Source organism: Scyliorhinus canicula, chromosome 12 (genome assembly GCF_902713615.1).
Source record: "Scyliorhinus canicula chromosome 12, sScyCan1.1, whole genome shotgun sequence".
NCBI classification, from domain to species: domain Eukaryota; kingdom Metazoa; phylum Chordata; class Chondrichthyes; order Carcharhiniformes; family Scyliorhinidae; genus Scyliorhinus; species Scyliorhinus canicula.
In genome coordinates this window covers 33687540-33831718 of record NC_052157.1, presented here as the reverse complement: position 1 = coordinate 33831718, position 144179 = coordinate 33687540, and the positions used below count along the sequence as shown (strand labels likewise).

Genomic DNA, 144179 nt, shown 5'->3' with positions numbered 1-144179 from the left:
CAACCCGCTAAACTCTGTTCTTCATTCTGCAAGTTTTAGGCAATCATTTGATTGTTTCTATACATTGCAAAGATGGACGGGATAATAAATAGGAACACAGATCCCGCATGAGAGGTTATGTCCAACCAGGGGGAAGGGTTGAGTGCAGTTCCACAGGGATCACTTCATCGATCTGTTATCCTAACCTCCCCCATTGACCATCAAATAAAACCAAACAGAGGCTTTTCAAATTCTGAGAGAAAGAGAACAATACAGACGAGAATGCAGCAGATCATTTGCAGATAGATTGAGATTGCATGTGGATTGGACAGACAAATAAAAAATGAATTTAGTAAACTACTGCACGTTATAGACCATGCAATGAACTGAACTGATTTGGCAGGCGGAGACTTAGACAGGAGTCTGGAGTAATAGTAGATTCATGACTTAAAATATTTCAAAAATGTGGCGTTGCAAACAGAAGGCTGTGATGAATAATAAGCACAGTACAAATTCTAGAAGTGCTAAGCCCCAATACTAATCAGACGGTATGTGGGAGTACAAGTCAACTTGGAAAAAACAATCGACAAATTCCTGGACAGTACTTAGAGGAGCCTAGAAGACTGATCAAGTGAAAAGAGTAGGGTATATGAAAAAGGATTAGGGAGGTTCCTTCTATACCGTTTTCTTAGAGGATGGGAGGGGCGAAACTTCAAGGTACACAAGATATTAAATGTATTGGCCAGAGAAACTCAGAACTTTACTTCAAATGAAGCAGGAAGGTAGGCCCAGAGGACATAAACTTACATTGTAAATTTAAAACAATTTATAAAATTACTTATTAAGTGTAATAAATGTTTGGAGTCAAGTAAGTAAATTTGCCATAGTCCCAGATGACTATAGGCTGCTTTCTCCTTTGAGGTGGAGATGCCGGCGTTGGACTTGGGTGAGCACAGTAAGAAGTCTTACAACACCAGGTTAAAGTCCGACAGGTTTGTTTCAAAAACTAGCTTTCGGAGCACTGCTCCTTCCTCAGGTGACTGAAGAATACCTCTTCATTCACCTGAGAAAGGAGCAGTGCTCTGAAAGCTAGTGTTTGAAACAAACCTGTTGGACTTTACATAGAACAGTACAGCACAGAACAGGCCCTTCGGCCCTCAATGTTGTGCCGAGCCATGATCACCCTACTCAAACCCACGTATCCACCCTATACCCGTAACCCAACAACCTCCCCCTTAACCCTACTTTTATTAGGACACTACGGGCAATTTAGCATGGCCAATCCACCTAACCTGCACATCTTTGGACTGTGGGAGGAAACCGGAGCACCCGGAGGAAACCCACGCACACAGGGGGAGGACGTGCAGACTCCACACAGACAGTGACCCAGCCGGGAATCGAACCTGGGACCCTGGAGCTGTGAAGCATTTATGCTAACCACCATGCTACCCTGCTGCCCCAACACTTTAACCTGGTGTTGTAAGACTTCTTACTGTACTCCTTTGAGGGGGAGAGCTGACTGGTGGCGATTTAACCTGCGGATCACCACACTTCAGGCGAGGGGCAAGGTTGTGAAAGCGGGCCTTCGTGAATAACCTCAGCCGGTGCATGAATTGACCCCGGGCTGTTGGCCTCGCTCTGCATCACAAACTAGCTGTCCAGCCAACTGAGCCAAGCCGTCCCCTGTGGTAGTCACCACTGATGTATATATTGTATATAGAGGATGTTGTTATAGGTGCTTTACAGTAAGGCCCTGTATTACAGGTACAGGGGTAGATCCCTGCCTGCTGGCTCCGCACAGTAGGCGGAGTATAAATATGTGTGCTCCCCGTACAGCAGCCATTTCGTCAGCTGCTGTAGGAGGCCACACATTTAAGTGTAATGAAACCTCAATTACATCCTACTCTCGTCTTTGCGTAATTGATAGTGCATCAGTTGATTCCACAGAGTTTTCAGAGATGGACTTCCGCATCAAGCCGGATCGCTTGCAGCTGCGTCCTCAAGCAGACAATGCCAAAAAGGACTTTGAACATTGGCTAGCCTGTTTCGAAGTGTACATCGGGTCTGCACCAGACACAGTTCCAGAAGCACAGAAGCTCCAGATCCTTTACACACGGCTGAGTGCCAACGTCTTTCCACTCGTCCAGGACGCGCCAACCTACGCAGAGGCCATGGCGCTACTGAAGGGAAACTACGCTCAGCGGACTAACAAAATCTACGCCAGACACCTCCTCTCCACGTGGCGCCAGCTTCCCGGTGAGTCAGTGGAAGATTTCTGGCGCACCCTTCTCGCCCCAGTTAGAGACTGTGACTGTGAGGCCATTTCAGCCACGGAACACTCGGATTTGCTGATGAGAGACGCATTTGTTACAGGCATAGGGTCTGACTACATCCGCCAGTGCCTCCCAGAAGGGGCCACGCTCGACCTCGAGGTGACCAGAAAGCTAGCACTCTCACTTACGGTCACATCACGCAACATTCAGGCCTATGCCCCCGACCGTGCGGCCAACCCCTCCTGTGCATTGTGGACTCCGCAGACGACCACCCCATCGTGGACCCCATCGCCGTTAGCCAGCCATACGCCTGTGCCGCGCGGCAGCCAAACAATCCCGGGAGCCCCAAATGCTACTTCTGTGGGCAGTCAAAACACCCCCTCTGCAAGACCTGTGGCAAGAAGGGACAGTTTGCTGCAGTGTGCCAGGCCTGCTCAATCACCGCTATTGTCCCGGCACCCCCCACGTGCGGCCAGTGGGCGCCGCCATCTTCCCCTCCTCGGATCACGTGTGGTAAATGGGCGCCGCCATCTTCCCCTCCTTGGACCACGTGCGGCCAGTGGAAGCCGCCATCTTGCTCTACTCGCAACACGTGTGGCCCGTGGACGCCGCCATCTTGTTCCTCCCAAGACCAATGGGCGCCGCCATCTTGCCTTCCTCACGACACGTGCGGCTCGTGGGTGCTGCCATCTTACCTGACTCGGGACCCATGCCCATCGGGCACCTCATCAGGCCGCTCATCACCGGCAACCACCGACGACCACCCGCGTCTCGCCTCGATCACGATTGACCAGTCTGGACCACACAACCTCGCGACTGCTTCAACTAAAGTAAACGTCAACGGAATGAGGTCTCCTGCCTGCTGGACTCCGGGAGCACTGAAAGCTTCATTCACCCCAATCCGGTAAGGCGCTCCTCCCTCGCGGTATGCTCTGCCAATCAGAGAATCTCCGTGGCCTCCGGATCCCACTCCGTGGCGATCCGGGGATACTGCATCGCCACTCTCACTGACCAGGGCGTGGAGTTCAGTGGCTTCAGCCTCTACGTCCTCCCCAACCTCTGCGCTGCCTTGCTACTTGGCATGGACTTCCAGTGCAACCTCCAGAGCCTAACCCTGAAATTTGGCAGGCCCCTACCACCCCTTACTGTGTGCGGCCTCACGACCCTCAAGGTCGACCCATCTTCCCTTTTTGCAAACCTAACCCCGGATTGCAAACCCGTTGCCATCAGGAGCAGACAGTACAGCACCCAGGATAGGACCTTCATCAGATCTGATTTCCAGCGGCTGCTGTGGGAAGGTATAATCGAAGCCAGCAACAGCCCCTGGACAGTCCAAGTGGTAGGAGACAAAACAGACCATCAATCGGTACACGCAGCTCGATGCGTACCCCCTCCCACGCATATCTGATATGGTCAATCAGATTGCACAATACCGGGTCTTCTCGACAGTGGACCTGAAATCTGCCTACCACCAGCTCCCCATCCGTAAGGCGGACCACCCATACACTTCGTTCGAAGCAAACGGCCGCCTTTACCACTTTCTTAGGGTCCCCTTCGGCATCACCATCGGGGTCTCGGTCTTCCAACGGGAGATGGACCAAATGGTTGACTGGTACAGACTGCGGGCCACTTTCTGCGACAATGTCACCATCTGTGGCCACGATCAGCAGGACCATGACGTCAACCATGCCAAATTTCTTCACACTGCCACTCTCCTCAACCGCACGTATAACAAGGAGAAGTGCATGTTCAGCACGAACCACTTAGCCATCCTCGGCTATGTGGTCCAGAACGGAGTTCTCGGGCCCGACCCCGATCGCATGCGCCCCTTCATGGAACTCCCCCTCCCCCATTGCCCCAAGGCCCTCAAACGGTGCCTGGGATTCTTTTCGTTTTACGCCCAGTGGGTCCCAAACTATGTGGACAAGGCCCGCCCACTCATTCAATCCGCCATTTTCCCACTGATGGCCAAGGCTCACCAGGCCTTCAACCGTATCAAGGCAGATATTGCCAAGGCCGCGATGCACGCGGTCGACGAGACGTTACCATTCCAAGTGAAGAGCGATGCATCAGACGTCACTTTGGCCACCACCCTCAACCAGGCAGGCAGGCCCATGGCATTCTTTTCCCGCACCCTCCATGCCTCCGAAGTTTAGCACTCCTCCGTCGCAAAGGAGGCCCAAGCCATCGTTGAAGCTGTGCGGCATTGGAGGCATTACCTGGCCGGCAGGAGATTCACTCTCCTCACTGACACAGCGGGGCAAGATCAAAAATGATAAAATCTTGAGGTGGAGGCTCGAACTCTCCACCTACAACTACGAGATTTTGTATTACCCCGGTAAGCTCAACAAGCCCCCCCCATGCCCTATCCCGAGGTACGTGTGCCAGCGCACAAGTAAACCGACTCCACACCCTGCATGACAACCTCTGTCACCCAGGAGTCACCCGTTTTTTCCATTTCATCAAGGCCTGCAACCTGCTCTACTCCATCGAGGAAGTCAGGGATATCACCAGAGACTGCCAGGTCTGCGCGGAGTGTAAACCGCACTTCTACCAGCCAGACCGTGCGCGCCTGGTGAAGGCCTCCCGCCCCTTTGAACGCCTCAGTGTGGACTTCAAAGGGCCCCTCCCCTCCACCGACCACAACATGTACTTTCTCAGTGTGGTCGATGAATATTCCCGATTCCCCTGTGCGTCCCATGCCCCGACATGACGTCTGCCACCATCATCAAAGCCCTCAACACCATCATCGCTCTGTTCAGTTTCCCCCCCCTCATTCATGAGTGATGAGCTGCACCAGTACCTGCTCAACAGGGGCATTGCCTGAAGCAGGACGACCAGCTACAATCCCCGGGGCAATGGGCAGGTGGAGCGGGAGAATGGGATGGTCTGGAAGGCCGTCCAGCTGGCCCTACGGTCCAGAAATCTCCCAGCCTCCCGCTGGCAGGAGGTCCTCCCCGACGCCCTTCACTCTATTCAGTCGCTCCTGTGCACTGCGACTAATGAAACCCCCCATGAACGTCCCTTGCCTTCCCCAGGAAGTCCATCTCCGGGGCATCGCTCCCAACGTGGCTGGCAGCTCCAGGACCCATTCTCCTCCGTAGACAACTTAGACTCCACAAGGCGGACCCATTGGTTGAGAGCATACAGCTACTTCACGCCAAACCGCAGTACACTTACGTAGCGTACCCCGACGGCCGCCAAGACACAATCTCCCTCAGGGACCTGGCACCAGCTGGTTCGCCACATCCCCGCCCCCCAACCCGGTGCCACCCTCCCTTCCCCCGGCACACGCCACCGCAGCCCACGGTCCAGGACACTCTGCCCTCCCTTGCCCACACCCGGGGATGAAGAGGATTTCGACACGCACCCGAAGTCTCCGAAGACCAAGCCTCCGCTGGAGTCGCCACCAGCACTATGGCGCTCTCTATGACAGATTATGGCACCGGACCGTCTGAATTTATACTTTAATCTGTACTTTTAAAACACAATTTCCTGTATATAGTTCTCCACCACCCCCACCGGACTCATTTTTAACAGGGGGTAAATATGGTAGTCATCATTGATCTATATATCATATATAGAGGATGTTGTTACTGGTGCTTTACCGTAAGGCCCCTGTACTACAGGTACGGGGGTAGATCCCTGCCTGCTGGCTCCGCCCAGTAGGCGGGGTATAAATATGTGTGCTCCCCGTACAGCAGCCATTTTGTCAGCTGCTGCAGGAGGCCACACATCTCAGTGTAATAAAGCCTCAATTACATCCTACTCTCGTCTTTGCGTAATTGATAGAGCATCATCACCCATAAAGAAGTTGTCTTGCATTGTCCAAGCATGTTTGGAGTAATGTCAGGTAAAAGCATTAGGATGTTCAAAATACCACTGGGTAAAATAATGGGAGGGTTTCAGGTCATGGTAGGAAGAGTTTCAATGGACTTGCATGGGCTTTTCTAACTATCCCCCGCCCCCCAACCCTTTGGACTCTAAGGGGCAATTTATCATGGCTAGTCCACATAACCTGCACATCTTTGGACTGTGGGAGGAAACCAGAGCACCCGGCAGAAATCCATGCATACACGGGGAGAACATGCAAACTCCACACGGGTAGTCACCCAAGGCCAGAATCGAATGTGGATCACTGGCACTGTGAGGCAACAGTGCTACCCGCCAAGTCATCCTTTGCAGAAAATACACGAGTTTGAAGCACAAAGTAGAATTGATCTACCCCCATACCTGTAGTACAGGGGCCTTACCATAAAGCACCTATAACAACATCCTCTATATACAATATATACATCAGTGGTGACTACCACATTCACCCCTTGTTAAAAATGAATCCGGTGGGGGGGGTGGTGAACTATATACAAGAACTTCAAATAAGGAAACAGATAACAGGAAGTCAGCATTTTGAAGTATATTATGTTAAATTGTTTCCATGACCAGTGAATAACGTTGATTGAGACATGGCTTAGGCTATTTACATGACACTGCCGGTAGATCTTCATTAACATGTAGTCAATATTCTACTGACAGTCTAGAAATCTCTGAATTCAGTTATTCTCCATGATTGTCACATTGGTGCAAAGTATTGCATGGATGCTGATGATCAGGCACTTAATCTTTGCCTAGCTCCTAAGCATCTATTAGTGCCATGGCAATTTATAATTTAATTGGTATTTAGGATAAGACACTCGTATCTAGACTATTTAAAGTTCATCTCACCCAGTCTAGTCCCACAGCACATTCATTTAGAAATTTGGTAAGACAGCTTTTATTTTAAGGGAAGTTTTTGTACAAAATAAATAGCCACACAAAGTCAAAGTCCGTCAAATTTTCCATCCCGCCCACGACAATTCCCAAGGCGGATAATCCCAGCCATAGAATTATTTTGTTGCAACTGTCTTATTTTTGGGATTTCTCAACATAGACTTTTTAATTTTGGATTTTCTAATTGACATCATTTGGACACCAGAGTAACCCTGACCCACCACTGGCATTAAAATGCTGGTCAGAAATTCCAACCAAACAACTCCTAGGGACTTTCAGTATTTTCTTTGTTACAGAGGCAGGCCAATGGAGATTATTCTGGGAAGTTAAATTATGAGGGAAAACTTAAGGGATCGGACTTTGATTCTTTCGAAGGTAAGCACATGGTGCGATGTCAACAATCAAACGTTGCTTTTAAGACGTATGCTAAATGAGAAAATTTAGCAGTTAATTGCAAAATCCCAAAGTCTTGACATCCTGTAAACAGTCACTTCAGAGAGATTTTCCATTGTTTTTTTGTTCAACACTTGAAGTGCTCTAGGACTTTTGTTTTTAACGTCTCATTGTCAACAATTTTTAACTCTGTTGGCTGGATTGCTGGTTTGCAATACAGGGCGAGGCCAGCAGCGCGGGTTCAATTCCCGTGCCGGCTGAGGTTATTCATGAAGGCCCCACCTTCTCAACCTTGCCCCTCGCCTGAGGTGTGGTGATCCTCAGGTTAAATCACTGTCATGATATGCAGACGCACACATAATGATATACAGGCAGGCACACACAAGCAGCTGATGGACACAGAGAACAGGGCATGACCAATAAGCAGGCAGGACACTCAGGGGTGGGATCTGACTACAAAAGACACGAGGCACTCACACTCCGCCTCTTTCCACTGATGAACATCTAGAGAGTCAGTCAAGGGTGTTGTTACAATCTCATACCTCCACCACGTGGCTAAGAGCTAGTCTGGTTCAGTCAGACAGAGTAACCACACTTAAGTTAGCAGAGAGTCAAACTCACAGAGAACTGTGCTAACTGTGCTATTAGTTCAATAAACCTGATTGAACTAACTTCAAGGTCTGGAGTATCTTTCGGATCTCAGCTGCATCCAGTTGCAGCCAGTGTTATACCAGTGTACCTAACACGACAATCACCACCAGTCAGCTCACCCCCTCAAAATGGAAAGCAACCCAAGGTCATCTGGGACTGTGGCGACTTTATTAAAATAGTCCAGCAGGAAGGGTTATAATTCGCCTGCGATGTGTCTTAGAACTGTTTTTCCAGCATTAAAGCATGATCTAAATGCAAGTCATTTTTATACTCAAGAAAAATGGAAGAAATCATGTTTTTACAAGTACTGACATATTAATTTAAATGCAAAATTATACTGAATTGAACAAATCACACAAGAAAGTCTTTTCAGAAATAATACCTTTATTTGAAACCGTTTCACTTAAACCAACAAAGCTTTTATAAATAAATAAGAGGAAATGTTGTTTTATTTTTGGCATTAAAATTATATAGCTGTTGTAATCATGTTTAGATCCCACACAAATCTCATGCAAAAGTTAACTGTTACTCTCTGGAGACTAGCTGCAAAAACAAATCATCACCTGCAGTTATTAAATGGTTACATGCACATTTTAGGCTCGATGTTGCAGTTTAAATGAGTGCAATTTCTATGTGAAAGCCATTTTATTATTCTTTATATAAATATTGTAACAAAGTTTCGCTTAAACAGTCAATCCATTCAAAAATAACTGTACTTCCAAGATATTAACATTTTATACGCCAAAGTTGAGCTTTAATACAAATTCCTGATTATAATCCCAAAGTTTCAATATAGCTTTAAAGTACTTATAAAAACAACGGGTGCAATTCTCCTGATTTGATTCCAAGTGATGCCGCCAGCAGTAAAACCAAAGTGTTTCTAACTGTTGCTGGCAGCGTTGCCGAGTTGGGATTCAATGACACTCTTTTTTAGTAAGAAGTCTTACAACACCAGGTTAAAATCCAACAGGTTTGTTTCAAACACTAGCTTTCGGAGCACTGCTCCTTCCTCAGGTGAAGGAGCAATGCTCCGAGAGCTAGTGTTTGAAACAAACCTGTTGGACTTTAACCTGGTGTTGTAAGACTTCTTACTGTGCTCACCCCAGTCCAACGCCGGCATCTCCACATCATGGATACCATCGACACTCTTTTTTTAGAGCGGTGGGTTTTGTGCTGGCCTTGAGAGTGTCGGGGCCTAAACTCGTTGGCAGATCCCGTTCCTCAAAGATCGGGGCGCAGCACTCAGACAGAGAATATGCTCTTTCTAGGAAGCACATCAGAACAAAGATTTGTTTTTAAAAAATTGTGGTTAAAAGAACATCTGTTCATAGAGGAAGAACTTCAGAGTTAATGGACAGTGAAGATCCATTAAAAACAAACAATGCTAAGCCTTCCTTTGGAATAGCCTAGACTTGTCAATCAAGAGGCTTGTGAAAGGTAATGGACTGTGAAATTGAATGTAAACACAGCTTTTAGACTTCTCAGCAAGCCCAGAGGCTAGAAAAATGTAATGGGGTGTGAAATTGTCAGTGTCAAAATCACTTCAAAGGTTTCCAGCACATCAAAAGGAATATGTTTACCATCATCTGACAAATCATTGAATTTGACGTGCCGGGAGAGACATCAAAAGGTTCCACCACAGAAGGAAGACTTTAACTTGACATGCTGAAAGACAGTTTAAAGATTTTCAAAGCAACAGAGGGAAGATCTGCCACATGACCCGCATCCTGGGAAAGACCCTCAACCTGAGCTCCTCTAGCCTGAGCACCACCCCCTTCTGAGGGACCCCCCTTGACATAAGTGGAGAGAGGGTACTCACCCCCCGTTCCCCCTCCCCTCGGAGTCCATGGTGCTGGGTCCCTGTTGGTCAGGACTGCACTAATTCACGCCAGCGGGACTCTTAGCTGGGGGGGGGGGGGGGGGGGGGGGATCCCTGGAGGCCATTGAATCAGGCTTCCTGCCGACAATTACAGTCAAATAAATGTAAACTAGGAGTTAGCATGTTTCCGTCTGCTCGGGGCAGGAACCTGATCATTGCCAGCGGGAATCTAATCAGGGCTGGCGGAGCGGGCCAAGTGACTTGCAACGGGTCTGACACCCATTTTGGCCCTCACGCCCAATTTAATGGCCCATCGTGATTCTACCTGGGGCTAGTGGCCCTGGAAAATCACCCCCAGTATCTCTCAGTATTATTTACCCAGTCACCAAAGGTTAGGGCTAACACTGTGAGATCACTGGTCCTTCTAATCAGAGCAATTTAAAAAGTGATCAGATGATCTCTCATCCATTCATTCAATTACTTGCTGAAAATCTATCGTCATCAGTTCTGATCACTGATAACTAGCAAAGGCAGGTGTCGGGTTTGAGAGGATCTTAGGGCAGAAACCAGAAGAAGTCCACAGAAGCTGAAATTGGGAGGTGGGATTCTCCGTCTGTGTTCGCCCGGTGACCGGAGAATCCCGCCCGAGGTCAATGGAGTTCTCCATTGTCCGCGTCTTGCCCGTAGCGTTCGTGCAGCGGGCGGGGTGGACGAATCCAGCCCGAAATGTCAGGATCTGGATGCGGAACAGCAAACATTTACTGCATTTAGTGCTAGAATTGGTACAGGATTAAAGGAGGCCAGGAATATTACATGGGCGGGATTCTGCATTCCGCCAACCCCCTTTCCCGGTGCAGCGCACCCCCGCCGGCAGCAGGATCTTCCGTTCCGGCAGCCGGCCAATGGGGTTTCCCATTGTGGCCATCGCGCACCGTCAGGAAACGCGCAGTTGTGGGTGTGCTGCCGGCTAAGCGGAGGATCCGCTAACAGAGAATTGGGCATCATTCAGAGGAAGCTGGTAATAAATGAAAATGGGTTTATTTTAATCTTTACAAAGTTCTGCTCAAGGCAGCTTATCGCTCCAGTAAAGTCCTTGCTGGAAGACCTAACCACCTCAGGCCCTGCTTTGGGCCGGCTTTTAGATTTGTTCCTAATGAGCCCCAGGCAGATGGCCACTGCCCCCTATCTGGGAAGCATGTATTCCACAAATCCCACGGAAGATCAATGATGGTTTCCACATGGTCCTGGTGGGGGCTATAACAATTTCCTTTCTGCAACCCAAGAGGAAGACATTTTTATAAATTCCGATTTGTTCCCTTCCTTGGTGATGTTATTCTATTTTATTGGATCACTTTTTAATAAGTACTTTCTCTTGCGCTTATATGTTCTTTCCATTGGTATTTTCCATTTCTCCTGAATTGTTCCTTTTCTATCTTTTTTACAATATTATTTTTTTTAAAAATTGGAACCGACCCTTTTTGTTTGTGTCCCATTTTATTTTGTTCCATCGTCAGCTTTTTATCTATGCTGTCTGATGTAGGTCATGTTCTTGGCTTGCTTTACTGGAAGCAGCTGGAGAAAAGGTTCAGCAAGACTTGGCAGGAAAATAGCCAGACACGGCCAGGATGATGATCGCACAAAGAGGGGAGGCACAAGGAAGAGTCCACTTGAGAGATTTTCTACTTATTGTACAGGGGTGTTTAAGACCTCTTAAAGGCTGTGGCACAGAGGAAATTCAGCGACGGAGAATCCCACCCTCCAATTTCAGCTTCTGTGGCCTCCTTCTGGTTTCTGCCCTTATATGAAAATGTTTCTCATGTAAGTCCTGACTGGGTCATGTATGAGAAAGTTTAGAGGTTACTCCCTAACAGGACAGTGCGTGTACCTACACCTCAAAGATTGCAATGGGTCAAGAAGACAACTCACCACCATCTTCTGAAGGGCAACTAGGGATGGGCAATAAATGCTGGCCTAACAAGCGACGCCCACATCCCGTAAATGAATTTTTAAAACCCACTACAGGACTAAAGGAAATTCTAATCATTGAAATATTTAACATTGTTAAAAAGATTAATGCGGGGCGGCACGGTAGCACAGTGGTTAGCACTGCTGCCTCACAGCGTTGAAGACTCAGGTTGAATCCCGGGCCTGGCTCACTGTCTGTGTGGAGTTTGCACATTCTCCCCGTTTCTGCATGGTTATCACCCCCACGACTCAAAGACGTGCAGGGTTGGTGGATTGAGCACGCTTATTGCCCCTTAACTGGAAGGAAAGAATTTTTGAAAAATAAGACGAAGATAAAAGGATTAATGCATATCATTAACATGTATTATAAAAATATATCGTATTTATGAAACAATTAAACTAAACCATAGATCCACAGAAGGAAGAAAAAGCAAGAGAGAAAATTAAAACAGAAATAGAAGTACATGTGAAAATACAGTATTATTGCTTCTGATGGTGTAGCTTAGAATAAAAAGCCAAACAACCAATTTCATCATCTTTCAAGTGAGTCAAAATGGCAGCTTGGAATGGGATTACAGTTATTGTACTGCTTGAAGGAAGCAAATTATCTGTGGAGCAACCATCTGACCTACGACAGACTACTATCTTACTGGCTTGCAGAATTGCTACCTATCTTCAAATTGTAATACAACAATATTAAATTGATGCACACTGGCCATTTAAACCAGCAAGAAATAACAGCATATTAGAGATGACAATATATTGCACTGGAGTGGTACAATGTGTGGATTGTACCTGCATCTTCCCAAGTGGTATATTACGTGGAATAGGTAAGCAGAAAGCAATAAACAAACAACCTTTTAGCAAGGTTACTTTTAATCTAAGTGATGGTGGTGGACTGCTTTTGTGCACCGTAAAAGAGAAATTCGATGGGTTAACATAAATTAACTAGTTAGAATGGCACCCACCTGAAATGCTAACTCATGTGTGCTTTCGACAGATGAGTGACCTTGCTGTTTCCAGCATTTCCTGTTTCAGATTTTTAACACCTCCAATCTTGCTTTGCACTATTAGCTTGCGTCTTCAACAGCAGTTTGTAAAAATATTTAAAAGCATTTTAAAAGGGATTACAGTATGAAAGAAAATTGAGCTTCATATCTAGACAGAACATGTTATCTCGCAAATTAATGTCCAACTAAAATCATATTTGCACTCCAACATTCTGTCTTCAAACTCGAGGAAAGAACCAGAAAGCTGAAATCACTTGGGGGGGGGGGGGGAGGGGGGAATTTCAGCTGATCACATCCCACAATTCAGAGAATCATAGAATCCTTACAGAGTAGGAGGAGGCTATTCAGCCCATTGAGTTTGCACTGACCCTCCAAAAGAGTACCTTACCGAGTCCACCCCGCCTTATCCTCGTAACCTAATCTGCACATCCCATGACACTAAGAGGTAATTTAGCATGACCAATCCACCTACCCTGAACATCTTTGGAGTGTGGAAGGAAACTGGATCACACAGAAGAAACCCACGCAGAAACGGGGAGAACGTGCATGCTCCACACAGTCACCCAAGACCGCAATTGAACCCAGGTTCCTGGCGCTGTGAGACAGCAGTGCTAACCACTGTGCCCCCATGCCGTCCATTGTTGCAATTGTTGCAATATATTTCGCTTTTATAATTCCTGCATACCCTTCACCCAAAATCAGTTTAGTGAGTGAGTGCATTGATTTGCTAACCAGTAGCTGGTAAGGGTAATGCAACAAAAGCGATTGATTTTCTCAGAAAGAATTGAGCAATTGTAAGTTTTGGCCATTCCCAATTCGGTTCCCTTTTGAAACCTCAGTGGAAATTCAGAAAAATGCAAAATGCCTTTGTGCTGCTGCTTTTAAAATCTAGGTGAGGACTATTGGCAAGGTCCAGATAGGCTTCAAAATAACCTTAAATTGTAGCCTGCTTGATACAACATTGGAGAGCAAGTTTTAAAATTCCGCAGCTGTGTTTGTTGTAGCTCAGTGTCCATAAATCAAGCAGAATGAGTGAGGCCTTTAAAAATGTCAAGAATTATACTTATTCCTACTAGATAATGAAAGAGCTACATAGATGGAAAAATCCACAGGATTTGTAGTAATTCACAAGCAGCAAATTAGGTGGAAAGAACCATACCGGGTTGATGAATGCTATAGTGAGTAAAGGTATTATTGTTGGTATGTTTCTGGTTATGTGCTGTGCAAGAAAAAGACATATGAAAGTAGTTACTGTAATCATGAAAAGGAGGGTTTAGATCCTACTCAACTGTTGCTTTTATTGGATTGTAGCCCATTTTACCACTGCCAAAATGTGCACTGTTGCCAGTAAAGTAACAGGAATAAGAACACGATTGGAAGATTTTTGAAAAAAATGCCAAGTAACTGATCTGTTTCACATGCTGCAAAAAGGGCCCTTTCTCAAGATTTTACTGTGACAATTTTCAATGGAAATACTTATATTCTTAGATCCTACTCGGAAGAGAATACTGCGATTGTGAGGCGTCAAGAATTTAAATCTCACTGCTGCACCACAGAATGAACACAGGACTGTTTCTTATTATTATGCCAACAACAGGGTGACGCATGTTGTGTTATGTAATTTGGAATAACACAAGCTGCCACTTGATGCAGTTTTGAGTAAAAGATGCTACAGACTTGGAAGTGAGTTCAATGTATTTTATTGAACTATTAGCACAGTTCTCAATGAGTTCGACTCTCTGCTAATCTAAATGTAGTAACTCAGTCTAACTGAACCAGCCTTGCTCTAAGCCACGTGCTGGGGTGTGATGCTGAGGATAGACCCTGTCTCACTCTGTAGATGTTGGTCTGTGGAAAGAGGCAGGGTGTGAGTGCCTCATCCCTTTTATAGTGGGGTACCACCCCTGAATGTCCTGACTGCTCATTGGTCGTGTCCTACTCTATGTGTTCATTAGCTGCATGTTTGCATATCATGACATCTCCCTTTTTAAAAAATGTTTTGGTGGTGTATGTGAATGTATTTACATGTGAATGAGTCTGTCTAACATGACTGACAGAGAACAACAGAACAGAGAAAACAAAACAAACGAAAGGGAAAATGCTGGAAAATCTCAGCAACTCTGGCAGCATCTGTAGGGAGAGAAAAGAGCTAACGTTTCGAGTCCGATGACTCTTTGTCAAACAAAACAAACGTTCACAAGTCCAGTCTCTGAGGCTTGCATCTGATCCTGGTCGGCCGCCGGAGAGGTGGTGGAGGGGACGACGGGGCCTTGACAGGCGGGATGGAAGCCTGACTGGTGGCCTCGTGGTGTGAGGTATCAGGAGGTGGCAATTCAACATATGGAAATGGAGGAGAAAGTGGTTGCAGGCAGGCAACTTTGCGCAGTGCCCGTCGATTTCTTCGCACGATGGAGCCATCAGCCATACGTACAACATAAGAGCAGGGCACGGCCTGTCGAACAACGACAGCCGGGACAGACCACCCACCATCCGGTATTCTGCTCCTGACAGAGTCTGCCGGGGATCGCATGGCCAGATCAGTGGCATCGGCATCATAGCCCTGCTTTTGACGTTCTCTGAGCTGCTGTATCTTCTGCAGCACCGTGAGGTGATCCAGGTCACGCAGGTGTATGGCTGGGAGCATCGTCCGCAGGTCCCTGTTCATCAGGAGTTGAGCCGGCGACATGCCAGTGGACAATGGTGTCGCCCTGTACGCGAGCAGTGCAAGGTGTATGTTGGAAGCAGAGTCCATGGCCTTGCAGATGAGTTGTTTCACAATGTGCACCCCTTTCTCGACTTTTCCATTGGACTGCAGATAGTGCGGACTGGAGCTGACATGCTGGAAATTGTATGACCTGGCAAACGTGGACCATTCTCGACTGGCCATTGTCACTCATGACAGTGATTGGGATGCCATGCCTTGAGAACATCTCCTTCCAGGCTTTGATGACGGTCGAGAGGTGCGGTCCGTGAGCTTCAGCATCTCAGGGTAATTCGAGAAATAGTCGATGATCCATACATAGTCACGACTATTCGCATGAAAGAGATCGATGCCAACCTTGGACCACGAAGAGGTCACTATGTCATGCTGTTGAAGCGTCTCCTTCCTCTGTGCTGGCTGGAACCGCTGACAGGTAGCACAGTTCAGGACCATGTTCGTGATGTCCTGCCTGATGCCGGGCCAGTAGACAGATTGCTGTGCTCTGCGTCTGCACTTCTCGACACCCAGGTGTCCCTCATGAATCTGGCGCAGCACCAAGCTCTGGAGACTGAGCAGAATGACAATCCTGTCCAGCTTGAGGAGGATACCATTAATCACTGTCAGGTCGTCCTTCACATTGTAAAATTGTGGGCACTGCCCTTTCTGCCAGCCATTGGTGAGGTTGTGCAGGATGTCTTTGGCTGTCTCATCACGGATGAGAACTACCTTCTCATCTGTCGCTGGGAGAGTGCTGGCACACAGTTGCACCTGCGATTCGATGTGCTGGATGATGTCCAGCGACTCACTGGCGAGGTGACGGAGTGGGACAATGCATCAATGATGATGAGCTCCTTGCCAGGTGTGTACACCAAGTTGAAGTCAAACCTCCTAAGTTTAAGCAGGATTCTCTGCAACCGAGGCGTCATATCGTTCAGGTCCTTGTGGATGATGTGGACCAGAGGCCTATGATCCGTCTCAATAGTGAATGCTGGCAGGCCGTAGACATAATCATGAAATTTGAGGATGCCGGTGAGAAGACCCAAGCACTCCTTCTCAATCTAAGCATATCTGGTTTCAGTGGGCATCATCGCCCTTGATGCGTAGGCTACTGGTGCCCAGGATGATGTGACATCTCGTTGAAGCAACACCGCACCGATGCCATCCTGACTCGAATCTGGGGATATCTTTGTCTCCCAGTCCGGGTCGAAGAATGCCAGGACTGGTGCAGTGGTGAGCTTGGCTTTCAGCTCCAGCCACTCTACCTTGTGTGCCGCCTTCCACTCAAAGGCAGTTGACTTTTTCACCAGGTTGTGTAGGGCCGTGGTGTGTGTGGCCATGTTTGGAATGAACTTGCCCAGAAAATTGACCATACCCAAGAAGCGCAGCACCACCCTTTTGTCCTCAGGGACCTTCATCGCCTCGATAGCCTTGATTTTGTCTGTGTCCGGGCGCACACCATGCTGTGAGATCTGGTCACCTAGGAACTTGAGCGTTGATGTGGCAAAACAACATTTGGACCTGTTTAACTTTAGGCCGTTGGCATGTACACGGTGGAATACCTTCTGGAAACGGGACACATGTTCTTCAGGGTCGTGGACCATATGATGATGTCGTCCACGTACACACAAACCCCTTCTATTCCCTCCATCATCTGCTCCTTGATGCGATGGAATATCTCCGATGCCAAGATGATGCCAAATGGCATGGGATTGTAGCAGTATCTACCAAAAGGCGCGTTGAAGGTTCTGCTGGACTCTTCCAGCTGGATTTGCCAAAATCCCTGTGATGCATCCAATTTGTTGAAGAAGCGCGCGTGTGCCATCTCACTCGTGAGTTCCTCCCGGTTCGGGATGGGGTGGTGCTCCCGCATGATATTCTTATTGAGATCCTTGGGATCAATGCAGATGCGCAGGTCCCCTGAAGGCTTCTTTACGCACACCATCAAGCTGACCCAGTCAGTCGGTTCAGTGACCTTGTATATGATGCCTTTTTGCTGCAGATCCTTGAGCCGTGCCTTCAGGCGCTCTCTCAGTGGAGCAGGGACACGTCGTGGTGCGTGGACCACTGGCTTGGCATCAGGTCTTGTAGCAGAATCTTGTATCGATACGGCAGCGTGCCCATCCTGTTGAACACATCTGAATACTGGGCGAGGATGTCGTCGATGCCAGCCTGAAGATCCACATGGGAGGGTGTCGTGGTGTAAACCCTTTGAATGAGGTTCAGCTGCTTGCAGGCGTGCGCACCTAGTAGGGATGCCCTGTCCTGCTTAACAATTTCAAAGCGTAACCATGCTTGTGTGTGTCTGTTGGATATGTGCAGATGGCAGGATCCCAGTGGCGTGATGGCATTCCTGTTGAAATCCAGGAGCTTGCAGGCAGCTGGAAGGACCGTGGGGGGCTTCTTAATGCATCTGAAGTCTGCCTGTGAGAGGAGGTTGGGAGATGGACCTGTGTCCAGCTTGAACTGGATGGGGCAATGGTTGACCTTCACTGCTCGCCATTCGTCCTCGGAATCTACAGCTAGGATGGATTGGACTTGTGATGTCTCTGGTGTGGCATATTCACACGTTGTAATAATGCCCACACGGTAGGCGTTGTCCTGGCTTTCATCATCTGGATCCGTTGCACTGCCGGGATCAGAATCCTGTAGGCATTGTTGCACACTCCGGATGCGCCGTTGTCGGAATTGGCAGTGCGGTTCTCAGACGTCTACACCTGCACAGTGCGGGTTTCGGCCGCTTCGCTATTTCGTTCGCATTGCACATGTGTCGGGCCCTGGGAAGAGCGCGCGAAATGGCTGCTTTCGTCAATGTTGAGATGTTGCAGTGTTGAAATGTGACTGGCAGGGTCATATGCTTGATCTTCAGCAACTGCTCTTTCAGAGGATCAGAGTGAACTCCAAAAACGATTTGGTTTCTGATTATGGAGTCAGTGATATCACCGAAGTCGCAGGATTGCACTAGCAGTCTAAGGTTAGTTATATATGAGTTGAAGGATTCGTCTTTACCTTGCAATCGCTGCTCGAATATGTAGCTCGAAGATTTCATTGGTGTCCACCTCACAGTGGCTGTCAAACTTGTCCAGGATGGTCTGAAACTTTGTCTTGTCCTGGTCTTCGGCAAACTGAAAGAAGTTGAATATTTCCAAGACGTGATCACCCACTGTGGTGAGGAGAAGAGCTATCTTCCGTGAATCAGACGCACCATTGAGGTCTGTTGCTTTGACGTAAAGCTGAAATTTCTGCTTAAATGTCCACCAGTTGTCACTGAGATTGCCGGAGGTCCTGAGCTGGTGTGGAGCCTGAATCTTTTCCATTGTGCTGGTATACATTCGGTGGTCGTCACGGATCTTGCTGAGTTGAAGTAACTAGATTGAACATACTCTTGGTATCATGTTGTGTTATGTACTTTGGAATAACACAAGCTGCCACTTGATGCAGTTTTGAGTAAAAGATGCTACAGATTTGGAAGTGAGTTCAATGTGTTTTATTGAACTATTAGCATAGTTCTCAATGAGTTTGACTCTCTCCTAATCTAAATGTAGTAACTCAGCCTAACTGAACCAGCCTTGCTCTCAGCCACGTGCTGGGGTGTGATGCTGAGGATACACCCTGTCTCACTCTGTAGATGTTGGTCTGTGGAAAGAGGCGGGGTGTGAGTGCCTCATCCCTTTTATAGTGAGATACCACCCCTGAGTGTCCTGACTGCCCATTGGTCGCGTCCTATTCTATGTGTTTATTAGCTGCATGTTTGCATATCATGACAACGCAGAAATTGATGGTTGTTCTTCTTGATCAGTAAAAGGAATGGGTTAAGTTCCCGAGAAGAAGAGGAAAAAAATGTTCCATGGCTAAACAAGGAGGTCAAGAGGGACATAAAGGCAAAAACTAGGCCATACCATATTGCAAAAGCTAGTGGTAAACTGGAGGATTGGGAGAACTTTAGGGGTCAGCAAAAAATGACTAAAAATAGAATCCAAAAAGCTTAGATGAACTACGAAAGGAAACCAGCAGAAAACATAAATATATCATAGCAAAAGTAAATGCTGGTGATGTAATAATGGGGAACATAGAGCTGGCAGAGGCACTGAACTAATATTTTGTCTCTGTCTTCACGGTAGAGGATAATAAAAATTCTCCAACAGCAGCTGTTAATGCGGAGGAGGTTGGTGCAATAACAATCACTAGGGAGGATATATTGAATAAACTAATGGGACTAAAGGCAGATAAGTCTCCAGGACCTGATGGCCTGCACCCTAGCGTATTAAAGGAAGTGGCAGCAAGGATAGTGAATGCATTGGTTTATAATATTTCAAAATTCTCTGGATTCTGGAATGGTCCCGGTGGATTGGAAACTCGCTAATGTAACTCCTCTATTCAAAAAGGGGAAGAGGCAAAAGTAGGAAACTACAGATAAGTTAGCTTGACGTCTGTGGTGGGGAAGTTGCTAGAATCAATCATGAAGGAGGAGATGACTGAACATTTATGACAAAGCTCAATCCATCATTCTCAGCATGGTTTTATGAAGGGTAAGTCATGCTTGACAAACTTGCTTGAGTTCATTGAGGACGTAACAAGCAAGGTGGACAATGGGGAACCTGTGGATGTAGTATATCTAGAAGGTGTTTGACAAGGTGTCAGCATAAAAGATTGAGCCAAAAGATGAGATCACAGGGGGTTGGAGGTAGAATACTGGATTGGATTGAGGATTGGCTGACTGACAGAAAGCAGAGGGTTGGGTTAAATGGGTCCTTCTCTGGCTGGAGAACTGTAACTAGTGGAGTGCCGCAGGGGTCAGTCCTCGGACCTCAACTGTTTACAATCTATATAAAGTATCTGCAAGTAGGAACTGAGCACAATACAGCAACATCTGCGGATCATACTAAAATAGGTGGAAAAGCAGGCAGTGAAGAGGAGATACAGATTTTACAGATGGATATAGATAGACTAGTAGAATGGGCCAAAATTTGGCAGATGGAGTTTAATGTGGATAAGTGTGAGGTTATCCATTTTGGCTGAAACAATAATCAGGCAAATTCTTATCTAAATGGACGGCAAATTCAAAATGCTTCTGGGCAGAGGGATCTGGGTGTCTTTGTTCATGATGTGGAGATGCCGGCGTTGGACTGGGGTGAGCACAGTAAGAAGTCTTACAACACCAGGTTAAAGTCCAACATGTTTGTTTCAAACACTAGCTTTCGGAGCACTACTCATTCAGTGCTCCGAAAGCTCGTGTTTGAAACAATCATGTTGGACTTTAACCTGGTGTTGTAAGACTTCTTTGTTCATGAATCGCAGAAAGTCTGCATGCAGGTTAAAAATGTAATAAGAAATGCAAATGAAATGTTAGCGTTTATTGCAAAAGAACTGGAGTATAAAATTAGAGAAGTTTTGTTGCAATTGTATAGAGTGTTGGTGAGACGACATCTGATATATTGTGTCCAGTTTTGGTCTCCTTATTTGAGAAAGGATATGATGGCATTGGAAGCAGTTCAGAGGAGGTTCACCAGATTGATTCCACGGATGAAGGGGTTGATGTATGATTTAACAGTTCAGGCTTATACTCGCTGGAGTTCAGAAGGATGAAAGGGGATCTAATCGAGGTATGAAATGAAAATCGCCATTGTCACAAGTAGGCTTCAAATGAAGTTACTGTGAAAAGCCCCCAGTCGCCACATTCCGGCGCCTGTTCAGGGAGGCTGTTACGGGAATTGAACCATGCTGCTGGCCTGCCTTGGTCTGCTTTAAAAGCCAGCGATTTAGACCTGTGTTAAACCAGCCCCTATGTAAAGTATTAAAAGGGATTGATAAAGTAAATGTCGCCCAAATGTTCCCCCTTGTGGGGCAATCTAGAACAAGAGGTCACAGATATAGGTTAAGAGGCGGTAGATTTATAACTGAAACCTTTCTCGCAAAGGGTGGTGAATTTGTGGAACTCACTGCCCCACAGTGTGGTGGAGTCTGAATCATTAAATGGTTTCAAGAGGGAGATAGATGTATTTATGATGAAAAGCGGGTTAAAGGTGTTATGGACCAGGGTTTAGAGAACCCCAAAGTGTCTCATGGAGTTCACCTGACCCACAACTTTTAATAGATTGTGGTATGGGGAGCACAAGGCAAACTCTACAGGTAGTACAGCGGAAATTTAATTTTTTTTAACAGCAAAATAATGTTCATTCCATGAACTCAAGTTAACCTTTTTAAAACATACAGCAAACATCTTAGCAATCATCAATCATCAATTCAGATACAACTCCCAAAGAATACAACACTAAGTAATCCTTAATGACTTCCCAAACAACATCCAGAAGACAAAAGACAAAAGAAACCATTGAACAACAACAACTTATTGATCATTACATAACATGTATCTGAGTTCACTGAAACTTCGCACCTTGTAAAGGTTCTTGATAGTATGCATTAGGCCTCCATTATCTCTGTGGTTTTCTATTTTTTAATGCTAAGTCCAGTGTTCAGGCGGGAAGAGACCTTTTGGATGGAATCCTCTAATCCTTCTTGAATATGGAAATGGCGTCTATGAGTAGATAACGGGGAGCCAATAGATGTGGTATATCTGGATTTCCAGAAAGCCTTTGACAAGGTGCCACACAAAAGGTTGCTGCATGAAATAAAGGCGCATGACATTAAGGGTAAAGTAGTAGCATGGATAGAGGATTGGTTAATTAATAGAAAGCAAAGAGTGGGGATTAATGGGTGTTTCTCTGGTTGGCAATCAGTAGCTAGTAGTGTCCCTCAGGGATCCGTGTTGGGCCCACAATTGTTCACAATTTACATAGATGATTTGGAGTTGGGGACCAAGGGCAAGATGAGTGGTAAAGCGAAAAGTGCAGAGGATACTGGAAGTCTGCAGAGGGATTTGGATAGGTTAAGTGAATGGGCTAGGGTCTGGCAGATGGAATACAATGTTGACAAATGTGAGGTTATCCATTTTGGTAGGAATAACAGCAAACAGGATTATTATTTAAATGATAAAATATTAAAGCATGCTGCTGTGCAGAGAGACCTGGGTGTGCTCGTGCATGAGTCACAGAAAGTTGGTTTACAGGTGCAACAGGTGATTAAGAAGGCGAATGGAATTTTGTCCTTCATTGCTAGAGGGATGGAATTTAAGACTAGGGAGGTTATGCTGCAATTGTATAAGGTGTTAGTGAGGCCACATCTGGAGAATTGTGTTCAGTTTTGGTCTCCTTACTTGAGAAAGGACATATTGGCACTGGAGAGTGTGCAGAGGAGATTCACTAGGTTAATCCCAGAGCTGAAGGGGTTGGATTACGAGGAGAGGTTGAGTAGACTGCGACTGTACTCATTGGAATTTAGAAGGATGAGGGGGGATCATTTAGAAACATCTAAAATTATGAAGGGGATAGATAGGATAGATGCGGGCAGGTTGTTTCCACTGGCGGGTGAAAGCAGAACTAGGGGGCATAGCCTCAAAATAAGGGGAAGTAGATTTAGGACTGAGTTTAGGAGGAACTTCTTCACCCAAAGGGTTGTGAATCTATGGAATTCCTTGCCCAGTGAAGCAGTTGATTCTCCTTCATTAAATGTTTTTAAGGTAAAGATAGATAGTTTTTTGAAGAATAAAGGGATTAAGGGTTATGGTGTTCGGGCCGGAAAGTGGAGCTGAGTCCACAAAAGATCAGCCATGATCTCATTGAATGGAGGAGCAGGCTTGAGGGGCCCGATAGCCTAGTCCTGCTCCTAGTTCTTATGTTCTTATGATGTTAACATCCCTGATAGCCAGTTGGTGAAAAAAGATTCCAAGGCCAGTCTTTACTTGAGATACATTTATTCATAGAGTGAATCATTACAGGTATATTCTCCTGCCTCCACTCAACTCTCATGTCAGTAAGTGTCTCCACATGTTCTCAAGTAACCATCCAATCAATACCCTCCACCTGTTTGTATTTAACTTCAATTGATATAATTAACATGTGGCCTTCTGGTCCCAACTGTCACTGGAGAAATGGACCAGTAAGGTTACAGATATTTCCCATAACATTTACAGTTGTGTGGCACCCTGTGAAATAGACTTCATCTCAGAGGAACATATGAATTAGGGGCAGAAGTAGGCAATTCAGCCCTTCGAACCTGCTCTGCTATTCAATCAAATCATGGCTGATCTCTTCCTGGTCTTAATGCCAACCTAACCCTATCTGTTTCCCATATCCCTTTGTCATGTGAAAGTACCCTTGAGAAATGGGTGTTTGGGAAATGTACCTTTACGAAATGGGTGTTTATCAGTGATGTCAGAGTGTGGGCGGAGCTGGGCTGTCTGTAAGCTTTTTACTTTCGTTTTAGGCTGTTTGCTGCAGGGGGTGTTTTAGTTTTGTTTTCAGTGTTGGAGCTGAAGCCAGACAAAGCAGCTGTACTGTTGTTCTCTCTGGTGAATTCAGAATTATAAATGTTCTCAGTAGTGAATTTAAACCTGATGTGCTTCGGTTAAAAGGTGTTTATTTTGTCTTCTGGATGTTGTTTGGGAGTTTATTAAGGATTACTTAGTGTTGTATTCTTTGGGGGTTGTATTTGAATTAATGGTTGCTAAGATGTTCACTGTATGTTTTAAAATGGTTAACTTGAGTTCATAGAATAAACATTGTTTTGCTTTAAAAAATACTTTTCGATTTCTGCTGTAGAGTGGGCCGTGTGCTCCCCATACTACAATCTATTAAAAGTTGTGGGTCAGGTGAACTCCATGATACACTTTGGGGTTCTCTAAACCCTGGCCCATAACAATGGAGCTGATATTCCTCGTGAGGAAGACAGAGTTTGAAACACTTTGTGACTCATTGTGATCACTAAAATCTGAGTGGGCTGCTGAGCCAATTCATGAGATGTCAGTCTTATCTGTTATTTAATATTCAATATATGGTGTATATTCAACTACAATTTGCCTGTTAAGTCATGCATAACTCAACTTAATATGAAGGTTGGAGTACAACATCAGTAGTGTTTGCTTTGTTGACTCTTGTATAGTAAAACATATTTTGTTACAAACTGTGCAATCTTGTGTCTTTGTTATTTTAGCAAATAACTAGGATTTCAAATTTTGTCTTTTTTTTCAAAAATGTTCTCTGCCAAGATGGTGACAAAACTGGGAGCTTTTTTGCAGTATTTTGAATCCATAGTGTGCTGCGACTTGCTGATGTTGAGGCTATCAAGATTAATTTAACGACTTCCGGTTGCGGCTATGACCAGCTAAGTCGCACGTTTGGCTGCTCCTGTTAGGAAGGTGTTTTCGGGCCGATTGGAGGGCCCCTAACGGCGCTGGAACGGCAATTCCCGGTGGGGGAAGGTTCCCAGAGGAGAACCCCGTCAAATTTATGGTCGTCACCCGAAGTGGGGCAGGAAAAAAAGCGGCAGCAGCTCCCCGAAAAAAGCGGGGGAAGAAATCCAAAATGGCGGCCGGCGGCGCACCCGAGGACTGGAGGACATGGGCGGCGGAGCAGCAGGCCGCTCTCCTGCGCTTCTTCACGGAGCTGAAAGTGGAGCTGCTGGAGTCGATGAACGCGACGACCACCAGGCTGATGGGGGCACAGGCGACCCAAGAGGCGTCAATTCGGGAGCTGCAGCAGGAGATGAGTGTGAGGGAGGAGGAGGCCACGGTCCTCGTGGGAAAGGTGGAGGTGCACGAGGCACTCCACCTGAGATGGTAAAACCGATTGGAGGAGATGGATACCCGCATGAGGCGGAAAAACCTGAGGATCCTGGGCCTGGCAGAAGGGCTGGAGGGGTCGGACCTCCAGGGGTATGTGGCAGATATGCTGGACTCACTGATGGGGGCAGGGGCCGTCCCTTCGCCCCTGGAATTGGAGGAGGCCTACAGAGTAATGGCCAGGAAGCCAAGAGCAAACGAACCCCCGAGGGCGGTGCTGGTTCGGTTCCAGCGATTCAGTGACCGGGAGAGGGTGCTGAGGTGGGCCAAGAGAGAGAGGAGCAGCAAATGGGAGAACTCGACGGTGAGGATCTTTCAGGACTGGAGTGCGGAGGTGGCAAAGCGGCGGGCCCGGTTCAACCGGACGAAGGCGGTGCTGCATGCCAAGAGAATTAGATTCGGGATGCTGCAGCCAGCGCGCTTGTGGGTGACCTACAAGGACCAGCACCACTATTTCGAGTCCCCGGAGGAGGCGTGGGCCTTTGTCCAGGAAGAAAAGCTGGACTCGAACTAGAACCAGGGGATACTTGGCGGTCGTTGCCGCTCTGGTACTTTAAGCTGGACACGTGGCTTTCTGTTGGTTGGATTTTCACTTGGCCGTATTTTTGGACCCTTTTTGTTCTCTATACCAGTTTTTTCTCTCTTTTTCCTGTTATTTATAATGTTATGGTGGGAGGGCGGGGTGGGGGGGGAGTGCCGGGGGTATGTGTTTCTTGTGGGGTTTTTGGTTGTTTTGTATTTATCGGTGGGAGATCGGGGACGGGGGTGGAACTGAAAATGGAGGGGGGGGGGAGGGGCAGGGCGAAAGCGCGGGCTTTCCTCTGGTTTCCCGCGCACGGGGCAGAGGAGGGAGGGGGGTGGGAGTAAGGGGCGAGGTCAGCAATGGCTCCCTTTCCCGCGCTGGAGCGGGGTCAAGGAGGGGTGGTAAGGAGGGGGACGTCCCCCCATGCCGGGAGGAGCCGGAGTGTGGCAGGGGCAGCCGGGTCAGCGTAAACCAGCTGACTCACGGAAGTACTATGGAGGGTGCGTCGCGGCTAGGAAGGGTCCTAGCCTGGGGGGGGAGGGGGGTGGGGGGGGAGGGGGAGGGGGGAAGGGGGGGGGCCACCGGGTTGCTGCTGAAAAGGCCAGGGAGGAGAAGTTGAGGACTGGAGGGGTGGGGGGGGGGGGGGGGGGCGCCATCGCCATGGGGAGCGGGTCAGAAAGGGAGGGCTGACCCGGGGCGAGCAGGGGACAGGATATGGCTAGTCGGCGGGGGAAAGGGGCGGGCTGCCCTTCGACCCGGCTGATCACTTGGAATGTGAGGGGGCTGAATGGGCCGGTCAAGAGAACGAGAGTAATCTCACATTTGAAGGGGCTGAATGCGGATGTAGCAATGCTACAAGAGACCCATTTGAAGGTGGCGGACCAGGTCCGCCTGAGAAGGGGGTGGGTGGGACAAGTGTTCCACTCAGGACTGGACGTAAAGAACCGAGGGGTGGCGATCCTGGTAGGGAAGAGGGTGTCGTTTGTGGCGGCGGAGGTGGTGGCGGATAAAGAGGGTAGATATGTCATGGTGAAGGGTAGGCTGCAGGGGGAGAAAGTGGTGATGGTTAACGTGTATGCCCCGAACTGGGACGACGCTGGCTTCATGAGGCGCCTACTGAGCCTCATTCCGGACCTGGAGGCAGGGGGCCTGATCATGGGGGGGGACTTCAACACAGTGCTGGACCCCGTGTTGGACAGATCGAGTTCAAGGACGAGTAGGAGGCCGGCAGCGGCAGAAGTGTTAAAGGGGTTTATGGAGCAGATGGGAGGGGTGGACCCCTGGAGGTTTGGGAGGCCGAGGGCGAGGGAGTATTCCTTTTTCTCCCATGTCCACAGAGTCTATTCTAGAATTGACCTTTTTGTATTAAGCAGGGGACTGATCCCGAAAGTACGGGAAGTGGAGTACTCGGCCATAGCGGTCTCAGACCACGCGCCACACTGGGTAGATTTGGAAATGGGAGAGGTGCGAGACCAGCGTCCGCTGTGGGGTCTGGATGTGGGGTTGCTGGCGGATGAGGAGGTGTATAAGAGGGTCCGGAAGAGCATTGAGAGATATCTGGACATTAATGACACGGGGGAGGTGCAGGTGGGGATGGTATGGGAGGCCCTGAAGGCGGTGATCCGGGGGGAGCTGATCTCCATACGGGCACATAGGGAAAGGAGGGAGAGACAGGAGAGGGAGAGGCTGGTGGGGGAACTTCTGGACGTGGATAGGAAATATGCGGAGGCACCAGAGGAGGGGCTGCTGGGGGAACGGCGCAGTTTGCAGGCTAAGTTTGACCTGTTGACCACCAGAAAGGCGGAGACACAGTGGAGTAGGGCGCAGGGCGCGATTTATGAGTATGGGGAGAAGGCGAGTAGGATGCTGGCGCATCAGCTCCGCAAGCGGGATGTGGCTAGAGAAATTGGGGGAGTGAGGGAGAGGGGTGGGAACATAGTGCAGAAGGGGCCAGAAGTAAATGGGGTTTTCAGAGACTTCTATAAGGAGCTATATCGGTCAGAGCCGCCGACGAGGGGAGGGGGGATGGAGGGCTTCTTGAACAAACTGAGGTTCCCCAAGGTCCAAGAGGAGCTGGTAGAGGGGCTGGGGGCGCAGATAGGGTTAGAGGAGCTAGTCAAGGGGATTGGGCATATGCAGTCGGGGAAGGCGCCGGGGCCAGACGGGTTCCCGGTGGAATTTTACAAAAAATATGCGGATCTGGTGGGCCCTGTGCTGGTGCGAGCCTTCAACGAGGCATGGGAGGGGGGGGCTCTGCCCCCAACAATGTCGCAGGCACTGATCTCTCTGATCTTGAAGCGGGACAAGGACCCCGTGCAGTGTGGGTCATATAGGCCTATCTCGCTCCTGAATGTGGACGCCAAGCTGCTGGCAAAGATCCTGGCTACCAGGATAGAGGATTGTGTGCCAGGGGTGATACACGAGGACCAGACGGGTTTTGTGAAAGGGCGGCAGCTTAATACTAACGTGCGGAGACTGCTAAACGTCATCATGATGCCGGCAGTGGAGGGGGAGGCGGAGATAGTGGTGGCATTGGACGCGGAGAAAGCATTTGATAGGGTGGAGTGGAAGTACCTGTGGGAGACGCTGGAACGGTTTGGATTTGGGGAGGGATTTATTAAATGGGTGAAGCTGCTCTATTCGGCCCCGACGGCAAGTGTAGTGACGAATGGTAGGAGATCGGAGTATTTTGGGCTCCACCGGGGGACCAGACAGGGGTGCCCCTTGTCCCCCCTGCTCTTCGCACTGGCAATTGAACCGTTGGCGATGGCACTGAGGGGCTCAGGGGGGTGGAGAGGGCTGACAAGGGGCGGGGAGGAGCACCGGGTATCGCTATACGCGGACGACCTGCTGCTATACGTGGCAGACCCAGAAGGGGGAATGCCGGAGGTGATGGAACTGCTAGCAGAATTCGGGGCCTTTTCGGGGTACAAGCTAAACTTGGGTAAGAGTGAGGTATTTGTGATACACCCAGGGGACCAGGAAGAGGGAATCGGGAGACTCCCGTTGAAGAGAGCAGGAAAGAGTTTTAGATATTTAGGGGTGCAGGTGGCAAGGAACTGGGGGACTCTCCACAAGTTGAACTTCTCTAGGCTAGTGGAACAGATGGAGGAGGAATTTAAAAGGTGGGACATGGTGCCGCTGTCGCTGGCGGGCAGAGTGCAGTCCGTTAAAATGACGGTCCTCCCAAGGTTTTTGTTTTTATTTCAGTGCTTGCCCATCTTCCTCCCTAGGGCCTTCTTCAAAAAGGTGACGAGCAGCATCATGAGCTACGTGTGGGCGCATGGCACCCCAAGGGTGAGGAGGGTCTTCTTGGAGCGGAGTAGGGAGAGTGGAGGGCTGGCATTACCCAACCTTTCGGGGTATTACTGGGCGGCTAATGTGTCGATGGTGCGCAAGTGGATGATGGAAGGGGAGGGGGCAGCTTGGAAACGAATGGAGAGGGCGTCCTGTGGCAACATAAGCCTGGGGGCCCTAGTAACGGCGCCATGGCCGCTCCCTCCCACGAGGTACACCACGAGCCCGGTGGTGGCGGCCACCCTCAAGATCTGGGGGCAGTGGAGGCGACACGGGGGGAAGTGGGAGGTCTGATGGAGGCACCGTTAAGAGGGAACCATAGATTCATCCCGGGGAACATGGACGGGGGATTTCAGAGCTGGCACAGGGTGGGCATCAGGCAGCTGAAGGATCTGTTTGTAGATGGGAGGTTTGCGAGCCTGAGAGAGCTGGAGGAGAAATTCGGGCTCCCCCTGGGAAACGTGTTTCGACATTTGCAGGTGAAAGCATTTGCTAGCCGCCAGGTGGAAGGGTTCCCCTTGCTCCCCAGCAGGGGGGCGAGCGATAGGGTGCTCTCGGGGGTCTGGGTCGGAGGGGGGAGGATATCGGACATATACAAAGTAATGCAGGAGGCTGAGGAGGCATCAGTAGAGGAGCTGAAAGCCAAGTGGGAGGGGGAGCTGGGAGAGCAGATAGAGGATGGGACATGGGCTGATGCCCTGGAGAGGGTTAATTCTTCCTCCTCGTGTGCGAGGCTTAGCCTCATTCAATTTAAGGTGCTACATAGAGCCCATATGACGGGGACAAGGATGAGTCGGTTCTTTGGGGGTGAGGACAGATGTGTCAGGTGTTCGGGAAGTCCAGCGAACCATGTCCATATGTTTTGGGCATGTCCGGCACTGGAGGAGTTCTGGAAGGGGGTGGCAAGGACGGTGTCTCGGGTGGTGGGATCCAGGGTCAAACCAGGATGGGGACTAGCGATCTTTGGGGTTGGGGTGGAGCCGGGGGTACAGGAGGCGAGAGAGGCCGGAATACTGGCCTTTGCGTCCCTAGTTGCGCGAAGAAGGATACTGATACAGTGGAAGGACGCGAGGCCTCCAAGCGTGGAAACTTGGATTAATGACATGGCAAGCTTTATCCAGTTGGAAAGGGTCAAATTCGCCCTGAGAGGGTCGGTACAAGGGTTCTTCAGGCGGTGGCAGCCTTTCCTCGACTTTTTGGCTCAAAGATAGGGTGCAGAGGTCGCAGCAGCAGCAACCCGGGGGAGGGGGGGAGGGGGGGAGGGGGAGGGGGGAGGGAGGGGGAGGGGGGTGGAGGGGGGAGGGGGAGGGGGAGGGGGAGGGGGGGAGGGAGGGGGAGGGGGGGAGGGGGGAGGGGGGAGGGGGAGGGGGGGAGGGGGAGGAGGGGGGAGGGGGAGGGGGGGAGGGGGAGGAGGGGGGAGGGGGAGGGGAGGAGGGGGAGAGGGGGGGGGAGGGGGGAGGGGGAGGGGGGGGAGGGGGAGAGGGGGGGAGGGGGAGGGGGGGAGGGGGAGAGGGGGGGGAGGGGGAGGGGGGGAGAGGGGGGGAGGGGGAGGGGGAGGGGGAGGGGGGGGTGGCAACAACGGGTGTGGTGGGTTAGTTAAGGTTGTAATGCGGACAAATTTGTTCGCAGTTCATGTTTGATGTTAATTGTTGCTTTGTTTGTTTTTTTGGGGGGGGGAGGGACAGCGCGCGCGGGGGGTCGGACGGGGGGGGATATCTGCTAAGAGGGAATATTGTGTAATAGTCTATGGTTAGGGGGGGTAAATATTTCATGTAAAAAATCTCTTCAATAAAAATTATTAAAAAAAAAAGATTAATTTAACTACTTTTATTGAAAAGCAGGATGGCTTTGTCAGTTGCTATGACTTTCCTGGAGAGGGAAGATTTATCCCTGAGTGATTTGCAACAATTAACAAAAGTTAGGTTAATAACATGAGCAGAAAGGTTGAAATTGGAGTTAAAAGCTGGGGGATAAAAAAGCAGACATAATTGAGGTAGTAGCATAACTGGAAGAAGAAAAGCCTGACCCAGGTAGAGTGCAACTTTGAGTTGGCTAGGATTCAGTTGGAGATGAAGCAGCTTCAAATAAAGAAAAAGAAACAAAGCAGCTGGAGGTAGAGATAGAGTAAAGCAAAAACTTGAACTCAAAAAATAATATTAAAAACTTGAACTTCAAAAGAGAAAGAATATGAAATGCAAAGGTTTGAACTTGAACTCCAGAGAGACAGGTTAGCAAGGGAGGCAGAGATAAGGAAAGAGAATTTCAAAAAGAGAAATAAATCAAGATAGTATGAACTGGCGAAAGAAAATCTTGAGTTATGGGGTGAAAGAGCGTTAATAGTTCAGATGTGGAGTCGAGTTCCCTTCCGAGCTTTGGAAATTATCAAATTATCTTCACCGAGTGTCTAAGTGCACTGAGGACGGAATTGAGAGATATTTTGTCGATTGAAAAGATGGCTAAAAAGCTAAGGTGGTCAAAGGACCCATGAGCTCTTATTTTGCAGAGGACTTTACTGAGGAAAGCAATGGATGTGTAATTTAGTCCTTGAAAAAACAATCCACAAATTATGAGACGGTTGGAACTGTGGTGCTCAATATGTACGAGCTTGTCCTCGACACATAACAATTAAGATCTCACACTTTGAATAAAAGGCAGAATCAAATATTTGTATAATTTACATAGAGAAAGAAACGCTGTTCGACAAGCGGCTGTGATTAATGAAATGAAAAAAGACTTTTGAGGGCGTGAGAGGGGCAACAATAACAGAAGGATTTCAAAACCACATTTCAACAGCAATCAGGTCACACCTGGAAGAGTTCTAAAATTTCTAAAAGAAGGGACGTGCCATTTTTAATTAATTCAAAGGATGTCGGCATCGCTGGCTGGGCCAGAACTTATTGCACATCCCCGAGTGCATTTAAGATTCAACCACATTGCTGTGGATCTGGAGTCACATGTCGTTCAGGCCAGGTGAGGACAACAGATTTCCCTCCCTAAAGTAAACCAGCTGGGTTTTTATGACGATTGACAATGGTTTCATGGTTATCATTAGGCTTTTAATTCCAGATTTTTATTGAATTCAAATTTTCGCATCTGTCATGATGAGATACGAACTCTGGTCCCCAGAGCATTATTACCCTGGGTCTCTGGATTACCAGTCCAGGGACAATACCATTACGCCACACCTCCCCATTTCTGGTAAATGGCTTTGATATATCATTTGAGCAGCCACGGGCTGTAGATTTCTATTTGTAATCCCAAAGGGCAAAGGCAGAAGCTGTCCTGGTCAAAGAAAATGATATAGAGGATTAAGGTGAGGTAAAGAAACCAGTATGGTTTCATTGTTGTAAGACGGGCATGTATAATCAAATGGTTGGAAGCTGAAAATCAAATCAATGACAGTAATAGAGATGCCTAAGGAACATTTAGAAAAGGTTACACCACCCCGACCTGGACCGGTCGTGCTCCAGAACAGGCAGGGTCCTGGCAATGGCAAGAGAACTGAGAGGGTTCATGGAACAAATGGGGGGGGGGGGGGGGGGGGGGGGGTAGACCCCTGGAGAATCAGCCGGCTGACGGGGAAGGAGTTCTCGTTCTATTCACATGTTCTCAAGGTTTATTCTCGTATTGACTTCTTTATTATGATTAGGGACTTTTTGGAGGGGGTGAGGGATACTGAATACTCGGCGATCACTATTTCGGACCGTGCTCCACATTGGGTCGACCTGCTGGTCGGCAAAGAAAGTTATCAGCGCCCACAATGGAGGTTAGAGGTGGGATTGGTGGCAGGTAAGAGGGTGTGTGAGAGAATGGGGAAATGCATGCAGGACTACCTGCAGGTCAACGATACAGGGGAAGTCTCAGCAGCGGTGCTCTGGGAGGTGCTGAAGGCGGTGGTGAGAGGGGAACTGATCTCAATCCGAGCCCATAGGGACAGAACGGATAGGGCAGAGATGGACAGACTGGTGCAGGTGATGACACGGACGGATAGGGAATATGCGGACTCCCCGAGGGCAGAGCTACTTAGGGAACGATGGAGACTGCAGGCGGAGCTGGGAGCGCTATCCACAGGGAGGGCAGTAGAGCAACCCAGAAAGGCCAGGGGAGCGGTGTAGGAGTATGGGGAGAAAACCAGCAGAATGTTTGCGCAGCAATTTAGGAAGAGGGAGGCGGCCAGGGAGATAGGGACGGTAGTGGACGGGGCAGGGAACCGGGTGGGAGACCCGGCAGGATTGAACAAGGTATTCAGGGACTTTTACAGTAAGCTGTATACCTTGGAACCCCCCCACGGGGCCGGAGGGGATGAGGCACTTCTTAGATGGGCTGACCTTCCCAAAAGTGGGCAGGGGGATGGTAGAGGGGCTGGGGGCCCCGATTAGAGCTGAAGTAATGGGGGGCCTGAAGGCCATGCAGTTGGGTAAAACTACGGGGCCGGACGGGTATCCAGTGGAGTTCTACAAAACGTTCTCGGGTATACTGGGGCCGGTGCTGGTTAGGGTGTTTGACGAGGCGAGGGACAATGGGGTGTTACCCCCGACGATGTCGCAAGCCACCATCTCACTGATATTAAAACGGGATAAGGATCCGGAGGTCTGTGGGTCCTATAGGCCAATCTCCCTGATTAATGTAGACGCTAAACTGCTGGCCAAGATCCTGGCACCCAGAATCGAAGACTGCATACCGGACGTGATTGTGGAGGACCAAACGGGGTTTGTTAAGGGCAGGCAGCTATTAGCCAATCTTAGAAGGCTACTCAATGTGATTATGATGCCCCCGGAGGGCAGAGAGGTGGAGATAGTGGTGGCAATGGATGCCGAAAAGGCTTTTGACCGGGTGGAGTGGGACTATTTATGGGAGGTGCTGGGACGGTTTGGAGAGGGCTTTGTGGACTGGGTTAAACTGCTATATCAGGCCCCGGAGGCTAGGGTAAGGACGAACAGGACGACATCTGAGCATTTTAGACTACACCGCGGGACAAGACAGGGATGCCCCCTCTCTCCTCTGCTGTTTGCGTTGGCCATAGAACCGCTGGCAATTGCTCTGAGAGTGGCAAGGGGATGGAAAGGAATGGTCAGGGGGGATAGAACACAAGGTCACGCTCTATGCGGACGACCTGCTTTTGTATGTGTCAGATCCAGTGGCAGGGATGGACGGGATTATGGAAATCCTAGGGGAGTTTGGCCGGTTTTCAGGCTACAAGTTGAACATGGCAAAAAGCGAGATGTTTGTGATGCAGGCGAGGGGTCAGGAGAATAGGCTGAGGGAGCTACCGTTTAGGCTGGTTGGGGAAAGTTTTAGGTATCTAGGGATACAAGTGACGCGTGGCTGGGGCAAGATGCATAGGTTGAACTTGTCTAGGCTGGTGGAGCAAATGAGGAGCGAGTTTCCGAGGTGGGATGCACTCCCGCTGTCACTAGCGGGGAGAGTGCAGACAGTGAAGATGATGATCCTCCCGAGATTCCTGTTTATTTTTCAGTGTCTCCCTAATTTCATTCCGCGGTCCTTCTTTAAAAGAATCAATAAAATCATCCTGGGATTTGTTTGGGCGGGGAAGTCCCCGCGGGTAAAGAGGGGGATGCTGGAAAGGAACCGTAGTGAGGGGGCTGGCGGTGCCGAACCGCAGCAACTACTACTGGGTGGCTAACATAGCCATGATAAGGAAATGGATGGTGGGTACGGGGTCGGTTTGGGAGCGGGTGGAGGCTGCTTCATGCAGGAGCACCAGCTTGGTAGCCCTGGTCATGGCTCCCCTGCCGTTCCCGCCGGCCAGGTACTCCACCAGCCCTGTAGTGGTGGCAGCTTTGCGGATTTGGGGCCAATGGAGGAAGCATGCGGGAGAAGTGGGAGCGTCGGTCTGGTCCCCAATATGTGACAACCACCGATTTGTCCCGGGGAAGGTGGATGGCGAGTTTTGAGCTTGGCAGAGGGCAGGGGTGGGAAGGATGGGCGACTTGTTCCTGGAAGGGTGCTTCACGAACACGAGGGCGCTGGAGGAGAAGTTCGGGCTGGCGAGGAGGAATGATTTTGGTACTTGCAGGTGCAGGATTTCGTACGTAGACAGGTCCCGTCCTTTCCACGCCTTCCACCAAGGGGGGTCCAGGACAGGGTAATTTCCAGGGGTGAGGTAGGAGAGGGGAGAGTCTCAGATATTTATAAGGAGCTTATGGGAGCGGAGGACACAGGGACCGAGGAACTGAAACTTAAGTGGGAGGAGGAGCTTGGTGGGGAGTTGGAGGGAGGGATATGGGCAGACGCTCCGAGGAGGGTAAATGGAACCGCAACATGTGCCAGGCTCGGTCTGATTCAGTTCAAGGTGGTACACCGGGCCCACATGACGGTGGCCCAGATGAGCAAATTCTTTGGGCTGGAGGACAAGTGTGCTAGATGTGGGGGAGGACCAGCGAACCATGTCCACATGTTCTGGGCGTGTCCAAAACTCAGGGGATACTGGCAGGGATTTGCGGACGTCATATCCCGGCTACTGAAAACAAGCGTGGCGATGAGTCCAGAGGTGGCGATTTTTGGGGTGTCGGAAGACCCGGGAGTACAGGAGGGGATAGAGGCCGACGTTGTGGCCTTTGCTTCCCTGATAGCCCGGCGACGAATACTGTTGGCCTGGAGGGACTCGAAGCCCCCAAAGACCGAAGTATGGCTGGCGGACATGGCAAGCTTTCTCGGCTTGGAAAAAATCAAGATCACCTTACGAGGATCACTATCGGGGTTCGCCCGGAGGTGGCATCCATTCATCGACTTCTTCACGGGGGACTAATAGTCAGCGGGGGGGGGGGGGGGGGGGGGGGGGGGGCCTCAATAAAATTGTCTGTTAAAAAAAAGAAACGGTTACACCAATACAAAATTGGGTGATAAAACAGTCGCAACAATACAATTGCAAAATGTTCCCTCAGAATTTGCTGGAGTGGTGGATGTGGCTCAGGCTAGAAAGGGGAATCTTCCCAAGGTACCGATGAAGTGAATCAGGTTACTGGAGGTTACAGAGGTTTTGACTCGAAGGGAGAAGTATTCCCTCAACGGTCCAACAAAACAAGTAAACAAATTAATATTTTGAAAGATACAGGGGCAGGTCAGTCACTGATGGCGGCTGTTGATACAATTTGTCTTCCAAAGTGTTTGATGAAATAAAAATCATTAATGGGGCATTCATGGAATTTATAATCGAGTTCCCTTGTTTAATGTTAATTGATGAAGTGGCTCAGCAAATGATTGTTACTGTGGAGGAATTATTCCCAGTTTACCTCGCCAGGAAAATCAGAATCTTAATTTCTTTTTTTGCAATATCATTTTCATATACTGGGAAACAAGCTTGCGGCAATACGTGGTCTAATTGAATTGGAGGCAAATGGACTGCAAAGTTAAAAATCATTAAAGAGGGTGTGGAGGCAAGTCTTTGATATGGTGATGAAGCCAGGAGAGCTTGAATTGAAATTTAAAGTTGGCTGTTGTATTTTGAAGGGAACATATATGATTGGCAGATTATAAATACATGAGGCAAAATAGTTTTAATTTACTTTTAAAATATATTAGCCATAAAGTAAACAAAAAGTTGAGCAATTCTGGAAATACGAACTTCAAAAGGATTGTAGAAAATAATTGTGTAATTTCAAAGGGGAAAACAGCTTTAAGGAAACATTGCAGACTGTGTTGGTGAGATCTTGAACAAGACAGAGTCTGGATAAAGCCAAACTTGTAACACCAGTTTGCTGTCACTCTCAGAGAAGACTGTAGAGCAGCAGGGCGTTGTGTGGTAATGTTACTGGAATTTTATAGTCTATATGGACTGCTGACATCAAACAGGGGATTTGCTTGGAGTTTATTTAAACCAAAATATTTTAAGAAATGTTTGAAAAGTTAACTGTGGAAAAGTGTTCTGGGGCGGGATTCTCCGATCCCCCGCCGGGTGGGAGAATCACCGGGGGTTGGCGTGAATCCTGATCCCGCCAGCTGCCGAATTCTCCGGCGGGATTTGACGGGGGCGGGAATCGCGCCGCGCCGGTTGGCGGCCACTGACAGCACCCCCCCCTCCCGGCGATTCTCCAGCCCGCGATGTGCGGAAGTCCCGCCCGTTCTATGCCGGTCCCGCCAGCGTAAATTGGAGTTGGCCCCTTATTGGCGGAACCTGGCGGCACAGGCGGGCTCCGGACTTCTTGGGGGGGGGGTTGCGGGGGGATCTGCCCCGAGAGGTGCCCCCACGGTGGCCTGGCCCGCGGTCAGGGCCCACCGATCCGCAGGTAGGCCTGTGCGTGGGGGCACTCTATTCTTATGTGCCAGCCGTGTATACCTCCGCAATGGCCGGTGCGAAGGTGAACCCCCCTGCGCATGTGCGGGGATGACGTCAGTAGACGCTGATGCTCCCGCACATGGGCAGACCCGCGCCGGCTGGCGGAGTCCCTTTGGCCCCGGCTGGCATGGCGCCAAAGGCTTTCCACGTCGGCCGGTGGGATGCCAACTACTCCGGGGCAGGCCTAGCCCCTGAAGCTGCGGAGGATTCCGCACCTTTGCAGCGGCCCGACGCCGGAGTGTTTCCCGCACCTCCATTGCGTCGTTTCTGCCCGCCCCGCCAATTCCCGGAGAATCCCGCCCCTTGTGTTTTAAGTGTAATATTTGTTTTCTTTATATTAATATAAAATCATCACAATTGGTTTGAGAATTACTTACCTTGACTTCAGAAAAAAATCCTCATAATACACAAATTGAAAAATTGTTTTGACAGCTGATTCAAGTTTCCCTTTGGGTTTGGGCCGTGTTACAGAGTGTCATTTTGAGTACAGAGTGTTCTTTTAAACCTTTCTCCAATATGATTGTTTTACTGGGGTCTGTTGAGGGTTCTACGCATGTGAGAGCTTTGTGTGGGCTTTTTCAGTCTGTAAGAGGTGAACTGTAAACAAGACCTGTTTTACTCAAGCTTCTGCTTTCATAGTTATTATTAAACAGCATTGCTACTTATATTACGAAGTTCCTTCTTTTGAACAACGCCTTTGACTACCTTCTTTGTGGTCTCAAGTTACCACAGGCGACCTGGCACTTGCCATGCACCATGCCATAACAACCAATTGATGGGGTCGATTTTGTACAAGGCATCTGGTGTTGATCAAAACTACTAAATGATAACATCCGTTCTCTAGCCAAGAGCGGCGCAAACCACTCCAGCGTCGGGCCGACCGGAAGTTGCGGAATCCTCCGCACTTCCAGGGGCTAGGCCGGCGCCGGAGGTGTTGGCGCCGCGCCAACATTCGGCGAAGGGCTGGCGCAAGTTGGCGCATGCACAGAACCGTCGGCGTGGTTTCCGCGCATTCACAGATTGGCCGGTGTGTTCCAGCAATGCGCAGGAGGGTTCTTCTCTGCGCCGGCCATGGCAGAGCCCTACAGAAGCTGGCACCGAAGGAAAGAATGCCCCCATGGCACAGGCCTGCCCGCAGATCGGTGGGCCCGGCCACCCTGGCCCTCCCCTCCCTCAGGGCCGGATCATCCTGCGCCCCCGAGGACTCACCTAACTGGCCTACAAGCCAGGTCCCGCCATGTGGGACCATATCCATTTCACGCCGGCGGGACTGGCTAGGAAACGACGGCCGCTCGTCCCATCGGGGCCCGGAGAATTGCCGGGGTAGCCGCTGCCGATGGCCCCTGACCGACGCAGCGTAAACCCCGCCCACGCACAAAAACCGGCGCCGGAGAATAGAGCAGCCGGCGCCGCTCCCAGGGATTCTCTGACCCGGCGGGGAGGTGGAGAATCCCACCCATTATCTATATCTAGCCTGTTTTTTCTGTCAATACCTTGAAGACTTCTAACAGATCAGCCCTTAACCTTCTAAATTCTAGAGAAACCAGGCCTAATTTGTACAATCTCTCCTCATAACTTAACCCCTGAGGTTCAGGATCATTCTTGTAACCTACGTTGTACTCAAAATATCCTTCCTAAGCTCTGGTGCTCAGATCTGCTCAGAGTACGTTGTACTGAAAATATCCTTCCTAAGCTCTGGTGCTCAGAGTACTCCAAGTGGGGTCCAATCAGGATTTTCTAAAGCTGCAGCATAACATCTGCATCCTTATACTCAGTCCTCTGGATATAAATGCCAGCATTCCATTGGCTTTCTTGATTACTTTCTGCACTTATTCATGGCAGTTTAAACATCTATGCATCTTAACACCCAGGTCTCTTGAATATATATATATATATATATATATATATATATATATTTTAAATCTTTATTATTGTCACAAGTAGGCTTACATTAACACTGCAATGAAGTTACTGTGAAAATCCCCTAGTGCCTGTTCAGGTACACAAAGGGAGAATTCAGAATGTCTAATTTACCTGACAGCACATCTTTTGGGACTTATGGGAGGAAATCGGAGCACCCGGAGGAAACCCACAGACACGGGGAGAACATGCAGACTCCGCACAGGCAGTGAACCAAGCTTGGAATCGAACCTGGGACTTGTGCTGTGAAGCAACAGTGCTAGCCACTGTGCCACACGTGGTAGATTTTGTGCAAGGCAATGATTTTAGCTTCATGCCATCTGGAAAGCATCCTGCTATGCCCTTCTTTGGTCCAAAATGGGTAACCTCTCACTTGCTTACATTGCAATCCATCGGCCAGTTTTTCCCATTTGCCCAGTCTATCAATATCTCTTTGTAATTTAATGCTGCCATTTACACTATCTACAATACCACCAACTTTGTGTCATCGGCAAATTTCGATATAGATGAATATATATTCAATTTATTAATGAATAATGTGAACAATTGAGGCCCTAACACAAATCTCTGTGGGACACCACTAGTCACATCCTGCCAATTTGAGTACCTGCCCATTATCCCTTCTTTCTGTCACCTGCCATGCATCCAATTTCCCAGCCATGTCAGTAATGTGCCCCCAATTCCATGGGCTTCCAACTTGTTGGACAGTCTCTTATGTGGGACTTTATCAAATGCCTTCTGGAAGTCCATATAAACAACACCCATAGAAATTCCCCTTGGTCACCTCGTCAAAAAATTCAATGAAGTTTGTCAGATATGACCTACTTGCCATGAATCCATGCAGGCTCTCCCTGATTAACTGAAAATTTTCAAGGTATTCAGTTACTCTATTCTTGATTATATACTCCAATGGATGCTTCCCCTTCATTATGTGGGGTTTTGAGGATAGGATGGAGGTGTGGGCTTAAGTAGGGTGCTCTTTCCAAGGGCCGGTGCAGACAAAATGGGCCAAATGGCCTCCTTCTGCACTGTAAATTCTGTGATCTCCTATTTAAACTTGTGCCTGCAACTCATTTAATGTATTCTTTGAACTCAGTGGATATGTGTATACAACTCTTATGAGGGCCCCACACTCTAACCTGCCCCTCAGTGCTGATGGTTTATTCACCCGCTTGTTATTTCGCTCTTCTGGTTTAATGAAATTAAATGAAAATGAAAATCGCTTATTGTCACAAGTAAGCTTCAAATGAAGTTACTGTGAAAAGTCCCTCGTTGCCACATTCCGGCGCCTGTTCGGGGAGGCTGATACGGGAAAGGAACCGTGCTGCTGGCCTACCTGGGTCTGCTTTCAAAGCCAGCGATTTAGCCCTGTGCTAAACAGCCCCTGATGAATATTCTTCTTAATAGTTTTGTCTTTACCTGCCGTACCTGAAGTAGGTTTCCTGACTGTTTCTTTACTCTGTCCCGTGACTTGTTTTGAAACTGTATCAACTTTGCCCATGGTTAACCATGAAAAGATTATGGGGAGGAAAAAAGCAATACAATTGCAGACGCTCTTTCCAGAATTTAAAGAAAGGGTAGAAGAGGAAAAAGCAGGCTCTGTGTTATGACAGTTCTGTGATGTTTAAGTTCTGCTAATCCTACTTGTTATTCCTACTTGCTTTTGCTTTGGTGAAGATGTTAGAATATTGTAAATATACGTGTAATTGTGACATTTGAAAATATTACCTTGTGCAGTCTGCAATGAAGCTAATTGCAAAAATGTTGATAAGAACATGTTGTTTCAAAGCTATTGTAAAGAAATCGTCATGAGAGTAAAGCTTTATTTTTCAAAGGGAAAAGAGGGAGGGGTAAGTGTGAGGTATTCTATATTTTAAAATTTAATTTGTGTTTCTTTGAAGCAGACAACACAGAAACTGAACTGGAAATGAAACTGAAAGGGATGCAGAGAAGGTAAACCTAGAAATGAAACTGAACCTGGTTTGAGAGATATAAAAGGGCACAGATCAGTCACTATCAAGGACAAGAGCAGCAGATACCTGGGAACCCCACCACTTGGAGGTTCCCCTCAAGTCACTCACCAGCCTGACTTGGAAATATATCACTGTTCCTTCGCTGTTGCTTTTGGGCAAAATCCTGGAAATCCCTCTGTAACAGCTCAGTGGATGTACCTATACCTCAACGACTGCAGCAGTTCAAGAAGGCAATTCACCACCACATTCTGAAGGGCAACTAGGGATGGGTAATAAATGCTGGCCTAACCAGCGACGCCCACATCCTGTAAATGAATTTTTAAAAAGTCCAAGCAGCCATAGCAGCTGCTGAGTCCACTGCTGCAGCACGAGCAAGCTGAAGAAGAATCTGGATCCGGAAACTGAGATAACTTCGGCAGGTAACTATCCAAACCAAACTGAGCAGGTCCTTACCCACGTAACTTAGGTTGGTTGCACACTGCTGTTGGTTGGGGATTACACTAATTCTTTGAAGAAAATGCCTTAGAAGCTAGACAGAGTTTGAAGGGCTTTGTGACTGCTAAGTCAATTTGCAAGATCTATTTTAGTTGTATCTGCCATTTAATTTGGAATTTATAGTTATATTCGGCCACAATTTTCCTGTTGATTCAAGTCCAATTAATGTTAAATCTGGATGTTGAAGTGGAGGATAGATCGTATGTATAGCTCTGTTTTGTTGACTCTTATATAGTAATATTCCTTTGTTATAAACCGTGGAATGGCATGGTTTTATTCTTTTAACACATGGCTGGATTTTGTATTTTGTCTACTTTATCATAGAATTTAGTGCAGGAGGCCATTCGGCCTGTCGAGTCTGCACCGGCTCTTGGAAAGAGCACCCTACTTAAGCCCATGCCTCCACTCTAACCCAGTAACCCCACCTAACCTTTTTGGACACTAAAGGTAATTTATCATGGCCAATCACCTAACCGGGACATCTTTGGACTATGGGAGGAAACTGAAGCACCCGGAGAAAACCCATGCAGACACGGGGAGAACGTGCAGACTCCGCACAGACAATTACCTAAGTCAGGAATTGAACCTGGGACCCTGGCGTTGTGAAGCAACTGTGCTAACCACTGTGCTACTGTGCACAAGTTGCTGGTCTCTACTGAGATCATAACAGTGGTAAACCTCAGGATGCTGATAAGGGGGAACTTAGCAATTGTAATGATGTAGACACGATGGGCCAAGTGGTCTCAATATTTTATGATTCTAATGCTATTGAATGTCCAGGTGAGGTAGTTAAAGCGTCTCTGGAGATGGTCATTGCCTGGCACTTAACTCTTCAACCGTAGCAGCATAACTAGCAATGATGGCTGATTTTCTCTATTATAGAGTCGAATTCTGGATTAAATCAATTTACTTTTCCCATACTTGGCAATAATAGTCGATATCAGTGTTTCTCAAACTGGGTTCCACAGAACCATAAGCCAGGCAGAGATATAAAATTTTAAAAATACTATGAAGCTGCTTGTCAAATCAGAGGCTGTCTTCTCCAAAATCCAGGCTCTGAATGGACGAGTTGGAAACAGCACGAAACTCAAATTTCCAAGTCAGTGCAAGTGCGGACAGCAGAGTGATGGGGAGAGAGAGTAATTTAGCGGGAGGGTAAGCGAGCCTCGGAACGGGGGAATGCCGGCCTCAAAGTGAATGTGAGAGGGTCTTGGAGAGGGAATGATAAGGCGAGTGCGCCTCAGAGTGGGAGTGTGGGTAAGGGGAAAATGGGGCAAGGGTTGGGATACAGGGAAAATGGGGAATCACCAGCATGTGGGAGAAAGGCTGAAGGTTGGTCTGTGCGTGTGTGCGCATGATAAAGAGGTGAGTGAGTGCATCTGTGTGAGTGAGTGAGTGGGAAAGAAGGGCGAGAGAATGTGTGTATCCAATATTATAATCCAGCAACACTGCCCACTAAACAATGGAAGCAAAGGAGCAGCCTTACTCCTCCCATTAAAAATGACAAAAAGGTAAGACCTAAATACTTCCTGTAATAGAACTTTATAATTATAGTAAATGTACACATATAAGAAATAGATAAGACTTCTATAAAAGTAGGTTTTTGTAGGTTTGTAGCTATTGCAAAAAACAATATTTCTTCGTGGTTTAGCTCTTCCACCACAATAAGAATGTTTCTCAGGGGTTCCACCAGTACACTTGGGGGTCAAAAGGGTTCCAGGGCTGGAAAAGTTTGGAAAACTTGGTCTATATGACTTTGTAATGCACCATGATTTGTAACACACCATGTACTACATTCAACCACAAAGCCACTGGAGAAGGAAAACTCGATTTACACACCATAGCAATCTCTGTTCCAAATGATCTTTTAATATGCAAGCAGTAAGTCCCACGTGAACACATTACTGCATACATAACATTCTTTCAAACTAGAAACTGCAAGTGCAAACAGCAATGTTCAAACAAAAAACTTCACTTCATGCATAACATTTTCCATGACTTAGTTGAAACTTGTGACAGAAACAAGATAAACCATACATCCTTTTGGGATTGGTTACTTAATCAGCATTATCGAATAGCCTTAAAAAAAAACAGCCCTCCAAATTACATATCTGAGCATGAATTGTGAAATTGTTACCATACAACCTGCGTGTAACCAATTGGTAATAAACCCAATTATGAAACAAATGATTAATGCTCAGGTTTGACAAAAAGAAAACTACAAGTAAGAACACAAATGTGACTTAAGCGCTGCAATTAACCAGCTCATATAAAGCTGGCTTTGACGATCAAGCAGTTATGCCGAAATGAGCGTCTGTTTATTTATCAGTTTGCAGCTTTCCTGCTCGAGCTTACAGTTTACATCATCTTGCAGGTAATCGACATCTAAAGTGCAACCGTTTGACATTCCAAACCGACAGTTTTCCTCATTAGAAATTAACAATTCCCCACAGGTGTGTGAATCATAATAGTTTTCAGTACGAGGCAAAAAGGATCATAGCTTGGACAAAGTTTCTCTGGCAGCTCATTGTAATCTTGCAACTCGAAGGCCTTGCTGAATATTGTGATGGAATGAGAGTCAATCACTGGAACCTCCTTATAGAACCTTGCGGTTTCAACTGAGCCTTCCCACCTTTCCATCTATCCTCCAAATTCAGACAGCAGTTCATTCCTCGTTACAAGGTGTGTCAGCTGAGCAAGTCAAAGACTTGTAGACACTTGGTGGAGCAACAGTACGCCACAAAACACATTTTTGTCCTCCTATAAAAACAGATAAAGCAGAATCTTAACATTCATCAGAAATATTTTCATGGATGAAATATGGTTCAATTGTATTTAACAACTATGGCTTGTATCTGTGTCTATTTGTTTCGATTTCAAAATTACTCTGTGGTACAATTTCATGATCCTGCTGGGAAATTGGATTCACTGAATATTGCCATTTTATGTTCTAGCACATACAAGTCATCCACCTCAAGTTTTACTTTCCTGGTTTCAGTTCAAAGATATCTGGAGAACCTCATTCAAAAATAATGAACGCAGGTTTATACTTTTCGGCAATGAACTATAAACGGAGGTGGCAGGGTGGGGGAGGAATCGTGAGTGATAAGACACTTATCAAATAGATGTACTCCATATATAAATGTAAGTTATTTCTGTTCTTTAATTGGTTATGGTATTTGATGTTTTATGAGAATGGCAGCACACATTTGGGCATATCCAGGGTAAACCAAATGCAAATGACTGTTCTTTTTTACTGTACACATTTAAAAAAGCCAGATAAAAAAACACCAAGAAGGACAAGAAAGGAAGCATTTGTCTACCAAATATCTTCAATTCCAATTGCCATTTTCTCCGTGAAACCTGAGGGGCAGACTTCAAAGACTTGCACTTAGAGAGCAAATTTTCACATATCTCAAACATCCTAAAGCACTTTGCAAAGAATGAATCACTTATAAAGTGGAATGACTTGTTTCATGGGAAAATACAGTTAATTTGCCACTGAATGAATGGACAGTTCATCTGACAATGTTGTTTGAGAGGATGAATATTGATTGAAACATCAGGAGTGCCTGTTTTTCAAATTGAGCCACATGATCCTGAACTGTCCACCTGAGTCGCAGGGATAGACTGACAGATAGGATCTTCATTTAACTACTAAATATCACCTATGACAATGCAGTGCTCCCTTAACACTAATGGAATGCCAGCGCAGACTGCTTGGCAAGTCTTGAAGTGAGGGTTGAACCTGAAGCAAGAACATTACCAGTTAAGACTGCTTAGTTTATACAGCCACACAGACCAGAATCTACCCATTCAAAAGAATTTTGGAAAAATAGAGAGCATCGATTCCTCAAGGTTTTCTTTGTTGTGCACAGTCTGTTTACTTCAATGCACGGTAACTTTAAAAATTTTGTTTGCATTGCCATGTGCATGCAGTATCTGAAAAGGCAACTTACTATGAGCAGCCTTACAGCTCAGAAGGAACACTGATGACGAAACCTTCAAAACATCACTGGGCGGGATTTGCTGGTCCCGACCGAGGTCATTGGACCTTTTAATGGTCCATTAAATTGTCCGTCCCGCCCGTGACACTTCCCGAGGCGGGCGGGATTGGAAAATTAATCCCACCTTAAATTTCGTGCAATCAAATTTTCATAACAAAGAGAACCTGAATTATCTTCACGAGAACTTCAGAAGCATGCTTCAGGTCTCATCAAATATTACATCGCTACTATAATTAATTCAAAATTATTGAATTTCTAAACAGCAAACGCAAAAGTGTAAAATTTCATTAAAATAACATCCCTGCAGTTTATGGGAAAATTGTTTTGCTTTTGGCTCAGAAGCATATCATCATTTGATGTAATCTAATAAACTAATTAAATTTTTTTTTAAAGTATTGTGCTTCCCTTTTAGTTGTTAATGATTTTCCCTTCAGTGAAAATCTCAATGGAAACTCAAAACACAAGATCAATCTCTTTATAATTACCCATTATATAAGGCAGCCATTGGGGTCTCTGTCAAAGGAAAACACTTAGGATAGACAATGGTAAACATTGGCTGGCTGCAGTGATGACAATGTCCCAGAGGGTAGAATAGTAACTCGCACAGATTCCTAGGTAATGAGTTTGGGGACAGGGGATCCAGACCTACAGGAGAACATAACATTGTAAATGTTTTTGTAATAATCATCTTATTTAATGCAGCTTAATCTTTATAAAGGTACATCATACAGATACAGACATTACAGTTTGCGTCCAAAGCGGTTTCTGAACTTGTGTATAAATCATTACAGCTGCAGTAGATAGAAAAGGATGACTTCAATCATAGTAAATATTATCTAACAATGTTATTATGCCATTGTTACTGGAGGTAAAGATGAATGGGGAATAACAGCAGACATTTGAAAACGAAAATGAAAATCGCTTATTGTCACGAGTAGGCTTCAATGAAGTTACTGTGAAAAGCCCCTAGTCGCCACATTCCGGCGCCTGTCCGGGGAGGCTGGTACGGGAATCGAACCGTGCTGCTGGCCTGCTTGGTCTGCTTTAAAAGCCAGCGATTTAGCTGAGTGAGCTAAACCAGCCCCTTTGAGCTAAACCAACCCCATTTTGTGCTCATACCACAACCAATCTTTGGTTCACAGGACAGGCTACTTCTTTTTTTAAAAAATTTAGAGTACCCAATTATTTTTTTCCAATTAAGGGCAATTTAGCGTGGCCAATCCACCTACCCTGCACATCTTTGGGTTGTGGGGGCGAAACCCACATAGACACGGGGAGAATGTGCAAACTCCTCACAGACAGTGACCCAGAGCCAGGATGGAACCTGGGACCTCAGCCCCGTGAGGCAGCAGTGCTAACCAACTGCGTCACTGTATCTGCCGAACTGATGCTAAGGCTTATCTAAAAGTAGGGGAGGGTGGTTATTTCTCTTCGTTCCTCCAATTTTATCCCCCCAATATGTGGTGAAGCATGGAACATTTGTTCCGAGTCTACTCCTGGTACACTGTGTGGAGAGCTGTATCCTTACATTGAATTACACTGTAGCTTCATGCCAGAACCTGTATAAATCTGTAGAAAATAGTAGTTACATTACACCCTTGCATGCAGTGGATGTAGAGGCACTGGGGAAGATGCAGATACCAGGAATGCATTGATTTGCATTTTAGAAGGGTTGACAGGTTGGGCCTCCTCTCTTGAGAAGAGACTTGAGCATTGACTGAATAGGAGCCTTTAAAATTAAGATTTTGATAGAGTGAACAGAGGGGCAATATTTCCTATTGTGGGGAAGAACATAGGTAGAGACCATTGATACAAGATAGTCACCAAGAAATTCAGTCGTGAATTCAGGAGAAACTTCCTCACCCAAAAATTGGAAAGAATCTCAAACCCATTACCACAGGGAGTGGTAGAAGTGAATAGAATAGATGCATTTAAGGTGAAACTAGACAAGCATGTTCGGGAGAAAGGAATCATAGAGCCACTACAGTGCAGAAGGAAGCCCATGGAGTCTGAACCAATCCTCCGAAAGAGCACACCACCATGACCCACTCACCTGCCCTATCCCTGCAACCTCACCGATCCTGCAAATCTTTAGACACCAAGGGACAAGTTTGCATACCAATCCATCTAACCTGCACATCATTGGACTGTGAGGGGAAACTGGAGCACCCAGAGGAACACACGCAGACATGGAGAGAATGTACAAACTCCGCAGTCGCCCAATAGATGATTACAATGGTAGACTTAAATGAGAAATGATGAAAGGAGGCTTGAGTGGAACATAAATACCAGCGTGGACCAGTTAGGTTGAATGACCCGTTTCTGTGCCCTATATCCAATGTAAATATTCCTAAACAAATTAAAAAACACTGCATTCCACTAACAGAATTGGACACATAATAATAGTCAATTAGTCAAACTGAAAATGCACTAGATTACTTTCAGGTTCACTTGTTAGCCTTTCAAAGACAAACCATGCATCTCCCAAGGCTCTGCACATAGATTAGAAGTGCATAAATAACATGGGCCTCAGCCACGACAGACTAAATAACTAAACTTGTGCTGGTATAATATTGTACATAAAATGTTCTTGCAGTTTTCAAGATCAATCTGGCACTCACACAGACTTTGCAAACAAATATATTCAGATCAGAAACAGAAAAAAACGATACAAAGCAAACAAGAACTAAATTGTGCTCGAATAATTAGAAATATGCTTTAAAATGAGCATAATCTACCTGGCAAATCTGTCAAGTTTCAAATGTTACATATTTTCTCATGTATATTTCTGCCTTAAAAGCATAAAGCAACAAAAGCATTCATTTCTCAGACACAGAAAAGATCTGCACAAACACAAAACATCAAAAGCACATCTGCAAGCTTTTATCTGGCCTTCTGACTAAACCAAACTTCTAATCTCCAATTTAAATGTCAATTAACCTTTTAATTAATTCACTCAACAATTGCTTATCAGTCTTTGCTGTCATAAAAGGATGCAGCAGCTGAATAATAGTTTTTTAATATGATTTAGTAATCTTGTAGGTGCAAAAAGGGCATCATCTGAGTTACCACAAGTAATCCCATGGAAGGTTCAAAGTGTGAAAAATTATGAGTCTGCAGTTGCTTATCCGCCACATTTTAGACATAATGCACCATAAGTTATGTCTATTAACTCCAAATATGCCCAAAGCCTCTTCTACATGACTGGCAAATATGCAAATTTGCTCAATCTGATTCAAATGCATTAATTGTAACTTGTCAAATTTCTAATGACATAGCAATTCAACAAACCAGTCAAATTGCTTAAAACACTTCTTCATAATTGTCAGCCACCATAACCCTCCCACTTCAGACTTTCAAGTAGGATACAAAATACAAATGTCACTGTTAAATGTAAAAGGTCAGGTTGCCTGCAATTCCTAAGAAAACACCAATATAATTTGCAGAAACCATTTATCTCAGTGCCTCTCGGGATACTGCTCCCAAATTGTTTTCCAATTTTTTCGTGGCAATGACCATGCACCCCTGTTTCCACACTAACAGCTCGACATTAGGGCAGCACGGTAGCATGGTGGTTAGCATAAATGCTTCACAGCTCCAGGGTCCCAGGTTCGGTTCCCGGCTGGGTCACTAGCTGTGCTGAGTTTTCAAGTTCTCCCCATGTCTGCGTGGGTTTCCTACGGGTGCTCCGGTTTCCTCCCACAGTCCAAAGATGTGAAAGTTAGGTGGATTGGCCATGCTAAATTGCCCGTAGTGTCCTAAAAAAAAAGTAAGGTTAAGGGGTGGGGGGTTGTTGGGTTACGGGTATAGGGTGGATACGTAGGTTTGAGTAGGTGATCATGGCTCGGCACAACATCGAGGGCTGAAGGGCCTGTTCTGTGCTGTACTGTTCTATGTTCTATCTGACTTACTATGAGCATGGCTATGGAAGATGTGCTAATTGCATAAGTATGAAACTGGAGACATAAAATCAAGTAATGTAGCTGTTTGAAATTTATTTGGTTTATTTATCATTCAGCACTGCTGGTACCTTTTTAACAAATGCAAAATTAAAAAAATAATAATTTTATGGGATGTGGTTGTCACTGGCTAAACCAGCATTTATTGCCCATGAGAAAGTGGTGGTGCCTTCTTGAACTGCTGCAAACTGTGGTGTAGGCACATCCACAGTGCTTTCAGAACATAGAACATACAGTGCAGAAGGCGGCCATTCGGCCCATCGATTCTGCACCAACCCACTTAAGACCTCACTTCCACCCTATCCCCATAACCCCTCCTAACCTTTTTGGACACCCAAGGGCAATTTATCATGGCCAATCCATGATAACCTGCACGTCTTTGGACTGTGGGAGGAAACCGGAGCACCCGGAGGAAACCCACTCAGACAAGGGTGAACGTGCAAACTCCGCACAATGACCCAGCAGGGAATCGAACCTGGGACCCTGGCGCTGTGCTGCCCAAGGAGAGTTCCAGGATTTTGACCCAATGGACAGTGAAGGAATTTCCAAATCAGGATGGAACTTCCAGGTGCTGGCTAGTCCAGTTCAGTTCCTGGTCAATGGTAACAGGATATTGAAAGTGGGGGATTCATTAACGGTAATGTCATTGATTGTCATGGGTCAATGGTTAAGGTTCTATCTTTCATACAATTTACAGTGCAGAAGGAGGCCATTCAGCCCATCGAGTCTGCACCGGCTCTTGGAAAGAGCACCCTACCCAAGCCCACACCTCCATCCTATCCCCATAACCCAGTAACCCCACCCAACACTAAGGGCAATTTTGGACACTATGGGCAATTTAGCCAATCCACCTAACTTTCACATCTTTGGACTGTGGGAGGAAACCGGAGCACCCGGAGGAAACCCACGCAGACATGGGGAGAACTTGAAAACTCCGCACAGCTAGTGACCCAGCGGGGAATCGAACCTGGGACCCTCGCGCTGTAAGGCAATTGTGCTAACCGCTGTGCTACCGTGCTGCCCATCTTGTCAGAGATGGTCACTGCCTGGCACTTGTGTGGCATGAATGTTACTTGCCACTGGTCATCCCAAACCTGGAAGTTGTCCAGGTCTTGCCTTTGGGCATGATATGCTTCAGTATCTGCGGAGTCACGGATAGTGTTGAACATTGTGTAATCAGAGAACATCGCCACTTCTGACCTTATGATTCATAGAATTTACAGTGCAGAAGGAGGCCATTCGGCCCATCAAGTCTGCACCGGCTCTTGTAAAGAGCACCATACCCCAAGGTCAACACCTCCACCCTGTCCCCATAACCCAGTAACCCCACCCAACACTAAGGGCAATATTGGACACTAAGGGCAATTTATCATGGCTAATCCACCTAACCTGCACATCTTTGGACTGTGCGAGGAAACCGGAGCACCCAGAGGAAACCCACGCTCACACGGGGAGAACGTGCAGACTCCGCACAGAAAGTGACCCAAGCCAGAATCGAACCTGGGATCCTGGAGCTGTAAAGCAATTGTGCTATCCACAATGCTACCGTGCTGCCCACAATGATGGAAGGAAGGTTGTTGATGAAGCAGCTGAAGATGATTGGGCCTAGGACTCTACCCTGAGGAACTCCTGCAGGAATCTGTAAAAGCTTGTATTTATATAGTGCTTTTAATGGGGTTGGTTTAGCTCACCAGGCTAAATCGCTGGTTTGATGGGTGGTTTGTGGCTATGGCTACCACTATGGCTATAGTGGTTTAATGGGGCTGGTTTAGCTCACCAGGCTAAATCGCTGGCTTTTAAAGCAGACCAAGCAGGCCAGCAGCACGGTTCGATTCCCGTACCAGCCTCCCCGGACAGGCGCCGGAATGTGGCGACTAGGGGCTTTTCACAGTAACTTCATTGAAGCCTACTCGTGACAATAAGCGATTTTCATAATGTAATAAAATATCCCAAGATTCTTCATAAGAGCTTTAAAGCCAAATCTGACATTGAGCCACACAAGGAGTCTTTGGGTTAGGTGATCAAAACCTTGGTCAAAGAGGTAGCTTTTAAGGAACACCCTAAAGGTGGCAAGAGAGCTATGTAGAGATGGAGAGGTTTATGGGGGGAATTCCAGAACAGAGGGCCATGACAACTAAAGACTGTGGTACATAGGAGCAGGAGTAGGTTGTTTGACTCCTGAACCTGACCATTCAATATTATGACTGATCTGGTTGCAGATTTGACTCCACTTTTCTGTCCGCCCACCCCCCCATGACCTCTGCTACAGAAATGCAGCACATCACTGAAGTACAATATTTTTGCATTCTTAGCCCTCGGGTTTCACTGCTGATCTGTATGCTTAGCGAAGTGTAATGCACTGTACATGGGGAATGTGTCAATTGTCAGTGACTTAAATGCATCCTCTGCATTGCATTTTAAAAATGGAAGAAATGCAGATAACAAACAAAATGCTCTTTTAAAATCAGTGGGTTGCTTTTATCACCATTAATTGTGCACATAGACAGTGATGTTGTTGGGAATATTCAGTAGTCATCCCCAGTTCCCAACTAGCATGCAAAGGCATTGAAACGTTCCCTATCTTTATTGCACTGATGAAGGCATTTTAATATGAGAAGCTATAAAACCAACCTTGCAATTTCTTTCAAACATGACTCTGTACGCAGCAATAAAAAGAATACTAGTCATGCTTGCCTTTCTTAGATGTGTGGTAGAAATTGTAGATAGTCCTCATAATAATTTCTTGAAGTGGTGGGACTGTGTCATTTTCCGTTCCTATCGTCTGGATTTCCTCTGATACAGTAATGGTTAGCTGCCTATTGGTGAATGAAAGCTTCATTTCTTCACTTTGCACTGAGGAACCACAACTTTGGTTAAACAGGGAAGAAAAACATACATCCAAAAGTCACTGCAATGCGAGAATCACCATTGTATTTGACACTGCAGCAACCTTTGTTCAAACCAAAAGTTCTGCTTCTGTTTTAAGTGTTACAATTTTAGTAGCATTTTATATAGATTCAAGAAGCAATTAGATATAGCACTTAGGGTGAAGGGGGTCAAAGGATATTGCGGGGGGGGGGGGAGGCAGGATCAAGCTATTGTGTTGGATGATCATCCACGATCAAAATTAATGGCAGCGGAACAGGCTCGAAGGACTGAATGGCCTCATCCTTCTCTATTTAAATGTTTCCCGACATCTGCGTATTCTTATTGGCAATGTTGAGCTTGACATTAGACTGATTCCTTCTCAACGCTGATGATGATACTCTTTAATTCTGCAACAAACCTCTTAATCTTTTAGGAGAGAAAAGCATAACAAATATGGATATAATTGTTTGATTTCAATATAGGCATATTGAAATAAATAAAGTAGGCTGGATTTAGATTTCAGCAACAAATGAAGGGTGCTAGTTTTCATTATACTTAACCACTGAATTTTTGTTATTTTACAATGCAACTGGCTGTAAAATGCAATACTGAAACAGTCCAGCACCCTCTACAGGGGATCTGGAACTTGCATGAACTGAGCAACTAGACATCTCCTTATCCAATCAGATTAAAGAATAATTAATGAGGTCTGACGCAGAATGTGTCAGAATATTTCATTCAATGTTAAATCAGGTAGGGAAAGGGAAATAAAAAAGGAAAGGAAAAATGGGATAAAGAGGGCAATAAAGTTTGAAGATGCTTCTTTCGAAATCTGAAAGAATGACCTCCATGCTTATTTAATTTTGGGTGTTGGAGAGGTTATTTGCCAGTAACTAAGACTTAGCGTGCTTTATGTTTACTTACACTGGAATGGACAAAATCTAACATTTTCTGGTGCTTTCTGGCGTAAGGACAGATAACAGTGGGTGGTGGAAAATGGTTGTTTTTCAGACTGGAGCATGGTATCATACAATCCCAACAGTGCAGAAGGAGGCCATTCGGCCATCGAGTCTGCACCGATATGCTGAAAGAACACCCTACCTAGGCCCAAGCCCCCACCATATCACGTCACCCCACCTAACCTTTTGGATACTAAGGTGCAATTTGGCATGGTCAATCCACCTAATCCACACATATTTAGACTGTGGGAGGAAGCTAGAGCACCCAGAGGATGCCCATGCAGACACTGGGAGAATGTGCAAACGCCACATGGTCACCCAAGGCTGGAAGTGAACCCAGGTTCCTGGTGCTGTGAGGCAGCAGTGCTAACTACTGTGTCACTCAGGTAGGCAACAATGTCCTCAAGAGTCAGCGCTTGGACCACTGCGTTTATATATAAAACTGACATGGGTATTTGAATACAAAGTTAAATTTCAAAATTTTGCAATGATTCCAAACTTGGAGGTGTGGCTGGCAATGAGGGTGATACCAAATTGACTGCAATAGGTTTTAGACAGGCTAGCAGATTGGGTAGCCATCGCAGATGGAATGTAATACAGACAAATGTACGCTGATGCACTTTGGCAGAAGGAAGGAGAGGGACAATAATATAGTGCAATTCTGAGTGTAGAGGTTGAGAGGGGCCATGGGAGGGGTAGAGGGGGTCATGTGCATAGATCTTTGAAGGTGGACAGAGAAGGACAATGAGCAAGCAATTAGCAAAGAACTTGAAATTTTCAGTATGATAGAGGTACTGAGTACAAAAGCAGAGGGGCTCCGGAGAGTCTGTTTCAAGTTTTGGTTAGTTTACAAGACGGCACTACATCCATTTCTGGCCACCACACATAAGAATGAGAGGGTCCTTGAGGAAATTTACTAGAATGGTTCCAGGGATGAGAGACTTTATTTACAAGGTTAGGTTAGAGAAGTTGAGGTTGTTCCCCTTGGAGCAGAGGAGATTATGGGGAGATTTGATAAAGGTCCAAGATTATGACAAGGTGCAGACAGGGTGGACAAAAAACAACTGTTTCCCATTAGGGGATGGTATCAGGACTAGAGGTCACAGGTACAAGAGTTTGGGCAAGAGATACAGGAGGGATGTGAGGAAGATTTTTTCTTACTCAGCGAGTGATAATGACTTGGAACTCGTATGAGGATTTTGGAAATGGAAATAATCAATGATTTCACAAGGAAACTGAATAGGTGAAAACAAACTTGCAAGGCTACTGGAATAGAGTGGGGAATGGAACTGTTTGATCTCTTTACAGAGACGTGATGGACTCAATGGACCAAATAGGGGTGACAGTGGCAATGGTAACGTCACTGAGCTACCAATCCAGAGGCCCAAGCTAATGTTCTGGGACAGGGGTTCAAATCCCACCACGGCAACTGGTGGAATTTAAATTTAATTAAATCTGCAATAGCAAAGCTAGTCTCTGTAATGGTAACTGCCATGAAACTCCTGCCGATTTCCCGAAAACAAAACACATCTCGGTCGCTACATGGTCTGTCCGACATGTGACTCCAGATACATAGTGTGTATCTTAACTGTCCTCTGAAATGGTGTAGCAAGCAATTCAGTTCAAGGGCAATTAAGGGTGGGCAACAAATTCTGACCGTGCCAATGATGCCCACATCCCATGTAAGAATTTAAAAAGTTCGCCTAAAATGAATCTATATGGTTCTCCATGAGTTACAGCTAGCAGCAACGTATACCAATTTCACACCATTCGATTCATTTCAATGGAGAATGTCTTGGCACAATTCAATTTTTGCAGAGCTGCTGGTAGGACAGGGATTTCAGACTGCGACTTCCTAATTTTCACAGTTAACTGCATACGCACTTTTGATCAACATTGCTATCCAATTTGTACTTCAATAAGGATGAGCACCATTAGCTTTACTGTTATTTTTACAGCAAAATTTGGGCCAGCATAAAAAAATTACATTACTTTGTGCCAACGCTGGTTCTAAAGCCCAGTAATGTGAAAACTCACTGATGGCAGATTAATACATTAATTCACCACTTAATAATCTGATTCATAAAGCCATTGAAAAATTCATGGAAGGCTCAAAAAATCACCCATGCTATGAAAACAATAATGCAATAAACTTTTGTTGCATTATGAATTATCATTTGAAATTAATGATCACATACTACTCACGTGCCCTTTCACCTCAATATAAAAGTCAGATAATTAACTCATTAGAGAAAAAACATTTGAGGGTATATTTCAATAATTAGTGCCCTGAGATTTCATCCAATGCATGGATCTCAGTGGAGATGACATCCATGACAACAATTCCTTGTTTTGTTTTACATGCACTGCACTTCTCAGGCTTTAGATCTTATACCGACAAAATTATACAGCGTATTTTTACACGTCTTCAGATAGATTGGAGAGGTTGGGACTGTTCCTCTTTAAAAGAGGAGATTTCATAGAAATGTTCAAAATCATGAGGGAGCTGGAAAGAGTAGTTAGGGAAACTGTTTACGTTCATGTAAGGATCAAGAACGAGAGGGCACAGATTTAAAACGATTTGCAAAAGAAGCAAATGTGATGTGAGAAAAAAACCTTTTCACACAAGTGGTTCAGGTCCGGAATGCACTGCCTGGAAATGTGGTGCAGGTAGGCTCAATCGAGACATTCAAGAGGGCATTGTATGTTTACTTGAACAGAAACAATGTACGGACAAAACAGCAGGGAAATGGCACTAAGTCTGGTGCTCGTTGGAGAGCCAGTGCAGACATGACAGGTCAAATGGTCTCCACCTGCACCGTAACAGTTCTGTGATTTTATGAAGAAACTGTCTTTATTTACGTGCAGCTTTCCTGCAGGTCATCTTGAATTCAATTCAGATCATTCTTTGGGCAAAAATTAAAGCACATGAAACGGAGAAGTCACGATCCAGCAACTGCCAAAGTCAAAGATGTCCTTGACCATGCTTGTCCTCCACAGGCAACAACCCCCAATATCTCCGCAGAACCACAAAAAGAAAGCAAGGTAGTAATTAAATCTCTGCCGCTGGATGGCTTATGTCCAGTTTATATCTTTTTGCTTTTACTGTTTTTAGGATTTTATCAGAACCCTTTGGCCAAATTGAGCCTTATAATTCTCTATTGGGAAAAAAAACAGGTAATTAACAGAAGTGACAATCCCAAGCCTTGGGCTACACGTGTTCAAGCTCCCATGCCATAATTTATGACCTCATCTAAATCGCGTGTCTACATTACTATATTGCAACTCCCTCAATACCTATCCATTACCCCATGAACATCTGTACTCCTGCACATTGTTTCTATTAAAGTGATCATCTAACGGCCCTTTGAATGCCTCGATTGAATCTGCCTCCACCACACGCCAGGCTGTGCATTCCAGACCTGAACTACTTGCGTGAAAAAGCTTATTCTCACATCACATTTGCTTATTTTGTAAATCACTAACTCTGTGCCTCTCGTTCTTGATCCTTATACAAACGGTCACTTAGTGGTATCACTGATTAGTAACTGATGACTAATATATTAAAATACCAAACTGTTCTTACCCACTGTGACCAATAACTTTGTTGTACAGGAAAGATGGTAATCCATACAGCTCAAGGTTGTTATCTACATATACATACTGCAGTTCTGGATATCGCCCTAGGTCTTAAAAAAAAGATACCCATTAGAGAAATTTACTTATAAATTAATGAAGAACCACATTGATGTAGGCTTTGACAAGTTAAAAATTACAGTTCCATTTTAACCAGAACCATTCCGGTAATTGTGAACTAAATCTTTTTTTAGAAATCTTGCTCGAAAACTGCTGAATGAATCTTCCATTTTGATTTAATTGCTGGCAAAATGGTTAAATTTTTTCTTCTGCAGACCAAAAGGTAAATTCTTCATCTTTAAGTGCTGGTTTTTATACTTGAGCATCCTCTGTTGCTCAATTTATTTTAATCAAATATGGGCGCGATCCAACAGCCACGCTGCGCCTGAAAAGCAGTGTGGCCGATAAAAGCCAAGAGACCCCGCTCTTGGGATCTACCAGCTCGCAAGGCGTCGCGAGATCCAACAGGATCTCACGAGATGTTGCGATGCAAAAAATGTGACGCGATTCATTTTGAAAGGTCGAATTTGAATGCTGAATACAGGGTTAAAGGCAGGATTCTTGGAAGTGTGGAGGAACAGAGGGATCTTGGGGTCCATGTACATAGATCCCTCAAAGTTGCCACCCAGGTTGATAGGGCTGTTAAGAAGGCGTATGGTGTGTTGGCTTTCATTAACAGGGGGGATTGAGTTTAAGAGCCGCGAGGTTTTGCTGCAGCTTTATAAAACTCTAGTTAGACCACATTTGGAATACTGTGTCCAGTTCTGGTTGCCTCATTTTAGGAAGGATGTGGATGCTTTGGAGAGGTTACAGATATTTACCAGGATGCTGCCTGGACTGGAGGGCATATCTCATGAAGAAAAGTTGAGGGAGCTAGGGCTTTTCTCACTGCAGCGAAGAAGGCAGAGAGGTGACTTGATAGAGGTGTACAAGGTGATGAGAGGCATGGATAGAGTGGATACCCAGAGACTTTTCCCCAGGGTGGAAATGGCTGCCATGAGGGGCATAATTTGAAGGTGATTGGAGGAAGGTATAGGGGAGATGTCAGAGGTAGGTTCTTTACACAGAGAGTGATAGCTGTGTGTAATGCACTACCACCAGAGGTGGTGGAGTCAGAGTCATTAGGGACATTTAAGCGACTCTTAGACAGGCACATGGACAGCAGTAAATTGAAGGGGTGTAGGTTAGGTTGATCTTAGATTAGGATAAATAGTCGGCACAACATCGTGGGCTGAAGGGCCTGTACTGTGCTGTTCTATGTTCTAATGCAAATCCCACGCATTATGGGCGGGATCACTTTTTGGCAAATCTGTATATACGAGCGAAACAGCCAGTCTCACTCTAATGCATAGTTTCCCCGAGGCACCTGGGGCTTTGGGATTCATCGCCTTCTCCTCCGAAACCCCAGGCGAGCGCTGTTCAGCAGTGGTCCCCACAAACGGGGACCAGGCGGAACGGCACACATGAGGGTCTCCCAAGGAATTGGAGGCCCCAGCTGCATGTCCTTTAGGCAGGGTGGTGCCCTGGCATTGCTGGTGCCAACCTGGCAACCCAGCACTGCCAAGGTGGCACTGCTAGCTGGCAGGGCACTGCCAAGCTGGCAGTTTTTGCGCATGCACGACTGGACTGGGGTTGCCCTGTGTTGGGGGGGGGGGGCATGGGACAATCCCATAGTGCACTCGGGCTGGGGGCTGTGTCGGGAATTGCTTCTGGGGCCTCGGAGACCGGGACACACTCGCTACACTGGGGAGTTCCAGGGAGCGGAGCTCCCTATTGTACATAATGGGACTCTTTGCGGCCTTGGGTTCCCCACTGAGGCTTCATGTACAATGCGAGTTGCTGCGAGCGCCGGGAAACTTGCAGCTAAACACGCTAGCTATAGGACTTTGTTCCCATTTAGTTGAATCGAGCCCATTGACTTCATCAAATGACAGCGAAAGAAAATGAGGTGCAAGAATCAACAAAGAACTTTTGAAACTTGTCATTGTGGACACCTGGCAGTAACACGATTCTAGAGGGCACTGAATTTAATTCAAAACTCATGACACAGTTCAAAGTTAGTACAGATGGCCCAGTAATGATAAATTATGAGATAATAGAATGTGACTGTTGACTCTCTGAATGATAAATCAATGTTAATTTTGTGGAAGATGATCAGAGCGTTTAAAAAAAAGCTGTTTAAATAAGACCTGTTCTGAGTTTGGCCAACTGGTAGTGTTGATAATGTTTGATTCCACAATTACCCCTGCATTGCTCTCACAGAGTGAGAACAAAAGATTGGAGGCGTTTTCTCACCTTCTGGTGAGAACTTGGTGTCCAGTTCAGCTTGTCGGATTTGGGAGATGTGTATCCAGAACTTCAATTTCGAGCTGCCCGATCACAGGAGGGACAGAAATGTGTCGTTTATAAGATAACAGCTGCCATTTCCAGGAGCTAGCGGTTTAGCGCTGACATGTGTTATATAGTAAATTGATAGCATCCATGTTTTTCCAAGTACGGACCAGTGCAAGGACAAAACTTAGCAAAGCTGTATTCTCAAGATCCTGAAGAAGGTACAATTTAAGGAAAAGCTGCTGGTAAACTGTTGAAAGATATAGTTGTTCCATGAAACAAAGTTACAGAAACAGGACTTGGAACAGTAGAAGTGTCATTCTGCTGTCAGTACTTCAAGATCAAATACACTTGAACAAATGTTTTCAAAGTGTATCAATCTAGTGCGAATTTGTAAGATAATTCCTCCACATCAGATTACTCCGTTCAGAACAATTTAAACATAAAGTATTTGATCAGAATCACAGGGGTCATGAACAAATACATTAAAACGGGATCATTTATCATTTGAATCTTAATATGTCCAGCTTAATCTGGGTTCCCCTGAATTTATTCTAGAAGGACCTGCTTCAATTTGTTCGTCTGGACTTTGCAATCTCTATCATGGTAATGGCCTTTCAACTATTATATATTTTAGAAACACTTTAGTAGATCTAAGAATCACAAGTCATCGTTAATTGGGAAGGCAATTCTTCGGTTAAATACATGTATGAAGCTTGTCGATTAAGCATGTAAAATTTGGGAAGACTGGAAAAACACTTGGCCAAACTACTTACTACCACCAATGCTGGGTTTTCAAGATGACGTTGATTTATTTCCAGTTCATTGACATCATTTCCATATTAGGATTGAAAAATATTGGTCAGAGCCTTAGCTATCTCTTCTCTGACTTCCTTCAACAATCTGCAATGTATACCATAAGGGGCCAGTAACTGGCCTATCTTGTGTTCTACAATATATTTACTAGAAATTATTTTTCTGCTCTTATTCCACAATTATTTCTCCGTTAGTAGTCATCATTCTTGTTTCCATCTATTGGGCATGTTTTCATGCCCCACAACTAGATTTTACTCCTTCACAAAGCAGTTGTGCCATTACTTTTCTTTCAAGTTAAAATACGTCAAGAAAAATCCTTACTTTTCCCTTTTACTTAACTTGTCATTTTCACATCCTCTTGTCACCCTACCAATCTCTGATTAACTTTCTCACTGTACTTCGATAACTTTTATGACTTAGAGTATTGTTAATCCTAGTTTTAGCATGTATCTATTAGATTTGTTAACTTTCAGTCATGGCACTTAATTCTTTGGTACCTTCTTCATCTTACTATATCAAACTGTGCCCCATCCAGAATACAATTACTTTTCCTACTCTAATCCACCATTGTTTTGCTTCTGAATTGCCCAGTTAATTTAGGTCACATCTTTTCCAACCTCCATACACTTTGCCTTTTACCCTTTCACCACTTCCATAAATGCTCTTTATCCTTTTCGGCTTTCACACTAAATGTAACAATGTTGTGGCTGCTAGTTCTCAACTACTGTACCAATCACTCATTCTCCACTTGGTTTTGTGCATGTTAAAGAGCAGAGACACACACTTGAAATTTACAATTCAGCCCTGCGTTAACTTTTAAACATTATACACTTCTGTGAGTGTTGTTAATACTGGAGCCCTTATGTCAGACCCAAAAAAATTTGGCATCGACTGGCTGACTGGGAATATTCAGGTGGAGGGGGTAAACAGAATATTCTGAAGCTCAGGGGGCATCATGCTGTTTGTGAAAAAGGGAGTAGAACAGAGACGAGAAAGGAGATGTTCCAGAGCCAAGTTTAGGCAAGTCTATCATTTATGATTGTGAATTCTTATTTTTGGTTGTACCTTGAAGGTTGGATGAAGAATTACCATGGTTATTGTATCTCTTTTCTTTTTCTAGTTTGTGATTGGAAAATAAGGGCCGGGATTCTCCCTTCTGGGGACTAAGTCCCCACGCCGACAGGAGAACTGGCGCCAACCACTCCAGCGTCAACAGGCCCCGAAAGTGCGGAATTCTCTGCACGTTCGGGGGCTAGGTGGACGCCGGAAGGGTTGGCGCCAGTCCAGCCGACGCCGAGAGGACAGCGCGAGTTTGCGCATGCGCCAAAGGGCCGGCCTGATCTCACACATGCGCGGAACCGCAGACCAGTTCTCTGCGCTGGCCATGGCGGTGCCATACAGGGACCAGCACGGAAGAAAGGAGTGCGCCCACGGAACAAGCCCACCTGCAGATCGGTGAATCCTGATCGTGGGCCAGGCCACCGTATGCCCCCCCCCCCCCCCCCCCCCCCCGCGGGGTCAGACCCCCTCCAGGCCTCCCGACTTACCTGCCAGGTCCCACCGGTACGTGATTCACACCGGCGGTAGTGATTCACACTGGCGGGACTGGCTGGGCAAAAACGGACAGCCGCTCGGACCATCGTGGCCCGGAGAATTACTATGGGGGGGAGGGGGGGCTGCCAACGGCACCCGAGTGGCGTGCCGTGAATCCCGCCCCCTCCCGAACAATGGCGGCGAAGAATACGGCAGCCGGCGTCGGAGCAGGATTCGCGCCGCTCCCGGGAATCTCCGGCCAGGCCGGGGGTCGGAGAATCCCGTCCAAGGTTTCTCACACATACCTGGGAAAAATTCTAAGTCGGGAATATATTATAAGCATAAAACAGGCATGAACATTCAACAAAATCTAGTTACAGCAATCACTGATTTCAAACATCAATATTCAGAAACTTGTTGCTCACAGTTTCTAGCAAATATGTTATGGAGATATAAAAATAATAAAATACACACCCTTCCAATGCAGCAAGTAAATTGAATATAGTTTAATATCCAATGACTAAACTCTGATGGATTGTTCTGAATGAAGATCTACATACATTTTGGGCTTCAGTTATTGCTTCACACCCCAAAATCACAAACTAATAGCGGGTAGAATCAAACTAAGTGAATACTGCATTACTGCAATTGATGTCATTTGAGTTATTGCTGGCATGCTGATCTCAAAAACACTACGCCTTTCTAGCTGTGACAGCAATAATGGTGACACAACTATAACAATATTAAGATTGGGTTGTAATTGCGCCAAGATTTTAAGACCTGTGTGATGTTGGAGAAGAAATATGGCAGGGAAAAGTGAGATCATACATCTTTTACAGAAATCTCCTCTGGAGAAACAAAACGACTACACTAAGCAATATTTGCTTCAAGAGGAGATCTTCCACATCCATAGGTTGACTCCAAAAACAATTATACCCAAGAGAATAGGTGTAATAGAACAAACACATAAAAGTCCCAGCAGGGGAAAATAAAGTCAGCCTTGCACACTTTCTAGCCGTTTATAGGTTAAGATGGAAGAAGGTTTTCAGTATTATGGATTGATCGAGGCAAAAAGTTAAAGACCTCAGGAAGCAAATTAAGTATGGGATGCTGGCCAATGAAGACATCAAAGTAACAGTGCACACAGAGAAATCAGTAACAAACTTCCAGTGTACTCTTGTGCATCTAGTTGACTTCATGCTGTGAAGCACACTTGTTTCCCTGAGAGTAAACTATTGTCATGGTGACATTGTCTTGTAGACATGTGGGCTTGAACATCACTAGGTCTGGATCCTACAAAAGGAGGGATTTTTAACGATTGCGTACAATAAAAAAATGTCTTTCTCAAACCAAGTCAGACGACTGTTGCCTACGGTTAAAAGATCCTCGAGTATCTGATGGAAGGGAAATAATTACAAACCGTAAGCAAATTGGATACGAGCCCGGAGTCACACCAACCTGATGATACAGTATTAAGGATAGTAGGTGACTGGTTCCCTGTAACAATCACGGCATCACACGCTGAAGCTCTCTTTGTCTACATATTATGAATATCATGAAACGGCCTTAGTGGAAGAAAAATTATGTCATGATGAGCAGGTGCAGTGGCACAGCATGCTGAAGCTCTAACATTCTGTGCCACTTTCATACAGGATGCGGATTTGTTCTTTCATTCTCCATGTGGTGCATTCCATGCTGTTGTGGGAAGGTACAGAGTGAATGGCAGGTGCATCTTCACAGGGAGGAAATAAATCTAATAGAGAGTGAACCTGCTGCTGTCTCCCCACCTCGTAACTACTCACAAGCCTATAAATCTGGGGCATTTAAATAAATGTTATATTAAATATGTATTCATGAATACTATTAAGTCAATATTAAAAATGATTCCCGTCTGCCACCATCTGATGTCACACTTAACTGGCTAAAATAAAAACCTATTCAGTCTCAAAAAATTTCCTAAACTTAAACTCAACTAACCAAATTATGTAAAAAAAAAAAATGTTTGGCTTCTTCTCATCATAATTTTCCCCTCAGCCTGCTGGTTGAAGGCCCTAATTAAAGTTTCAAACAAGGCAGCATTAAAAATGTAGGTACTTCACAAGAGGATTAAAGTAGCCTCTAAAATTTCCTTCTGTGTTTTAGGGTATTTATGATAAGGGTTGCACTTCAAGGCTTCAGCCTCTCACGAAAGCATGGAAGCTTAAGTGAACACTTTTCTCACAGATAACAGTCTATCAGCAATTTGTTGGATGTTACAATCTAAGTAATGGGTGGGCCTCACGGTAGCATGGTGGTTAGCATCAATGCTTCACAGCTCCAGGGTCCCAGGTTCGATTCCCGGCTGGGTCACTGTCTGTGTGGAGTCTGCACGTCCTCCCTGTGTGTGCGTGGGTTTCCTCCAGGTGCTCCGGTTTCCTCCCACAGTCCAAAGATGTGCGGGTTAGGTGGATTGGCCATGCTAAATTGCCCGTAGTGTAAGGTTAATAGGGGGATTGTTGGGTTACGGGTATACGGGTTACGTGGGTTTAAAGTAGGGTGATCATTGTTCGGCACAACATTGAGGGCCGAAGGGCCTGTTCTGTGCTGTACTGTTCTATGTTCTAAGTACAGACAGGGTGCAGAATTTCCCAGCATGCATCAAAATTATTCTCCCAGTGTACAACATGAAGGCACTGTTCTCTCATGCTGCAACGCAATTTAATTTCCTTTCTTTTTCCAAACTATTCTAAGCCCACCTGGGAAATGATCTTCAACAGCCTTATTCAATTAAAGGTTCATATTCAAGCTTAATGTCCAGGCCTTTTTTTTGATTCAGTGGAAGTGCCTGTGCTCCAGCACTTCTGGTTTGCAATTCTAATCTCTGAGGAGTTGAATAGAAAAGCATAAAACTCTATTTGTTCAATAAAAATCTCACATATAATATGAAGCATTAATGTGCCTGCCAGGTTTTCCGCCCCACTTATTTAGTTAAGAGCGTCGACCCCCAAAAATATTTGCGTGACAGTGCTTACAATGTAGCTTAAAGGGGTTGACTGGTGTATGGCCTGTGCAACAACCTGCGGGTTACTGCTTGGCTACATAGGTTAGAGGGAACACTTCTGCAGACTTCTATGTCATCAAAATAATATAAATTTTCCTGATTAATATCAAGATCAGCCATTTAGAGCCTGGCAGGAACACACTACAATTCTGTAAGGAGTAAGGGTTTGATTGTAAATGCAAAACAAACTTTGGAATGCTTAGTTAGGTCACTTTTGATCAAAGGAGTCAAGATGAGGGAGTAATTTATTAAACTAACCATGAGGTAGAATTTCCCCAGGCAGGGAAGAGGGGTTAGGATTTAAAATGTAAGATTTCCTCCCAGAGATTTTAGCAGCGCTTTTACTGATTTCGGAGCAGAAAATCAGGAGAGACGACATGCCGTTTCTCTGGAGTTTCTACTAAAGTAATGGCAAAACCAAAGAATTATACACTACCATGAAACCCTAGGAATACCCCTTCAGTACTATCGATTCATATGACCATTCATAATGATCCCTAAAGAACCAACAGTCCTGGTTCTTTAGGGATCCTGAAGTTCATTGAATTGCAGAAATGGTTTTGAGTACAAATGCTTGAATGTGGAAAACTGTGGAAAGTTAGATGTAAGAGGAAGAAGAATGGTATGTGACTGTTAATATCTTCTTTGTCTTGTCACTTTCAGTTTTGTTGCACCATAACAGGCTTATAATTCAATGAAAGAAATCACTTGCTAAAAGCTGGAGCATGGCCCTATTACACTCTCATGTCAATCTATTGATTCAATTTTCTTCATCATCTGCATCCAGCACCAATCATACTGGTTCACGAGGGGAAACACCCTCCCTTTTATAGCATACAGCAAATCACCACCACCTTTGCAATAAATTCAGGGGCATACAATAAAGCAACGCTGGTTCAATCCAGACAATAAAAGTATTGTTTCAGAACCTCAAACGTCTGCTCTAATAAAGTTTAAACTTCAGTCGAGACTGGGGCCGTGATTCTCTAGTCCAGCGCCAAATTGCCGGCGCCAAAATGGGAGTACTTTACACTGGCGCCAGTTCTGAGACCCAATTCTCGGGGCCTGGGGGGTCCACACATGCGCAGTTGGGCCGGCGCCAACTAGCGCATGCACACGGTCATCCCCACACCTATCCTGACGCCAAATGGCGCAGGGATCAAGGAGCCGGCGCGGAAGAAAAGAGGTCCACAGCCAGAGAGGCCGGCCCACCGATCGATGGGCCCCGATTGCATGCCAGGCCACTACGGAGGGCCTCTCTGGGGTTGGATCCCCCTCCCCCCACAGGCTGCCCCTGGACCCTTCAACCCTGACGTCCCGCCGGCCCAGAGCATGTTAGAATGGCGCCGGCGGGACTCGGATTTTTTCGGGTGGCCGCTCGCCCAACCGGGCCGGAGAATCGTGGCGCCGCCGGAGGATCGCTGCGACGGCTGTTTGCGTTGATTCTCCGTGCGGCCCGCGCCATGCGCGCCCGCCCATTTTTTCACGTGCGGGAGAATGGCGTCCCTGCGTGATTCTCCGGCCCGGCTGGGGGGGGGGGGGGGGGGTCGGTGAATTGCGGCCATGATATTTGTTAACAAGACAAGAATCTTGTTCACCCCTAGCCCCAATATGATGTGGACATCCTTTCATGTTCACTGAAAAGCAGATGGCATTGTTGCAAAATAGCATACAAAATACCTGATTTTGGAACTTATGACTCACTATTGTGTTCAGGGACGAGAGACAAGCCTCCAGATTTCAACTGGTGGTTTAACACTACATAGGTGAATCAAATTCATGCACCTTTGGGAACCAAGACCATCCAATCTCTATGCAGTAGCCTTCAAAAGATTCTTATACATTTCTGGAATGCATTGAGCAGCAGGAGTTCCCAGAAAGTACCTACATTGGCCAATTTTCAAGCAATCACATGCATTGAAAGTTACTACTCGCTCAGTATATGGTGAGATTTCACAACTAGTGATCACAACATAAGCAAGCTTTACTGCCTGAACCATGAGTTCCACTGGTGGAACATACAGTAGCTCCGGCATACAAGCCAGCTTCCTTTTTGGAATGAAGTTTTGAGGTTTCAAAGGGCAAATTAGATGCCAAAAATAATGTGAACCAGTGGTGGTATAGGTGGTTGCCATTTTGAAATGTAAAAGAAATCACACTGGTAATTAAATCGATGTGACTTGTTTCATTGAGTTAATTAATTCTACAAGAATACCTTCAGCCACAATGCCTGCCGATTTTCCTGTCAAAAATGCCTGCCGATTTTCCTGCCAAAAGCATTTTTTAGAGAGATTGAAGGGATGATTACCTCATTCATATGGGAAGGGAAGTTGGCCAGAATTAAAAAGGTGCTATTACAGAGAGAAAGGCAGGCAGGGGGTTTGGGTCTTCCGAACCTGATGTATTATTATTGGGTGGCGAATGTGGAGAAGGTCCGGAGCTGGGCTAGAGGGTTGACTCCCAATGGGTCAGAATGGAGGAGAGTTTGTGTAGATGGTTGGGGATTGAAGTGACAGTGACAGCGCCGCCTCCAACGAGATACTCAGGGAATCCGGTAGTAATAGCTTTGTTGAGAATTTGGAGGCAGTTTCAACAGCACTTCGGGTTGGGGGCAGGGTCAAGGGAAATGCCGATTTGGGGGAACCATGGGTCTGAGCCAGGGAAGTGGGATGGAAATTTTCAGAGATGGGAAGAGAAAGAAATTAGAACACTAAAAGATATATTTCTTGGGGGTCATTTTGCAGGATTAAAGGAGCTGGGATAGAAGTATGGCCTGGAGCAGGGAGAAATATTTAGACACATGCAGGTTTGAGACTTTGCCAGGAAGGAGATACAGAGCTTCCCAGTAGAGCCGGCTTCCACATTGCTGACGGCAGGGGGACTGGAGAAGGGGGTAGTGTTGGCGGTTTACGGGGCTATTTTGGAGGGGAAGGCACGATTAGAAGGGATCAAGGCAAGTGGGAGGACGAGTTGGGAGAGGGTATGGAGGAGGGGTTCTGGTGTGAGGTGCGCCGGAGAGTGAACGCCTCCACCTCGTGTGCGAGGTTGGGGCAGATACAGCTGAAGGTGATGCATAGAGCATACCTTACAAGGGCGAGGTGAGCCGGCTCCTTGAGGGGGTAGAAGATGTGTGTGAGCGTTGCAGGGACGGCCCCGCAAATCACGTTCATATGTTTTGGTCCTGTCCAAAGCTGGAGGATTACTGGAAGGAGGTGTTTAGGGTAATCTCTAAAGTGGTGCATGTGAAACTGGCCCCGGGCCCGCGGGAGGCCATATTCGGGGTGTCGGACCAGCCGGGGTTGGAAACGGGCGTGGAGGCAGATCTTGTAGCCTTCGCCTCATTGATCGCCCAAAGGCAGATCCTGTTAGGGTTGAGATCAACCTCTCCACCCAGTGCCCTGGCGTGGCGGGGGACCTGCTGGAATTCTTAATGCTTGAAAAGGTCAAATTTGAACTGAGGGGGAAGGTTGGAGGGGTTCTCCAATTCATGGGCGTTATTCATTATGCACTTTCGAGAATTGGATCACATCGAACATTAGGGGGGCTGGGGGGAGGGGGACTGTATGTGTTTATGGTGACTATGGGTGATTCCTGTTTCCTTTTTGTCATTTGTTTATGTTAACATGCAGGCCAATGTTTGTGGATTGGTGAGAGGATGGGATCATTGTTATTGATATGGGGATTGACATTACATTCGTTACTGATTATTGTTTATTGTTGGATGTAAATTTGGGAAATAATGTGAAAAAGGAGCAGAATAAAAAAATATTTTAAAAAAGAATACCTTTAGCCACAATCAAAGTGTTTTAAAAGCTGTCAAATTCATTGTTCTTGGCAACCGCCAAAGACCTCTTCAAATTCACTGAGTCACTTTGGCATCATCCGTAAGGATCCCACTTTGCCTCAGATTTGGCACTTAAGGTTTCAGAACCATCCGTCCGTAACAAATCACCTTCCCCTTCCTTTCCATCTATTGAATTGAATTTTTCCTTTTTTGGTAAAAGTTTGTGTATTAATAGCCTCCCACAATTTGATGGTTTTACATTTGAAAATTCCACTTTTCTTGTCTCGTGATTTTCACTAGAACTGTTTTCGAATCTTTCCACTCCACAGTTTGGCAGGCATTTCCTCCAGATTGTCAATGAGACAACATGGATACTGGTGTTGTTGTCGCTGTCTGATGCATCACTGGAAACTGTTTCAGAGCGATCTTGGTTTTCTATCGCAACACAGGATGTTTTTATTCCATAAAGTAGCTCCGCCAACTAGGTGTTCCTCTGATATCTTTGTTCAACTCAGGGTTTGATTTGGTCCACTTAAGTAAGTATATGCACATTGCATTTCTGGTGAGGAGGTAACTATTCTGACGATTTTCAAGGGTCTATGCCGATAATGGTCAAAATGGCCATGGTACACTTGGTCTTGGGCAGCTTCTTCAGGGCGAATTCCATCTTCAATTCTAACACCAGATTTTCATTAACACCAAATTCCCTCACTGGAGGAGTTATTTGATGAGTGAGCAACTGTTACGACTTTTAGCTTAAAACCAGCTTTGCACGTCATTTGTTTTGATGGAGGACCTATTTCTGTCCATCGACTGCCACATGCAGTCTGCTATGCAAAGATGTGTCTTAAATTCACGCGCATCTTATGGGTAACTTGCCTGCTTGACTCCATGTGCTGACTTAATATGTAAAACATGCACATGGGCTGGGATTCACCAATGTCTCGGCCAAGTGTTCACGCCGGTGTCAAAACTGGCACGAGTGACACCGGCGTCAACGGGCTTCGAGACCCAGTAATTCTCCTCTTCTTCGGGGGCTAGAACAGCGCTGAAGTGCAGTCCGCTGCTCCGCGCATGCGCGCCACGGCTGTCTCCGCAGCAGTGCATGCACGTGGTTGCCATCTTCGCGCCGGCGGGGATCAACATGTTGGCGACCGAACAGCGGGCCCACGCGGCAGGAGGTAGACCTCCTGCCGATCGGAAGACCTCCCCGAGCGCGGGCCTGGACCCCGTGGAGGCCCCCCCTGGAGTCAGATCCCCGCCGCCCCCCCCCCCCCCCCCCCCCCCCCCCCCACCAGGACATCCACATCGGCCGTGGGTCCGGGCTCCCGCCGGGTGGTACCAGGTCTGAACCACGCCAGCGGGACTCGGCGGGAGTTCGGCCCACCGCGCACGGAGAATGGCGGTGGGGGCCTATTTCAGCGACCCCCAACCTGCGCCATGGCAACTGCGTTTGCCGACAATTTGCCGTTCGCCGGAGAATTGGCGGCCTGGCATGGCGGGATTCTCGTGCCTCCCCGGCGAGAGAAGCGTTTTTTAGCAGAAAATGGGGATCCACTTATAGGCTGAGACTAAGCGTAAGCATGGTTTTTGGCACTGAAAAAATGGCACAGTCTCATACATCAGGATGACTTATAGGTCGGGATTCTCGGGAGTAGTTTACCCTGCCACTACCACCAACAAGAATGGAGAATTTGGTGCTCAGCCAAAGCTCCATTCACTGCAGCGGTACCAGAATCACATTGGCATGAACCGACGGAGAATTCCCGCCATACGCTGTGAAGTAGGATAGTTCATCCTTTTGTTCATTCTAGAACAACGTGATTTTGTAGATATGGGGCTAGAATTATAAATAAATCATGAATGCAGAGGCAGAGAAACTCGCTGACGTTCCGGCATTCTAACCTCCCGGAAATTGCCAGGAAAGTTTGAACTTCTAAAGGGCAATTCCCCATGATCCTCGACAAAGGCTTTCAATTCGGAGTTAGACTTGGAGACTTTGGATAGTTCCAAAATACCTACCTGGAGGTTACCCAGGAAAGCTGAGATAGAAATGTCTTAATCTAACTCCAGGGTAACTGCAGAACTGACCCCTGATCACTCTCACAGACTACCCACCTCCACTCCAGTTCCCTATTTACCCCCCTGACCTACCAACCAACTCCCCAATCCCCTGACTAACCCCCCCCCCCAAAACCTGGACCTGACTACTACTCCAGACCACGCTAATCACGCTAATTCCCGACCAACACTCCCTAACTGACCTGATTATTTCCACCAGCCAACTACCTTTCTCTTTCAGACTCGACGTCTCCCCCCCCCACCCCATATCCTCCAAACCAACCTGCTACCCTACCCACCTCCACAGAAAAGTACGGTAGGTTTGATGAAGATCCAGGCCATCAGCTTTATCTCTTGATAACTATAAGGAAGAAGTTCTGAATATCTTATCATTCTACAGCCTTTAAAAAAATAAATTATTCACACTTGACTTTCAATCTCCATACTGTTCAAAATTAATGATAATCAATTTCTGTAGTGAAAATGTAGAATTTTGACAGGGAGCTTAATGACAGCATTAATCAATAAGCTGAGAAAAACTTGAGCTATACTCTGAACCAATTATTTTACATTGCAACAAAATGATTACACAATACGGGGCTTAATGCATTCTGGCAAGGAAAACTAACATGCCTGTACACAACCAAAATCAAAAGTGACTCAACATGGAGTGCATATGATAATTTTCAAATCAACTATCTGGTCACACTTCACAGGCGAAACGCTAAAGAAATAATGAAACAGATGACTACTTTAGACATGGCTCATTTCCATCTGCAATGGATAATTTATTTAGCTAATAAGCTGTAAATTGAAGTGAAACTTTTAACAGCTTATGCTGAAACAGCTATAAGGCTTGGATAAATTAATAAGATCAGGATTTAATTTGCTATATTCTGTATTTAAGTATAAAGTCATCATGTACCTTTCACGGGGGCTCATAGCTTTGAAATACAATGAAAACCTCAATGAAAAAGATTTTTTACCAAAATATAGTAACAGTTTGGATGTCAGGGTGCATTTATGTTGCAAATTCAGCAGCAAGGAAAGAGTTTCTGCTTTGCCCGATGCAAGTAATGTAAATTCAGAACAAAGGCCCAAGGAACCTGAAGCAAAGTAAGATGCCCTGAATGGGATTTGTCTCACACCATATGTCCTATGCCTGCTGAGACCAACTCACCCTCTAGATAGATGCCTGCAGAATCTTCTCCAAGTCACACATTATTGCGACCTGGACATATACCAAAACTCCTTCTTTCTCATCTCTGGGTCATAATTCCGTGGAAACCATCAGCATCAAGACTTGCCGTGATTCAAGAAGACCAGCACTGACCTCTCAGGTTAACTAGAGATGGACAACAAGTGTGGCCTTGCGAGCATGAGAAACAACTCAAGGACACCTTCCTTCCCTGCGGATGTTTTTCCCTTCCTGCCAAAAACTACCTCTTTACTTATTGGCATGGTAACGGGAGAAACTGAAAAATATGTCAAGATTTCTGAAGCAACAGCCCACAATTGAATTTATGACATCAAAAAGTATTCAAGTTATTTATATTCTTCTGAAAAATTTGCCATCAGTCCCCAAGGAACTCTCCCAAGAAATAAAGCCTGGCCAATTTCTATATCATGCAGATAATGTGAGCTGTAATAAAACATCCTGAATCTGTGCAAGCTTCACTTCTCAATTCAGCGCCCGAGTAAAATATTTTATTGAAAGTGTATCACAGAAATTCTTTTTTTTTTTAAATGAATGGGTAGATAATAAGCATGGTCAAGAAATCTATAACATATACCTAGCTAATGCTAAAATCCAGTCTTAGTCATTAAAGTCATATCCGCTTTAAAAGATCAACTTCCTTTGTAGTCTTTGCTCAGCATCATCTGAAAACGCATGATTAAAGAAATATAAACTATTCAGGTGCTCAATTTTATATTTTCCTGGATTTACCCAACGTGTTTAAAACAGTTTTTTCTTCAGCTGATTTTAAAACAGAGGTGAATTAGAATAGAGTAGAATATAGAATACCTGCTGTGCAGAGGGAGGCCATTTAACCCATCGAGTCTACACCGACCCTTCGAAAGAACACACCACCTGGGCCCACTCCCCTGCTACATCCATGTAATCCCACCTAATCATTGGATACTAAGAGACCGTTAAGACTGGCCAAGCCACCTAACATACACATCTTTGGACTGTGGGAGGAAACCAGAGCATCTGGTGGAAACACACGAACATACGGGGAGAATGTCCAAATTCGACACAGTCACCCAAGGTAGCAATTGAACCAAGGTCCCCGGTGCTGTGAAGCAGCAGTGCTAACCACTGTGCCACCCTTGAATCTAATTATACCAAAATAAAATTCACGGACAATACTGATCTGATCGAGGCTTACTGGATTCAATGCAAGTTGAGTTTTTAATCATTCAAATAATGCCCTGATTATTAGAGTATGATGTTTCTAACTAGAAGGGCCCAACTTAAAATATATTCTCCCACCTAGAATGGCTTACATAAGTTCACAAAAAATACTCCCCCCCCCCCCCCCCCCAAGTTATACCAGGTAGACTGTAGTCCGTAACTTCTCAGCTCCTGGGGATTGTATGGGGCGGGTACCAAAAAGATGTGCTGGAAAACGACCAACACCCCCATCACACACACCCATAGTGTTCACATCTAAGGTTTGCATGCAATTGCCCAGAAGTGCAAACTTCTCCTCAGCAATCGCCCTGTACTGGTTCTAGCTACATTACACTAATGGTTACCCATAAAATGTTAGAAGAATTAAAACCTCTAACTTCCGGGTGACTATTTTACAGACGCACAGAGACCGACACTTCTCGCAAACGACTCATCCTACATCCCAGAACTCATGGAGGCCTCCCTCTCCATTCCCCATCCCCATTCCCCCCTTCCATATAGCCTCAAAGGACTCTCTCCACACCCCGATCCCCCATCCCCTCCTGACCATGGCCCCAAAGCAGGACCCGACAACGACAATACGCCCTCCTTCCCCTAAGAACCAAGCTGATCACCCTCCAAAGGCCCACCCCAAAACACCTCACATGCCAACTTCTATAAGCTAGTCCCGAACTGACCCCCACCCCTCCAAAGGCAGGACAACCCTGCCCCCCCCCCCCCCCACCCTGCTACCAAATTTTATTAACTTACTGTAAAAATGTACCTTTTCCTTGGTCTGTGAAAGATCTTTAAACATGGCTGGACTTTTAAACTTATCTGGTCTATGACAGCTAATGCTGGAAAAAAGGGGTATGTATCTGACAGAGGTGTACTCTAGGCCCCAGCGATCTGCTGTACTGCTCGGGCCTCACCAGGCCTGAATCAGAAGGTTGGGCAAGACAGGATCAAAAGGAATTTCAGGCAAGAAAGTATGAGTGGAGTGGCAATCTGACTATGATCACCATTCCAAGCAAGTTCAGGATCTATGTTCTTGGAATTTTCAACACACGAGAAAGTTGATCAGTGAAACTAAAATGGTAGCTGTCCACTGCAAAGTTGTCACGGGATGTATGATAAACATTGTTCCTGGCATAATACCAGCGCTTTAACTTAAAATGCTAAGTGTTTTAAATTATTCTATCACAGACTTGGGAGTTAAAATGATGAATCACCATAAAAGAATCCTAAACAAAAACTAAAAGTTAACAGATGAAATCATAGCAAAAATAAAAGTCACCGTTGAAATATTCCATGATTCAAGATTAGATGAAGATAATAAGTTTCAATGACAACTTGCATTTATGTCACCTTTAAAGTAGCAAAAATGTCCAAAGGCACTTCACAAAAATATTAATGAAATTTCATATGTACTCCATGGTAACAATACTTGAAACTCACCTTGTGGTAAGCATTTTAAACTGTTGCTGGTAACAGAGAGTTCATTCAAATTTTGAAGCATGCAAAGCTGCCTAGGTAAATCTGCAAGATGGTTCCGGTCAGCTGCCAAATACTGCAGGGAAAAGCATAAATGAAGACTCTCCGGCAATGTTGTCAAGCAATTGGTCGATACATCGAGAGTCTGCAGTTCTTTCAAATCTCCAATTTCTGCTCAAAACAAAAAGAACCCATTCACAATCATAAATCATTTATATTAGCTTTTTATGTAGTTCACAATGAAACAGGTTTCATTTCTTTTGGAAATTAAAAAAACATTTTTTTTTCCTTCCAGAATAAAAAGGAGTAAATCTGGGTGCCAAAGCGTTTTAGCATTTACTTTAATATAGTTGTCACTTATCAGTTTTACAGTAGAAGCTATGTTCTACACAGTTGCATATTGTTTCTGCTCCCACTCTTTTTCCAGAATAAAATTAATTTCCTGTTCAAGTTTATTACACATGGATATGGATTCACATCCAAGCAAGCTTGACTTGGAATCAAAATCCTGCTTTAAGGAATGGCAACTAAAAACATTTTCAAGGTATTAAATTTGGCTACTCCTGGATTTCAAGGAAGACAAGAAATTGTTTATTACAAACTCTTAACCCTCTTGTCGCAAGTTTAATTCCAGTCAAAGGCACATGTAAAAATATACTACCTATTCCTATTAACAACTCTCCAAGTCTTGGCTATGCTTGAGAGACAAACATTGGTTAGAATAAAATGTACAAAAACTTTAGTATGCGATCATTAAGTATCATTTTCCCATCTCCGATTGCTATAAAACAGAAAATGAGGTCTAACAATTCAAGTCAATTATTTAAAATTCTGCCTGGGAAGGAAATGGGAGGTTGGAAATAGAATGGTGGTTTTTAAGGTTAGAGGCTTTAGGGATTCTTTTTGAGAAAGGGGCTGAAGATGGAATTTAAAAGGGGGAAGGATAGTACCAGAGGAAAGAGACCCATTTTACATAGAACATAGAACTTACAGTGCAGAATGAGGCCATTCGGTCCATCAAGTTTGCACTGGCTCTTGAAAAGAGCACCCTACTGAAACCCACGCCATCACCCTATCCCTGTACCCAGTAATCCCACCTAACCTTTTGGACACTAAGGGCAATTTATCATGGCCAATCCACCTAACCTGCACATCTTTGGGCAGTGAGAGGAAACCGGAGCACCTGGAGGAAACCCACGCATACACAGGGAGAACGTGCAGACTCCGCAGCAGGTGATCCAAGCCGGGAATCAAACCTGGGACCCTGGAGCTGTGAAGCAACTGTGCTAACCACTGTGCAGCCGCACTGCCCTTAAATGTTAGCTGGCATACTGGCTGGGAAGCGAGATTAGGTGATCAGCAGCTGAACGGGAATGGAGTCACTGGTCAAAAAGGGGGTCTTGGGTGGTGGAGGTGGACTTCAAGACAAGATGGGCTCAGTGATAGTATGAGGAGAGATGGGTGAATCTAGAGAAGAGCATGCGCTCAGTAAGCAAGGGGAGCATTGACAGCTGAATATATTGACATTGATTCTCCGTTCCTTCACATGGGTGGGATTCTCCGTTCCCACTGGCAGCAGTAGCGGGCAGACTCACAATGGAGAATCCCGCCCATTGTCTTCGTGTGAAAGTCATCCACAAGCTCTACACATGATGGAGCTGAGGGTGGGAAAGATAGAAGTATTTAAGGAAATGCCTGGTAGTGGAGACAAATTACAAATATAGCACTGACTGGGTTTATTTTCTTTCCTTTAATTCGTTTTTGGGATGTGGATGTCGCTGGCTGGTCCAGCATTCATTGTCCATCCCTGAGGGCATTTAAGAGTCCATCCCTGAGTGCATTGCTGTGGGTCTGGAGTCACATGTTAGCCAGACCGGGTAAGGATGACAGATTTCCTTCCCTGAAAGACATGAAGACATTAGTGAACCAGATGATTTTTTTTTCATGACAATCGTCATTGGTTTTATGGTCATCATTAGACTTTTAATTCCAGATTTTATATTGAATTCAAATTCCACCATCTGCCCTGGCGAGATTCGACCGAAGTCCCCAGAGCATCACCATGGGTCTCTGGATTACTAGTCCAGCGACAATACCACTACGCCACTGCATCCCAATAAAAAACATTATTTTCTATGGAATATGAGAATTTATCCAAGGTCTCCAATACAGTGGAGATTAAATGTATTGTATTTTTACATAATACATAATTTAGTTCAACAAGCAAAACAAAATTATCAACTATGGACCACGTGTTCGACAAAATAATTACACAACATCTTCAGTGATAAGAAGTACAACAACAGACAGATGAAGTGTTACAGTTAAGGGAATATTACACAGATTTGTAAAGATGAAAAAGGGAAAAAACAGAGCAATCATTTTAATGATTGTGTGTGTGAAACAAAGAAGGTAAAACACAGTCAAGCCCCATTTCCTTTGCTGTCAGATCCACCATTGCTGGAAGGATGTTATTCTATTCATTAAACAATCTGCAACTAAGAGAAGTGGAAGTCTGTTTATGATTCTCAGGAAGTCTGGTGGGGTGGAAGAATACCAGAACAGCATAAAATGCTGCACATGAAACACAAAAGGATAACAAGGTCAGTGTGTATCATAGCAAATCTGTCTTTCAAGTACAAAATGAAGCAATGCCAAACTAGTGCATTCTGGTTCATAGATTTTAAAAACATAAGAGTAGCCTCCTGATTATCAGAAATTTAAATGTGAAAGTTACCAAGTTACATAGCGGGCAGGATTTAACTAAATGGGAACAAAGTCCCATAGCGAGCGCGTTTAGCTGCGTGTTTTCCTGGGACTTCCAGCGGCGATAAACACAACGCTATGAAACATTACTCCCGTTTTGTGCACCAAGGAGCCCCCGAAGCAATGCCCCAAAGCACTATGGAAGGGCCGCCGACCCCAACACCCGCGCAGAGCACCCCTGGCCCTATCACCACCATGCAGAAATGCCACCTTGACAATGCCAACATGGCAGTGCCCTATGAGGGTGTCTAGGTGGCACCAGCCATTCCATGCTGCCACCCTGCCCAGAGGACATGCAACTGGGGCATGGAATCCCCTGGGAGACTTCAACGAATGTCGTTCCGTCTGGTCCCAGTTTGTGGAGACCAGTACTGAACTGCGCTCGCCCGAGATCTCCGAAGTGAAGGGGATAGATCCCAACGCCTTGGGTACTTCGGGAGTCTCCAGGTTAAAATGAGTCTAGCTGTCTCACTTTAATATGCAAATTTGCTTAAAAGTGATCCCACCCACAATGGGCAGGATTTACATCACGTCTCGCGAGGTTGCGTTAGATCTTGCAAGGCGTTGCAAGCCGGGTACATCCTGGGAGTGAGGTCTCCTGGCATCTATCGGCCACGCTGCGGTCAGCTGCTTTTCAGGCGCAGCATGACTGTTTAATCGTGCTGAGCATTACAAGTATCTATGGATTGGTTTTGTGTGACGTTTCAAACAAAGCTTTTTAAAACAAACTTGATCCTTTCTATAAACAGTCATCCGATTATATAACAAAGCACTAATTTGGAGAATGAACATGGTTGAAAAGTTCACAAGCATTTAGACTGCGAAACTTGTCAAATTCTAATCTCAACTTCATGAAAGAAACTCCAATGGGCAAGTTTGCTAATTTGAGTCGCATCTTCGAGGGAATTATCGAACATAAGCCCTCTGTTACTGCCGAACAGAACCATGCAGTGGGTTGACTATGTAGACATTCTTAAACTACATTTTTCCATCCTTAAAGAGGAGGATTTGTTTCAGGGGAACTGATCTGGATCGTCGGGGCAGCGGAAGGAGGAATGATGAAGAAAAATTAAACTGATCACCAATTCTATCGATAAATGTGATTGACAAATTTGCTTATACACGAGTACAAAAAGTACACAAAATTTTCCTGAGCTGAAATCACATAGCAAACAACAACCTGCAAACACAGCCAAAAATGTTGCTTGCAAGCAAACAAGTAGTTCTTAAGTGTGGTAGAATGAACAGTCAAGTTTTTAGCTGTAATTATGGAATGTGACATGCAGCATCCAGACTCCCAAGTGTGGGCCATATGTAACTTTACAAAAGGAGCTTGGACATATCCACAAGGCATTGCTCCCTGGCGGCTGATTTTTAATATCAGAAGTGCACAGGTTGAAGCTTAGCACATTCTTCTTTTGTTAACATATTTAAGCACTTCCCCCTGGCTGGTGGTTTGTACTGCATTCATTGAATGGTGGCTGGCTGCCTGACATCTTCCAGCGGTGACAGTAGAATCCCAAAATAAAAGGATGAATGCCCTGGGTAGATGAGAGCAAGTCGAGGTAATTTTTAGGGAAGAGATGCACTGCACAATCATTCTGTACGTTTTGGCAAGATAAATGCAAGCCTAATTTTTATTGGAAGACTTGATTGGCAATTGTTAAGTGTTTCTTAAATTAAATTCAGTACACTCTTAGCAAAAATATTTTTGCACTAGCTCCGAAGCGTTGTCACAGGAACCACGAAAAAAAACCGAAAAACAAAAACACTAATCTGTGGCTCCATGTTCATGCTGAACAGTTGTTTTGCGGAGGTAGATTCTCTACATATCTTACTCATCAAAGTGCACAATGGTAATTTGATTTAGGTGTATTTGGTTGCAGTATGTTATATAGTCTTTTACTAAAACATTAAAACAAAATACTTTTCCTGGGATACTGTAGTGTTGAAAACAGAGCAGCTTTCCCCTCCAGAAAACTATTAGGAAATTGGCCTTTGCACCCCAGCCAAAATAAAAACATAAACATGGCTCTCAAGAGGTTTACTGCAATGGTCACTGAACGCATTTTGCTTGTAAGGGATTCTAAACTTTCCAGCAATAGCGAGAGAGCAGTAGATAGTAAAGTTTGAAAAAAAAAAAAGCATCTGGAATTATTCACATAATTCATTATAAAATTTAAAATAACATCATTTAATTGATTCTAAAGATTTTTTTTTAAATTGGTACACCAGAAAGCTATTTCCTCCCAATTTGCATGTGTAAAGTTGCACAAATTAATCTGGGAGCTGTAAATCCACACGCCTTGCCATGTGCAAAAAAGAGCTATGTTTCAATGCTGGAAACTTGTCATCTCAATATCCAATGAGATCACAGTTAAATAGCGTGTCCTCATTGGTTTGCTGCATTTTCATCAAGGTTTCATTGTCCTCCATATTGTAATCGCACAAACTCTACTTTTTAGAATAAGAGAAATCAAGAAAGACAATGCTGAAACCTATTCCTTTGGAGCCATAGTAACTAATAATAATCTTTATTGTCATAAGCAGACATTAACACTGTGAAAAGCCCCTAGTCACCAAATTCCGGTGCCTGCTCGGGTACAGAGGGAAAATTCAGAATGTCCAATTCACCTAACAGCACGTCTTTTGGAACTTGTGGGAGGAAACCGGAGCACCCGGAGGAAACCCACGCAAACATAAGCAGAACTTGCAGACTCCGCACAGAGAGTGACCCAAGCCGGGAATCGAACCTGGGACCCTGGCGCTGTGAAGCAACAGTGCTAACCACTGTGCCACCATGCGGCATTCCATTGAATGTTGTGGCCAATAACAACAGACAATAGTGTACTTTAATCTATATTGCACATGGTAAAATTTCAGAAATTAGACAAAACTGGTACCAATTAAGACACGTGTGATTAGCCTTAATCTATCACATACAAGACAGAAAGTTACCATAGCTCTTTACTTTCAAATCTAATTATTAAACTAAAACATAAATTCAAATCTATTTCTCCTTCCTATCAGTCTTTATAGGAAGCAGGTATTCACACACACACACTCACTACAAAATCACGCAACCTGGAATCCAACATGATAAAACACATAGTAAGACATTCTCTACTATTTATATGGTTAAATAATATTATTTATTAATAAAATAAAACTATAGACATATATATTGCATACTGTCCTGACTAGGTGCTATCTTCATGCCAACTTCTAACAGACTCACCACTACACTCTCCTACACCCATGTGACTCGATATCATGATGCCGGCAGTGATGTTTCCCCAGTCCCACATTAACCCTTACAATCCCAAATATCCAAATACTACACCTACTCACAAGTCTTTACCCAAATGCATTTACAACATTTACATGCTATCTTTCGCCCCACTTTACAGATTTAGACAGATGGGTAGTTTAATTCTTCCAGATTTTGTTCTTTTCAAGTTTGAAGGTCAGGTATCCTAAACTGCTTTGGCTGACTCTTGTTCTAGAGTTGAAGTTACAGTACTTGATGTTTCAAAGACTCAGCTGTCAATTTCTGGTTCACTTCTTGCACTCCTTAAGTTTTATTTTTCTCTGCTGACAATCTGTCTTCTTTGTCAGGTACCATATGCTTATCTCTCTCCTTCTGGAGGGAATGTTTGCTGCATTCATTCATAAAGTGGACTTGGGTTTCATTTTTTTAGTGGGGTCTGTCATGTTCTACCTGGAAATTGAAGGTTTACCTCCTCTATGTTTGTCTGTTCCTCATCCTGGAGCTCCACCTGCAGCTCGACTTCTAATGCCGTGGTCTGTTTCTTCATCTGCATCTGGCCCTCCCTAGGTTTTGTCATGGTGAGTTAGTAGTTGTTTCTCACCTGCCCCAGGATTGACTTCATGTTATGAAATGAAAATCACTTATTGTCACGAGTAGGCTTCAATGAAGTTTTTGTGAAAAGCCCCTAGTCGCCACATTCCGCCGCCTGTCCGGGGAGGCTGGTACGGGAATCGAACCGTGCTGCTGGCCTGCTTGGTCTGCTTTAAAAGCCATTGATTTAGCCCAGTGAGCTAAACCAGTTGTGTGTGAGCTTAAAACTCCAGCTTTGTTGCTGTAGTTTTTTCCTACTTCTGTGCTAGCAATGTTTGACTGTAAAGTTGGGCTTAACCTTCTGTTGCTGCACCTTCTCCTCTATAACCTTGTTTTAAGTACTTTGGTGTTCATATGGCAGTTTAGCTGGTCTGGCCAAAGAAGGATATTTTCTGCCATTTGCAAAGAAGCTGGAATAACTGCCTCTGCAATAGGGAGGACATCCCAAACTGAAGTCCCAGTCGAGATCATTAGCTCCTGGGAATCTCCAATTCAGTGTAGTTGACTACAGTGGTTATTTTGACATAATCTGCGGTTTTGAAGAGGTTCAGGGCAACACAGGTGTCTCCGCTTAGGAGAGCAATGGGTTGATTGCGGATGACATACAGAATTTTGATTACTTGATTGTTGCCATTCTGGAGCGATTCTTGAATCATACCTTTTTTAAATGTAAATTTAGAGTACCCAGTTCTTTTTTTTTCCAATTAAGGGGCAATTTCGCCCTTTGGGTTGTGGAGGGGAGATCCACGCAGACACGGGGAGAATGTGCAAACTCCGCACAGACAGTGACCTGGGGCTGGGAACGAACCCGGGTCCTCGACACCATGAGGCAGCAGTGCTAACCACTATGCCGTGCCTCCCTCTTGAATCATACCTATGACTAGTGGTTGGATTCCTCTGAGATCTCATGTCAGGAAAATTGTGATGTGAAAATATCAGGAAAATCCAATAAATTTGAATGTTTTCTACTGCTTATAAATATTTTTTAAACAACCGGAAAATTTGGGTTGTTTGAAGGCAGGGACAGTTTTGTTGTGTTAATGATATGTTGATGAGCATTGCTACACTGCAAACAGATGTTTACTTAAGGCAAGCGATAACAATGGGGAATAGAACATAAACGGTTTGAATAAGGCATTAAGAGATTCAAAGGAGGAGATAAGGTGTGAACGTTGCATTTGCATTCTGCTTATTAATAACACAAAACTATAGACATATATACAGAATACAGTCCTGACCAGGTGCTATCTTCATGCCAACTTCTATCACACTCACCATTACATTCTACTGCACCCATGTGACACTGTACATCATAATGGGAGTATTATTATTTCTCCCATCCCTCATTAATTCTTACAGTTCTGAACAGCCTGATACTGCACCATCTATCGCAAGCCCACCGTCACTGGTCAATATACGCAATTCCTATAGTTCCCCACATTGTACAATTAGCCTGAATGCCAAACTCGTAAATAGGACCCGATTTGCTCACTGCACAAGTTTGTGGTGAAATAGCGTGTATCAAAGCTATCCTGTGGGATAATGGCTACCCAGATCAGGTCATCGCTTGCTTCATATCTCGCAAACACATGAATGGGCCTAAGGCTACTACCACTTTCGGTTCTAAAAATGCCCAGCATGCCTCAGATTTTCCTGCAAGAGTACAGTGCCTCAAAACTTTGAACTTGCTTCATGCTTCTACTATGTTGCAGCAACACATGTGGGATTCCCCAATGGGATGGTGCCATAAAGTTAAAAGGACATTGTGCCTCCCACACAAATCAGTAATGTGATGTATAAATTTCAGTGCCGTGTGATGACTGGCATGTAGACTGTACATCCTAATAACTGGTGGATCATATTAAACAGCACATCCCTGCAGCTGTTCATAAAAGGCAAAGTACTGACTGGACTCAACCAGTTTCTGCAAAACTCAGAACATAGTGTGCAACATTAGATGTGGTGCCACGTTGAACTGTACTTATTAAACAATCCTGAACGTTCTAAGAATTACACTAACAACTAATTTATGATCAGTGAGGTTCCCAGTGTGGCTCAAGTGCGCATGCTAGAAGCCACATATATCCACACACAAGATTCGGTCCTTTAAACCAGAAAGAAAATGTCCATGCGTTGCACTTTTTTCAATTAAACAAAAGCTAGAGGGACTACCGTTCACTGTTTCATTCCGCATAACAATACCTCGACTAGGGATGACCTGCCCAGTTTAAATTTAAACAAAAGCTTGTTGGCTAATTGTTCCCTGGTGCATCTCAATGGCAATGCCTCTACCAGAGTCCACCTGCCATTCAATCAGCACCTTCTTCTTGTGCAGTAGAAATTGTTCTTTTTGAGATTTGGTTTTCTTGATATCTGTCCAGATGAGTGCAAGACGAAAAGCTTTGACAGCATGTCTCTTCTTTCAGCAAGTCATTGTATTTGTAGCACAGAAACCGGTTATTCAGTTCAAGGGGCCGACACAAATGTTTATGCTTCACATAAGCCTCCTGCCACCTAACTTCATCTCAGTTTCAGTATATTTTTCTATTCTTTCTCCCTCCTGTATTTATCTTGATTCTCCTTACATTTATCTAAATACAAACTCAGAATAGAAAGTAAATGATATTCTCACGGTATTGATCTGTAATTTTGGAGTACTAAACTCAAGAGCAGAAAATGCTTTGTTCAAAATAAAAATATGAAAGAAATGAACGAATACGCTTGCACTTATGTGGTGCCCTTCACATCCTCGAGAGATATGGGGCAGAATCTCAGTTCGGGAGACTATGTTCTCCCTATGTTCTTCCGCCAGAATTGAATTGCATCGGATTTGCGCTCCTGCTTTGGCAAATTACTGCAAAGCGTCTGGTAGATGATTACATATGGCTGCGACTGTTGGTCAGTGGTGGAGGGTTTAAGTGTTTGTGGAAGGGGGTGCAATCAAGTAGGCTGCTTTGTCCTGGATGATGTTGAGCTCATTGAGTGTTGTTGGAGCTGCACTCATCCAGGCAAGTGAAGAGTATTCCACTACACCCCTGACTTGTGCCCTGTAGATGGTAGAAAGGCTTTGGGGGAGGGGGGTCAGGAGGTGGGTTTTGTGCCATAGCTTGCTTGCCTTTGACCTGCCTGGTAGCCACAGTATTAATATGGCTAGTTTCTGATCAATGGTAATCCCAAGGATGTTGATTGTGTAGGATTCAGCAATGGTAATGCCATTGAATGTCAAGGGACAGTGGTTAAGATCGTCTCTTGTTGGAGATGGTTATTCTCTGGCACTTACGTGGCGCAAATGTAACTTGCCACTTGTCAGTCCAAGCCTAGATATTGTCCAGATCTTCCTGCATTTAGACATGGACTGCTTCATTATCTGAGGAGTTGCAAATGGTGCTGAACAATGTCCAATCATCTGCAAACATCCCCACATCTGACTTTATGGAAGGAGGAAGGTCATTGATGAAGCAGCTGAAGATAGTTGGACCCAGGACTCTGCTAAGATGGTCACTTGGATGGGGGGGTGTCTTGATTTTGAGGGTTTCTGGAGATTCTCTTTAATTAGGGGGTCTCTTTAATTAGGGAAGCTCTACTGGGGGGGCGGTGGGTCTGGTGGGGCGGTGGGGGCAGGTATTGCATTGTGGGATGTGGCTCTCCAATGGACTTTGGGGACAATTTCCTTAAAATCATACCTCCTTGGCTCACCACTTCAAGTACACGCTTGTCAGCACCATGAGGGTGTGGAGAATATAGTTCCCTGTCTGTCAATAGGATGCAATTGGGTCATAATGGCCAATCAACAACTTCCCGCTGGCTTGGGGCACGAAACTCGATCCCGGAGGCAGCAGCGTGACAGAGCATCGGAAATGGATGGCTGCCACTTTCCCCGGCGCTGGATTCTCCGCCGCATCGGGAACTCCGCTACTGGTGATGAGCGGTGGGGAATCCAGCCCAAGATTTTGAAATGTATGTTTTTAGGAAATGTGTTCTTTCAATCCATCTGCAGGTTGACTGAGAAAACACTTGGCAAGGCAAGGTCATACATAAATCGATGAACTGCTTCAGTTTACTTTAGGTGCAGGTTAGGTGGATTGGCCATGCTAAATTGCTCTGAAGTGTCCAAAAAGGTTAGGTGGTGCTACTGGGTTACGAGGATAGGATGGAGGTGGGCTTAAGAAGGGAGCTCTTTCCCAGGGCCGGTGCAGACTCGATGGGCCGAATGGCCTCCTTCTGCACTGTAAATTCTATGAGCATATAGAATAACTAAGTCTGATCAAACTCCATCAGTATAGCTCCAATTTCCATAATACAAATAAAGAACACACGATTCCATTCAATGGGTTGCCTTACTTGTCTTAAAATTCCTTCTGCTTTTCCTAGGTGAGGTGGTTGAGGCAGGTACGTTAGTGACCATTAAGACTTATCTGGATAGATCGCGTCTTGGCCTTTTGGCTAAGATGAGCATGAGGTCAGGTGAAATGCCTGCACCTGGTATGTCTCTCTCATGGGGACCATGAATTGGATTCAATTTGAATTGGTTTTTGGAGCAGGTAAGGCGCTGGATTAGGGGTTTGCCCCTGTCCGCACACTGAGCTCTGGCTTTGTAACTCTGATAAAGTAATTTAAAAAAAGACTTATCTGGATAGGCACAGATTATGAACAGATGAGGTATAGAAGGATACAGGCGGTTTGGTCAAGAACAAAGAAAAGTACAGCACAGGAACAGGCCCTTCGGCCCTCCAAGCCCGTGCCGACCATGCTGCCCGTCTAAACTAAAATCTTCTACACTTCCTGGGTCCATATCCCTCTATTCCCCTCCTATTCATGTATTTATCAAGATGCCCCTTAAATGTCACTATCATCCCTGCTTCCACCACCTCCTCTGGCAGCGAGTTCCAGGCACCCACTACCCTGTGTAAAAAAACTTGCCTCGTACATCTACTCTAAACCTTGCCCCTCACATCTTAAACCTATGCCCCCTAGTAATTGACCCCTCTACCCTGGGGAAATGCCTCTGACGATCCACTCGGTCTATGCCCCTCATAATTATGTAGACCTCTATCAGATCGCCCCTCAACCTCCGTTGTTCCAGTGAGAACAAACAGAGTTTATTCAACCACTCCTCATAGCTAATGCCCTCCATACCAGGCAACATCCTGGTAAATCTCTTCTGCACCCTCTCTAAATCCTCCACATCCTTCTGGTAGTGTGGCGACCAGAATTGAACACTATACTCCAAGTGTGGCCTAACTAAGGTTCTATATAGCTGCAATATGACTTGCCAATTCTTATACTCAATGCCCCGGCCAATGAAGGCAAGCATGCCGTATGCCTTCTTGACTACCTTCTCCACCTGTGTTGCCCCTTTCAGTGACCTGTGGACTTGTACACCTAGATCCCGCTTGACTTTCAATACTCTTTAGAGTTCTACCATTCACTGTGTATTCCCTACCTACATTAGACCTTCCAAAATGCATTACCTCACATTTGTCCGGATTAAACTCCATCTGCCATCTCTCCGCCCATGTCTCCAAACGATCTAAATCCTGCTGTATCCTCTGACAGTCCTCATCGCTATCCGCAATTCCACCAACCGTTGTGTCGTCTGCAAACTTACTTATCAGACCAGTTACATTTTCCTCCAAATCATTTATATATCCTACGAACAGCAACGGTCTCAGCACTGATCCCTGCGGAACACCACTAGTCACAGCCCTCCAATTAGAAAAAGGACCTTTCCATTGCTACTCTCTGCCTTCTATGACCTAGCCAGTTCTGTATCCACCTTGCCAGCTCACCCCTGATCCCGTGTGACTTCACCTTTTGTACCAGTCTACCATGAGAGACCTTGTCAAAGGCCTTACTGAAGTCCATACAGACAATATCCACTGCCCTACCTGCATCAATCATCTTTGTGACCTCTTTGAAAAACTCCATCAAGTTAGTGAGACACGGCCTGCCCTTCACAAAACCATGCTGCCTCTCACTAATACATCCATTTGTTTCCAAATGGGAGTAGATCCTGTCTCGAAGAATTCTCTCCAGTAATTTCCCTACCACTGACGTAAGGCTCACCGGCCTGTAGTTCCCTGGATTATCCTTGCTATCCTTCTTAAACAAAGGAACAACATTGGCTATTCTAGATAGGACATGTGATCGGTGCAGGCTTGGAGGCCGAAGGGCCTGTTCCTGTGCGGCATTGTTCTTTGTTCTACCTTGGAGTCTGGCCAAAGCTTTTGCAACCCTATTGGTTCTTTATTTCTTCTACACTCCCAGAGAGAACATAATTTTTTTTAAAGTTTCAATCCATTAACAATCCAATTCTCGAGTCATTTTTTAAAATCTTTTTCTTAAACATTACCATGCCCACTGTTACTACTTCACAAGGGCTTAAATGCCTCATCCTAGTCAACATAAATAACTTTCTTTGTAGTACAGAAATGCTTTCAGCAGTATTGGGTTATTGTAGTTTAATGCCGAGAGATAAATGTAACAAATACAGGAAATTCACCCTCTAGGTTGGTGTGAATGTGCACCAAAATCTATGGTATCCCACATTGCAGTCATTTAACTACCTGGATCTAGGAGTTAATTGGATTGTGCATTTTAGATGATTAACTAGGCAGTGCAATAACTTGACCAGAACCACAAATAAATCAGCTAAAAGTGCATTCTTTTGGATCTCCCATGATATTGGGATCTAGTCTTAGAAAGTTTTACAACAAAACACATTTATAAAGTGCCTTTCGTGTAGAAAAAGATTCCAGGCACTTCACAGAAATACTAACAGATACAATTTGACTCGAAGCCACAGAGATATTTGGACAGGTGAGGTATGAAGCAGCAACTTAAAAGAAGGAAACCAAGGCAGAGAAGTTTTAAGGAGGAAATACCAGTGGTTATTTCCACTTGAAACCTGTTTACCTTAATCGTCTTCATTAATTTTCCAAAAGGAGATGCCATTCATTATTCTTTTATTAGAAACGTATGATTCTTTTTGTTAAACACGAGCTGAAGATTGCAGTGTCATACAGCCAAATACTAAGCAATTTACAGCATTTTAGAAAAAAACAATCGCAGTGCCAATTTTCGTGGTTCCATTGTCACATTAATCATGACTAGTTCAATGTCAAACTTTTGAAGCATGAAAGCACGTCAAATGTATCTTTAACTGGACCAAGTATCGCACATTGATGGGTAACCACCGTTCTTTTCCAAATGCCAAGCTTGATCTTTTAAAATGACATGTCACTAATTTTAACTAAATAAATACAAGGATTCAATCATTTCCTTCCTAAAACTAAATCAATCGGCACAATCCTGTCCCCACCACTAGGATTAATATTTCATAGAGGTCAACAGCACAGGAAAGAACCTTCAGCCCATCACGTCTGCGTCGGTCAAAAACAACCACCTAATTATTCGAATCCCATTTCCAGCACTTGCCAAACAGCCTTGGAAGTGCATATCTAAATACTTCTTAAATGTTATGAGGGTCCCTGCCTCCACCACCCTTTCAGGCAGTGAGTTCCAGACTCCCACCACTCTCTGGGTGAAACGGTTTTTACTCGCATCCCCCTCTAAACCTCCTGCCCCTTACCTTAAATCTATACCCCCTGATCATTGCTCCCTTCACCAATGGGAAACGTTTCATCCTGTCAACTCTATCCATGCCCCTCAATTTTATAGATCTCAATCATGTCCCCCTTCAGTCTCCTCTGCTCCAAGGAAAACAACCCCAGATGATCCAATCTCATCATAGCTAAAACTCTCCAGCCCAGGCAACATCGTGTCTCCTGTGCACCATTTCAAGTGCAATCACATTCTCTCTCTTCCCCCCCCCCCCCCCCCCCCCTCCACCACCAACAAATTTTACAGTTTCACATAAACGCCCTGCTCTTAAACTCTAACTTGGCTAATAAAGGCGATATGTGGTCAGTTAAATTATTTGAGACTCAAAAAATTGTATCTTTTTAGGGCAGAGGTCACATTTTATCTTTGTAACTGAATGTCCCTTATACTTTCAGTCCAGAAGGCAAACACAAAATCTTCTCTGATTGCCACAAAATGCAAGAAAACACGCAAACATGACTATCCTCATTCTTCTCTCCCTCTGTGCCCCCAACAGAAGCCAGTCTCTGTTCAATGCAGCTCACATCATGAACAGAGTAAAGCTGTGTAAGCTTGTTTCTCATACTTTTTCTCACATGTCCAGGATAACATTGTTTCTTCTGTGAGCAAGGTCCTCGCTACTCTTTAAAAAGAGCCAGCTAAAATAATCCAACCATTTTAAATTTGCAGATTAAACAAATTACCAACTTTGCAAGTTGAGTGAAGTACGCTTCTAAATAAACTGAATAGGTATTCAGTTAAAAATTGGTACAACTGTACCTATTACTAGCATCTCTCAGGAATTTACGAAATACGAAACATTCACAGTGGCCTAGAATTGCAAAAACAACATACTGCATGGATTATTGCTGCTTCCTATTGCATGATTATTTTTAAAAGTGCATTTTACCTTTGTGGTGCACAATATTGAGTTATAATTTTTCGTATTTTTCCCTCTGTATTGAGCAATTGAGCGATGTACTTTGACCTTTGTTCAAGGTCTGAACTTTCAGGCCACCAAGCCTACCAATCAATAAGGCAATGGCATGTAAACGTTACAAAATGTCGGAATAACATTTTAAATAATGAAGTAAATGATTAATGTCGTTTGAGACATTTTCCAAGTCAGTTGTGTCAAAATTGAATAACTATCAATATTTATACTGAAGGCACATGATAGGTAGACAAATTTATAGTGCGTAACATTGCCGACACCAGCAAGAATTACTACGGTCTACATTAAGAAAGTATTTCAGTTATTGCTTGGAAACATGACTACCTCTTAGTTATAATAAACCACTTGTTGCATGGAACTATTATACTGTAGTACTTCTGCCCTCTAGTGGATTGAAATTGCAATTTTTACAGAATAGGCCATTTCTGCAATGAGGTGAGCCAAGCTCCAGTTTGCTTTCAGATGAAAAATTGATCATCAAAACTATTTCGGAAATTATTAAATAAATTACACATGACCACCTCAAGAAACAGTTGGCATTTATATTGCAACTGACCTCCCAAAGCCTCCGCACCCTCTGCAAAACACAAGTGAGGAGTGTGATGGACTACTCGCCACTTGCCTGGATGGGTGCCATTCCAAAAATACACATGAAACTCAACATCATCAAGACAAAATGGCGAGTTCTTATTAGTTAAGTTAGATCGTGAAACAAACTCTAGTGTTGGAAATGAAGGCTTCCAGTTCAAGCACTTGTTTCAGAATTTTCCTTCACCTGCGACAAGTTCAATTGGATGAAAGACTACTTGCATTGCATAAATGTGAAATATTAGCTGATGCTAAGGTAAATTGAAACATAGGGTGCAGTGTTCAGTTGAATGTAAAGAGTACTTGAATAACCTTCTAGATATTTCCTCGATACATTGCTACATTTTATATCACATACAGATAATTTATGACAGTAAATACTCTGGAAAATATCATTTTCTTTTATTCTTTAATGGGAGCCAAAGGCAAGGCCAGCATTTGTTGCCCATCCTAATTGCCCTTGAACTGAATGGCTTGCTCTGCTATTTTAGTGGGCGTGTTAGGAGTCAACCACATACATGGCTGTGGATCTGGAGTGACATGTAGTCCAGATCAAGTAAGGATGGCATTAGTGAAGCAGATAGGATTTTACAACAATCAACAATAGTTTCATGGTGAACGTTACTAACACTAGCTTTCAATTCCAGATTTATTTATTGAATTTAAATTTCACGTGCTTCTGAGGTGGGATGTGAACCAGAGTCCCTGCAGCATTAGCCTGGGCCTCTGGCTTACTAGTTCAGTGACAGTACCGCTTCCCTGTCACATCACTGTACCACCACCTCCACCACAAGAATAAGTAAAATGTTTAGTATTGGATCATGTTAATATAAATAGGTTTGCAACCATTTAATTTCCTCCATTTGAAGATGCCTTTTTTGTGAAACTCCTTAACATTTAGTAACCTTTGACAATTTGCAGGATCTGTGGGAGCCCAACCATCTACAGAACAGGTCTACCTGACTCTTTACAACGATGCTAGGCGTAGTAAAAATATTATTTGCACTGCAGGACACATTGCAAATTTTGTCAATTTCACGGATATCTACAAGGACAACAAACTCCAGTCCGCCCATCTCAATGTCATTCACAGTTAGAACTTAGGGTTATTTCCTCACCTGAAGGGAGAAATCTCAGCTGGTTGTTGGCTAATCGCAGGTGTCGCAAAGATTTCAGTTGACCAATCTCAGGGCAGAGGATTGCCAATACATTATTACTAAGATCCAATGACTGAAGTTTAACCAAGGTGCCAATCGCTAGTATGGAGAAAATGAAAAAGCTAACATTAATATCCCAACAACTTATCCTGGAATTCAGGAAGGGCATTCTATTTATAAAGTTGCGCTCAATGGAGAATATTTTCTTACTCTATTGGAAATAATTACTTCACCCTTGCACTCGGAGATGAAGAAAAACACATGACTGAATATACAGTTTAGTTGAGTAAATTATTCACAAACTTGACATTGCACAATGCACGTACACAACAGCAGGACTTTAAACTGTTGTGCTTCCGAGAAACTTTGAACAATGGGCAACCATTGTGATTCATCTAATTGTTGCTGTCTTGCTCAAGTTATAATTGCTTAAATCTGGGACACAGGTAAGTCACGCAACTCTTGTGCTCAAAGCCCCATCACATATTCGTTATCTGCTGAACTAGAGGACAAATACTAAAAATATTGAGGAACAGGTCTGTTACTACATCGAAATGTCTACAAGCAAACAAGGACTTATTTTTTTAAGCAGTCGGCGACATTTCTCGATGATGATCTCTAAAAAGCACAATGTGAATGTTAAATTTAATTATCTGAGAAACAAAATTACAATATTTTTTACTATTAGATCACTACTGACTACATATTGGGATCATTTGGGAGAGCTCTCTTCCTGTACGTTAGTCATTGGGATGCTTCAATTTTCAGAAACCAAAGACCATAAATACAGAAACAGCTTATTTTTAAGATGTTGCAAAAAAAAAAACTGACCTCCATCACACAGAAAGGTTAACGAAATACAGAAAGCTCAATTATCCTCCCATTTAAAAAATGTAAAAAACCTCAACATTAAAAAGATAATCAAATAAAAAAACTGTAATATGCAAGTTGAACACAGACATGGAATAGATTTTCCATTTATTGATTATCAGTCCTGTGTTCTGCACAAAGACCTAGGTACTTTTATTTAGACACACATCTTTCCCATGGAATTTCACCCAAAGATTTTGGATCATATAAACAAAAAGGTTCCACCACCGACTTTTAATACACTGAAAAAGTTACGGATATTAGTCATAACCTTCATCTTTATACCCATCCTGTCAGGTTATTAGTGTAAGAGCACTCCTCTAGATCACCTCTTAGAACAGTTTTTGATTGTTTTATTAGATAATGATTTAAAAACTGCAGTTTTATGCATCTGATTTATCACCCTTTTAAAAATAGGCACTGTATTTATTGGTTTGCCTCTAGACCTGCTGAACCTGTCTTAGAGGAATCAGTACTGTATTTCCAAAATGTCTACTCTTGATGCTGTAGCTGCACTATGGGTATTTTGTTAAGCTTAGAAGCGATAGTTACTTTCTATCATTTTAAAATCCACGCCAAAAAATCTCCACCATTATTCAAAATCCATTTTCACGTTGTAGAGGAGGGCGGCGACAAGAAAGAAAGATGAAGCAAACATTCATAACACCTCCCGTTCACCGGAAGAATTACTTTTACACCTTTATCCTGTTGTCTGGGCGAAGTGGCTTATCATCGTTTGTAACTTGCTTTACCTCCTCCCCCCCCAAAATAAGATGGAGGTGAAAAGGTGTTTTCTTTTTAGCAATTGCCCACACTGCTATGCATGCCCATTTGGAACAAGGTTAATTTAGCAAAATAATTTTAATCTCCAAGTCTCGAGGGCAAACAAACAAGTTCATAAGTATACAGTACTGATTACGTAACAACAGTGCATTTCCTTTTTTTAAAAATCATTTTCAGGGATGTGGGCTTCGCTGGCTGAGCCAGCATTTATTGCCCATCACTAACTGCCCTGAGGGGATGATGGGGAGCTGCCATCTTGAACTTCTGCAGTCCATGCAGTTTTATGGAGAGAGTTCCAGAATATTGAACCAGCGACAGAGAAGGAAAAGCAATATATTTCCAAGTCAGGATGGTGAGTGACTTGGAGGGGAACTTCCAAGTTCTACCTACTGCTCTTGTCCTTCTAGATGGTAGTGGTCGTGGGTTTGGAAGGAGCTGTGTAAGGAGCCTTGGTGAGTTCCTGCAGTGCATCTTGTAAATGGTAAAGATTGCAACTACTGTGCGTCAGTGATGGAGGAAATTAATATTTGTGGATGGGGTGCTAATCAAGCAGGCTGTTTTGGCCTGGACAATGTGAAACTTGAGTGTTGTTGGAGCTGCACTCATCCAAGTAGGTGGAGAGTATTCCATCACATTCCTGACTGTGCCTTGTAGACGGTGTACAGGCTTTGAGGAGACAGAAGGTGAGTCACTCAACATAGGATTCCTAGCCTCTGACCTGCTCTTGCAGCCACATTTGTTATATGGCGAGTTCAGTTTCTGGTCAATGGTAACCTCCAGGATGTTGATAGAGGGGGGCTTCAGCAAAGATGATGTCAAGGGCATTTGGTAGATTCTCTCTTGTTCAAGATGGTCATTGCCTGGCACCTGTGTGGTGTGAATGCTACTTGCCGTTAGTCAGCCCAAGCTTACAATATGGAAATGTCAGACTGCTGAAACACAAAATATTTTCAATATAAACTATCCATACCTTCAGGAACAACTGCTATGTTATTTGAATGCAAGTATCTGCAAGAGGAAAAGAATTACATTTTAGTTTAGAGATTTACATATGTGATTATTTACATGGATTGAAAGAAATGGGGCGGGATTCTCCAACCCCTCCGCAGGGTCGGAGAACCGCCGGAGGGTGGGGTCGGCCGCTGAATTCTACGCACCGGAGATTCGGTGGGGGCGGAAATCGCACCGCGCCGGTCTGCGGCCGCTCACAGCGGCCACCCCAGCGATTCCCTGACCCGCGATGAGCCGAAGTTCCGCCCGCTCTTTGTCAGTCCCGCCGGCATAAATTAGATTAGGTCCCTTACCGGCAGGACCTGGCGGCGCAGGCGGGCTCCGGGGTCCTGGGGGGTCGCAGGGTGATCTGGCCCCGGTGGGTGCCCTGGCCCGCGATCGGGGCCCACCGATCGCGGGCGGGCCTGTGCCGTGGGGGCACTCTTTTCCTACGCGCCGGCCATATCAGCCTCCACGATGGCCGACAGTTAGGTGAACCCCCCCCCCCTCCCCCCGGCGCGCATGCGTGGGGATGACGTCAGCAGCCGCTGACGTTCCCGCGAATGCACGGACCCACACCGGCCGGCGGAGTCCCTTCGGGCGTGGCTGGCGCGGCGCCAAAGCCCTTCCACGCCAGCCGACGGGGCGCAAACCATTCCGGCGCCGACCTAGCCGCTGAAGGTGCGGAGGATTCCGCACCTTTGGGGCGGGCTGCCATTTCTTCCCGCCGGGTACAGGAGAATCCCGCCCCAGATTTTCAATAAGTGAATGCTGATCAATATGGGAACTGGAAGTCGGAGCAGAGAAGGAAACAGTAAATACACCGATTAATATAAAAATAAATTCAATATCCAGAAATCTACAAATCAGCTTTTTTTTGTCATTACAGAAGTTAGTTTTGGTCCAGTATCCAGAAACCTTGGGTGCAATCTAACTAAATTGCAATAGAGTCCCGTGACGAGTTTGGTAACTGGTCTTTTCCTGACGCTCGCAGCACCAAGAAACCCCACTATCAGAACTTTGTTGCAATTTGGGGGCTCAATAGCGAATACCCCGACAAGGCCCCACTTAGTCCTGTTTTCTGCACTGAAAAGTCCCACTCGCCAGAATTCCTCAGTGCGGGAAGAGTTCGGGACGCCATTTTTAAATGTTGTGCTTTGAGCGTGAAATTATAGAGGCGAGACTCCTCCATTTTGTAGCCGCCAACAAGCAAGCAACAGGACTATGTGAAGAACTGAAGTTGGATTATTCTGTAATAAGGGCAGAGAGGGCCAGAGACACAAACAGGCCAAGATCTCACAACTAAATCTGCTGGAGAGAGCGTCTCAGGAGAGACCACGGCAGGACAAAGCACTGCTGGTGTGAGCTGTATCCGGAGCTCCGGGGCCATGGTGAACAAACAATTAAGAAACTGAAATTGAGAGCAGTAGAAAGATGATTTTTTTGTCACTGAACATCAGGATAGAAACCTATGTGTGTTATATGCAGGGAAGTACTGGCAAAGAAAAATTTAAAACCCTAAAATCTTCAAAAGGCATTTGAAGACTAAACATGACGAATTTGAGGACAAACCTGCTGCTTTTTTTTTGAAGGATGTAGCAAGAACTTAATTCGTCAGCTGAAGTCCTTCACAGAAATGTAACATTGAATGACGAAGCATGCAAAATCGTGAAGACCAAGCAGGCTCACCTGTCACATTAAAGGTAATCAATAAAGGCGGGTCGCAAAGGCCGGCCGGCACGGGTCGCAAAGGCCGGCCGGCACGGGTCGCAAAGGCCGGCCGGCACGGGTCGCAAAGGCCGGCCGGCACGGGTCGCAAAGGCCGGCCGGCACGGGTCGCAAAGGCCGGCCGGCACGGGTCGCAAAGGCCGGCCGGCACGGGTCGCAAAGGCCGGCCGGCACGGGTCGCAAAGGCCGGCCGGCACGGGTCGCAAAGGCCGGCCGGCACGGGTCGCAAAGGCCGGCCGGCACGGGTCGCAAAGGCCGGCCGGCACGGGTCGCAAAGATCAACGATTGGTAAAAGTGGGTCCCAGGAAAAAAAGTTTGAAAACTCTGTTGTAAATTAATCCTCAGCCTTAAAATTCTGCTTAACCTGCAACATTTCCATGCTGTAATATAGTAACACCAATATCTCCTTTTAAATTAATGAAATTCCATTAATTAGCAAAAATGTAACGCAGGCAGTAATCACACTAACTCCGAAAAAGGGGAAGGAACCAGTGGAATGTGGGTCGGAGAGGCCCATATCAGTATTGAACACGGATGTGAAAGTATTGGCTAAGTTGTTGGCAGAGAGGATGGAGGAGTGTGTCCCCGGGGTGGTGACAGAAGATCAAACAGGCTTAGTGAAGGGCAGGCAGTTAGCCCGTAATATAAGATGGCTGTTGAATGTGATGATGAATCCGTCGGGGCTCTGGTACCAGAGGCGGTGGTATCCATGGGCGCGGAGAAGGCATTTGACCGGGTGGAGTGACAGTACGTGTTCGAGGTTTTGGGAAGGTTTGGGCCGAGATTTGTGGCATGGGTACGGCTGCTGGGATCTGTATTTGGAGGAAGAGTTTGGCAGTCTGAGGGAGCTAAGGGAGAGGGTAGAGCTGCCGAGGGGGAGTGAGTTCAGCTATTTGCAGGTTAGGGACTTTGTGCGAAAGGTGTGGAGGGAGTTCCCTAGGTTTCCGGGATACACCCTGCTGGAGTGGCTGCTACTCCTGGATGTGGAAGGGGAGGGAAAAATTGAGGATGTATACAAGTGGCTGGGGGAGCAGGGAGACGAGCGGGTGGCGAAGACCAAGGAGAAATGGGATGCGGAGGAGAGGGGAGATCAAGTGGGGAGCATGGAGTGAGGTAAACGGGACCTCCTCTTGTGCAAGGATGAGCCTGATACAGCTCAAGGTAGTGCACAGGGTGCATATGACTCAGACGAGAATAAGTGGGTACTTTCAGGGGATAGCAGATGAGTGTGAGGTGTGGGCGGGGGCTAGTGAATCATGCGCACATGTCTTGGGGTTGCAAAAAATTGCGAAGATTCTGGGCGGGAGTGTTTGCAGCCTTAGCTGGGATAGTGGAGGAGGAGGTGGATACGGTCCCTTTGGTGCCGATATTTCGGGTTTCAGAGAAGCCGGAGCTCATGGAGAGGGGGAAGGCCGAATTCTTGACCTTCGTCTCTCTGATTGCACAGCGGCAAATTTTGCTGGTGTGGCGGTCGGCATTGCAACCGGAGGTGATGGTTTGGTTGGGTGACCTGTACAACTTTCTGCGATTAGAGAAGATAAAGTATGAGTTAAGGGGCTCTTCAGGGGGGTTTGAAGAAAGGTGGGGGATGTTTGTGACCTTGTTTGAGGGGATGTTCGTTGTGGGGGGAGTGAAAAAGAAGAAAAACTTGTACAGACTTTATAGTTGATTGTTGGGAAGTATGTTTCCTGGGGTGTTTGTTCACTATAACCTGTTTTGATACATGTTTGTAATAGAATACATTTTCTTAAAAATTAACAAAAAAGTAATTGTCAAAATTTGTGATCAACAGACAAATTTGAATGAATAAATTATTTTCATATTAAAAAATTAGTTTCCCTTTCAATAAAACGTCATCACAGACCATAGCATATCTTCAACCGTTTCACTATAAACCAATTCTACAACTTAATTCATACTCGAGAACTGTAGATTCTATTTCTGTGATGTATTTATCCATACAAAGTTATATGAAATGTTTAATTAGTGACACTGAAGATTATAGCAATATAATCTATTGCATTTATCCCAATTTCAATCATGTTGATAAACTGACACCTCTGACCTAATCAACAGAAATATCCACATACTTTGGCTAATTTAGATGTGCAAAAAGCATATCAAACCAAGCATTAACAAACGTTACGTAATATTTCTCTGTAGAATAAAAGGTTAATGCACAACTCCCATGCAGACTAATTACCAAGGTTATGTCATGGCAACAAGTGACTCAAAATGTGACTGTTTTACTTGCTGGTAATTCATTCGGGATAAAATATACACAATGCAATATAAGTAGTTACTTCCGTCACTGAAAGTGGTGGACATAACATTTTTGCCCGTTTGTGAACAATATACCTCAAAAGCGAATGGGCAGATTTCAACAAAACTTGGTACACGGGCAGGGTCTTGTCGAAGGAAGAAGTTTTTAGTTATGATGCAAATCCTGGGTTTTATTTTCTTTTAAAAGGATTCATTAACATTGGGAGATTGGGTGACATGGGAGAATTTACTTTTTTTTTTAAAAAGAAAGTTGTGGGTTGTTTTGTTCAGAATGTTGCTGATGGTTTTAGAATGCTCTGGCCCATTTCAGATACTGCAGTGGAAATTGTCACAGTTGTCAAAATGTGAGCAGAGTTCTCAAAGCAGGTTGTTGGATGTGAATTGGCCAAGTATCTAGAAGTGGAAAAGAGTCGCATCGTTTAGAGAATGGCAAATTGTGATTATTTAAATGGATTGGGTGTCTGAAGCTCTGAATAAAAATATTTCCTCTTTCAGTTTTGTAGTTATAGAGCATCAACCAGGCAGGGAAAAGGCTCATAGGAAGGGCTGCCTAATTGTAATACCATTGAGTTAATACTGCATCATGGAGGTACGAGTCCTGAATACCCTCTTCGCTTGTATTGTACTGCAATATCTTTTAGATCCATCGTTAACTTTATTAACTCTCAAACCAAATTATACTAATCATTTTTTGTTCAACATGATGACCATAATAGTAATTAGTGAGTATGCACATTAAAATAACTGGCACTATAAAGTACATTAATAGTGATAGCCAATTCAATCAGGGGCTGGTTTAGCTCACAAAGCTAAATCGCTGGCTTTTAAAGCAGACCAAGCAGGCCAGTAGCACGGTTCGATTCCCGTACCAGCCTCCCCGGACAGGCGCCGGAATGTGGCGACTAGGGGCTTTTCACAGTAACTTCATTGAAGCCTACTCGTGACAATAAGCGATTTTCATTTTTAATTTCATTTCAATCACAGATACTAACTACATTCTTAAGCCACTTGAACATTGACTCTCTGGTCCTGATCTTGATGTATAACCTTCCAACCTGCTGCCAAACATTCATTCAATTTAAGACTTTCTCGAGCAGAAGGATTTACTTTATCCTTTTTAAAGTTGGGAGCAGAGGGGAGTGCGAGACAAGTCCTTCACTACGAACCGGCTGAAACACTCAAAAGGAAGAAAATGGTTTATTAACACTCCTATTTTTAAATGTGCTTCTGAATACAGCTATTAGAATTCCTGGGCACGATCTACCCGAATGGTGGTGGAGTCCCGTAGCCCGCGAGATTAGCTTGGTATTTCCCAGCGCTTGGAGCGCCGGGAAACAACACCCCACTATCTAACACACATCCAGGTAGATTGGGAGCCTCAATGGAAAACTCAATGAGGCCGCACATAGCCCCATTTCTGCACTGAGGTGCTCTGTTCGGCGGAACTCCTCAGTGCAGCGAGAGATTGGGACGGCATTTTTAAATAGCGTTCTGATCTCTCGAGCCTGCAACGCGACCCCTGAACTACCCCCCCACCCCCAAGTTCCAACTCACTATAAGTAGGTCGCAGCTCCCCCCCCCCATCCCCCCCCCCCCCCCCCAAACATCATAACCCTCCCCACCCCTACAGACAGGACACATCCCGGCCCGATCACCATGCACAAAATGCCAACTTGGGCGGGATTCACATCATGACGACTTGCGAGATCAAGTTAGATCTCGCGAGGCGTGGCGAAAGTGGAATACCACCAGTAGATCCTACCCCCAATGTGCTTTGCCAGCAAGTACATGCTTCAATGCCTCAACTTCTCCTGAATGCTGAACCATTCCGGTGTATAAAATGTACTTACGCACAGTGGAACTCAGGAGCTGAAGAAAAGCTTATAGTTTTAGACGCTAGTTCTGCCTTTCCCATTTTGCAAAAGAGCGTTAAGTGCAGGGTGAAACAAAACAAGTATAATTCTGAATATCCAAACTCACTTAAATTGACGTATTAAGTCCCATTCTTAGAGCCTATTTTAATTGTTATATTTTCTACAGCACGCAAAACATGAAAAAATATAATTTATAAACTGCCTCTTTTGTATTTGGGTTTCGCACAAGTATTGAATTATTCTACATTTGGACACTGTTTAATCGGGACATCAGTGGAAACAGATTTATGGTGATTAATTAATCATCCACCTAACCAGCCACAGCTGACTTCTGTTTATATGGTACCCAAGCCAGACAGCTAAGACCAAGTTGTCTGCTGGTGTGCAGACAGAATGAACACTGCTTAAAACACAGTTGTTATTTGAAAATGAAAAATGAAAATCGCTTTATTGTCACGAGTAGGCTTCAATGAAGTTACTGTGAAAAGCCCCTAGTCGCCACTATCCGGCACCTGTCCGGGGAGTCTGGTACGGGAATCGAACCGTGCTGCTGGCCTGCTTGGTCTGCTTTAAAAGCCAGCGATTTAGCCCAGTGAGCTAAACCAGCCCCTAGCTAAACCAGCCCCTACATATTTGCTTACATACCAATGCAATAGCCAAGTTTCCTCGCTGATTGAAGTGCTCGTAGGCTGGAAAAGTAGCTGAATTTGGAAGCTGCATAAACAGAAGTTCTTTCTCACCCTTATCAATGGAAACCTCAAAAAACCCAAAATTTCACCGAGTCTCAACAGCCGTTGACTATTGGAGTAGTTGTATTTGAGCATCTGACTATCATGGTTGATTTACAGAACAAAATTACTCTCAGTACATCATAGTAATTTTTGCAAAATCTCTTCCATTACAAAAATAGGGGAAAAATTTGAATCAAAAATAATCTTCCCTTGTATGTGAATTTGCCTTCCCCTTTTAATTAAAGTTATAAAACTATTTTGATAGCTAATCTCAAACAAAACCTATACAAATAATTTCAATAAATGTCACAGTCCTGCTTTATTTTGTTGGTTATTTAACAATAATCTACAATGTATTAATGTACTAAAATTCTGCTCCCTCCCCCCACCTTGAGAAACTGTATTTTTCAGTTAATTTCAAACATCAATCACATCTCCACCCTTTAGTGACAATTCCTTAAATGGGATTGAGTTAATTACTGCTGCTTTAGTAATTCTACGAAAACCTATGAAAAGGCCTTACCTATAATAAAAGCTATGCAGAGGTCTTTTGGGGCTCTTTTCACAAGTAAGGAGACGGCTGAAGGGGTGACCTGATGGAGGTCCATAACATTATAATGGGGTTGGATACGGTAGATGTAGTGAAAATGTTTTCATGGTGGAAGAGTCAGAAATGAGTGACCAAAAATGTAAAATAAACACTGATAAAGCCTAGAAGTGGTTAGAATACACAACTCACAACCACAATGAGTAGTTGAGGCAAATGGCGAAATCTCTGTCAAACTTAGATGACAGAAAATTCTGCTTGTGTTGAAGTAATCAATCATTCAAACCAGCAGAATAGAAAATACTATGGAACAATGTTTGTGATTAGCTAGAATTCCGCAATAGCTGACCAGGTTAAAACTTTTGTTTAATACCGACAAGAAAAATGACAAACTTCGTCACAATATAGGAGCTTCTGCGGCACAAGCAAGCCAGTATCTTTTGCCAGGGATCATGTGATTATGTTAGCTAATCAAAGCGCAGTGTTTCAACCCATGAGCAATCACATTTTTCTTTGAAGTGATGTGCAAAGCATGAGAATCTTAGAACAAGAAAGTTAGTTCTGTCAACTGGAGAGAAGGTACAGTTGATAGAGAGGGAAAGTGGAAGCATGAGAGGGAAAGTGGAAGCATGAGATGGAAAGCAGACATTGTAAAAGAGTGGAAGATTCCACCATTCTGAAAGCCAAGGAGAACATCTTGGAACAGTTCAAAAAGCAGGCATTCGCAAGGAAGAGGATAAGAATAGCTGCCTATCCCAATGTTGAAGAAGCTCTGCTATTGCGTTCAAGCCAAATGGAGTAAAGAATGTGCCCGTGTCTCGGCCCAATCCTGCAAGAAAAGGAAGTTGCCGTGGTGACGAAGCTGGGACGTGTGGAATTTACATGCAGCCACGGATTGTTGGGCCAATTCAAGACAAGCTTCAATACCGTCTTCCGCTCAGTAAGTGGAAAGGGCACAGCATCTGAAATGGTGGAAAGCTGGGCAAGGACATGTCACTACTATAGTCTGCGCCAACATGAATAGCAACAGAGAAGCCTAAAAAGCCATGGTGCTTTTCGGAAGTCAAGACTCTACCGGCAGCACGGGCAGCACGGTGGCATAATGGTTACCATAAATGCTTCACAGCTCCAGGGTCCCAGGTTCGATTCCCGGCTGGGTCACTGTCTGTGCGGAGTCTGCACGTCCTCCCCGTGTGTGCGTGGGTTTTCTCCGGGTGCTCCGGTTTCCTCCCACAGTCCAAAGATGTGCGGGTTAGGTGGATTGGCCATGCTAAATTGCCCGTAGTGTCCTAAAAAGTAAGGTTAAGGGGGGGGGTTGTTGGGTTACAGGTATAGGATGGATACGTGGGTTTGAGCAGGGTGATCATTGCTCGGCACAACATCGAGGGCCGAAGGGCCTGTTCTGTGCTGTACTGTTCTATGTTCTATGTACCCATACAGTACGAGGCTAACAAAATCGCCTGGATGACCTCCAGGATTTCTGCACCATGAATCAGGAAAATGGGCAAAACTTATTAATGAAAGAAAAGGAATTGCCATCATCGTAGAAAACTATCCCACACATCTTGACATTGCTGTTCTAAAGAGTGTGAAACTATTGTTCTTGCCTCTCAACTGCACAGCCCAAGCATTAGTCAATGGATCAGGGAATGATTAATAATAATCTTTATTATTGTCACAAGTAGGCTTACATTAACACTTCAATGAAGTTACTGTGAAAATCCCCTCGTCGCCACACTCCGGCGCCTGTTCGGGTACACGAAGGGAGAAATCGGAATGTCCAAAATACCTATCAGCACGTCTTTTCGGGACTTGTGGGAGGAAACCGGAGCACCCGGAGGAAACCCATGCAGACACGGGGAAAACGTGCAGACTACGCACAGATAATGACCCAAGCCGGGAATCGAACCTGGGGCCCTGGCGCTGCGAAGCAACAGTGCTAACAACTGTGCAAACATGCCTCCCAGATTAGCATCTGAAAGCCCGCCACTGACAGCCCTTTACAAGGTCAAGCAATGGTAATACGTGAAGAAATGGAATGAAGATTTTACTCTTTTACTCTGTGCTTTTAACTTGGCATTTGAATCTGAACAGAAGATAACAAGTGTTAGGATGACTCAATATGCAGCATTTGAGCAACACAGTGATTAGCACTGCTGCCTCACAACGCCAGGACCCGGGTTTGATTCCGGCCTTGGGTGACTGTGTGCAGTTGTCACATTCTCTCCATGTCTGCATGGACTTCCTCCGGGTGCTTAAGTTTCCTCCTTCAGTCGAAAGATGTGGAGGTTATGTGGGGTTACAGGGATATGGTAAGGGATTGAGCCTGGAAAGGATGTTCTTTCAGAGGGTTAGTGCTGACTCGATGGGCTGACTGGCCCCCTTCTGCACTATCGGGATTCTATGTGTTTCAAATACAGTGTTCTGTTCGTATGCATATTTGGTTACATCAAGACACATTCATGTTGCAAATTGGACCTCCTCAGCTGCTACAGAGCTCTTCTTAACCCAAATTTGAAGGCAGCTGCCCTCGGATTTCATTCATCGAGAGTTTACATATTTTCACTTTCAGTTTGTACCTAATACATTTCCCTGTTCTGTGTAAAACAATTTCAAAAGTAGTCTTGTTGAATTATAAAACACATTTAAGAATTGAATAAGAAATAGAAAAGCACGGTGCAGCATAGCAATTGCTTAACATATTACACAAAGGAATTAGAGCGAGTTGCAATTTTGCCGATCATAGGTCAAAAGATTCCATATAAAGCAGCTAACTCAATTGAACTAGAATTCCTCCCAAAATTCTCTCCTGTCCATTTTGATTAACATTTACATTTGGTGGTTAATCTGGTTACAAATTATGCAGGAAAGATACTGCATTAGAATCCTCGAAAACAGCAGTGCATGATTAGAACAGATACATCATACTGAACATTATCTAAAATAATGTTTAGTAAAATTAACAGTTGTAAAATTACAAAGCATATATGAAAAAAATAATTGTAAGATAATATATTAATTAAAATTAAGCACCAAATTCTTGATACATATGGCGTATTGTCGCGGGACTAGTAATCCAGAGACCCAGGATATTGATCTGGTGACCTGGGTTTGAATCCTACCACAGCAGGTGATGGAATTTAAACTCAATAAAATATCTGGAATTAAAAGTCTAATGATGACCATGAAATCATTGTGGATTGTCCTAAAATCCATCTGGTTCACTAATATCCTTTAGGGAAGGACATCTGCCATCCTTACCTGGTCTGGCCTACATGTGACTCCAGACCCACAGCAATGTGGTTGACTCTTAAATGCCCCCTGAAATGGCCTAGCAAACCACTCAGTTATATTTAATTGCTACGAAAACACAAAAAAAGAATGAAACCGGACATACCACGTGGCATTGTACCAACCCTGCCAAGATCTCCTTACTAACATCTGGGTGCTTGTGCCAAAGTTGGGAGAGCTGCCTCACAGGCTAGTTAAGCAACAACCTGGTATAGTTTTACTCACTGCATCATCCCTATAATCACAGTATCATACCTTACAGAAAATGTCCCAGACAGCACTATCATCATTCACTATCACCAGCAAGATAGACCCAGCAGAGGTGGCGGGAAACTGATTTCCAGTTGGGAGGGAGTTGCCCTGAGAGTTCTCAACATGGACTCTTAACCCATGAGTCATAGATTCATAGATGTTTACAGCATGGAAACGGGCACTTTGGCCCAGCTTGTCCACGTCGCCCAGTTTCTATCACTAAGCTAGTCCCACTTGCCCGCGTTTGGCCCATGTCCCTCTATAACCACCCTTCCCATGTAACTGTCTAACTGTTTTTTTTTTGTTTTTAAAAGGTACCTGCCTCCACCACTGCCTCTGGCAGCTTGTTCCAGAAGCTCACCACCTTCTGCGTAAAACAATTTCCCCTCTCGTCTCTTTTGTATCTTTCCCCTCTCACCTTAAACCTATGCCATCCAGTTCCAGATCCCTCTACCTTTGGGAAAATATGTTGACTATCTACCTTATCTACGCTCATTATTTTATAGACCTCTATAAGATCACCCCTAAGCCTCCTACACTCCAGGGGAAAAAAGTCCCAGCCAATCTAGCCTCTCCTTGTAACTCAGACCATCAAGTCCTGGTAGCATCCTCGTAAATCTCTTCTGCACTCTTTCTAGTTTAACAATATCCTTCCTATAAGGTAACCAGAACTGAACACATATTCCATTTGTGGTCTTACCAACGTCTTGTACAACTTCAACAAGACGTCCCAATTCCTGTATTCAATATTCTGACCAATAAAACCTAAAATGCTGAATGCCTTCTTCACCACTCTGTCCACCTGCGACTCCACTTTCAAGGAGCTGTGAACCTGTACCCCAAGATCTCTTTGTTCTGTAACTCTCCCCAACTCCCTACCATTAACTGAGTAGGTCCTGTCCTGATTTGATCTACCAAAATGCATCACCTCACATTTATCCAAATTAAACTCCATCTGCCATTCATCGGCCCATGATCCTGTCGCAATCTTCTATAACCTTCTTACTATCTACTTCGCCACTAATCTTGGTGTCATCTGCAAACTTACCAACCATGCCACCTACATGCTCATCCAAATCATTAATATAACAAATAACAGTGGACCCAGCATTGATCCCCGAGTCACACCGCTGGTCATAGGCCTCCAGTTTGAAAAACAACCCTCCACAACCACCCTTTGGCTTTGGTCGCCACGCCAATTTTGTATCCAATTGGCTACCTCTCCCTGGATTCCGTGAGATTTAACCTTTTGCAACAACCTATCATGCGGTACCTTGTCAAAGGCCTTGCTGAAGTCCATGTAGACAAGGTTGACTGCACTGCCCTCATCTACCTTCTTGGTTACCCCTTCAAAAAACTCAAATCAAATTTGAGAGACATGACTTTCCCCTTACAAAGCCATGCTGACGTTCCCTAATTAGCCCTTGCCTGTCCAAATGCCTGTAGACCCTGTCTCTCAGAATACTTTCTAATAATTTATCCACTACAGAAGTAAGGCTAACCGGTCTATAGTTCCCAGGCTTATCCCTACAGCCCTTCTCAAACAAGTGCACAACATTTGCTACCCTCCAATCATCAGGCACCTCTCCTGTGGCTGTCGATGATTCAAATATCTTAGCTAGCCTCCCACAACATTCTCAGATACATTTCATCAGGTCCCAGGGATTTATCTATCTTGATGCGCTTTAATACCTCCAGCACCTCCTTCTGTTGCATTCGCAACTATCTTCAGCCAGAAGTACCGAGCGGATGATCCATCTCGGTCTCCTCTGGAGAGATCACTCGATGTGATATCAAGAAAGGCTAAAGGAGGGCAACACGGTGGCCTAGTGGTTAGCACAACCACCTCACGGCGCTGAGGTCCCAGGTTCGATCCCGGCTCTGGGTCACTGTCCGTGTGGAGTTTGCACATTCTCCCCGTGTCTGCGTGGGTTTCGCCCCCACAACCCAAAAATGTGCAGAGTAGGTGGACTGGCCACGCTAAATTGCCCCTTAATTGGAAAAAAATAATTGGGTAATCTAAATTTATAAAAAATAAAAAATAAAAAAGAAAGGCTAAAGGCACTGGATACTGCAAAGGCTATGGACCGTGACAATATCCTGGCAATAGTACTGGAGACCTGCGCTCCAGAACTTGCTGCACCCCTAGCCAAGCTGTTCCAGTACAGCTAACAACACTGGCATCTACCAGGCAATGTGAAAAATTGCCCAGGTGTGTCCTGTATACCTCGTAGGGCCAATTACCGCCCTATCAGTCTACTCTCCATCATCAGCAAAGTGATGGAACCCGTGATCAACAGTGCAATCAAGCAGCACTTTCTCAGCAATAACCTGCTCACGGACGCTCAGTTTGGGTTCCACCAGGTGACTCAGTCCTGGCCTCATTACAGCCTTGGTTCAAACATGGACAAATGAGCTGAATACCAGAGGTGAGAGTGACTGCCCTTGACATCACAGCAGCATTTGCCCGAGTATGGCATCAAAGAGCCCTAGCTAAACTGGAGTCAATGGGACTCAGTTTGGAATCATACCTGGCACAGAGGAAGATGGTTGTCGTGATTGGAGGTCAATCATCTCAACTCCAGAACATCACTGCATGAGTTCCTCGGGGTAGTGTCATAGGCAAACCATCTTCAGCGGCTTCATCAATGACCTCCCTTCCATCATAAGGTCAGAAGTGGGGATGTTCGCAGATGACTGCACAATATTCAGAACCATTTGCAGCTCCTCAGATAATGAAGCAGTCCATGTCCATATGCAGCAAAACCTGGACAATATCCAGGCTTGGGCTGACAAATGGAAAGTTGCATTCGCACCACACAAGTGCCAGGCAATGACAATCTCCTACAAGAGAGGATCTAACCACTGCCTCTTGACATTCAATGTCATTCCCATAGTTGAATTCACCACAATCAACATCCTGGGGGTTACCATTGATCAGAAACTAAATTGGACTAGCCATATTAATACTGTGGCTACCAAGGCAGGTCAAAGGCTAGGAATCCTACAGCGAGTAACTCACCTTCTGACCCCCCAAAGCCTGTCCACCATCTAGAAGGTACAAGTCAGGAGTGTAATGGAATAATCTCCACTTGCCTGGATGAGTGCAGTTCCAACAACACTGAAGAAGCTCGACACCATCCAGGATAAAGTAGCCCGTTTGATTGCTCCCCCTTCCACAAACATTCGAACCCTCCACCACCGATGAACAGTGGCAGCCATGTGTATCGTCTACAGGATGCACTGCAGTAATTCACCAAGGTTCCTTAGGCAGCACCTTAAAAACCCACAACCACTCCCAACCAGAAGGACAAGAGCAACAGATACCTGGGAACCCAACCACCTGGAGATTTCCCTCAAAGTCACTCCCACCCTGACATGGAAATATATCGTCGTTCCTTCACTGTCACTGGGGAAACATCCCAGAACTCCCTCCCTAACAACACAGTTGGTGAACCTACACCTCAACGACTGCAGTGGTACAAGAAGACAACTCACTACCACCTTCTGAAGGGCAACTAGGAATGGGCAATAAATGCTGGCCTAATCAGGGATGCCCGCATCCCGTAAATGAATTTTTTAAAAGCATAAATTGGATTCTTAATGGTGGCAAGACAAATGTGTAGGATAAAAGACATCAAAGTGGACTTCCGGTGGCGGCGATGTTCGAGTGAGCCGCACATTCGGCGGGCTCTCACTCCGGCGGGGCTTAACAGCTGATTCCCCGCGATAGCGGGACCACGGGGGCGGCAAAAAGGCTGCCGTGAAAGAAGAGGAGAGCGGGCTGCAGCGGATGGAATCATGGGAGGCCAGCAGGTAGAGGAAGAAAGAGAGCGAGAGAGACGGAGGCAAGGAGGAAACTGACCTGAAGGGTAAGATGGCGGACCCACGGACCTTCCTTGTCCAGGACAAAGAAAAAAAGTTTGGAGTTGCTGAGGAGGGACAGCTTGGACCCACTTCAGATGCCCAGGAGGTAAAATTTAAGGAGCTGGGCGAAGGAAGGCGGCAGCGAAGGTGCTGAGGAGCGGGCTGCGGCACATGGAACAGCGGGATTCCAGAAGGCAGAAGAAGAAGGAGAAAAAGGGACAGAGACAAGGACCTGAAGAAAATTACCTGGGACCTAAGATGGCGGACACACGGACCCCGGACTCAGCAATCCAGCTGGCGCTGGATAACATGCTCCAGGTAATGAAGTCCAGTTTTGAAGCGCTGAAGCGGGACAGCTTGGACCCAATCCAGAAAGCGGTGGATCAGCTGAACCAGAGGCTGGACGCTCAGGATGTTAAAGTTAAGGAGCTGGGAGAGGCGGTGGAGGAGCAGGCGGATGCGCAAACGGTTGCAGCGCTAGAAGTTGACGGCCTGAAAGAGCGGCAGAGAAGACTGCTGGACAGAGTGGAGGAGCTGGAGAATAGAGTCCGCAGGAACAATCTGAGGATGGTCGGCCTCCCGGAGGGGGCCGAGGGAGCTGATGCTGCAGCGTTTGTAGCAGACCTGCTGAAGCAGCCAATGGGGGCCGAAGCCTTTCCGCGACCGCTGGAGCTGGAGGGGGCACACAGAGTGCAGGCAAGGCAGGGGCGGCCGGACGGACCCCCTCGCCCGATGGTGATTAGGTTCCACAGGTTCGTGGACAAGGAGCGGGTGCTGCAGTGGGCAAAGAGCGCCAGGAGCAGCACGTGGAACAACAGTGTTCTCCGCATTTATCAGGACCTAAGCCAGGAGGTGGCTCGGCGGCGAGCAGCCTTTAAGAATGTCAAGGAGGTGCTGTTCAAGAAGCACGTGAAGTTTGGTCTGCTGTTCCCAGCTCGGCTATGGGTCACGCACCAGGGTCAACACCACTACTTCTCCGAGCCCGAAGAAGCGATGGATTTTGTGAGGGACCTGGGGCTGGTCCCAAAAGGAGGCCCCAAGGACGCGAGTTAGGGCCCGAGGATTTCTGTGGGAAGGAACGCCGAATGTGCCTGGACTGCTGCTCAACGGTTTGCTGGGCCAAAGGGGCCAAGCGGAATATTTGAGACTCTTTCCTTTGTTCATGGACATTTATGTGCTTTTTCTCTTTTGTCTGTGTTTTTTTTTTCTGTTTGGGCTGGTTAGTGCTTTTTGTGCAGCTCGCGGAAGACACTGGAGCCGGCTTGCCCCAGTGGGTGGGGAGGAGGACGGGGAAACAATGGGAATGAGACAGGAAGGCGCCGGAGTGTTGAGTCACCGGGCTAGCAGATTGGCTAGTCAAGGGAGTCAGATGGGGGGGGGGGAAGTTACAGCCAGTAGATGGCAGGGGTGGGGGTATCGGGGGATGGGGTTAGGGGAGGGGGGGTTGTTCTGCTGACGGGAGAGGGACTTGAAATAGGCACTGGAAAGGAGGTCGAGGGTGGAGGCAGCCAAAGGGCGGGCCAGGAATGGCGCGACGCACGGGCCAGGGGCCGGCCCGAGAAAGGCTATGGCTGACCAGCGGGGTGGGGGGGGTGGGATGTGCCCCCCGACCAGGCTGATCACCTGGAACGTCAAGGGACTGAACGGGCCGGTTAAGAGGGCGCGGGTGTTCGCACACTTGCGGGCCCTGAGGGCGGACGTAATTATGTTGCAGGAGACACATCTGAAAGTGTCAGACCAGACCAGGCTAAGGAAGGGCTGGATTAGCCAGGTCTTCCACTCGGACTTGGACTCGAAGTCCAGAGGGGTGGCAATCATGATCAACAAGCGCGTGCAATTTGAGGCAGAGGGCATATCCGCAGACAGGGGGGGCAGATACCTGATGGTACGGGGCAGACTGGAGGGGAGAAGAGTGGTGCTGGTGAATATATATGCCCCGAACTGATATGACGTGGACTTCATTAAAAGAGTGCTGGGGAAGATCCCGGACTTGGATTCTCGCAGGCTAATAATGGGTGGGGACTTTAACATGGTCCTTGACCCGACTTTGGATCGGTCGTGTCCCAGAACGGGTAGACTCTCAGCAATGGCAAGGGAGCTGAAAGGGTTTATGGAGCAAATGGGGGCAGTGGACCCCTGGAGAGATGGACAGCCAACAGGAAGGGGCTACTCGTTTTACTCGCACGTCCATAAAGTATATTCCAGGATAGATTTCTTTGTACTAAGCAGGGACTGTATGGGGGAGGTAAAGAACACGGAATACTCAGCAATTACCATTTCAGACCATGCCCCGCATTGGGTGGACCTGCAGTTCGGGGGAGCGAGCTATCAACGCCCGCAATGGAGGCTAGATGTGGGACTATTGTCGGAGGAGGGGATCTGCGAGAGGCTTCGGAAATGTATAAAAAATTACCTGCAGGTGAATGACACTGGGGAGGTCTCAGCGGCGACCTTGTGGGAGGTGCTAAAGGCAGTAGTGCGGGGGGGAGCTGATTTCAATTGGGGCCCACAGAGCCAAGGCAGACCGGGCAGAGATGGATAGATTGGTCAGGGAAATGGGTCGGATAGATGAAGAGCACGCGGAGTCCCCGGGGGAGGTTTTACTCAGGGAGAGGCAGAGACTACAGGTGGAACTGGGGGCACTATCCACGAGCAGGGCCGTGGAACAGCTTAGGAAGGCAAGGGGAGTGGTGTACGAGCATGGGGAAAAGGCTAGCAGACTGTTAGCGCAGCAACTCAGGAGGAGGGAGGCGGCCAGGGAAATAGGTAGAGTGAGGGACGAGGGGGGGGGGCGCAAAGTGGAGGATCCGGCAGAATTGAATAGGGCATTCCGGGACTTTTATCGTAAGCTGTATACTTCGGAGCCGCTGGAAGAACTGGAGGGGATGAAAAGGTTTCTGGACGGGTTAACATTCCCAACAGTTGGGGGGGGGCGAGTGGAAGAGCTGGGGGCCCCGATTAGAGTAGAGGAGGTATTGGGGGGCCTAAAGGCCATGCAGTCGGGGAAGTCCCCGGGGCCGGATGGATACCCAGTAGAGTTTTATAGGAAGTTCTCTGAGTTGGTGGGCCCGGTCTTGGCGAGGGTTTTCAATAAGGCAAGGGACAGAGGGACCCTGCCGCCGACAATGTCACAAGCCACCATATCTCTGATATTGAAGCGGGGTAAAGACCCGGAGGTGTGCGGGTCCTACAGGCCAATCTCCCTGATTAATGTAGACGCCAAGCTCCTGGCAAAGGTACTGACGGGTAGAATGGAGGACTGTGTACTGGAGGTGATTGGGGAGGATCAAACGGGGTTCGTGAAAGGTAGGCAGCTGGCTGCCAATCTGAGGAGATTGCTCAATGTGATAATGATGCCCCCGGCGGGTAGAGAGGTGGAGGTAGTGGTGGCAATGGACGCCGAGAAGGTCTTTGACCGGGTGGAGTGGGACTATCTATGGGAGGTGCTCGGACGGTTTGGGTTCGGGGAGGGATTGGTGGATTGGATCAAATTATTATATCAGGCCCCGAGGGCCAGCGTCAGGACCAACAGAGAAGTGTCGGAGTACTTTAGGTTGTACCGAGGGACCAGACAGGGCTGCCCGCTCTCCCCGCTGCTGTTTGCGCTGGCCATAGAGCCGCTGGCGATTGCGCTGAGAGCCGCAGAGGGTTGGAAGGGGATGGTGAGGGGCGGGGTTGAACACAGGGTTTCTCTTTATGCAGACGACCTGCTCCTGTACGTGTCGGACCCAGTGGCCGGGATGGGAACTATACTGGGAATGCTGAGGAAGTTCGGCCAGTTCTCAGGATACAAATTAAACACGGTCAAGAGTGAAATGTTTGTGGTCCAGGCAAGGGGCCAGGAGAACAGATTGAGAGGGCTACCGTTTAGGCTAGTTGAGGAAAATTTCCGGTATTTGGGAATCCAGGTGGCACAAGACTGGGGCAGGCTGCATAAGTTAAATTTGGCCAGGGTGGTGGAGCAAATGAAGGGAGAGTTTCGGAGATGGGATGCACTCCCGCTGTCGCTGGCAGGGAGGGTGCAGACTGTAAAGATGACAATCCTCCCTCGATTTTTGTTTATTTTTCAGTGCCTCCCGATCTTTATCCCACAGTCCTTCTTCAAAAGAGTTAACGGGCTGATCATGAGCTTTGTCTGGGCGGGAAAGTCTCCGCGGGTGAAGGCGGCGATGTTGGAGAGGAACCGCAGCGAGGGAGGGCTGGCTTTGCCGAGTCTGGTCAATTATTACTGGGCGGCCAACATCGCTATGATAAGGAAGTGGGTGGTGGGTACGGGGTCTATTTGGGAGCAGGTGGAGGCGGCTTCGTGCAGGGGCTCCAGCTTGGAAGCCCTGGTCACGGCTCCTCTACCGCTGCCGCCGACCAAGTACACCACCAGCCCGGTAGTGGTGGCGACCCTGCGTATATGGGGCCAGTGGAGGAGGCATGTGGGGGAGATGGGGGCGTCTGTCTGGGCGCCAATCTGCGACAACCATTGGTTTGCCCCCGGCAGTATGGATGGGGGGTTCCGAGTATGGCGGCGAGCAGGGGCGGGAAGGGTGGGTGATATGTTCCTGGAAGGGAGCTTTGCGAGTTTGAGGAGCTTGGAGGAGAAATTTGGGTTGGTAAGGGGAAATGATTTTAGATACCTACAGTTGCGGGACTTTGTTCGTAGACAGGTCCCATCTTTCCCGCGCCTCCCGCCAATGGGGATCCTCGACAGAATAGTCTCCAGGAGGGAAGAAGGGGAGGGCAGAGTCTCAGGTATATATAAGGTGCTCATGAGTGAGGAAGGGTCCCAGACAGAGGAACTGAAACTTAAATGGGAGGAGGAGCTAGGCGGGGAAATGGAGGATGGGCTGTGGGCAGAGACCCTGAGTAGGGTAAATTCGACCGCGACATGTGCTAGGCTCGAGCTGATCCAATTTAAGGTCGTTCACCGGGCCCATATGACGGTGGCTCGGATGAGCAAATTTTTCGGGATAGAGGACAAATGCGCTAGATGCGCGGGAGGACCAGCGAACCATGTTCACATGTTTTGGGCATGCCCTGAGCTGAGGGGGTACTGGGAGGGATTTGCGGGGGTCATGTCCCAGGTGCTAAAAACAAGGGTGGTGATGAGTCCAGGGGTGGCAATTTTTGGGGTTTCGGAAGACCCGGGCGTCCAGGGGGAGAAAGAGGCCGATGTGTTGGCCTTTGCTTCCCTGATAGCCCGGCGACTAATATTATTGGCGTGGAGGGACTCAAAGCCCCCGAAGACTGAGCGGTGGCTTGCGGACATGTCGAGTTTCCTGGGGATGGAAAATATTAAGTTCGCCTTGAGGGGATCTGTGCAGGGGTTCACCCGGAGGTGGCAACCATTTATTGACTTCTTTGCGGGAGAGTGAGCGTCAGCAGGGGGGTGGGGGGAGGGGGTGTAGAGTAGAGTAGGAGGGAAAATATGGCGGGTGGTACTGGTGGGAGGGGAGCGGGCTTGCGCAATATGTTACGATGGAAGTATTGAAAGTACGTGGATGTTTGCACATTTTTGCCTTTTTTGCTTCCTTTCTGATGATGTCTGTAACTGTTTATAAAGCCAAAAACTACCTCAATAAAATTGTTTATTAAAAAAAAAAGACATCAAAATGAACAAAGCAGTTTGAGAATACTCACAATTCAGTAAGATTTGGAAGCTTCTGTCCAAGGTTGTCTGGCTGAAAATAGGAAATAGTTGCAATTATTTTTAATCCTCGTAGTTTCTTTTTGGCAACTGTTCCAGGTTTAAAGTATGAAAAGTCGAATTTTCAAAAAAACATGCCGTCACATTTTTGGTTCTAGGCATTACTGCAGAACATAACAAACATAATGAACCAATTCTGTAATGCAATAAATAGAGATCTAAGATTAAAGAACAAGGCACCTGTAAATGGCTCCTGGATACTGTCCTGCAAGATAAATTAAACTGTCCCATAATGCAATCTGTTCGTGTTGTTGAAGGCTAAAACATTTTCCCAAGATAGAACATTTCACTGTCAGTGTGGTTCCCTGTGCTCCTTAACTGAAATCATTATTGTACAAAATGCTGAAACCTAAATACCAACAGCTCTTTTGCTATTTCTCCAAGGCCGAGCTACTGGGCTAACACCTTGCACTCAATGGAATGGTAAGTGACAAATACAAAACCAGAAATATGCTACTAACAGACTGAGCTACAAAAGTTTGGGGCGCGATCTACCTGAACAGGGACAGAGTCCCGTGGCGCGAGATTAGTCAGGTGTTTCCCGGTGCTCAGAGAAACACCCCGCTATCTAACACCCCTCCAGGTAGACTGAGGGCCTCAGTGGGGAACACCCCGATGAGGCCACACTTAGCCCCATTTTCTGTTCTGCTCACCGAACTACTCAGTGCAGCGGGGGATCGGGGCGCCATTTTAAAATGGCTTCCTGATCTCTCGAGCCGCCAACAGGAACCCCGAACCCCCCAAACTCCAATTCACAAAAGGAGGTCCCCAGGCCTCCTCTCACCAGCTCAGGGTATACCCCGGGCCGATCACCGCTGCGCCTTGGCAATGCCAAGCTGACACCCTGGTGGCATTTCCAGGGTGCCAGGTGGAACCAACAATGCCAGGCTACCACCCTGCCTACACGGCATGCATCTGGGGCATCCAATCCCCTGGGAGACCACCACGAGTGCCTGTTTGGTCCCTGTCTGTGGGACCAGCACTGAACAGCGTTCGCCTGAGATCTCCCAGACGAGAGAGTTAGATCCCACGCCTTTGTTAGAACTCGGCAACGCCTATTAGAGCGAGACTAGCTGTCTCACTCTAATACACAGATTTGCCAGAAAGTGATCCTGTCCTAAATGGGCGGGATTCACATCCTGACAGCTCACAAGATTGTGTTTGATTTCGCGAGCATCTACCGATTGCTTCACGTCACGTTTCGAGCACAACTCGACTGGGCAACCGGTAGATCAAGCCGTTGCTTTCTCTTCTCTACTGGTTTTTGTCAGGTGTAGTTTGAAATCAGCTACCTCAGCACAGACTGCAAAGTCAAAGTGGAACCTCTTGGTTTATATTACTCAGCTCCAATTTAAGATTTAACCATTTGCCATTAAATCTAATGAGTCTGCTATCACATACAAAACCACCTAAAAATTGCTCAGAACCTTTTGAAACACGGGGGGGGGGGGGGGGGGGGGGGGGGGTGTGTGGGGGGGGAGAGAGAGAGAGAGAGAGAGAGAGAGAGAGAGAGGAGAGAGAGAGAGAGAGAGAGAGAGAGAGAGAGAGAGAGAGAGAGAGAGAGAAAGAGAGAGAGAGAGAGAGAGAGAGAAAACATACATACCAGTGTTGTTAATGAATTCATCTTCATGTAAATGTGTTCCAAGTATTCGGAGCCACCATCTTTCAGTAATTCAGGAGGAAATTTGCAAAGGCTCTTGTAATTAAGAAATAGTTTTCTGTGCTTCTCCCGCTTGGCCACCGAAATAGCTTTCCAAAGATCAGTGTTCATGATCAAACTGTCTTGGTGCCACAACATCAAAGACCAATGGTTTCCTGAGAAAAATATATTCCAAGGTTAACCGAAAATAAAAGATCCCTGCTGAACTATCATTGAGCTTCGACTAATTAAAACTGGGAAAAATCTACAAGAAACATCATGATCTAAAGCAAAAGTAATGAAAAAGTTTACATTCTTTTAAACCATGTTTATCCAGCCTCTCTTTAATATGGCTAGAGCAACCAGCTGCATTATATAAAATGTGATTTTCTGGAGTCTCTAAAAAGTTAAACTGGTGGGGACCAGGGTTCAAATCCTTCCACGGCTAATATTGGAATTTAAGCTCAACAAAATATCTGGAATAAAAAATCTAATGATGACCATGGAACCATTGTTGATTGTCGTAAAAACCCATCTGGTTCACTAATGTCCTTTAGGGAAGGAAATCTGCCATCCTTACCTGGTCTGGCCTACATGTGACTCCAGACCCACAGCAATGTGGTTGACTCGGGGGCGGCACAACGGTTAGCATTGCTGCCTCACAGCGCCAAGGACCCGGGTTCAATCCTGGCCCCGGGTCACTGTCGTGTGGAGTTTGCACATTCTCCCTGTCTGCGTAAATCTCAAACCAACAAAGATGTGCATGGTAGGTGGATTGGGCACGCTAAATTGCCTCTTAATTGGAAAAAAAAGAATTGGGTACTCTAAATTTATTTTTAAAAAAGCAAAGTGGTTGACTCTTAAATCCCTCTGAAATGCCGAGCGAGCTACTCAGTCGTATTCAGCCACTACGAGAACACACCTCGGGGACTGCAGCGGTTCAAGAAGGCAGCTCACCACCACCTTCTGAAGGGCAACTAAGAATTGGCAATAAATGCTGGCCTTGCCAGCGACGTCCACATCCCATAAAATGATTTTTTTTTTAAATAACATGTTGGTATAAAATGACAGGCAGGATTGAACCTAGTATTAACTTAGATGACCGGCAGAAATCCAGGAATCGAGACTAGAGATAATCCATACAAGAACTAGGCCTGTCAGCTACACAACCATGGCCTGAAGAAATATCAAACCCACACCATTATATTTAGTCTTTCAGTCTTAAAATTTAAGATTCACCTCATTTAGCTACCATCCGTCCATCAAAAACGGGATAGATTTGTTTGTAATATCACTGCAAAAATATGGGGAAATCTTACGCAAATTAGGTTTTCTACCACCTTTTAAACTGGTATTAGATTGAATCTGCTCAGAGCAGGCCCTGACAACAAACAGCCCTCGGGGCGGAAATGTGAGATTCTACTGGTAAGGGAAGGATCTTCCAAGTTTTTTGGGTGAACAATTATCAATTAGCATGTTTTAAAAGTTTTTCTTGTCAAATGTAACACTAGTTTTTAACCAAGACACCGTTGAGGCTGTGAAATTATTCGGTATAACTCTTTTAAACAGTCATTTTAAATCAGGTTGCTCAGAGATGGAGGTCAAGATACCTTATTAAAAACACTTTTGGACGTTAATTCTGTTTTCAGTTATAGCAACCCAAGTCTACGAGTTTGCCACTCTTAAATATATCAGAGAACAATTTACAATGCAGAGAAAAAAGAAACAACTGTGTCAATAACACTGCCCGATTAGTTGGCTCATGGAAGATGCTAAGCAATAAGACAACTGTAATTTGACTGGTGTCTTTTCAAACCTATTTTAGGTGCAATTTCACTATTCTACCCCATCCAGTCATGTTTCAAAATCTGCAATGCTTTGCCATTTTTACCTATACTCATACCACAAAAATGCATTATGAGAAACAGAGATTAAAAAGCATGCTCACTGAGGATGGATTTTTACAAAACACTCAAAGGAAAAACTGCAATGGGTAAGACCCAAAGAATTACTTTGTTTCCTGTACACGTGGAAATCTGGTCATAACGTTAAGGGACCGCCGAACAAGTGAAACTGGAGGACACACGAGAATCAGAGGCACCGCCAGGTTTGTGGAAAGACATTCATTCTGACACAAGAGTTTGACTGACAGGCATAAAGGATTGCAGAAACTTGGGCACACTGTAGTTACACGACTAACTCACCTCTACCCAAAATCCCATGATCTTTTAAGCAACATAATTGGTTTGAGGCGGAAACCATTAACTTAATACCCATACAAAGAGGAAGTATAATTTTAGGCTGCATGGCAGCTTTTAATCAGGCCGCATATTCAGGTCGGGTGGAAGGAAACAGTTTACATGGAATATATAGCACAGAAACAGGTCTGTCAACCCAAATAGTCTGTGTTGTTCATGTCCCTCTCAACTCATCTCTTTTCATTCCATCAACCTCACCAGACTTTCAGCAAATCCTTTGATTCCCTTTTCTTCCATATACTCATCTAGTATTTCATGTTGAAAGCATCCAAACATCTACCTCAGCCACTTTCTAGTGTTAGCGAGTTCCACATTTCAACCAGAGTAAATAAATATCTGTTTCATTTATCTTGCCCTCAGGAGCTCCTAGTTCTGTATTGTTCCATAAGTGGAAGCATTCACTCCATTTCTACTTTTGCAATGCAGTGATTTAAAAAAATTTTTTTAGAGTACCCAATTATTTTTTATTCCAATTAAAGGGCAATTTAGCATGGCCAATTCACCAAACCAGCACATCTTTGGGTTGTGGGGGTGAAACCCACGCAGACACATTCATCATTTTTAACAATCTCTATCAGATCACTTTTAAATCTATTTTCTAAAGAAAAAAGAAGTTCAATCTTTCCCAATAATCATAACTTTTTACTCCCAGGTCATCTCATCCTTGTAATGTTTTTTTTAAGACTTTCTTCAGTGCTTCTGTGTCCTTTTTTATAACATACAGAACAGATCTGTGTACAATTCTCCAAATGTGTCTTACCAGGAGCCTTCATCCTTCACAACGTTTGAATGCTATACACCAAGAAATAAATCCTCGTGCTTTGTTGACCCGATTCGATATATAATGATTTGTTCACCTGTGTCTCTTCAACCCCATTTGGTTTCTTATTTCCCAAAGTGCAATACTTCACATTTAGCGGTGTTAAATCTCATTTGCCACATAATTGCAATCTGCAAGTTTTCTGAGGCAGCACAGTGGGTAGTACTGTGGTTTCACAGCTCCAGGGTCCCAGGTTCAATTTCCTGCTTGGGTCACTGTCTGTGTGGAGTCTGCCCATTCGCCCCGTGTCTGCGTGGGTTTCCTCCCAAAAGACCGTGCTGTTAGGTAATTTGGAAATGTTCCCTCTGTTTACCCGAACAGGTGCCGGAATGTGGTGACTAGGGGTTTTTCACAGTAACTTCATTGCAATGTTAATGTAAGCCTACTTATGACAATAAAGATTATTTTTTTAAAAATATTTTTTTCTATGTTGTATTCTTCAGGCTTTACCTTATACACTCAATTCAATAGCATCTGCAAATATTTTGATAAGAGTTACTAGTTCCTAAATCCAAATCACTAATGTAGGTAATGAGGAACAGGCAGTTCCTTCATTCCAAAATAACTACCCTTTAAACCGACTCTCTATCTTTATAATTCACCTTTCATCTATATTGTGCATGCTCTAATTATAATCTTCCACAGTTCTCGAGATTCAGGAGTAGTCCCTTGGGATTGGAAAATTGCACGTCACTCCACTTTTAGGGGAAACCAAGGAATTATACTGGTTAGCCTAACATCTGTGGTGGGAAATTGTTGGAGTCTATAATCAAGGATGGTGTAACTAAACACCTTGAAAAAATATGGTCGATCAGGGAGAGCCAGTATGGATTTGTGAAGGGAAGGTCATGTCTGACTAATCTTACTGACATTTTTGAAGAGGTGACTTAGGTAGTAGACAGGGGAATGTTTATGGATGTTATTCATATGGACTTCAAAAAAGCATTTGACAAAAGACCCACACAAGAAACTGTTAACTAAGGTGGAAGTCCAGAGTTGAGGACAAATTATTGACATGGTTAGGGAATTGGTTGAGTGGCAGGTGACAAAGTGGGGATAATGGGTAATTACTCTAATTGGCAGTGGTGACCATTGGTGTACCACAGGGATCTGTGTTTAAATATTGTACTGAGGCATGTATATAAACAACAAACACACAAATAAGAGCAACAACAAACTTGTACAGCATAATAAATAGCCAACACCCACACCTCCCCTTCCTTCTCCTCCTCCTGTCCTGCCTTCCCCATTTTAACCCCCTTATCCTCCCCCCTCTTCTGACGCCTCAAATCTCCTTGAAGAAGTTGATGAACGGCTTCCGCCTCCGGGCGAACCCATCAACCGACCCTCTCACGACAAAATTAATCTTTTCCAACCTCAGGAATTCCACCAGGTCGCTCACCCATGCCCCTGCTTTTGATGGCTCCCAGTCCCTCCACCCAAGCAAAATCAGTCTCTGGGCTATCAGGGAGCCAAAGGCCAGAACATCAGCCTCTCTCACCCCTGGGTCTTCAGACACCCCAAATATCGCTACTTCCAGGCTCGGGACCACCATTACCCCCAACAACCTGGACATTACGCCTACAAACACCTGCCAGAACCCCTTCAGTTTTGGACATGCCCAGAACATGCAGGCCTCCCTGCACACCGTCCACACATATCCTCCATTCCCTCAAAGAACCTGCTCGTCCGAGCCACCATCATATGCCTGTGAGCTACTTTGAACTGAATACAGCGGAGCCTACACCCCACCCCACTCCACTCCACTCCCTCCTCCTATTTCCTGGGTCCTCAATTATTCATGTCGCTATACAAAACCCTGGTTAGACCCCACTTGGAGTACTGTGAGCAGTTCGGGGCCTCACACCTTAGGTAGGATATTTTGACCTTGGAGAGTGTGCAACGCAAGTTTACAAAAATTATACTTAGATTACAGGGGTTAGAGATATAGAATCACTATAGTGCAGAAGGAGGCCATTTGACCCATCAAGTCTGCACCGACCGTCTGAATGAGCATCCTACCTCAGCACACTCCCCCGTAAACCCATAGCCCCACCGAATCTTTGAGCACAAAGGGACAATTTACCAAGGCCAATCCACTTAACCTGCACATCTTTGGATTGTGGGAGGAAACCTGATTCTATCTCTAAACCAGAACACCCGGAGGAAACCCACACAGACACGGGGAGAAAGTGCAAACTCCACACAGTCACCCGAGATCGGAATTAAATCCAGGTCCCTGGCACTATGTGGCAGCAGTGCTAACCACTGTGTCACCTTAAATTCAAATTAGACCAGATTTCTTTAGAATTCAGAAGATTATGGGATGATCTGCAAAATATTCAAGATTTTAACAGGGAAAATCAGGGGAGATAAAGATAAACTATTTCCACTGGCTGTTTAGCACAGGGCTAAATCACTGGCTTTGAAAGCAGACCAAGCACGCCAGCAGCACAGTTTGATTCCCATAACAGCCTCCCCGAACAGGCAGCAGAATGTGGCAACTAGGGGCTTTTCACAGTAACTTCATTGAAGCCTACTCGTGACAATAAGCGATTTTCATTTCATTTTCATTTCAAAACTAGGGGTCATAGTTTACAATTTAAGGCTGGACCATTCAGGAGCTTTGTTAGCAAGCACTTCCTCACTCAAAGGGTACAGTAAGTTAAAGTCCAACAGGTTTGTTTCAAATCACTAGCTTTCATCACCTGATGAAGGAGCTGCACTCCAAAAGCTAGGGCTTCCCATAAGCTTCTGGAACAAACCTATTCATTCACCTGAGGAAGGAGCAATGCTCCGAAAGCTAGTGTTTTAAACAAACATGTTGGACTTTAACCCGGTGTTGTAAGACTTCTTACTGTGCTGAAAAGAGAGATGTTGCCAAAGGAGAAAAGTGGTGCAATGTGCTACAATGGTCTGAAATCTGGCATCGCTGTGTTACATCTTGATGGGTGCAAGATAAGAGGCATCGTTGCATTCAGCAAAATTCAATTCCGCACTGCCAGGGCACCTATTGACAAAGGCAAAGCAAAACCCCAAAGTAAACCTACACAACAGCAAGGACTGAACTTCAAATGTTTGAAACGCTTGAGGGACTTGACCACCATTGGATTGACTATGTGGGTGCCCAGGGGAGGGATTGGTCTTGTGGTGTTCATGATAAATCCGAGTTTATTCTTTAAGCAGCAGGTCCTCAAGAGACAAAAAGGCTGCTTACTGGCAGGTCACACAATACAACATGGTTGGCTGCAGATAGATAAATACCTCCAGGAGCTCGGAGAGATGCCCAACGGTAGGGGAAGCACAGCGGCCTGGGGTGGGGACGGGACAACTACAAAGCAGCGGGCCGAGCCCGGGGCTCCCTCTATCCCGCTCTCTACCGGAACATTTTAAAGCGCGCCGACAAACGGCTCCATTTGCACCAACTTGACCCTTCACACTTCAACCCAGCGCCAGCAACAAACCCGCTCCCCATTCGTTCAGTCCCGCCCACCGACCGCCAATCGCCTGCCAGCGCCGCGGCCCTGGCCAATCATCTGCAGGGGCAGCAAGAGGCCTCCCGATTGAACGAGACCTCGCCGAGCATGCTGGGAGTTGTAGTCAGGTCTGGAACTTCCTCTCCCCTCCACCACACACACTTTGAAATAAAATGAAAATCGCTTATTGTCACAAGTAGGCTTCAAATGAAGTTATTGTGAAAAGCCCCGAGTCGCCACATTCCGGCGGCTGTTCGGGGAGGCTGGTACGGGAATTTAACTGTGCTGCTGGCCTGCTTTGCTCTGCTTTAAAAGCCAGCTCTTTAGCCTTGTGCTAAACCAGCCCCACCACACTCCCCCACTCAGTACACCCCAGCTCCTTCTGATCCATCTCCCTATCTTTCCTTCCATCCCCAGCTGTGCAGGTTCCCCCTCACAGTCGGTTCAGGTCCCACCTCAGAGGCTTGAGCTGTTAAATCTGGCCTGATACTCCGAGGGAGCGCTGTACTGTTGGAGGTGCTGTCTTTCAGATGAGATGTGAAGCGGAGGCCCAGCCTACCTCCTTTCTTCAGTGGACCCAAAATGTCCCACGGTTGCTATTTTGAAGAACAGCGTCCCCACTGCAGAGACTTGAGCAGATAAATGTGGGCTAATACTCCCCAGCGCTACGCCGATATTGGGTGATGTAACATAGGATCTGTACTACAGGTTCGCCGGTAGCCCCTGCCTGCTGCCCAGTAGGAGGAGTATAAATATGCGTGTTCTTTATTCAGCAGCCATTTCGCCAGCTGCTGTGGGAGGCCACACATCTTACTGCAATAAAGCCACAGTTGTATCCAACCTTAGTCTTTGTACAATTGATCGTGCATCAATTTATTGCAGTAAGATTTTCTAAAAGATGGACATCCGAATCAAAGCAGATCGCCTCCAGCTGGATCAGCAAACATGCGACGCCAAAAAGTACTTTAATCACTGGCTAGCTTGCTTCGAGGCCTAAATCAACTCAGTGGCCACCCCTCCGACGGAGGCTCAGAAGATACAGATCCTGTATTCAAGGTTGTGCTCCAGTGTGTTTCCGCTGATCCAGGAGGCCCCAAACTACGCAGATGCCATGGCGCTCCTTAAAGAAAACTACGCACAGAAAATAAACACATTCTTCGCCAGGCATGTACTCGCCACTCGCTCACAACTCCCTGGTGAGTCCATAGAAGACTTCTGGCGGGCCCTAATCCCACTTGTCCAGGACTGTGACTGTCAGGCCATTACGGCCACCGAACATTCCAACCTTCTTATGCGTGATGCGTTTGTAATGGGGATTGGGTCGGACCTCAAACGCCAAAGATTGCTAGAAGGGGCCACGCTCGACCTAGCTGAGACTAAAAAGCTAGCACTCTCCATGACGGTCGCCTCATGTAATGCTCAGGCCTACCCCTCCGGCTGCGTAGCCCACCCCTCCTATCCGTCGTGGACCCCACAGACGGCCGCCCCAGCCGGGGCTTTACCCAGCCATTATGCCTGTGCCACACATCAACCCACGCACCCCGTGGGTTCCCGATGTTACTTCTGCGGCCAGCAGAAGCACCCCCGCTAACGCTGCCCGGCCTGCACTGCCATTTGCAAGGCTTGCGGCAAAAAGGGGCAATTTGCCACGGTGTGCCAGGCCCACGCAGTCGCCGCTATCGCCCCCTCCCCCCTGACCTACACACAATGGGCGCTGCCATCTTCGTCCTGGACCACGCACGGCCAGTGGGCGCCGCAATCTTCACCTCCCCGGACCACGCGCAGCCAGTGGGCGCCGCCATCTTCACCTCCCGGGGCCACACGCGGCCAGTGGGTGCCGCCATCTTCCTCCCCTCAGTCCACGTGTGGCCCATGGGTGCCGCCATCTTGTCCAGCCCCCGCAACATGCGGACCATGGGCGCCGCCATCTTGTCCAGCCCCCGCTATGTGCGGCCCATGGGCGCCGCTATTTTGTCTCCCGCAGGATCTTCAGGCGCCGCCATCTTGTCTTCCCCACGGGACATGGACGCTGACAGCATTCCACGAACTGCCCCCCCCCCCCCCCCCGCTCTCCATCTTCTGACGCCAGCGACGACCGACCACAGCTCGCCTCAGTGACAATCGACCAGTCTCGTCCGCACAACTAGGCCACCGCTTCGACCAGTGTGAGAATCAACGGTCACGTGACCTCTTGCCTGCTGGACTCTGGGAGCACCGAAAGCTTCATCCACCCGGATACGGTAAGGCGCTGCTCCCTCGCGGTCCACCCCGCCAATCAAAGAATCTCCCTGGCATACGGATCCCATTCTGTCGCGATCCGGGGGTTCTGCACCATCACTCTCACGGTCCAGGGCATAGAATTCAGCGGCTTCCGCCTCTACGTCCTTCCTAATCTCTGCGCTGCACTACTACTAGGCCTGGACTTCCAGTGCAATCTCCAGAGCCTTACCCTCAAATTTGGCGGGCCACTACCACCCCTCACTGTGTCCGGACCCGCGAGCCTAAAGGTCGACCCACCCTCCCTCTTTGCCAATCTAACTCCGGATTGCAAACCCATTGCCACCAGGAGCAGACGATACAGCGCCCAGGACAAGACTTTCATCAGGTCCGAGGTCCAGCGGTTGCTTCGGGAAGACATCATCGAGGGCAGCAACAGCCCCTGGAGAGCCCAAGTGGTCGTCGTTAAAACTGGGCAGAAACACAGAATGGTCGTGGACTACAGCCAGACCATCAATCGGTACACGCAGCTCGACGCGTACCCCCTCCCACGCATATCTTTTTTTTAATAAATGTTTTTTATTCAGTTTTCATGTTTTATATTGAACAAATTACAAATTGTTAGAGAGAGAGAAAGAAAAAAAAAAGAACACGCAAAAATTAACATATATATTTACGGGTAAGCATCTTCGTAGTAATAACTGTGGCCTCCCCCCTTTAGCCGGCATACATATTTTACATTCCCCAACACGTTTATTGGCATTTATTTAGTTTGGTTTTGGGCCTTAGCTAGCCATCAAACCCCCGTAACGAACCCGTAGCCCCCCCCCCCCCCCCCCCCCCCCCCCGCCCCGCCGGCTACCTTCCTCCGACTATTCTTCCTCTTGTACGTTGGCCACAAACAGGTCCCGGAACAATTGCATGAATGGCTCCCACGTTCTGTGGAAGCCGTCGTCCGACCCTCGGATGGCGAATTTGATTTTCTCCATTTGGAGAGAATCCGAGAGGTCGGACAGCCAGTCTGCAGCTCTGGGCGGTGCTGCTGACCGCCAGCCAAACAGGATTCTACGGCGGGCGATCAGGGAGGCAAAGGCAAGGGCGTCCGCCCTCCTCCCCAGGAATAGATCTGGCTGGTCTGAAACCCCGAAGACCGCCACTATCGGGCATGGCTCCACCCTCACCCCCACCACTTTGGACATAGCCTCGAAGAAGGCTGTCCAGTACTCCACAAGTCTGGGGCAAGACCAGAACATGTGGGCGTGGTTGGCCGGGCCTCTTTGGCACCGTTCACATCTGTCCTCCACCTCTGGGAAGAACCTACTCATACGGTTTCTCGTTAAGTGGGCTCTATGTACCACTTTTAGTTGCGTCAGGCTGAGCCTTGCGCACGTGGAGGTGGAGTTGACCCTATGCAGTGCTTCGCTTCAGAGTCCCCACCCTATCTCCATCCCCAAGTCGTCCTCCCATTTCCTTCTTGTTGCGTTCAGTACTGTGTCGTCCCTTTCTACCAGTCGGTCATACATGTCGCTACAGTTCCCTTTCTCTAGGATACTTGCGTCCAGTAGGTCTTCCAGTAGTGTCTGTCGTGGCGGTTGTGGGTACGTCCTTGTCTCCTTCCGTAGGAAGTTTTTGAGCTGCAGGTACCGTAGCTCTTCCCCCCCCCCCCCCCCCCCCCCCCCCGGCTAGCCGAAATTTCTCTGTCAGTTTGTCCAGTGTTGCGATCCTGTCGTCCGTGTATAGGTCCCTGACTGTCAGTGTCCCCCCGTCCTGCCTCCACCTTTTGAAGGTGGCGTCAGTCAGTGCTGGTTTGAACCTATGGTTGTTGCAGATGGGAGCCTTGTCCGACATTTTGGTCAGGCCAAATTGCTGCCGCAGTTGGTTCCAGGATTGAAGGGTGGCTGTCACCACTGGGCTGCTGGAGTGTTTTTTGGGTGGGGATGGGAGTGCTGCCGTGGCGAGGGCCCGGAGGGAGCTCCCTATGCAGGAGGCCTCCTCTGCACGCACCCACTCGGCTTCTGGCTCCTGGATCCATCCCCTTACTCGCTCGGCTGTTGCCGCCCAGTGGTAGAATTGTAGATTCGGGAGGGCTAGCCCCCCCCCTGGATTTTTTTTTCTGTAGGACCTTCTTTGGGATCCTAGTCCCACGCATATCTGATATGGTCAATCAGATTGCGCAGTACCGGGTCTTCTCAATGATAGACCGTAAATCCGCCTACCACCAGCTCCCCATTCGTAAATCGGACAGTCCATACACTGCTTTCGAGGCGGACGGTCGTCTCTATCACTTCCTCAGGGTTCCCTTCGGCGTCACTAACGAGGTCTCGGTCTTCCAAAGGGAGATGGACCGAATGGTCGACCGGTACGGTTTGCGGGCCACCTTCCCGTACCTAGACAACGTCACCATCTGCGGCCATGATCAGCAGGACAATGACGCCAACCTTGCCAATTTCCTCCACACTGCCACTCTCCTCAACCTCACCTACAACAAGGAGAAGTGCGTGTTCAGCACAACCCGCTTAGCCATCCTCGGCTCTGTGGTCCAGAACGGAGTTCTGGGGCCCGACCCCAACCGCATGCGCCCCCTCATGGAGCTTCCCCTCCCCCACTGCCCCAAGGCCCTCAAACGCTGCCTGGGGTTCTTCTTCTACTACGCCCAGTGGGTCCCAAACTATGCGGACAAGGCCCACTCACTCATTCAGTCCATCCACTTTCCCCTTATGGCCGAGGCACAACAGGCCTTCGCCCGTATCAGAGCTGATATAGCCAAGGCCTGGGATGCACGCAGTAGACGAGACACTGCCCTTCCAAGTAAAAAGCGACACATCAGACGTCGCACTTGCCGCCACCCTCAATCAGGCAGGCAGACCCGTGGCATTCTTTTCCCGCATCTTTCATGCAGCACTCGTCCGTCGAAAAAGAGGCCCAAGCTATCATTGAAGCTGTGCGGCATTGGAGGCATTACCTAGCCGGCAGGAGATTCACTCTCCTCACTGACCGATGGTCGGTAGCCTTCATGTTTAACAACATACAGCGGGGCAAGATCAACGAGCCCCCAGACGCACTGTCGCGAGGTACATGTGCCTGCGCACAAGTAGACCGACTCCGGGTCCTACACGACAGCCTTTGTCACCCAGGGGTCACACGATTGTACCATCTTGTCAAGGCTCGCAACCTGCCCTACTCCGTCAAGGAAGTACGGACAGTCACCAGGGCTGCCAGGTCTGTGCGGAGTGCAAGCCGCACTTCTACCGGCTGGACCGTGCATGCCTGGTGAAGGCCTCCCGCCCCTTTGAACGCCTCAGCGTTGATTTCAAAGGGCCCCTCCCCTCCACCGACCGAAACACGTATATTCTCAGTGTGGTCGATGAGTACTCCAGATTCCCCTTCGCCATCCCATGCCCCGATATGACGTCTGCCACCGTCATCAAACACAATCTTCGCTCTGTTCGGTTTCCCCGCCTACATCCACAGTGACAGGGGATCCTCATACATGAGTGATGAGCTGCATCAGTTCCTGCTTAGCAGGGCTATCGCCTCCAGCAGAACGACCAGCTATAATCCCCAGGGAAACGGGCAGGTAGAGAGGGACAACGGGACGGTATGGAGGGCCGTCCAACTGGCCCTACGGTCCAGGAACCTCCCAGCCTCTCTCTGGCAGGAGGTCCTCCCTGATGCACTACACTGTGATGAATGGTATCAGTAGCTGCTGTAACTGTACCTTACCTTTAATACATTGGCCCTTTAAGACAGGGCTTGGAACCCTGGGGGACTCCGCCTGGGGCTCCACCCCCAGGAAACGGTATATAAGATGAGGCTCACCCGGCAGCATGTGGCGAGCACACTTCTCGGCTGCTGTTCAGTTCTCTGATGATTAAAGCCTTTGAATTACCGATCTTCTCTCCTGTGTCGTAATTGAGGGTATCTCACGGTCACTACTGTGCACCGCTACGAATAACACACCCCATGAACGTCTTTTTGCCTTCCCCAGGAAGTCCAAATCCGTGGCGTCGCTCCCGACTTGGCTCGCAGCTCCAGGACCGGTCCTGCTCCATAGGCACGTCCGACTCCACAAGGCGGACCCGTTGGTGGAGAGGGTGCAATTGCTCCATGCCAACCCCCAGTATGTGGCATACCCTGACGGCCTGCCAAGATACTGTCTCCCTCAGGAACCTGGCACCAGCAGGTTCCACCCATACACACTTCTCCGGCCCGGCGCCACCCTCCCCTCCCCCAGCGCTCCCAACATTAACCCCACCAGGACCATCCCTCCTTCCCCTGCCCACGCCAGAGGATGAAGAGCATTTCGGCACACTCCCAGAGTCATCCAACATCAGGCCAGCATCGATATCGCCAGCATCGACATCGCCGCCACCGCTACGTCGCTCCCAGCGGAACGTCGAGGCACCCGACCGGTTTAATCTCTCACTGCCACCAGACTTTCAAAGGACATTTTTTTTCCCCTGATAAAACACTGTACATAAATTCACTACTGTATATAGTTCTCCACCACCCCCGCCGGACCCATTTTTAACAGGGGGTGAATGTGGTAAACCACTGTTACACCTATATTAGGTGATGTAAGGTAGGACTTGTTCTACAGGTTCGCTGGTAGCCCCGGCCTGCTGGCTCTGCCCAGTAGGAGGAGCGTGTCCTCTATTCAGCAGCCATTTCGCCAGCTGCTGTGGGAGGCCACACATCTTACTGCAATAAAGCCACAGTTGTATCCAACCTTAGTCTTTGTACAATTGACCGTGCATCACGCTGCACTGTTGGAGGTACTGTCTTTCAGATGAGAGGTGAAGCGGAGGCCCAGATGCCCTCTCTGGTGGACCCAAAAGGTGTTGGGCCGAAGAAGAACAGGGTGGATTTTACACTTGCTCTACGCACAAAGAATGTTCATGAGCAAATCAACCATAAAAGGGCCAATGCTTCTCTAACTTACATTCCAAAACTCAATTTGTAGGAACACATTTTGGCAACATTGCAATGTGGCATCCAACATCGGAGAAAATATGAGAATATTCCCTTGGGAATAGAGGGTCAGTAGCAAAAAGTAATCTATGTCACTTGCAAGATACATAAGAATTGGTAAATCTATAAAATCTCTGCGAATAATTGCATTTCGGGACGACTTGCTGATGATTGTGGAGAGGATAAATCGATGAGTTAAAAGCAGTTATACAGTACTGCCGCCTGGTGGCTATCACAATCCAAAATATATCCAGGGACATCTCAGAATCATAGAATTCACAGTGCAGAAGAATGTAATTCAGCCCATGGGGTCTGCACTGGCCCTTGGAAAGAGCACTCTACTTAAGCTCACGCCTCCACCCTATTCCCGTAACCTAGTAACCCCATCTAACCTTTCTGACTGTGGTAGTCACCACTGTTGTATTATATACTGCATACGAGGGTATTACGGTAAGGCCCCTGTACGACAGGTATGGGGGTAGATCCCTGCCTACTGGCTTCGCCCAGTAGGCGGAGTATAATTGTGTGGGCTCACCTAGCTGCAGCCATTTTGGCAGCAGCTGCGGGAGGCTCCACATCTCTGTGTAACAAAGCCTCAATTAAGCTCTACTCTCATCTCGTCGTAATTGATAGTGCATCAATTTATTACGCAGAGATTTTAAAACGATAGATCTCCGCATCAAACCTGATCACCTGCAGCTGCACCCTCAAGCAGACAACGCCAAGTCAGTCTTCGCACATTGGCTAGCTTGCTTCGAGGCATACATCGGATCTGCGACTGAACCACCCTCAGAGGTACAGAAGATCCAGATCCTCTACATACGGCTGAGCTCGGACATCTTCCCCCTCATCCGGGACACACCAACATACGCTGAGGCCATGGCACTACTGAAGGAGAACTACACGCAGCAGACCAACAAGATCTACGCAAGGCACTTCCTCTCCACGAGGCATCAACTCCCCGGTGAGTCTGTAGAGGATTTCTGGTGTGCTCTGCAACTCCTAGTGAGAGACTACGATTGCCAGGCCGTTTCGGCCACTGAACATTCAGACTTGCTACTTAGGGACGCGTAGGTTACAGGCATAGAGTCGGCTTACATCCGCCAGCGACTCTTAGAAGGGGCTACCCTCGACCTCGCGGCGACCAAGAAACTAGCGCTGTCGCTCACGGTCGCCTCACACAATATTCAGGCATATGCCCCCGACCGCGTGGCCCATACCTCCTGGACAGGTGGACCCCGTCAGCGAACACCCTACCATGCACCCCGTCAGCGGCCTACCCCAGCCAACCCCAGGCCTGCACCGCGCGGCAACCACACAACCCCAGGGAACCCAAATGCTACTTCTGCGGACAGTCAATACACCCCCGACTACGCTGCCCGGCATGGAGCGCGCTCTGCAAGGCCTGCGGTAAGAAAGGACATTTTGCTGCTGTGTGCCAGGCCCGCTCGGTCACCGCTGTTGCCCCAGCGCCCCCCACGTGCGACCTGCGGGCGCCACCATCTTCCTCGCCACAGACCTCGTGCAGCCCGTGGGCGATGCCATCTTCCTCGCCTCAGACCACGTGCGGCCTGTGGGCACTGCCATCTTACTCGCCATCTTGCCCGCCTCAGGATACGTGTGGACGGTGGGCGCAGCCATCTTCCCCGCCTCAGGATCCCTGCTCGTCAGACAACACCTGCAACCGCCGCATCTGGCCCCTGTCACAATCGACCAGACACGACCGTACAACCTCGTGGGCACGTCGACGACGGTGAAAATTGACGGCCACAAGGCTTCCTGCCTTTTGGACTCCAGGAGCACTGAGAGCTTCATCCTCCCGATACGGTAAGGCGCTGCTCCCTCACGGTCCACCCCACCAACCAGAGAATCTCCCTGGCCTCCGGATCCCACTCTGTGGCGATCCGGGGGTACTGCACTGCCACCCTCACCATCCAAGGCGTAGAGTTCAGGGGCTTCTGCCTTTACGTCCTCCCCAACGTCTGTGCTGCCTTGTTACTCAGCCTGGACTTCCAGTGCAACCTCCAGAGCCTAACCTTGAAATTTGGCGGGCCCCTACCACCCCTTACTGTATGCAGCCTCACGACTCTTAAGGTCGACCCACCTTCCCTGTTTGTGAACCTCACACTGGATTGCAAACCCGTCACCACCAGGAGCAGACGGTACAGTGCCCAGGACAGGAACTTCATCAGGTCTGAGGACCAGCGGCTGCTGAGGAAAGGTATTATCGAGGCCAGCAACAGCCCCTGGAGAGCCCAAGTGGTAGTGGTGAAAACTGGGGAGAAAAACATGATGGTCATTGACTACAGTCAGACCATCAATTGGTACACGCAGCTCGACGCGTACCCCCTCCCACGCATATCTGAGTTGGTCAATCAGATTGCACAATACCGGGTCTTCTCGACAGTGGACCTGAAATCTGCCTACCACCAGCTCCCCATTCGCAAGGCGGACCGCCTGTACACCGCATTTGAAGCGGACGGCCGCCTTTACCATTTCCTTAGGGTTCCCTTCGACGTCACTAACGGGGTCTCGGTCTTCCAACGGGAGATAGACTGAATGGTTGACCAGTACGGACTGCGGGCCACTTTCCCGTACCTGGACAACGTCACCATCTGCGGCCACGACCAGCAGGACCACAACGCTAACCTTTCGAAATTCCTCCACACCGCCAAACTCCTTAACCTAACCTGCAACAAGGAGAAGTGTGTGTTCAGCACAGACCGATTAGCCATCCTTGGCTATGTGGTCCAGAACGGAGTTCTAGGGCCCGACACCGATCACATGTGCCCCCTCATGGAACTCTCCCTCCTCCACTGCCCCAAGGCCCTCAAACGATGCCAGGGGTTCTTCTCCTACTACCGCCCAATGGGTCCCAAATTATGCGGACAAGGCCCGCTCACTCATTCACTCCACCGTTTTCCCACTGACAGCCGAGGCTCACCAGACCTTCAACCAAGGCCGACATCACCAAGGCCGCGATGCATGCGGTTGACGAGACGTTACCCTTCCAAGTCGAGAGCGATGCATCAGACGTCGCTCTGGCCGCCATCCTCAACCAGGCAGGCAGGCCCGTGGCATTCTTTTCCCACACCCTCCATGCCTCCGAAATTCGGCACTCCTCTGTCGAAAAGGAGGCCCAAGCCATCATAGAAGCTGTGCGACATTGGAGACATTACCTAGCCGGCAGGAGATTCACTCTCCTCACTGACCACCAGTCGGTTGCCTTCGTGTTCAATAACACACAGCGGGGCAAGATCAAAAATGATAAAATCTTGAGGTGGAGGATCGAGCTCTCCACCTACAATTACGAGATATTGTATCGCCCCGGAAAGCTCAATGAGCCCCCCGATGCCCTATCCCGAGACACATGTGCCAGCGCACAAGTGGACCAACTCCAGACCCTACCTGACGCTCTTTATCACCCAGGGGTCACCCGCTTTTATCATTTCATAAAGGCCCGCAATCTGCCATCGAGGAAGTCAGGGCTATCACCAAAAACTGCCAGGTCTGCGCGAGTGTAAACCGCACTTCTACCGGCCAGACCGTGTGTGTCTGGTGAAGGCCTCCCGCCCCTTTGAATGCCCCAGCGTGGACTTCAAAGGACCCCTCCCCTCCACCGACCGCAACACGTACTTGCTGAATGTGGTCGACGAGTACTCGAGATTCCCCTTCACCATCCCATGCCCCAACATGACGTCTGCCACCTTCATCAAATACCTTAACACCATCTTCACTCTGTTCGGTTTCCCCGCCTACGTCCACAGCGACCGGGGATCCTCATTTATGAGCGATGAGCTGCGCCAGTACCTGCTCAACAAGAGCATTGCCTCGAGCAGGATGACCAGCCACAACCCCCGGGGAAACAGGCAGGTGGAGCGGGAAAATGGGGCGGTCTGGAAGGCCGGCTTGCTGGCCCTACGGTCCAGAAACCTCCCGGCCTCCCGCTGGCAGGACGTCTTCCCCGACGCCCTTCACTCCATTCGGTCGCTCCTGTGTACTGCGCCTAACAAAACTCCCCATGAACGTCTCTTTGCCTTTCCTGGGAAGTCCACCTCCGGGGTTTCGCTCCAAACATGGCTGGCAGCTCCAGGACCCGTTCTACTCCGTAAGCACGTGCGGCTACACAAGGCGGACCCACTGGTTGAGAGGATCCAGCTACTCCACGCGAACCTGCAATACGCCTACGTAGCGTTCCCCGACGGCCGGCAAGACATTGTCTCCCTCCGGGACCTGGCACCAGCTGGGTCCCTGCACCCCCCCCCCCCCCCTGCCCCGGCAACACCCTCCCTTCCCCCGGCGCACCCCGCCACAGCCCCCACTCCAAGATGATCCACCCTCCCCTTGGTCCCACTCATGGATGAAGATGAGGCCGACACGCTCCCGGAGCCACGAACGACCGAACCGACGCCTGGATCAACACCACACCTGCGGCGCTCGCAACGATGGATCAAGGCGCCTGACCGTCTAAATTTGTAGACACTTTCTTTTTTTTTTAACAACCTGTATGTAAAAAGTTCCCCCTCTGGACTCTTTTGAACAGGGGGTGAATGTGGTAGTCACCACTGTTGTATTATATACTGCATGCGAGGGTATTACGGTAAGGCCCCTATACTACTGGTACGGGAGTAGATCCCTACCTGCTGGCTCCGCCCAGTAGGCGGAGTATAAATGTGTGGGCTTTCCGAGCTGCAGCCATTTCGGCAGCAGCTGCAGGAGGCTCCACATCTCTGCGTAATAAAGCCTCGGTTACTCTATACTCTTGTCTTGTCGTAATTGATAGTGCATCACTGACACTAAGGGGCAATTTTGCATGGCCAAGTCACCTGGAAACTGGAGCACCCGGAGGAAACCAACGCAGACGCTGGGTGAAAGCGCACACTCCACACAGACAGTCACCCGAGGCCGGAATTGAACCCTGGACCCTGCAGCTAACCACTGTGCCACCGTGCCGCCACTATGCTGAATTAGCTGCTCACCAATAGGAAATTGTGAAGGGCACCTCAATGCCTGGAGCAAAGTCAAAACAAAATTAAGCAGGATGCCCTTGCTATGCATAAATTAGCTACTACATCTCTCTACATGACAACAGTGATTGTATTTTAGGAAGTACTGTAAGATGGGGAGGCAGTGGCGTCGGGGTATTGTCACACTGGACTGGTGATCCAGAGACCCAGAGGAATACCCTAGGGACCCGGGTTTGAAATCCGCCACAGCAGATGGTGGAAATTGAATCCAATAAATATGTAGAATTAAAAGTCTAATGATGACCATGAAAACATTGTCGATTCTCCTTCATGTGACTTGACAGCAAGGTGGTTGATTCCTAAATGTCCAGTGAAATGGTCTAGCAAGCCCACTTGGTTTATCAAACCGCTACAAAGTCAATAAAAAGGCAAGAAACCGGACGGAGCACCCGGCATCAACTTAGGCACTGGAAACAACAATAGCAAACCCAGGCTTGTCCACCATCCAAAGTGGGGGTTTGCGCCAAATATGGGAGAGCTGTCTCACAGACTAGTCAAGCGACAGCCTGACATAGTCATACTCACAGAATAATACCTTACAGATAATGTCTCAGACACCACTATCACCATCCTTGGGTATGTGCTACACCACCAACAGGACACACCCAGCAGAGTTGGAGGCACAGTGGTATACAGTCAGGAGGGAGTTGACCTCGGAATCCTCAACATTAACTCTGGACCCCCTGAAGTTTCATGGCTTCAGATCAAACATGCGAAAGGAACCTCCTGCTGATTACCACATACCTTCCACCCTCAGCTGGTGAAACAGTACTCCTCCATGTTGAACACCACTTGGAGGAAGCACTGAGGGTTGCAAGGGCACCTAATGTTCTCCGGGTGGAAGACTTCAATGTCCATCAGCAAAGGTAGCTCGGTAGCATCACTACTGACAGAGCTGGACATAGCTGCCAGACTGGGCCTGCGGCAGGTGGTGAGGGAACCAACAAGCGAGAAAAACATACTAAACCTCCTCCTCACCAATAACTGCATCTGTCCATGACAGTGTTGGTAGGAGTGACCACCGCACAGTCCTTGTAGAGGCAACGTTCCATCTTCACATTGAGGATACCCTCCAATATGTTGTGTGGCACTACCATCATGATAAATGGGATAGATTCACAACAGATCTAGCAATTCAAGAGTGGGCATTCATGAGGTGGTGTGGGCCATCAGCAACAGCAGAATTGTACTCAGCCACAATCCGTAACCTTAATGTCCGGTATATCCCCCCACTCTACCATTAGCACCAAGCCAGGGTTCAATGAAGAGTGCAGGTGCAACACCAGGCATACCAAAAAAAATGAGTTGTCAACCTGGTGAAGCCACAACGTAGGACTACTGGCATGCCAAACAACATAAGCAGCAAGTGATAGACAGAGCTGAGCGATCCACCGGCCGACCAATCAGATCTCAGTTCTGCAGTCCTGCCGCATCCAGTCATGAATGTCATGTCATCCAGTGGACAATTAAATAACTCACAGGAGGAGACTCAATAATGAGGAGCCCAGCACATCAGCAGAAATACAAGGGTAAAGCATTTGCAACAATCTTCAGTCAGAAGTGCCAAGTGGATGATCCATCTCGATTTCCTCCAGAGGTCCCCAGCATTACAGATTCCAGTCTTCAGCCAAATCGATTCACCCCACATGATATCACGAAACAGATGAAGACACTGAATACTGCAAAGGCTATGTGCCCTGACAATATAATAATAATAATAGTAATAATAATAATCTTTATTGTCACAAGTAGGCTTACATTAACACTGCAATGAAGTTACTGTGAAAATCCCCTGGTCGCCACATTCCGGCGCCTGTTCGGGTACATGGAGGGAGAATTCAGATTGTCCAAATTATCTAACAGCACGTCTTTCAGGACTTGTGGGAGGAAACCCGGAGGAAACCCACACAGACACATGGTGAATGTGCAGACTCCGGACAGACAGTGACCCAAGCCGGGGAATCGATCCTGGGACCCTGACCTAACCTCTGTGAAACAACAGTGTGAACCACTATGCTACCGTGCTGCCCATTCTGGCAACATTCTGGCAATGGTACTGAAGACTTGTGCTCCAAAACCTGCCACATCCCTAGCCAAACTGTTCCAGTACAGCTACAGTACTGGCATCTACCCGGCAATGTGGAAAATTATCTAGGTATATCCTATACACGAAAAGCAGGACAAATCCAACTGGGCCAATTACTGCCCTATCAGTCTACTCTCAATCATCAGAAAAATGATGGAAGGGATCATTAACAGTTCTATGAAACAGCACTTATTTAGCAATAACCTGCTCATGAATGCTCAGTTTAGGTTCCGCCATGGTCATTTTGTTCCCAACCTCCTTACAACCTTGTTTCAAAATGGACAAAACAGCTGAACTCCAGAGGTGAGGTGAGGGTGACTGCCCTTGAGATCAAAGCGGCATTTGATTGCATATGGCATGAAGGTGTCCCAGCAAAACTGGAGTCAATCTGAATAGGGGAAACCCTTCCACTGGTTGGAGTCATAACTAGCACAAAGGAATGTGGTTGTGATTGTTGGAGGTCAGTCAGCTCAGTCCCGGGACATTACTGCGGGAGTTCATCAGGGTAGTGTCCTCGGTGCAACAGCTGCTTCATCAATGACCTTCCTTCCAACATAAGGTCAGAAGCGGGGATGTTCACTAATGATTGTACAATGTTTAGGACCATTCATAACTCCTCAGACACTGAAGCAATCCATGTGGAAATGCAGAAAGTCCTGGACAATATCCAGGCCTGGGGTGACAAGTTGCAAGTAACATATGTGCCACACAAGTGCCAGGCAATGACCATCTCCAACAAGAGAGAATCAAACCATCACCCATGGCATTCAATGGCATGACGATCATTGAATTCTCCACCATCAATATACTTCGGGTTACCATTGACCAGAAACTGAACTGAACTAGCCATATAAATCCTGTGGCTACAAGAGCATATCAGAGGCTAGGATTTCTGTGGCGAATAACTCACTTCCTGAATCCTCTACAAGGCACAAGCCAGGTGTGTGGTGAAAACTCCCCACTTGCCTGGATGAGTGTTGCTCCAACAGCATTCAAGAAGGTCAACACCATCTAGGACAAAGCAACCCGCTTGATTGGCACCCCTTCCACAAACATTCACTGCCTCCACCATCAACACATAGTAGCAGCCGTGTGTACCATTTACAAGATGCACTGCAGGAACTCACCAAGGCTCCTTCCAAACACATGACCACTACCAACTAGAAGGGCAAGGGCAGAAGATACATGGGAACACCACCTTGAGGTTCCACTCCACATGCTGACTTGAAAATATATTGCCGTTCCTTCACTGTCCCGGTGGGACAAAATCCTGGAACACCCTCCCAAATAGCACAGTGGACTGCTGCAGTTGAAGAACGAAGCTCACCACCACCTTCTCAAGCGCAATTAGGATGGCCAACAAATATTGGCCAAGCCAGCGAAGCCCACATCCCGTAAAAATTGATTTTTTAAAATGTACTAAATTTATGAAAGGCTCTCTATAATTGCAAATTTATTTTATCTTTCTGCTTCTATTCATATTGTAGTGACTCCAGCCTGAAGGTCTAAGTTTTCAAGTTAGAAGAGGAGCTTATCTACTTGTCCACCAAACCAGGATTTCCCGATTAACATATTCTGTCTCTCTGGTTGACTTAAACCAACCCATGGCAATATTTCAAAGACAACCTTGGGAGTTGATGCGACCATCAATTCACTCGAAGACTCATGTCGAAGTAAACAGTGGTTTTAATAAACTTACAACTTTGCCTGCCTGCGACTGGTGCAATACTGAAAGTGGTCCCGCATGTCTGCTGCTCTTATACTTCCTCTAAAGGGCAGAGCCATGGGCGGAGCCCGTACATACTCCAACATCTCCCCCTGTGGGTGAAGCCACACAATGGCCCATAGATGGAGCCCACAGGATTAATAACATAGTATAACGTAACGCAGTATACTGGTGAATTAACAGTATTTATACATTCACCACAGGAGCTATCCCCAGTGTCCTGACCATCACTCTATTACTCAATCAACATCTCAGAAACAGATGATCACATTGCTGTTTGTGGTAACATGTGTGCCAATTGACTGACACTTTTCCTGCATCACAGCATTGGCTGCAAAGCAATTTGAAACATCCTCTGGTCATGAAACGTGCTAGACAAATACAAATCTTCCTGCTATATAAGGTACTTTAAGTAGTGAAATTCTTACTGGAGCGCCTGACATGATGCAACAGAATAAGACGATACCTCAGATCCAAATTAACTGCACCAAGAGATACTGGGATTTTGGCCCAACTGCGAAGAAGGACCAATGATTTATTTTTGAAAAATTATTTATTGGTGTATGTCCAAGTCAGGAAAGTGCGTGACGTGGAGTAGAATTTGATGGTTATTGTATTGTGGTGTCACCAGGGGCTGTTTGCCGGAAGGACAGCATTTTTCTCATATTACTCCCAGTTTCTTGACAAGAGTTTCTCCTGACCAAGATGGCCATAGCAAGTCAACCCAGAAGTCACATGGCAGACTGAGGGGGAACCCCTATCAGGAATCAGTGTGATGAGTATCAGCTGTGCAGCCATACCAGATTATATAAGCAGAACTGAGTCTTGTTAGGGGTGGAAGCCAACTTGGTGAAGGTAAGGAAGGTGCCTTGGGCAACTGGCCAAGGGAATGCCAGGACTGAATCCTTCATTCCTCCCACAGGCAGCATACTTCCAGAGAAAACAGTCACAACATTGCCCACCATGTTAAAAATTGGCATCCATTTTCTACCAGTTGAAGTTGGCGATTTTCTAGGCTGTTATTTGGTCATTTTTAAAAAATTATTTCATGGGATATGAGCATTATTGTGTATCCCTAATTGCCCTTGAAAAGCCCTTGGGGGCAGCTTGGTAGCACAGTGATTATCACTGCTGCCTCACAGCACCAGGGACCCGGGTTCAATTCCGGCCTTGGGCGACTGTCTGTGTGGAGTTTGCACTTTCTCCCCGTGTCTATGTGTGTTTCCTCCGGGTGCTCCAGTTTCCTCCCACAGTCTAAAGGTGTGCAGGATGGGTGGGTTGGTCATGCTAAATTGCCGCTGCGTGTCTAAAAAAGATGTGTTGGTTAGGTTAAGGGGTTATTGGGGTAGGGCGGGGGATTGAGCTTGGGTGGATTGTTCTTTCAGAGCATCAGTGCAGACACGAAGGGCCGAATGGTAGGATTCTATGATTCCAAGGTTGTTTTGAGCCCCATTCTTGAACCGCTGCAGTCCATCTGGTGCCGATATGCTCAAAGTGCTTCTGGGAAAGGAATGTTTTTCGTTTGTAAGAGGGGCACAGTAGTTGTGTGCCACTTCACTGTGATTTGCATCATTGTGTTGTATATTTGTAAATAAATGTTAAAAGCGTAAAAATTCTAGAGGTACTCCATCTCAGGCAGAATTTAACACACTTTACTAAAATCGACAGGAAAGATTTGAAGGGGTTCAAGGAGGTTCTTGCAATAGTGCTGTTTGAGGGGTAGATTTTTTTCCTTTGTTCATTTCGCTGGCTAAATATGTTGGAAAACTACTCACTACTGCAAGGTAGTGAATGAAAATGCCTGCTATTGAACAGTTTCATGTACCTGAGTCTTTTGAATGACCTTCAGTTCCCTTAAATGACTGAATGCGAGTGAACAAGATATAATGAATGAAATCACTTACTTTCTACTTCAAAACATGTGCAACAGGATGGCCTGAATACTACTAGTGTTGAAATATATCATTACACTCTGGGAACACACCGCAAATTTAGTCAAATTTCAAGTCTGCCCTACTTTCATTCATATCAAATTCACAAAGACAGGGAAGGGAAAATGAAACGAAAGGTCTAAAGTTGCCAATTGCAACAGATTAAATTTCATTCAAAAATGTGGAAGGAAATCATGTCACCAGATTCTTCGGCCAATCATGTTAAATTGACTTAAATGACAATACCCAAATAATGTTGCATATCCCAAGTTTCAATGCCAAAACAGGATTGTAATAATAATAATCTTCATTGTCACAAATAGGCTTACATTAACACTGCAATGAAGTTACTGTGAAAATCCCTTAGTCGCCACACTCCGGCGCCTGTTCGGGTACGTAGAGGGAGAATTCAGAATGTCCAATTTGCCAAACAAGCACATCTTTCGGGACTTATGGGAGGAAACCGGAGCACCCGGAGGAAACCCACGCAGACACAGGGAGAACAAGCAGACTCTGCTCAGACTCAGACAGTGACCCAAGCCAGGAATAGAACCTGGGACCCTGGCGCTGTGAAGCAACAGCGCTAACCAGTCACCACCAATATTTCAGCAGCTAAATTGAGGCTATGCAGTTCGACAAGGTATAGAGGCACTGGAGAGGATGCAGACAAGAGTGATAACGGTAATGCATAGGTGTGCGTATCCGGAAAGGATTGACTGTCTCTTTTTCTCTTGAAAAAAGCCTGAAACGCGACATAATAGAGATATTTAAGTGAAGAAATACTTTTGACAGAGTGACTACAAATGAGAATATTTCCTCTTGTGGGAAGGAGAGTAACTGGAGGCTATCAACATAAGATAGTCCAACAGGGAATTCTGAAGGAAGGTCTTTACCTAAAGGGTGTTAAGAATGTGAAACTTGCACCCACAGTGAGTGACTGAATTGAATAGTATAGATGCAAAACTAGACAAGCATATGAGGGAGAAGGGAATAGGTGACTGTGATAGTAGATTTAGATGAGAAAAGATGGGAAGAGACTCACGCGAAGCATGGATATCAGCATGGACTGGTTGGCTGAATGGCCATTTCTATGCTTTGTATGCCCTTCCTTCCCCATCATGGAAATTTCTTCTCTGTGCTGAAACTATTACCTTATTACCCATTTTTCTATAACTATTTTGCCCATCATTTTTTGATGCCAATCCACCTGGGCCAAATCCCATTTTCAACTGACTGAAATTATCCCTCCTCCAGTTAAATATTTTTATACTTGATTATAAGTCTTTCCGTTACTTGTTAATAGGTCTTTCCATAACTACTATAAACCTAATGATATTATGATTACTGTTGCCCAAATATTTTCCTACTGAACCATGCTTCTTGCCTCTTTTCATTCCTTGGAACTAGATCCAACTTTCTTTTATTCCTCAATGAGCTGAAATCACACTGATCAAGGAAGCTCTCTTGTACACATTACAGGAATTCCTCCGCTTCTTTGCCCCTTGAACTGTTTCTAACCTGGTTTATATGAGGACAACTGTGGTGGCCCGAGACATATTGCTGGACAGCTGCATCCCCTCTGATACTCAAGAGATTATCTCTGCACCCCCCCCCCCCCCCCCCCCCCAGCTGCCTAGCCAACACCTTAGCATCTGTGTTTAAAAGGGAGATGGGCATGTACGATCCACACGCTACAGGGTGCTTATCCTTTCTTGGGATTATAGAATTTGACGCCTGAGCCAACGTGGCCAGCAGCAGCTCCTGCTCCAACGAATCATTAAACTTCCCCAAAAGATGTGGGGCCAACTCCGCCGATTGCTTGTAAAGATCTACTGGCCCACTGCCTTCCCTATCATCAACAGATCATATTTCCCTCGCAACTTCTTCCGCTCTTCCAACAGCTCCCTGGTCAGGGAGACAGAATTCTGCTGGTCCACTTCCAAAAGTGCCCCCACTAACCTCTGTCTTTCCTGCCTCTCCACCTTATTTCTCTGGATCATGTAAGTTATCACCTCCCTCCTCACCACTGCCTGCAATGCCTCCCAAAACGTGGGGGGGGGGGGGGGGGGAGACCTCCACATTTTGGATGAACTCTACATCCTTTATCTCTGAAGCATTCTTTCTGATCCATCAGCAGCACCGAATCCATCCTCCACGAGGCTCTCTGTGCCCAGCTCATACCGAGCCATACAGCCATGTAGTGTGTCGCATGGTCCGACACCACGAACGCCGCATATACTACCCCCATTATCCCCGGAAGGACCGATTTCCCGACCATGAAAAAAAAACATGGGAATATACACGGTGCACATGGGAGAAGTAGGAAAACTCTCTCTCCCAGATGCCTAAACCTCCATGGGTCCACTCCCCCACGGTCCATGAAGACATCCATTTTCAAATGTCTGCCATTCACCAATAGAATGATTTCTATGGGAGCAGTCTTATTTACCTGGATGACATTCAGGCAGGCGGTACATTGTGTGTTCCTCCTCAGAGCTCTTCTCCACTTGATTCAATGGCGTGGTGGACACTGGTGCTATTGTTTCTTTTGCAATCTGCTTGAATATTGCCTCGACAATAGCAGTGGCAATACACAAACTCACAACAAGGCAAGTTTCCTGGGGATGGTCTTCCCCCATATTGATGGCAGTCACGCTCTCTCTTGGATTGACAACCCAATCTTTTCCAAGTCCTCTGACTTTGGTCCGGATCTGAGGACCATGTCTGATTCTACACTGTGCCCGTTGATCTCGCCATGTGCCTCGTGACCATATCACCCCATACTTGATTAATTTCCCCTTCTGTGACACTTTGGAACTCAGTGGCCTCCTTTTCAGCACACTCCATTGCCTGAACTATCTTGATCACTTTTTCTAACATGATTGTAGTTTCAGCCAAGAGTTTCTTTGAAATGTTGAGATTATGGATTTCACAAACAAAATGGGGAGGAAGAAGTGGTGATATGGGTATACACATTAATATGTACACATCCGGAGTGAGGCACATCTAGAGTGGGAATTGCAACTTGGTAATTTGGTGCAGTGAGGTATCAGGAAAGGTAAGTGTAAAATCTACTGCTGTAAATTCTGCTGTTTTTCAGTTAAAAGTGCAGTGTGTAGCTTAGTGTCTGATTGGTTGAAGCTGCCCCCACCCTAATTGCTGAGAGGCAGTTATCTGTCAGTCACCTGAGGCCTGTTTAGAGGCACAAAGGGTACATTGTATTCTTCTCTTTGAAGTTTAGGTATTTTTTGAGTCATCGATTAGCTGAGGTCTACATAAAAGACAGACAGAAAGCGCACTCAGTAAGCTTGCGCTTTTCAAGGAGACACATCCGGAGTGAAGCACATCTAGAGTGGGAATTGCAACTTGGTAATTTGGTGCAGTGAGGTAATTTGGAGCAGAGTGAGAGAAGGTGATTTTTCGGAGGTGCTTTTTAACCCTGATAAGTGACTGGTAAGTAGTTTTTCTTTTCATTGTCCAATTTATTTATTTTTATTTTGAAATTGTAGTTGTATAAGTTTACCTAAGGTTTAAGACATGACAGGAGATCCCAGACCCGTGTC

General features: G+C 46.5%; 1 protein-coding gene across 2 annotated transcripts; it reads right to left on the bottom strand.

Annotated features, from left to right (window-relative positions):
* Positions 1 to 43582: 43582 nt before the first annotated feature.
* Positions 43583 to 122624, bottom strand: lrrc28 (leucine rich repeat containing 28). 2 transcript variants are annotated; one of them, XM_038813400.1, is made up of 10 exons: positions 122447 to 122624; positions 116069 to 116280; positions 114399 to 114439; positions 94175 to 94212; positions 91513 to 91650; positions 74586 to 74792; positions 57115 to 57217; positions 52396 to 52568; positions 46228 to 46387; positions 43583 to 44495 (listed from the first exon to the last, which is right to left on the bottom strand). In XM_038813400.1, the coding sequence occupies exons 2-10, from the start codon at positions 116261 to 116263 to the stop codon at positions 44423 to 44425; spliced, it is 1128 nt and encodes a 375-aa protein (XP_038669328.1). In that variant the 5' UTR covers positions 116264 to 116280; positions 122447 to 122624; the 3' UTR covers positions 43583 to 44422. The 2 variants fall into 2 exon arrangements, with proteins under 2 accessions (XP_038669328.1, XP_038669327.1); XM_038813399.1 differs by lacking the exon at positions 122447 to 122624 and adding an exon at positions 119123 to 119370.
* Between the last annotated feature and the right edge of the window lie 21555 nt (positions 122625 to 144179).

Bases quoted from the DNA above. Each gene is read 5' to 3' on its own strand.
- lrrc28 (XM_038813399.1), bottom strand. The intron at 74,793-91,512 runs GTGAGGAAATAA...TGTTTTGAGCAG, and splicing joins GCTGAGATTTCTCCCTTCAG to AAATTGGAGATTTGAAAGAA. The intron at 52,569-57,114 runs GTAAGAACAGTT...GTTTAACCAAAG, and splicing joins AAAGTTATTGGTCACAGTGG to TTGTGGTTCCTCAGTGCAAA.